Source organism: Esox lucius, chromosome 22 (genome assembly GCF_011004845.1).
Source record: "Esox lucius isolate fEsoLuc1 chromosome 22, fEsoLuc1.pri, whole genome shotgun sequence".
NCBI classification, from domain to species: Eukaryota; Metazoa; Chordata; class Actinopteri; order Esociformes; family Esocidae; genus Esox; species Esox lucius.
Window position 1 is genome coordinate 3794753 of NC_047590.1, and position 139619 is coordinate 3934371.

Consider the following 139619-nt stretch of genomic DNA (forward strand, 5'->3'; position numbering starts at 1 on the left):
TCCCTAAATTGTAGTCGCAATTACTCTAAATGAATGGGTTCTCAGACGCCGATTACAGTTTCTTCAATGAATTAGAATACGGGATCAAATCTCAAGACCGTGTACAAAGAATGCGGTGAGCGCTGCGCCTGATTTGGCAAGTGGTTTTATATTCTCAGTGAACAAGTTAATGCTCAAGTTTTGCCAACTATTTTCGGTGAGATCCGCCATTGGCTCCTTCATTTGTCGCTGGGTGACGTCATTACGTTTTTTTTATTCGCTGTTATGCTGTCCTTTCATTTAACGTAACAGAATGTTTGCAGGGAAACAAAAAGTAACCAATTCAATAAACAAAAAATACAAAAACAGAACACACTTGTGTTAAAATAAAATACAACATTTAATTCATTAAAATACTATTATTGTTGTCATTATTATGTATATGCATTATGCATAATGTTTAAGCTTATACGCATTTGTGGGCTCTGGAGTCGTTTAAGAACAAGGGTACCGATTAAAGATGACCTTTAAGAAATGTGCTGGCCCGTCCTTTCTCGCTTGGCTGCTCCAGATTCATCCCGTCTATCTCACTGAGGCCGGAGAGGCGAGGGCGCAGAACAAGACGGGGGAAGGGGCGAACGTGACTGGTGCACGCACGCCGACCCCAGGCAGCAGTTGCGCAGAACGAAAGAGCTCCGCATACAGTACACAGGGTGTCTATTCAAGCTATATTTCCCATTGGAACCATCCGTTCAGCTGTGTCAGCTTGTAAGTTACATCTCTCCCTATAGTGACGTTTTCCTGACAGCGTCTGGTAGGCCTAAGGGCCGTTTTTAAATTTAAAAAAATACCTTGGGGATGACAGTTCTCTTCGTTCCAGCGTCCGTACATTTCGTTAAAGCTCACGCCTAAGAGAACTTGTCCTCATTACGATGTGTTTGGATAAAAGTTGAACACCAGCGTGGCAGATGGAATCAGTTTAGTTGGCAATCCAAAATTAGGTAGCATATTCTCAATCCCCTTCCAGATCCCAGATTAATTTGAAGAAAGGACCGAAGGAAGAAGGGGGAGATTCATATTTCCAATGGGAATATGTGTTTTACTTGATCGCGTCCACAGAAATCCATGTTTTTGCTGGGCAATTTATACAGTCCCACATAATTCTTATCATCCACTTCCTGGATCTGTTCATGGGTACAGTAACTGCAGGACGTTACATGAATACGCAGTTATCAAATCAAACTTGAAGGACTGGAATTGAGCTCTTGTGAACAGGATTAAACTCCAGTCCTTGGTTGATGATTGAGTGACGCAATACTGGAAATGAGTATAGCCATGAATCACAAACACTGAACTACACAGGCAATCTAGACAAGCTAGCATAATGAAAAGGGAGTGAGATTGTCAACTAAAGTATTTTGGTGAAGATAAAACTCAATAGAATAACGGAGGGGAAAGAGAGAGAGAAAGACAGGGTTGCCCTGTTGACCGACTCAAAGAGCTGGCCCTGACCGAGGATGATAAATGAGCTAGTTCCCTTATCTGGCCCAGGTGCCCTTTGTCCGTGTGTTTTGCAGCGTTTGATTACATTCGTTTTAGAAACGGGCTGTCAACCACGCTTGAGCCAGGCGATCAACGAGCTGAGAAAGCTCTAAATAAAACAGAGAATTAACAGACAGAATAATGAGCAGGATTCTTGGTTTACATTTGTCATTGTGATAGCTTCGGTTAAAAACCCTATCCGTGTTCAAAAGTTTGACATTTCAAACATATTTAATGGAAAGTAGACGTGTGTTTCTGAACAATGCGTCATGCTTAGATAGGTCTAGCGTTTTATTAATTCTCTGGTAATTTAATGGAGCCGATGTGAATTATGACTTCACAATATTGACTTCGTTTTGTTTGGACCCTTGGTCTTTCCGTACTCAGAATTCAGTCGGAAGATGAACCGTACGTAACTTTGCCCATGACGCATGTAAACATACATGTTTCTGCACAACGATTATTTTAAAATGTAAACTCAAAGTGGCCGAATGAATGCAAAACAATGTAAGCAATAGATTAGTTCTCAATCGGTAGTTAGGTTAGCGAACTTGTCTTCTTTAAAAAAAATCGTACCGCGTGTATGCCTGCCTGGTATGGATTGTGGAGCAACAACAAAAAGTGAGTAAGGCTCCATAATGTCTTTCACTTAAATCTAACCAAGTAGCTTAAATTGCCAGTAAAACCAGTCAAAACGGCAATAAGCACAACAGCCTTCGTTAAATTGTCAGCCAAAGCTTTTACCCGCATATATCTTATGATTGTGTACATGGGAAGGAAGTGGAATTTCCTGAACCATGAATGAGAACCAAATCGAAGAGAAGCATGCGACCAAGGGTTCTAGTCGCAAATAACACCATTCCTCTGAATCGAAGAGCTGTACGCAAAGCATCTTACGACACCTACTGGCGGAAGAAGATTGTATAATCTGAAAATAAACCACGATCAGATATGCTTTCAGCGTAGCGAAATGGACGTGTGTCAGTAACATGCAATGTCATTACAAATAATCCGGCGTGAGACCGTGAGAAGCTGTGGAGAAAGCTGAGGGTCATGGCACTTTTTGTCCGGACACCGTGGCAACGGAGCAATGCCCAATGAGATGAGACGGACTAGTTGCAGACATAACACACTCTGAACAACTGCAAGTGGACCTAGACCTTAACAGCATGTGGATAAATCTGTCAGATTCATTAGTCTGAACTGAACTTGTTAAAAAGGATCAGGGCATCCCAGAGATTTCATTATAAGCTGCCAGCAAGGTAGCAAATATATACATTGTGCTGTGACATGGCAAACAGCAATGGCCAACTAATACCCAATCAAAACTCAGAGAGGAAGATTTAACCCTTCACAATTAAAAATGACCACATCAATGCAGGAGAATGGAAAGAAGCCCAAAGGCACTGATGAGTGGATGCAAGGAAGACAGAAGACACGCTTCTGTTCTGACTGCAGGAAGAGCTTTCAACAGGAGCGGGACCTTATAAGACACCAACGAACACATACTGGAGAGAAGCCATACCACTGTCCTGACTGTGACAGAGGTTTTTCTAGATCAGATAAACTTAAGTTACACAGGCGAACACACACTGGAGAGAAGCCTTACCACTGTCTTGATTGTGACAAACGTTTTTCTCTATTAGATAAGCTTAAGTTACACAAAAAAGTACACGAGAAAGACAGACATCGACGAAAGCCTTACCTTTGCTCAATCTGCAACAAGAGTTATGCAGGACAGCTGAGTCTTAAAAAACATCAACTGATACACCTGCCGGAGCGGCCCTTCAACACTGCCAGTGATGTGCTTTCGAAAAACAAACAGCAATGCCCAATCAATGGCCAGTGTCCATCAGATCAGAAATATCAACCCTCATGTTTAGAAAGACCACAACAACCACAAACCGTCCCAAAGAATGGAGAGCAGGCCCAAGATGCCGATGGCACTGATGAGTGGATCCAAGTTATCTCTTCTGAAGGAGAGAAGCATCACTACTGCCCTGAGTGTGGAAAAACATTTAGACAAGGGAGGGATCTTATAAGACACCTGAGGACACATACTGGAGAGAAGCCTTACCACTGTCCCGATTGTGATAAAAGTTTTGCAAGATTAGATAAACTGAAGTTACACCAACGAACACATACAGGAGTGAAGCCTTACCACTGCCCTGACTGTGACAAAAGTTTCAGTAGGTTAGATAAACTTAAGTTACACAAAAAAATCCATGAGAAAGACAAACATCGACAGACGTCTTATGACTGCTCAATTTGTGACAAGAGTTTTCCGGGACGGCAGAGACTTGAAAAACATCAATTGGTACACATCGAAAGAAATCGTTACCGCTGTTCAAGGTGTGATAAAAGATTTCCTGACATGGCAAAACTAAGGTCACACCTACCAATACACAGTGGAGACCTGGCGCTTCACTGCTCTGACTGTGGCAGGTGTTTCTTAAACAAGGCAAAGCTGGAAAGGCACCAAATCATACACAATGGAAGTGGAAAAGTACCATACCTTTGCACTGTCTGCGGGGAGGGTATTCCAAATTTACAGAAGTTGGAGGAGCACCAGCGAACGCACACTGGAGAGAAACCTTATGACTGCTCTGAATGCGGGAAGAGCTTTTCACTTATAAAAACATTGGCGAGACACAAGCAAGTACATAAGTTAAATCCCTCTGGAGAAAGAGCAACTTATCCTTGCCCTGAATGTGACAAAACCTTTTCTCGTTCATGTGATGTGATGACTCATGTGCGGAGGGTGCATAATAGAGAAAGACCTTTCCAGTGCTCTTGCTGTGGAAAACGATTTTTCCAAAAGAACTCACTTACAGTACACATAAGAATTCACACTGGAGAGAAACCGTATCAATGCTCAGACTGTGGACAGAGCTTCTCCCAAATAAACGACAGAAACCGCCACCAGAAGAGACAGCACTCTAGAGAGCAGTCTTGACCTCTATGCTAGTGTGGAAAGCACAGTCACAAAGATATTCAATGACAATTGGCACTAAAACCCCCCAAAATACAATATTGGTTCACATTGCCATGGTTTGATCTTGTATTCCTTCCCAACTGCACAGTTGACACCACTTGTCCTTGATCAGTGCACATACATGGTATAGGTTGCTAGGTTACGCACGGACATACATCCAGGAGACATAGGTAATCGTAGAATGTCGGTTGCCCAGACAACCTGGTCAAAACTCATGCACAACAGCTGGGATGCATTACCATATGTGGTTTTACTAACTCAGCACTCCCAATAAGGAATAGAGTCCTGTTCACCTACAATACAATGAGCGGGAGCCCCACTGCTGATATTAAGACGTACCCCCAAAAGGCAGATTTGTTCTAGTGGTTCCTGCCAGGCCCAAGGCCTAGTCTTCTGCACATCGATGGAGACTAGGAGCCTTGCTTAGCTGTCATTCCATTCATTACAATGTGCCTGGATACAGAGAAGGCAAAGACATTGGTCTTGGTAGACGCAGCCATTGTGATTTTTTTGTGCATTAAACAGAATAATGGGAACACTAAAGGACTAAGCAAAGTAATGGAATACATTGGTAATGTTGTTAGCAGTGTTTTATTGACACAAGCCTACAGGCATTGTCACATAAATGTCTGCGCCCTAGATAAGAAACTATGCTCTGAGAAAGAAACTACTATAAAGACATGCTATATTTTCATAAGCCTTTTTTATGTTTTGATTTCTTTTCAGAAGATGCTATATATTCCAGAGTGCGCATATTTTTTTTGTGTGACAGAAAAGTGGTAAAAGAGGATTTTCTTTTCATGACAAAGAGCTGTGGGCCGTTGTCAAAGCCACACTGCGGCTGTACGTGTGTCCACCCTTGGTCCCAAAAATTGTTTTAGGTAATATGTGCATTAATATACAGCATTCGAATGTGTTCAAGGTTTACAATGGGCTCCTTCTTGATTGCATGAGAATTAGCCACCTCGATGCGTCATTCAAGCTTAGTTCAGTCTCTGGTTGCCGTTCAATCGACATTGTTATTGTTGTGTCCAAGCCTTATATTTTAAAAACCGTGAATAAAAACAATTCTCATTACACATCTTTCTACATATTCTGTTTGTATCCACATATACAGTGGGGAGAACAAGTATTTGATACACTGCCAATTTTGCAGGTTTTCCCACTTACAAAGCATGTAGAAGTCTGTAATTTTTATCATAGGTATTCTTCTACTGAGTGACGGAATTTTTTAAAAAAATCCAGAAAATCCCATTGTATGATTTTTAAGTAATTAATTTGCATTTTATTGCATGACTTAAGTATTTGATACATCAGAAAAGCAGAACTTAATATTTGGAACAGAAACCTTTGTTTGCAATTACAGAGATTCCTGTAGTTCTTGACCAGGTTTGCACACACTGCAGCAGGGATTTTGGCCCACTCCTCCATACAGACCCTCTACAGATCCTTCAGGTTTTGGGGCTGTCGCTGGGCAATACGGACTTTCAGCTCCCTCTAAAGATTTTCTATTGGGTTCAGGTCTGGAGACTGGTTAGGCCACTCCAGGACCTTGAGATGCTTCTTACTCCTTAGTTGCCCTGGCTGTGTGTTTCGTGTCGTTGTCATGCTGGAAGACCCAGCCACGACCCATCTTCAGTGCTCTTACTGAGGGAAGGATGTTGTTGGCCAAGATCTCACAATACATGGCCCCATCCATCCTCCCCTCAATGCGGTCCAGTCGTCCTGTCCCCTTTTTAGAAAAGCATCCCCAAAGAATGATGTTTCCACCTCCATGCTTCACGGTTGGGATGATGTTCTTGGGGTTGTACTCATCCTTATTCTTTCTCCTCCAAACACGGCATGTGGAGTTTAGAACAAAAAGCTCTATTTTTGTCTCATCTGACCACATGACCTTCTCCCATTCCTCCTCTGGATCATCCAGATGGTCATTGGCAAACTTCAGACAGGCCTGGACATGCGCTGGCTTGAGCAGGGGGACCTGGCGTGCGCTGCAAGATTTGAATCCATGACGGCGTAATGTGTTACTAATGGTTTTCTTTGAGACTGTGATCCCAGCTTTCTTCAGGTCATTGACTAGGTCCTGCCGTGTAGTTCTGGGCTGATCCCTCACCTTCCTCATGATCATTGATGCCCCACGAGGTGAGATCTTGCATGGAGCCCCAGACCGAGGGCAATTGACCGTCATCTTGAACTTCTTCCATTTTCTAATAATTGCGCCAACAGTTGTTGCCTTCTCACCAAGCTGCTTGCCTATTGTCCTGTAGCCCATCCCAGCCTTGTGCAGGTCTACAATTTTATCCCTGATGTCCTTTCACAGCTGGACATTGTGGAGAGGTTGGAGTCTGTTTGATTGAGTGTGTGGACAGGTGTCTTTTATACAGGTAACGAGTTCAAACATGTGTAGTTAATACAGGTAATGAGTGGAGAACAGGAGGGCTTCTTAAGGAAAAACTCACAGGTCTGTGAGAGCCGGAATTCTTACTGGTTGGTAGGTGATCAGATACTTATGTCATGCAATAAAATGCTAATTAATTATTTAAAAATCATACAATTTGATTTTCTGGATTTTGATAAATATTACAGACCTCTACATGCTTTGTAAGTAGGAAAACCTGCAAAATCGGCAGTGTATCAAATACTTGTTCTCCCCACTGTATCTATCAAAAAGCATGTTTCATTCTCAGTTTGGGAATTTCCAAGAGGGAAATGTCATTAACAGTGCATCCGTCAGTCCCAGAGTGAAGCACAGGGAACAGACAAGGGTTTAGTGGTTAGGGCCCTGGTTCCGGGGGGGATGCGTTCAAGAGCCCCTTTTGCTGCTCTGGACCTGGTAGGGGTCTTGGTCGGACTGTGGTTTGATTAATTCATAACAAAAGTAAACATTTCAGTTAGGTAACATTTACAAGGGTATGTTCTGATGAGAGGGATCGTTACCTTGAAAATACTTTTTCTTTGAAACAGACACAGTTTAAAACCTGAAATCATTCATGTAAGGTGTCCAGAGCTGATGTTTCCGGAAACATTAGGTAGTTAGCTAACCGTTTTTAAAAGAGCTTGGTCTATTCATCAGATCCTACTTTAACCTGGTTTCCCTCTAACCATTTCATCCTGGGTGGGACTAAGTTAAATGCAGACAAATATTTTGGTGTTTGGCTTGACTGCTCAGTCTCATTCAATACCCCTATCTCCCTCGCACAGTCTAAAGTCCTCTCGTTTGGTCGAAACGTCTCAGTTTGCTGACGCCTAGGACTGGAACTGGCAGCAAGACATACATCTCGACAATTTTTAGTCTAACTTCGGCATTCCAATCGTTATTGCTCGTATCGTCTCCGGTACAGTAGGTGGCGTCACGGATGTGAACGTTTGTTAGTATTGCCCGCTGTTACACCGCAGAATAAGAAGACAACGAGGTGGAACTAGGTGAAAGCGGGCGGAAGAATAATTTTTACTTTTTCGTGCATGCGATTAGCATCTCATCAAGTTAAACGTGACTTCTAAATTGGCAATGGCAGCCAAAAATTGTGATTCAGATTCGTTCTCAAAAGGTTGTTTTGTTTGCAGTTTATGTCTTTAAACCTCAACCCATTCCACCATGTCTGGTGTAGGAGAGTAATAACATGGGTAGCAGCAACAATAGGATCGTGTGAGACGGGCTTTATATTTTCTTTAACTTGGAATCTAATCTAACCACTTGATACCAGCCAAAGTATACACCATTGTAGTGAATAGAATAGTACAGAAGGCTCAGCTGATGTATAGCCTGCACATCTTGGGATGTAAAACTCAGACACATCCGAGAAAATGGCGGAATCTGAGAAGGATGCACGACTGTCCCAATAATGTAGGAGTCCAGATGAAGAGGATCGTATGTAAGAGTCTAATATAGCGGATTCGCGATATTCCGACGGACTACCTTTGTAATATGTATCGGGTACAGCGAACAATATCGGCTGGAGTCGCGCTTATAACTGCGCACTAATAAATTTTTCTGTGAACGCGTCGTCACGAGTTAAACATTCAAAGAGACAATTGAATCGAAAACAAAATACATTTCACGGTTATTAATTCAAACAAGATGGAAGACGACACAGATTTTGAGGAAAAGCTAATTGAACAGGTCAGAAGGTATACACATTTGTACGTCCCGTATTTGACAGATTATAAAGACTTCACCATGACCAACAACAGCTGGAAGGAGATTGCCCAAACTTTGGGAGTCGAGGAACACATCTGCCGGACGAAATGGAAAAGTTTAAGAGACCGATATGTCAGACTGAGGAGGAAAATGAAAGGGAAGAGTGCGCATTCAGCATCAGGAACAAAACCACAAATACTCACCACACTTTCGTGGCTCTCAGACTTTATAAAACACAAGGAAACTGAATCTAACCACCTACAGGTAAATTCTACTATATACCAATGTAATTTAATCTTCTGTTACTAGGTATAGTTTTAGCCTATGCCATTACCATGCTATATATTCTGTCTTATCGTGCTGATACGCCTAAAGTCAATCAGTAAATCCATATTAGGTTAAATACTATGATGTGTAAACTTAATTGAGGCTATTTTTTGTTTTTTGCTGTCTATTGTAATGTACTACTAAAAAGTAAAGTACATTATTTCAAAATGAAGAAGAGAACCACAGGCCTACTACTTAAGGCAATTGTATATGTTGTATTTACAGGCAGAGGAGATGGATACCTCAGAAGTCCTTGAAGATGACATCTCTGGTAACACACAGGAAGCTGGACATCTGACAGTTAGGAGGAATGTCATTTTAGAACGAACCAAATTCAACCAAAGACAACAAGAAGCAGGGGAGACCGTTGAAGGCTTCATCACTGCACTGCACAGTTTGTCAGAACACTGCGGTTACGGGGCAATGGTCAGGGAGATGATCAGAGACCGCCTAGTAGCAGGCTTGTGCGACAGAGCTCTCTCAGAGCAACTGCAAATGGACCCAGAACTTACACTGGATAAAGCTATCGCTTGCATTTATCAGAGTGAACGTATGAAAAAGCAACAGGAGCTGCCAGAGGAGGCCTTTAAAGCTAACAACAGTGCCTCGGATATAAGTGGTGTGCTGTCATGTAGCCAACAGACGTCGCAGGAGAATGTAGACGAGTCCCTGGACACAGACGATGTGGATAACTGCATTGAGAGTTCCAATCCTGGAGGAGGGAAGCCTCATCACTGCTCCTACTGCGGAAGCAGCTTTCAAAAGGTCAGGGATCTTATGAGACACCAGCGAACCCATACTGGTGAAAAACCTCACCACTGCCCTGTTTGCAACAAAAGTTTTGCTCGACTGGATAAGCTTAAATTACACCAAGAAATACATACGGGAGTAAAGCCCCACAGCTGCCCCGATTGTGAGAAAAGTTTTGCCCGATTAGATAAGCTTCAGTTACACCAGCGAACACACACGGGTGTGAAGAGTCACCACTGCCCCGATTGCGACAGAAGTTTTTCTCGATTGGATAAGCTTAATTCACACAAAAAGTCTCATGGAACAGAAACCGTTAATTTTCACCCTACTGACAGCCTGAAAGACATTGTCCAATTGGATAAGCTTGACACACACCAGCTGGGGAATACCTGCAATGCTACCAGCAGTGGAGCACATGTTGACAGTGAGCCAGTACAGCAGAAGACCTCCAGTAAAGTCAGAGAGAGCAGAACGTATCAAAGTAGAATCAAAGCCACAACCCCACGTGAAGAGGAAACCCAAGATACAGATGACTCTGATGAGTGGACGCCGCGTTCCAGAAGTGGAGGGGAGAAGCCTCACTACTGTTCTGACTGTGGTAGAAGTTTTCGAAAGGTCAGGGATCTTATGAGACACCAACGGACACATACCGGTGAAAAACCACACCACTGCCCTGTTTGCAACAGAGGCTTTGCTCGTTTGGATAAGCTTAAATTACACCAAGAAGTACATACGGGAGTAAAGCCTCATAGCTGCCCCGATTGTGAGAAAAGTTTTGCTCGTTTAGATAATCTGAAATTACACCAGAAAATACATATGAAAAAGGAACTTAATGTCACAAAGACCCATCAAACTGACCGTATGCAGACATCGCTGAAAACTGTTTGCAGAGGCCGAGGTAGAGGAAGAGGCAGGGGCCGAGGAAGAGGGCGGCCAAGGAATAACATGGAAGATAAAGCACTGGGAGAAATGGCCCAGTCACAGCAGGGCAAGGACTCCCAATGCAGGAGTACAGGTAACAAAAATCAACATTCTGATTACCTGCAACAATCCCAATCAACGCAGGATATGGAAGATTCTGAAGATCCTTCAGATGACTGGACCAAATATTTCAGCACCATGGAGAAGAAACCCTATCTCTGCCCTGACTGTGGCAAGAGCTTCAGACTGGAGAACCGTCTAAGAAGACACCAGCGAACACATACAGGAGAGAAACCATACGACTGCCCTGACTGCGACAAAAGTTTTGCCCGGTTAGATCATGTTAGGGCACACCAGAAAACACACAGGAAGGAAGAACGTAATTTCAATTGCTCTGACTGTGTGAAAAGCTTTGTCCGATTGGAGCAGCTGGAAAAACATCAGCTAACACACACAAAAAGTTACGGCTGTTCAAAATGTGATCAAAGATTTTCTGACCTGGGTGACTGGAAAGCCCATTTTTTTATTCACAGAGAGGTCCTTCACTGTCCTGACTGCGACAAGCAGTTCTTGTATAAGGGGCTTTTTGAAAGACACAGGAGAACTCATTCCAGAAAAAGAGAGAAATACCTCTGCACATTATGTGGGAAGGAGTGTAGTAACTTGAAAATACACATGCGAGTACATACTGGAGAGAAACCATATCACTGCACTGAGTGTGGAAAGAACTTTCCATATTCAAAATCGTACAAAACACATATGCTAACACATGACCGAGAAAGAGCCACCTATCCTTGTTTGGAATGTGGAAAGACTTACACTCGCGTAGATGGCATGGTGAGACACGTGAGAAGGGTTCACACCAGAGAAAGAAACCACCAGTGTTTAGACTGTGGGAAACGCTTTTTCCGAAAAGAGACAATGCAGAGACACCGGCGAGTTCACACCGGAGAGAGACCATATCAATGCGCCGTCTGCGGACAACGTTTCTCCCAAGATGGCGACAGAAAGCGCCACGAGAAGAGGCACTATTCTGGTGTCTCCGATTTCCTTGACCTATGAGGCATAGCTAGTCGGAGTTGCGGGAGTCCACCCAATCAATGTCGTCTGACAATCTAATAATCTGTGTACTGTTACAGGTGTTAAAAGGTCAACGGCCACAGAGAAGACGTACAGATTGTCATCAATAATCAACCATCGATCTTTTTCCCCCACGAGTTGGTTGCTTTAAAAAATATATTTTTCAAAAACAATCTCTGACATATATAAGAACATTTCTGAAGAGCCATCCTGGGATTAGGAAGACAATGTATGGAATTTATTCAGTTGATATATAATAGAAATTGAATTATAGCTTCTTGTGTATTGCATGGAGGAAACCATTATTATAATACTTGCTGGTTCTGTGTGGTCTACCAGAGAGGACGGAGCGAAGTGAGTGGCCTAAATGAGAAGAACATCTCTCATCTCCAGTAGATGGTTGTTTACCCCCCCAATCAGGCAAGTATGGTCAGTAAGAGTGTTGAAGGGCTTGTGATCAAAATGAAGTGTTGTAATGCTTAGATTTGTAGAAGTGTACGGACATGAGCACTACATGACAGCCCGGCAACTTTAAGGGGGAAAAAAACAATATTGAAGTTGTCCTAGTGGAGGCTGGGGGCAGTCTATGCACATTCTGGAGAGGCGCTGGATTATGGAAAGGTGGCATCAGCTGAACTTGAATTAGAAATATGTCCATATGTACAATTTTTTTAGAAGTTTAAATCTCATTGTTTTATGCAGTTCTGTTTGCAGATTTTTTGCTTTGGACTTTCCTTTTGATTTCAGGCCTTTTAATCTTAAATAGATTCTGTCCATGCTAACCTATATAAGTGCATATATGTAATGCTTTACCATTCAACAGAAAAGGAACTGTTTGACAACCCTGGGCGTTGTATAATAACTTTTTTGTGTTGGCACCAAGAAGCTATACATTTTGCTGATTTTAAAAAATGAGTTAACTTATCTGAACAAAGTATTTTTTTATTAAGGAACCTGAACAACTACAATATTGTTTAAACAAAACCAATTGATATTATAGTACACCATAGCAGTCTTTGTTGAATGATGGGGATTCCCAATTGGTTGTATACAGTTTCTATATTATAGTATATTACAACATATGCCAAAATCTCGCTTCTTGTGTCTCAATTCTCCTCATCTCATGTAAGCTGCACTGCATTTTAGTCACTGTAAACTGCACCACTTATTGGTGTAAATCATGGAGATTGAGATTACTCTGTTGGAACGGATTTAGCACCGTCGTGTTCTTCAACCATTTTACTGTAATCAAATGGTTGGGACGAGGAAGGATCACGCAACTTGAATGTGGTCATCAGCAGGATCAGAAGATTAATTCATCAAATGAGAAACAATGTTCTACTTCAAAATGGGTGTGGTCTCAGCAGTGCTGTCCTCCTTGGACTGATCCCATAATGAAACATGACAACAAATGTTATGTACCCAAATCCTTTGTAAATAAAAACCTGTTTATATATATACATACTGCTTTATATTATTCTCCGTTTTATGCTACCATCCTTGCAGGGTTATTTTTAAATGAGGCGGGCATTGAAAACAAAAATTATACATGAGAAAGGAAGTATAAGTAGAAAAGGCTACGATCACAACCAAATTGAACAGCTGGCAACTTATAATTACCTGTGGAAAGGTCCAAGCAAGTGTCTGTCTTGGTCCAAACAGACACTACATTTGCAGATAGTCTTTATCCACACATAGTATTGCCATTACTGTATTGTTAAAGATGTTATGGAGTTTACAGGCACTGCCAAAACGCTTGGGCAGTAAAACAAAAAACTTAGACCAGGGGTGTCCAAACCATTCCACAGAGGGCCGTGTGTTTGCAGGTTTTTGCTCTCTCCTTGTACTTGATTGACTAATTAGGTTACTAATTGGTTAGTTTCTACCCTCACCTGGTTGTGTAGGTGTGAACTGGGAACCAATTTATAGGAAAAACCAAAAACCCGCAGACACACGGCCCTCCGAGGAATGGTTTGGACACCCCTGACTGAGACCGTTAAAACGCAAAGAAAGATCGAAGCGCAGAATGTGTTAATTTCTTGGATTTTATTATAAAATATTGATTTCTTAGAATTAACAGTACATTTACCCCAAGAGAGTGGAAAAAGAAAAAGACCACAGCAAAGAGACAGGAGTAAGGGCTGGCACATCTTACCGGTGGAGGGAACAGGCTTTTGTTCCAGACAAGCAATATAAATACCAGATTAAAATAGCCATCTGATCACAGTCTTTCCTAAAGGCTGGTTAGAATGAGTGAGTTTCTGCTGCCTGGCTTGATCACAAACCTCGGCAGAGCCTTAGTGAATGAGACTGGCTAGCCTGAACTGAACTTGTCCCTCGCTTTTTTGGTTACAGTGTCCACAACAATAACCTGCACATCCCTTTACACTCCACGATGGCCAGCATCACATCCTCAAGGGCCTTTGATGTTCATGATGAGTTGTATTGAATAGAGAGATATGAACCGAGTTGACAAAAGTGGGTCTATCTCACACAAAAAAAATGTTGGGACATCAGTGGTTAACACAGTCACAAAATAAAAGAAAACAGTTGCCTGTATCTACAACTTCTAATTAATGTTTGTTTTATACTTTTTAGTGATTTGGCCTGTGTGGCTGTGTTATCCAAGTCCTGTTATTGTCATTAGAAGTTTTATCAGATTGGATGGCCGAAACAACCTTTCCCTGAGTTTGGCGCAGGCCATTTACAATGTCGAAATGAAGTATGAAACGAAAAGCGTAGAAGAGGACAGGTCTAACTTCATAACTTAGGCTGTTATATTCATCAGTGCCATTTCACCCCTACCCAAAGACAATCACAGCTGTTTTGCGGGATTCGTGCAAACGCGGATCAGACGTATTTTGGGCGAAACAACCCGCGGGAAATGTCAGACGTTCCCTTAAGCGTCTTTACCCAGGCAAGAACAGACATCAAAAAGCACGCGTGTGCATGCACACACACGCCCCACACAATCACACACAAACACACGCACACAGCTATCATCCCCAACCATCAAAACAGAGAAAATGTCAAATGAAAATGTATGATTGAATGGGCGTTAATTTTCAGTCCGTCTGTCGATGCTGTTCCTAAAGAATACCAGTGTCTCCAAACCGGCCCCCGTCTTTCCGTTCCAGCAGCTTCCACAGGCCCCTCATAACTCTGTGTGTGTGTCGTCTGGGACAGACAGGGGAAGAAAGTCAGGGGTTAAGGAAACCCCACGCAACAGCCAGTCATTAAAGCGCGTGTGTGCGCGCGTTTGTTTGTACCTGGTTTGTCCGTGTGTGTCGTATCGTTCTCCGCTACTCTCTCCTGGACTCGGTTCTGGAACCGTTTGATCTCCTGGTCATAGTCGCTCCACTCGGCTACAATGCGTACAGCGGCCTGAAGCTTCGGCTCTTTGGTCTGGGGGTTGTTGCACTGGAGGAGAAGGTTACAACGGTCAGGACGACCGCTCTGAACCAGGGTGTTCAGGCGACACACTGGAAGTCAGAGCACAGCTGGTTTGTGTTCCCGTCCACCTGGTAGTTAATGACCCCATCAGTGACCTGGGTTGGAATTAGTCCGTCCAGGACCAGATGTAAATAGCCCAGCTCTAAACCCAAATCCCCTGAAGCATAACCACAAATGCAATGTACAACTTTAAGATTAATAAAAACACTACTACTACTATAACAAACACACGCGCGCACACACACACACACACAGTACCAGATCTATGGTCTTGGCCTTCTTCTTTGAGTTGTCATCACACCAGGTTTCACACCAGAGCCACTCCTGTGGAAGAGACTTGATAGGAACCTGGTGGATCATGTTATTCGGCAGGTCCTGGGGAGGGAATTATAAACCAATATTAGCAACACAGATTCTAGTGAACATCAGAGCATCAGTTCTAATATTGCCGTCAATCAACCATATTAGCAGAGTTTGAGAAGTCACGGACATAACGTGACCATTATCTGTGCAACGTTGTTAAAATATGATTCAAAAGGATTCAGACGCATTTGCTATCACGCTGATTCCACCTACTAGCGCCGACTCAATCAACCCGTTAATTCATTCATTATTAATCAGCAGGGGCACACCTGGTCCAGGTTGGACAGACTGTTGGGGTCTTGACTCAGGCCTTGATACTGTCCTCTCAGACGGTCTCCTGCTGCAATCTTGCGGAACTTCTTCAGATCTACCACATACAGAGCACTGGAGAGGGAGAAAGACGGTGTTCATTACGATTTCTTAGCTAAATATTAAAACAGACATTCCAAAACAGTTCACACGATGACCACCAAAACGCAACAGAGATGGTGACACAGGCGGGCCGCGGACGCACAAACACAACGTTACTAGTGAACACAGTTCTAAACAACACACACCTGATGTGGTACTTGCGACCAGCGAGGTGACTCGCCCAGTAGCCCGACTTCCAGAAGCGGAATCCGTCCATCTCCCTGCGGCTCTCACAGAACGGGGTGTACCCGTACGGTGCTCCCTCCAGGTCAAAGTCCCGGAGCTCCTTCAGGTCCGTACGCACTATCTGTAGGAGGAGACGGAGGACAGTAGGCCTCTCAGGTCTGTGCGCTGATCAGGGACATGGCGATTCGTGGGAACGGGAGGTTTACCTGATCTGCGTCCACAAATAAGAACTTGTCGACCGACAGGGGGAACAGCACGTCCAGGAACAGGATCTTATAACCCCAGATGATCCTTTGTTTCTCCGTCTGCTGGTGAAGCCATCGCGGCCATTTGTACTGGACCAGCTCATACTGGAAGCCGTACTGCTCTGCCATGTACGGGATGAACTCCTAGAGAACCGAACACGCCACACACGCATTTCTGAGAGGCTGCTGCCCTCCTGAGGCTGGGTTTGGCCAGCGCCTTTCTGACAGCTGATGCAATTTGACACGGACTGGGGCCCGCTGACCCCTTGACATTTCTAAACATTGAAACCGTTTGTGCAATTTGTTAATTTGGGTTGTCTTTATCAATTAATTTGTTTGGAATTTGGCTCAATTATCCATGCGTCCAAATATGTTCAAACAACGACTACTTCTCAGTATATTCTCAGGAATATTTCTGGAACCTTTTATGAAACATGGGACCAGCCCTTAACGTTCTGTAGCTATACTGTCGCTGAATGTACAATATCCACGCTGAAAACTGCCACATGCAAGAATTTCAATCGGGCTACTTAACACGTACCTTAAAAGCTGGCGAGAGGTAGTTTTTAAGGAACCAGAACTTGACGGGTGTCTTAGTGTGCTTCAGCACGGACAACATCATGATTCTGACGAGACGGAATACAAGGGTAAGGTCATTCAAATCTCAAAACAGAGAAAGATCTGGAAAAAGCCCCCACACCCCTCCACAGAAGTGTACCTCAGAAAACGTTCATAGAGGTGTCCAGAGGCCACAGAGAAGATGTTGATGACGTCATCCTTCTCCTGTTTGCTCTCCTCCGTTTTCACACTTCCTGTAAAGCCCCTGGAGGGGAGGGGCGGAATGAACATAATTAAAATATAGGAACGGAAATAACCTGATTTTGGAGGAAGGGGAGGAGTTGGATGAATTGATGGATGGGGACCTACCTGGTCAGAGACCCCCAGAAACCAGAGTCGTTCTCTGGGGTTCCGTCACTCAACAGCTCCTCCTCGAACTTCTCTGGCTTCTTCTGGACCTGATTGACAACAACAAACACACGCAAAAGTTTGCCATAGACTCAACAATCAGTCAACTGGAATTCACTCTCGGCATCTTTGGGACCAAACAGCAACCAGCACAATTAAAGCTGTCCTCATTGGGACCCAACAGCGACCAGCATAATTAAAGCTGTACTCATTGGGACCCAACAGCAACGTTAAAGCTGTACTCATTGGGACCCAACAGTGACCAGCATAATTAAAGCTGTATGTACTGGGATCCAACAGCGACCAGCATAATTAAAGCTGTCCTCATTGGGACCCAACAGCTACGTTAAAGCTGTACTCACTGGGACCCAACAGCGACCAGCATAATTAAAGCTGTACTCACTGGGACCCAACAGTGACCAGCATAATTAAAGCTGTCCTCATTGGGACCCAACAGTGACCAGCATAATTAAAGCTGTACTCATTGGGACCCAACAGGCACCAGCAGCATAAAAGCTGTACTCCACGGTCGATACCAGAGACACACCTTGACTTTGATGATTCGGCTCTTGAAGTTGTTCAGCACCACAACGAGGTCATCGGCGTCTGCTGGAGAGTCCGTTCCGTCATGACTGGAAGATAAGGGGCGTTAGGAGGTCAGGAAGAGGGGCAGGTATTTGTTCCATCCCAGCACTAACACCTGGCTCCACTGGCCATGCTCAAAATTGAAGACAGACATGCTGAGAAGTTCCCTGTGATACCTATAGATCTTGTAGATTTCATCAGACCGTCCTTTCCTGAGCTTCAGTATCCAGGCTCCAGGGTTTGCCTTCAACTGGAAATAACCCTGAGGAGGACAACACAACGACCTCATTCAACAACATCCATGACAACAACATCGTCCACTAGGAGCCAAGAATAAAGGGCCCTTTGGCCAACGGCATTGTGGGTTAAAGGTCGCGGCTGACCCACCAGGTTGGCCATGACGATGGTGTCGACGATGACCGGGTCTGAGGTGGTTCCCAGGGTGAATTGTAGTCCTCTGGGAGGCTGGCCCGTACTCACGTCGAAACAGTGGCCCTCCAGGAGCAGATGCTCCAGTTCGTACTCCGCCGCTACTACACTGTCCACCTAGACAAGGACAACCATTACTGAACATCTGAACAACTGTTAGACAACCTCCAGAATACTTTCGGTCCTTGCAGACCTCTTCCAGGTAGATGTTATCCAGGTCGTATCTGGTTCGCACGGACTCCACCATCCAGCTCTCAGGGGTGTTGAGGTTGAGTGTGAAGAGGGGAGACTGGGGCATGTCCAGGAACTTGGCCAGCGGACCGGGGGAGAACCTGCCATCAGCCTGGAACACCACTTCCGGCTCCAACACGTAGCGGTAGAAACTGGGAGAGGAGGGCAGGGGTTTGAAGGATGTCAGGACCACACCCACCCATCCAACCACCCACACACACACACACACCCACACACACACACACACACACCTACCTTCACACACAACCACACCCACTCACCCACCCACACACCCTCACAACCACACCCGCCACCAGACCCTTCACCTCTCAGAAACGGGTTACCTTTTCAGAGGCAGGTCTGACAGTTTGGACTGGCAGTTCATAAACACGCGAAGGTTCACATTGACCAGCTTCTTCAACACCTGGGAGGGGAGCAGTTGGGAGTGAGACAGACTAGTTGGGAGTGAGACAGACTAGTTGGGAGTGAGACATCCTATGTGACAGTTATCTGAAGAGTTACGAACCAACAACAGTGGAGCTAGTTTCTGCGCGTCCCTGGTTACAGGATCTACGACGGCAACCACGTCGAAGTAGACATCCCCCTCTGCGGGCCGGATCTTCACGGCACTGTTGGCCAATCAACAACGAGACATTAGTAAACAGGAAGCACACGACCAATAACAACGGAACACATTTCCGTTCGTTTTGTGCACCTGTATCGGTCGTCAGAAAACACGTGCTCCATCCTGGCTTCTCCTTTGGGTTGGGAGGACAGCAGGGAGTCGATCTTCATCACCAGGTCGCTGGCTCTGTCCTCCTCCGCCCCAAAACGCTGGACCCTGCTTTTGATTCGCTCCCCCGAGGTCTTCAGAACGATACTCTCCAGAAGGAGGAAATCGTCTTGGTTAAAGACCTCCCCGTCCTCCAGCGGACCAATGATCTGTCGGCAGGAAGACAAGGAACCCGTGAGCCACCGTGAGATGAACGCAGGAAGTGCGTCGGCGGGCGCCGCCCACTCACCCGTCCATTGCTGATGACGGCCCGCTGTCCCTTCCGTAGCTTGAGAACGTCTCGGCAGTAGGCAGCGTGAGACAGCAGGAAGTCCATCTTTGGACCTTCGTACGCGCTCTTGAACAAGGCTACATCCATACCCTGAGAAGGACGGGGCAAAGGGGCGTTGGTCGATAACGTACGGTACAATGTGGTAGAGGTCGGGTGAAGCGTGCGCCGCCTGTAAATGAGCGGAACCAGTAAACTCTTTTACCCCGACAGCAAACTGAGCAACATCGGCCCCCGTCTCCAGGGCCTCGGCCGTCTCCTCCTTGGCCAGCTTGGTGATGTAGTTCTTGGCGTTGTTGGCGGTCTGAGTCTCCGTGGCGGCCCAAATCGCCCTGGCAACACGACTGTTCTCAGCAGACGGGCTGTCACTGGGGTTGTTGATCAGGCCCAGTCGCACGTTGTTGCTGGTTTTCTGGTACGAGTCAGAGTTAGGGTAGTCAGTCGTTTTGCTTTTGTGTGACATCATGGCGTGCCTGTACAGGTGTGACATCATCATACCATGTGTCTGATGGCATCGTAGAGCAGCTGGCGTCCTGAAGGTCGGTCGAAATCTCCCACAATCCAGAAAGTGACAGGACGAATGTAGCCATCATCTACTAAAGTGGATCAGAAAAATGGTCCTCAGATTCGTGTGTTTTTATGTTCCAGCTTCATCAACACCATATTTTATGAAGAGAGTCTTGCTCAAGGGCAGCAGATTAAAAGGCATGCAAACATAAATTAACTTCATTAACCCAAGAATGCAGTTGGTGTTATAACAGTGACATCCAGACGCTCTGATGAGGGGTGAGACATTTGATTAATTTACAGAACAATGGATCACAACAGTGTGGGACAGTGTTCAGATTACCATGGAGGTCATTAGGGGCCATCCCTGAACAGAGCAAAAATAAACAGAAAAGAGGAAGAGAATATATAGAGAGTGTTTTAGATTTATGAAAATGTATAGCTGAAAAAAATTAAGCTGTGTGTGTGTGTGCGCGCGCGCACCTTTCTTGGTCATGTAGTTCATGCTGTTAGCCACAGCAGTGCTCTTGTCTCTGGTGTCCAGGAACAAAAAGCGAGCGTACGCGTCTATGAAGTGGTTATCTATAAGAACAAGGAAACTGTTAACATTTTTACATTTCTGTGTGTCTGCTGTGTAATTCACTGGTATTAGACAGGTCTAGGTAGTGTGTGTGTGTGTGTGTTATAACTCACTGGTATTAGACAGGTCCAGGTAGTTTGTGTGTGTGTGTGTGTTGTAACTCACTGGTATTGGACAGGTCCAGGTAGTGTGTGTGTGTGTTGTAACTCACTGGTATTGGACAGGTCCAGGTAGTGTGTGTGTGTGTTGTAACTCACTGGTATTGGACAGGTCCAGGTAGTGTGTGTGTGTTGTAACTCACTGGTATTGGACAGGTCCAGGTAGTGTGTGTGTGTGTTGTAACTCACTGGTATTGGACTGGTCCAGGTAGTGTGTGTGTGTTGTAACTCACTGGTATTGGACAGGTCCAGGTAGTGTGTGTGTGTTGTAACTCACTGGTATTGGACAGGTCCAGGTAGTGTGTGTGTGTTGTAACTCACTGGTATTGGACAGGTCCAGGTAGTGTGTGTGTGTTGTAACTCACTGGTATTGGACAGGTCCAGGTAGTGTGTGTGTGTTGTAACTCACTGGTATTGGACAGGTCCAGGTAGTGTGTGTGTGTTGTAACTCACTGGTATTGGACAGGTCCAGGTAGTGTGTGTGTGTTGTAACTCACTGGTATTGGACAGGTCCAGGTAGGTTCTGGCTGTAGACAGGATTCGGGGGTTGATTCGAGGGACCACGTTGGGTTGGTTCATGATGAAATCCACCACGTCGTGATCTGTGGCCAGCTCCCCCTGGACAAAACAGCGGAAGGTCAGAAGGGGTTAAAGTGCATTGGTGCATGCGGTCAAGTGCGCGCACTCACCAGGTAGACAGCCCGTTGGTAGAAGCTGGTAGTCTCCAGTATTTTGTGCATGGTGACCGTCTCCAGCTCGTCCGGGTCCAGCTGTTCTTTCTGATACGGCATCCCATTATACATCACCACCGGCAACGGACCCACCCCCGTCTGCTGGTAGTAGCCACGCCCTTCCTGGAGGCAGGAGACCGAGAGGGTAGGGTCAAAACCCTTCCGGTCCGTTAACAAACCCCACCCAGAGCCGGGCCGGACGGAACCAGTACCTTCCTGTTGGCGTCGTAGGTGGAGTCCGGGCCAAGGATGCTGCTGGCCTCCACGTAGGGGTACCTCTTCTCCAACACCTTGACTACGTCAGCCACACCCAGTTTACCACCGCTGGCCACCCGGTTGAACATCTGCAGGGAAGGAGAGGGTCTCTGATACAGCCTCCATGTCAGTCAGAGTCGCCCGACGACCCTCAGAAAAACTGGGACCCTTCTCACCGGTCGACGGTTCTCATTGGTCGGACGGACTCACCGATATGACGGCGTCGAAGGCGGTGGGGGCGTCGGCCTCCATTGTGATGTAGTTGAAGGCTCGGAGCAGAGCCACGCCTGCGTCCTCCATACCGTCGACTTCATCAGCATCAGACACCACAAACACCAGCCCAATCCTGCCAGGCAGGGAGTTCAGCCGCGTTACAACCTACACACACGGCTGACAGCCATCTCAATGGGGACGCCAAACATGTATGTAATTTTGTTTTCACTAACTGTAACTCTTAATCAAACCCTACCCTTAATAACCAAACATTTACACCTAAACTTAAACCATAATGCTCAAACCTAACCCTGATTACCATTCAAATGTCCCTACACCCTAACCAAAGAGTAACTTTTACCCAAAACCTAACCCTTAAAGAGAAAATACTATTTCTCCTCATGGAAACTGACAAAATGTCCCCGAAAGATAATTTTTTATTTTTCTTACTATATTTACGGTCACCACAATGCAAAAAATGTACACACCTGAGAGGAATGTTGTTGGTGTAAAACATCTCAGCGACATTTAACAGCTCAGAGGAGCTCTCATGGGTGGGGTCCAGGATGACCACCTAAAAGACACACAGGAAATTCCTGAATGTGTGCCTAGCATTTGGTAGAGCTGTGGGACACTTCGGTTATATTCAGCATAGCCATCGGAGACATTCACCAAGCACTCACAAGGTTGTGGAAGTTTTTGCGGATCTGTCGTATGACTCCAGGGAACGTGGGTCGGAGGAGTTCCTGGACATTGTGTGGCCATGAGCTGTATCTGCTGTCTGTCTCCAGATTGTTAATCCACTGAGGAGAGAGAGGAGATTACCATCTGGACTGAAAATTTAAAACACAATAATAGGGTTTAAGAAATTACAATTACAGCTACAGTACCCAGACAGACATGCGGACAGACAGACAGAGACGTGTAGGCGTAGACAGACAGAGACGTGTAGGCGTAGACAGACAGAGACGTGTAGGCGTAGACAGACAGAGACGTGTAGGCGTAGACAGACAGAGACGTGTAGGCATAGACAGACAGAGACGTGTAGGCATAGACAGAAAGAGACGTGTAGGCAAGACAGACAGAGACGTGTAGGCAAGACAGACAGAGACGTGTAGGCAAGACAGACAGAGACGTGTAGGCAAGACAGACAGAGACGTGTAGGCAAGACAGACAGAGACGTGTAGCCAGACAGGTGTAGCCAGACAGGTGTAGCCAGACAGGTGTGTGTCCTACGTTAATGGCAGGGTTGCGGATGTCCACAGCGTAGTCAGAGTCAGAAGGCTGAACATTTAGCTTGAGGATGTCGTGGATGTAGTTGGTCTCGATGTGAAGAGAACGCAGACCTTCCATCACCCTGGCCTCACTACGCAGAACCTCGAAAATACTGGAAAATATTGAGTCGTTTTTTTTATTCTAGTGTTTGTACTTTAATTTGACTCTTAACCTGTGGGGGTCTGTCGTTATGTGTGTACCTGAAGATGTCCTGTATGTCCAGGTCTATGTGTGTACCTGAAGATGTCCTGTGTGTCCAGGTCTATGTGTGTGTGTGTGTACCTGAAGATGTCCTGTGTGTCCAGGTCTATGTGTGTGTGTGTGTGTGTGTGTACCTGAAGATGTCCTGTGTGTCCAGGTCTATGTGTGTGTGTGTGTGTACCTGAAGATGTCCTGTGTGTCCAGGTCTATGTGTGTGTGTGTGTGTACCTGAAGATGTCCTGTGTGTCCAGGTCTATGTATGTGTGTGTGTGTGTGTGTGTACCTGAAGATGTCCTGTGTGTCCAGGTCTATGTATGTGTGTGTGTGTGTGTGTGTACCTGAAGATGTCCTGTGTGTCCAGGTCTATGTATGTGTGTGTGTACCTGAAGATGTCCTGTGTGTCCAGGTCTATGTATGTGTGTGTGTGTGTGTGTGTGTACCTGAAGATGTCCTGTGTGTCCAGGTCTATGTATGTGTGTGTGTGTGTGTGTGTACCTGAAGATGTCCTGTGTGTCCAGGTCTATGTGTGTGTACCTGAAGATGTCCTGTGTGTCCAGGTCTATGTGTGTGTGTGTGTACCTGAAGATGTCCTGTGTGTCCAGGTCTATGTGTGTGTGTGTGTGTGTGTACCTGAAGATGTCCTGTGTGTCCAGGTCTATGTGTGTGTGTGTGTGTGTGTGTGTGTGTGTGTGTGTGTGTGTGTACCTGAAGATGTCCTGTGTGTCCAGGTCTGTGTGTGTGTGTGTGTGTACCTGAAGATGTCCTGTGTGTCCAGGTCTATGTGCAGTCCGTTGATGAAGAGAGCAGAGTCCCCAGGTTGCAATCCCAGAGTTCCCTTAAAGAACTGGAAAAATATGAAGAGTCCCCTCATTGTAATGGCTGGCAGACTGACATAAAGTACAAAAAAGTATGACGTTATTCACATTTAGTAGATATTTACTTTCTTTCAGATTGAATCTCTTGTTAGGATGAGCAGGTCACAAACTGATACCTCCTTCTGAGAAACAATGACCGTCTATTCATTTAAAACAGGGATTGGTCTATTGACGTTAGCCTTTTTGTGTTCAATGATCCAATTCCTTGCTACCTTAAATAAGTCATTTTTGTGGTGTTTTGTGCCTTAGTTTTCTGTAGCGCTGAAGCCCACCCAAAAGCAGCCTTCCGGATGACTGGACTCTTACCTTCTGGTTGTCTTCGATCTCTTTACGGATTTCAGAGTGGACTGCAGTTTTAGTGATGGACCTGAGGCAGGAAGCGAGACATCACACAACACTGAGAAACCTTACAAAACCTGTGTGTCACTGTACATACATCATGTGTGTGTGAGTGTGTACATTCATATACACAGTACACACCTGGCCTTGGTAGGGAAGTTCTGACTGAGGTCTCTCATGACGTTGAGGGAATCTGAAGCTGGAGCAGCCAGGATCCGAGCTGCCGTCTGGAAACTCAGATCTGACAGAATACAGAGATAGATAAGGGGGGGGGGGGGGTCATGGAGATTAATGTAGCAACAGTTGTCTAGGTGATGTATGGCGATTACCATAAATACGGTTGGCTTAATTAACATACAGCAGGAGACAGGCAAAGAGAAGAAAGCCGCGCCCACCTTGCATCTGCCACACTTTGAGGGGAGCCATTTCATTGGTGCTCTCCACCAGGTGCTTCCGTAGCTCCTTGAGCTGTTCCTTCAGCTGCGGGTACAGTGTCCTGGACACAGGCGGAGCACAGAGCGACACACGTTTTTGGCTGTTTGGCTATCGGGGGTTACGGTTACCGTAGAAACATTCATAGACCAATGTTTCTGTGCTTATCTGTTCATTTAAGGGGTCTGGCTGTGACCTCAGAGTGATTCTCTGACCGTTATCTAAAAGAGTGATTCTCTGCAAAGGTTGCCTTAGAGAGGTCTCAGAAATGAATAGGGCCTTTTTGTGTGAAGCCACAGGGTCTTATTGTGGGAGTCGTTTTCTTTCAAGTTTGAGGAAGAAGAAATGTCATTGTTGTTGCTGTTGAGGACTCTCCTCTTCTGCTGACCGCACAGATTGTTCCAAGTTTCAGTGACATTTAGCAAATTCCAGATGCTGATGTTAATGACTTGATGAGTAGAGTCTTTCTTCTGGCAAGACACTTTCAAACAGCTGGGTGGAATTTCTTTGAACAATTTTACAGGTGTTTTTTTTTCTTAGCCATTTTTGATAGTCATTACCAAATTTGCAAATAAAATATATTTGCCCAACAACACTAATTGTTCACCATGTAAAAGTTGCCAAAAATGTCTTGTCTCTCTATTGACACTCTACACTGTTGTTATGCTTAAAACTGTATTTTTATTGCAAGATACGTAATGATAAAAACAAGGCATTGGGTTAACACAGACCTACATGGATATAGGATTTTGGGAAGATGATAGAACCATACTGGACATTTCTCCTGGACCACCTCGTTCCCATTGCTTTTGTTACGTCTTGGCTGATTTTTGTCTATAACGCGACACAAACCCAAAGAGCCTGATATTTCTGGCCTCCCTTTGACCCTTCAGACTCATCAGCGTTTCATAAACCCCCCCCACCCATGAGCAGCTTCCTTACTTGAGTTTTCCAAAGAGGAATCCCTGGACCTCATCCACGGGGTCATTCTCTCCCATCACCGTGGCGTTGACCTCTGCTCCTTGAACCTGTGTGTCATCTTTAGCCTTGTATTCCTGATTCTTGATGGCCAGCTCCACTCCATAACCAGACAGATACACCCGCCTCCTGCTAGGAGTCTGGCAGAAGGAGACAGTTGGGGGGGGGGGGGGTGTGATTATGCCGTTGTGCACTAATGTGGTTAAGGTCAGGGTCGGTTGTTTCAACTAGCTCTTTTAAAATGTACGGCCTCACTGTAAGTCCCTCCACTAAATGGCTCAAGTGTAAATGTGTGTTTTGCTTACAGCCAAGTAGTGGCGAAGTACATAGACAGTCTGTCCCTTGTTGGCCTTGGACAGCATCAGCTGATGAAACACAGAGAATTCTGAACTTCCGATCTCAGCATACAGGATAACAACCGGAGCGTCAGGGTTTGATCCCGGGAACCTGTGATCGCTTTTGAATAAATAGGGCTTGGGCCTAGGACAAAAAAGGATGACAGAAGACTTGATTATTATCAATTTAATTCAGGGACTACACCAGCAGAGAGGAAACCAGAGCCAGTGCTTCATAATCCCCACAAAACCTAACTGCAAAACCTGAAAACCTTTTCAAGTTACACAATTAATTGATCCGATAAGGGATTCAAAATTTACTTCAAAATAGATCTGTTTGATTTAGGTTTACCTCGGCTCAGCATTTTGATAACCATAAAATCCTGTCAGGACAAGATGTTTCTCAACAAATTTGCATACATTTACAATAAATAATATTGGCAAAACATAGGTGAAAGTGATCTTGATAAAAAACAACTTGTCCAATATATGTTTACAGTTATGAAAACACTGTCCATATTGGAAGTGGATCAAAAATCCCCTATGGAAGAAAAATGGTCCATTACTTAAAGAAACGCATTTAAGTTTTGCCTATTGGTTTTTACGGGGATTATGACTCAGCCAATAGCAGTTGATATTCCTGGACGTGTGGGCGTGTCCCAGCCTGTGTGTACCGTTCTGCTGCTGTCTCCACTAGTGCAGCCAGTTTCTCAGTGTCACATGACTTCTCCCCATGAACATTGAAGAACGCTGAGCAGCCAGAGGGAGGGGGCTCGTTGGATGCTATCTACAGGGGAGAAGAGAGAAAACCAGTAAACACACACACACACACACACACACACAAACGCGGACGGACAGAGATAGGAGTAACCCAGTAGTATGGTGGTAATATTTTTACTTGTTGGAAGGAGTGTACAGTGGCAGAGTAGGCCCTGAGAGAGAGAGCAAACTTCAGCATGTTGAGTTGGACTGTGCTGAGCAGAGCGCCGGCTCTCTTCATTATCAGATCGTAGTATGACTGGTCTGTATCTGCAACAGAATGAAAATGTAATGTGTGGACACCAAGAGCACTGACATTTTAAATGACAGTAATACCGCAGAGTGAAATGATGTGGCTACTACCATCGTGTTCCCCTCGGATGTTCTGATTGGCTTCAACAAAATCCCAGAACATCTCCGGACTCTCCTCAGCCAGGAACTCACTGGCATTAGGGGATTGGAGGGAATGCGGAATGAAGAGGAAGACACTGTCACACACAACTGCTATCCGGAAAGTTAACACAATCACTCCGCTGTACTTCCCAGCCAACCTAAACAGACTTAAATGTATTTTGTAATGCAAGTGTGTTTGTGCTGAGCATAAGGGCACCTGGCTTCCAGCAGCAGGGGGGTGGAGGGCCACTTTGTAGTGAGAGTGGTGGTGACAGCTTTGGAGTCCGCTCCTGCGGACACCGGTGATAGAAAAGACTGGAGCAGGGATGACAGCAGGGCACACTGCCACAGCATCCTGGGGAGCAGGCCTGGATGGGAGAGGGAAAAGGAGGAAAAGAAAACAGTTAAGTCAGTGACTTAAATATGTGCACAACACACTGTAAGACGTAGCAAAGCAGTGTCCGCGATAAGAAAGCTGTACGTTTTACGCAGACTTGAATGCACCTGCTGTGAATGTAAACACAACCTGTGTTGTGAATGTGTACACAACGGCACGAACTCTGACCAATCAGAGCGTTCAGCGTGGCTGCCCGAAGCGCAGCTATCCAATGAACATTTAAATAGGACATCCGGGATCAAGTAGCCAGCAACTTAAAACACGAATAGTTACTCAGTTAAATGGCTAAAGGTTGTCTAGTTAGCGAAGTCAACGGTAGACGCTTAAATTTGCTATCAGTTGCTGCTGTTCCGTAGATAGGAATAACTGCATAACGTTACTTCGCCGGTTAACGCCATAGCTTGCTAGCACGGCAATCTACAAGCTCGCTAACGAGGTTAGAAAGCAGCTGCAAACCTGTAGAACTTAAAGACCAGTTGTGATACAGACACTGACATAAAGTAGTTGACTGTAAAACTCATAATCATGTTTTGCTAACATTAATTTACTGATGATGTACATACCACAACCGGCTTGATAACTTCCCGCATCTGCCATGTTCCGAGGGGAGTGAAGGGGGTCCTGATTTGTGTGTAGGTAGTTTCTTTCCTGCCTATTCAAAATGATAGAAAACATTTTCTTTAATTTTAGTTTCCCTTCATATGATATTTCACTATCCCTGTCTGCATATATTTTATTAAGTGTTATAAATTAAATAAGTAGTACAGAGGAAAATATGTGCTGCATTTACTCTCTGATTCAACATGGCAACGCAGGCTCTCGCTCAGGCGGTCATATTGGCTCAAAAAGGGGTCTTCCTAAAACACTGCATTTCACTACACGTCTTACATCCAGAGACGAACCCTAACCATCTCTGATACACGCTGGTACAACACACCCAGAGCAGCGTGCATGATCTCCGGAACAGCACAGGGGTTTTCTGTGGATTGAAAAGCACGGACAAGAAAATAGCCGTTACTTGAAGGTTTTACAAATAATGCAATATACTTAGACTTAATGCTGAATTTGACCACTCTAGTTAGAAAGCTTGAGTTCACAATAGTAAGAACCAAGAAGAACACAAGCTTAATTTAATTTAACAGCCCTGATTATTTAGCAAGCAATTTTATTTTTATAGCACAATTCATACATAGAAGCAATGCAATGTGCTTTACAAAGAAAACATATACAAAAAATACAATAACATAAAAACAAATACCCAAACATAACAGCAATCTTTAGGTGTTGATTCTATGCTTTCCATGACAATTCGTTAGTGTTTTTGTTAGTAGTAGGCCGTCAATCTTTGTTTCTAATAATGGCCATCGAGGAGACAACTACATACACCCGCACACTTCTTACTGTGTAAAATACAATATAATACACCCTAAAGACGATTAATATTGACAACAAGCAGACTAATGCTTGGTTATGGGTTCGGTCTGAAAACAATGGGTCTTGTTTTATTTAACGTTTTACAAATAATTTGTCTGGTGTTCACTCTAACATTTCATATCATCATGTTGTTTTACTTTTATTTTCTGCTTGATGTGGACAACCCAATTCTGACAAAAACAATACAATAACATAAAAACCAATACACAAATGAAAACATCAAAACAACATCATAATAATAAGAAAATTGAATAATAAAATATAAAAAGAATATAAACGGGATACAATCATAGGAAGCTATAAGGCTAAACAATGTGGTTATGTGTAAGTACTCAGTCATAGGTACATGAAAATAGAAGGGTTTTTAACCTGGATTTAAAAATGGATACGTTTGGGGCACGTCTAATATATTCTGGTAGTTTATTCCAGTTCTGTATAGCAAAAGTGCTTAACGCAGCTTCTACATGTTTAGTTTGGACTCTGGGCTCTACTAGCTGACCTGTGTTCATGGATCTAAGAGCCCTGCTCGGTTTATATTCTTCAAACATATCAGACATGTATTTGGGTCCTAAACCATTCAGTGATTTATAAGCTAAAAGCACCACTTTAAAATCTATTCTGTAACTGACTGGAAGCCAATGCAAGGATTTAAGAACCGGAGTGATGTGCTCTGTTTGCTTGGTCCTGATTAACATTCTAGCAGCAGCATTCTGAATGAGCTACAGCTGTTTTACAGTCTTTTTGGGGAGTCCAGTTAAGAGGCCACTACAGTAGTCAACCCTACTAGAGATAAAAGCATGAATGAGCTTCTCTTGGTCTTTTTGGGAGACCAAGCCTTTGATTCTGGCTATATTTTTAACATGATAGAATGGTGTTTTGGTGACAACTTTGATCTGACTGTTAAATGTGAGGTCTGAGATCAGAACACCTTGATTACCCACTTGATCCCTGGTTTTAAGGGATACTAATACTTGTACTATTTTTGCTGCCAAACACAATAATCTCAGTTTTATCTTGGTTTAATTGTAGACAATTTTGGTTCATCCAGGTATTTATGTGCTCTATACAGTGACACAGAGAGTCTATTGAGCTGTTGTCATATGGTTCGAGAGCCATATATATTTGAGTTTCATCGGCATATAGCTATGGTAGTTAATGTTGTTGTTCTGTAGAATTTGGCCCAGAGGTAGCATATAGAGAATTCCTATCAATTATTATTATAAACTTCTGATAATACAGTAAATATGGGCGAAGACTTTGCCAGGCATGAAGCATAATCCTTTTAGTAGATTTAAAACGCATACTGAGTAAATCAGAATTTACTGTTTATAAAAACTCTACACTCCGGACGTACATTATTTGGATGTCAAATATCAATGTTTAGGATCCTGAATATGTATGTCTATGTTATAAATAATGGACATTTTCATGAAACGTTTATTTTCCAACTTCAACAAAACTGGCGGAGAACGGCTGGATAGAATACATTTGTTATGTAATAAAGTGTACTCACAGTTGTGTGTGTCCCTACAGACAGGTATGTTTACCATGAGGGGGAGCTATTGAGTAAAATGCACATTTCTGGGACAGGTAGAAAACCAGAAAGCAGTCCACACCACATGAATAAAAAAATAAATACAAATTGTGTCATTGTTTTCAAATATGTAAAAAAAAAATATATATATATTTGTATGTACAAATATAGATGCCTAATGACATTTCTTTGATGCCTTTGTAAATGAAGAAGGAGAGCGGGTCAGTTTCTGAGAATGGTCTAATTCACTAGTTTGATTTAATATTAATAAAAAAAAGAGCAGGTCCATTAATTATCCTGTCAGACCTGACCTTCACACACACCAGTACACACACCACACACACATGCCCACCCGCCTGTGTAACCACACACAACCCCCCTCACACATACACGCACACACACACTGTCCTGATTGTCTGTCAGGAAGGTTATGTCTCCAGATGAATTAGTTGGCGGTCATCTCTGGGGTCAAACACAAAATGGCGTCCCTGGGACGGAGGTCAGTGTTCTCCCTGTGGCAGCTCACACACTGGACCAAATCCGTAATGACGAGCCCAATTAAAGTCGCATTAGTACCAGCACACAACTACCAGTGTGTGTGTCCCTGCTAATTAAAGTCTCCATATCGGGAAGAGGAGAGAGGAGAGGTTCCAACAATGAGGTAATCCACAACTAGCGGAGAACGGGAGCCAATCCGTAACGTTTACTTTTAGAGCAGAGTTGTATTTGGCAGCTGGTTAATATACCGATGAGATGCATTTATTGATGATATGCAGCCAGTGTTAATTTCGTCAACAAAAATCATGACGAAATTATTCGTTAAACACCTATCTTTCAATTGCAGTGGACGAGACAATCACTGACTAAATAGATCCAGGAAAAACAATAACTAAAATAAATGTTTGTATTGTCTTTATGACGAAAGTATTTTATATAACTACCATAATTGGGTAGGAGGATTTAGCAGCCCTTTTAAGTGTTTTTGTTTTGTCCAATCAAAAACATGCATGGCATTAGCAGAATTGTTCGCCTTTCTCGTTCCAGCGTTGCAATGCTATTATTCGTGGAAAAGAAATGTCATGCCCATCTCATTCCAGATTCACCTCTCATTAAGGCCATTCCCTCAGTACAAATTACCTGTAGAAAAAAGGCAAACATTTGGAGGCATAAGATCACGTAGGCCTGTAGATCAGCAGGACGGAATGCAACGTTTGCACTGGCGAACACGACGTTTGCAAGTTGACGGAAAACTACTACAAACTTCAAAACGCATCTGAAACTTCATCCGAAATTCCGAACATATACTGTATATTTATAGGTACAATCAGTGGTGTGGTGCCTGGAGACGTGGGTATAGGCCTACCCTGACTTACCTGCCTAAACGTTTTTGAATTTTCTGTTCCCCGTAGTTCTTACATTTCCAACTGATATTTCCATCCATGTCAATCACACTACTCGAACGACAACGCTGTAACCGTTTCGTACTGGTAAATTACATTTAGGAAATGTCTATCCAGTACTGTGAACAACGCTGCGCTTAAACATTAATAAACAACAGGCTATATCGACATTGTAAACTAAACATTCCTGTCAGTTCCAAAAGCCCTTATTTGATATTGTGTATAGCCATAAATTATTTTGACACCTGCCAAGGGTGCCAAAATGAACACTATGCAGCACACGTGCAGTTCAAATCTAACTTGTAGTCCATACATCGCTTCCATTCCATCCAAACCTTGTCTGCTATCCTGTTAAGTGTGTGTGTGTGTCTTTGCTTTCATAAACGTCTGATTAATGGTCATTTAACGGAGTGTCCAGGAGGAGGATGTGCCATAGGTCACAGCAAGACTGCACAGTAAATCCACGAGCGTTAGCGGAGCGGCACAGTTTGTTTTTATAAACCGTGGTTCGAACCCTGAATCCTGATTACATTTACATAGTAATTAATCGGACGCTCTTATTTTGAGCGACTTACATTTGGTGACTTCATCTTAAGAGAGTACCAGCGACTAGTGCAATAAGGGAAAAAAAGAAATAACAGCATATATTACTTCCTGTATAGCAACAATGGGGTTGATTGGTTAAAACTCATTCGTATCTGATTTTGTGTAACCATGGCTAAGGGCTGTGTCCATGCGTGGTGTTGTGCCTAATAACAGCCCCTGGTTTTGGTATATTCACTCACCGCTCACACACTGTCTTCAAGGAGCAACACGAATATAAACTCAGGACGGTTATGTTAGTCAGGAGAACTCTGTCCCTGACCTCGGCTGGTAGGACGACTTACTACCTGGTGTGATGGCAGCTACTGAAGAATTCACGAGACGAGTAGGACAGCTGCTCCCAAAAGTCGTTATATCGCGGATCCTAGTCAACTCGGGCAACTGTATTACGTGACAATGACCCTGGACCAGGGTTTAGTGTGTTGAAACAAAGGGCCAATCCGAGATCATAAACAAACAGTGTGGTATAAGACATTATGTACAGGTCTGGAAAAAAATAAAGAGGCCAATGCACCTTTTTCTTTCCTTTCCAAGAAAGTTGAAAAGGAAGGTTTTGAGTGAGGAACAGAAGGGTTAAAATTAAGAGACCATTGCAAATTTAACACTTATGTTCTTCACTCAAAAGTTCTTTTTCAACCTTTTTTGGAAAGGAAAGAAAAAAGGTGCAGTGGCCTCTTAATTCTGCTCTCTGTCTGTCTGCTCTCTGCCTGTCTAGCCTCTTTCTGTCAGCCCTCTGCCTGTCTGCCCTCTGCCTGTCTAGCCTCTTTCTGTCAGCCCTCTGCCTGTCTGCCCTCTGCCTGTCTAGCCTCTTTCTGTCAGCCCTCTGTCTGTCTGCTCTCTGTCTGTCTGGCCTCTGTTTGTTTGGCCTCTGAGGTAATGAGGTAACCCCTCCCCTTCCATCCCTACCTCCTCCCCCATACCCTCCTCTAGCCATTTTACTCCTTACCCAGCCCTATCTGTACCCAGCCCTATCTGTCCCCAGCCCTATCTGTCCCCAGCCCTATCTGTCCCCAGTCCTATCTGTCCCCAGTCCTATCTGTCCCCAGCCCTATCTGTCCCCAGCCCTATCTGTCCCCAGCCCTATCTGTCCCCAGCCCTATCTGTACCCAGTCCTATCTGTACCCAGTCCTATCTGTACCCAGCCCTATCTGTACCCAGGCCTATCTGCCCACTCTCATCAAATCCGTCAATGTCACTGCCTCTCCAGTCCAGGCTTTTGGCATCACCTGTGTGTTCCTCTACACTCCCTCCAGCTGTAAACACCTGGCCCCCCCTGCCTCCCCCACGCCCCTCCTCTCCTCAATCCACCAAGGGCTTGAGGCGTAATTTACACCCGTCACCCTCCCTCAAGCCACAGGCTGTTTTTCCATCCCCGGGTCCCAACTGGCCTTCGATGTAGGTGTGTGTTTCTGTGTGTGTGTGTGTGTAGATTGAATTAGACAGTAGATCAATGCTGACAGGACAAGGCTGTCAATAGGAGGGAACAGGCTGCTTTATGAGGTCAAGTTCCTGCAGTTTTACTGTATGTGTATGAGAGACAGAGGAAAGAACAGGAGGGGAGAGAGATAGATGGAAAGGACAGGAGGGGAGAGAGATAGATGGAAAGGACAGGAGGGGAGAGAGATAGATGGAAAGGACAGGAGGGGAGAGAGATAGATGGAAAGGACAGGAGGGGAGAGAGATAGATGGAAGAGAGTGAAGGAGATGAAGGAGCAGATAAAGATGGAAAAGAAGATAGAGAGAGGGGAGATAGGAGGGAACAATATGCCGAATGTGTGCACCAAGTTGTAAAATAACACCAAACAAGTTGTTTACAAAAACATATTTTAATTGGTGGTTGATGATCCATTTTGCAATAAGAAATATAACCTGAATGATGCTCATAGAGGGAATGGGATACAATCTGCAAAACAGACCGTTTGTCTTGAGACACTTTCACTCAACATAAATATTAAGTCACTAGTTTAAGACATAACAACATTGTAAAGAAGCAGTTTGACTTTGAGGGACTCCAGAGGTTGTATCAAGCGGCGGTGTAGTTGTGCTACAGTGGCCATAGCGGTGACACCTATGGACTACAGACATACCAGTCTAGCTAGAGTTGGCTCCAAACCACCACAACAGGGCCCGATACCAGTGGCGTCTCAGGGGGAGGGCAACTTCTACCTTCTGTGTACGTCGCTCCCTCCACGTTAGGGATCACATGACAGGTTGTGGCTGCAGAACCAACAACACTGACTATCGTTCGGGATCCGGAGTTTCTGGAAATATCAGTGCATGTTTGTATCACGTCCCGTTCATTCCCAACTCGCAGACAGCAGGCTACCCCGGGGAGTTGAAAAAAGTTCGATACGGGCTAGATCAAATGTCGGCAAAGTGACATTTTGATTACTCTAGGCTACATGACAGAACTGAATATAATTGCATGGTATAACATGGGCCTACTGTAAGACAGGAGTGTGAATATTCATTGCTAATGTTTTAACATCCATGCAGGACCATTCAGCATTAACTACTGTTATGGACACTACTTGTACTCAATCGGGTTTAATTCTCCGGGATGCACTCATGAGTGAGCATATTGCAGAAACTAACTGGACCTTGGCCTATCTCTGTATTTTGTGAAGTGGAGCGCTCGAATGAACGGGAACCGCAGAAGCATTAGGACGCTCCGGATCTTCGGTTTGACAGGTTGAAGGTCCACAAAAGAACGTCCGAAAACACCTCAGGGCAATACAAAGGTGTGTGCCGTCTAGGACTCTGGCACGAGATGGGTCGCATAGCGATCACAGCGGCGCCACATTCCCTCCCTCGCTCGCTCTCGTACTCGCACATCTATACAATCACATGCTATTTACAAAATCCATACGTACTATTTACACAGACAACACGTGTGGGAGCGCACAGACACGCGTGTAAAAGTAGTCACAAAAGGAAACGTGGCGTGAGGCATCGGGTCTGATTTGGTCCAAATTCCTGTTCAGAGGGGCACTCCCCCTTCAACAGTAGGTTTGGGTTATTTTACCCTCCTCCCGATCAGCGCTGACATTCGTTACATTCGTGGCCACATCCCAATTCACACCCTTTTCCTCATAGGGCTCTGACTGGATATAGTGGACTATATAGGGAATAGGGCGTTGTGGGCAGTGCACTAGTTACTGATGCATACAGACTGCAGGTTTATTCACCCACCTCGTTTCTGGTGCGTTGCGAAGCAGAGTTGAAATGAGTACATTTGATTTCCTAGACGACAGTCTTATTAACATGCTCAGCAATGTGAACTTGGAGTAATAAGATCAGAATGAAAAACCAAACGTAACGTCTGATTTGTCGTTGATATCGTTCCTTCTACCATTGCCTTTCTTTGAGGCTTTCCAAAAGCTCCCTCATCTTTGTAGTTGAATGTGGGATTAAAATTAAATACTTCACTGAGGGACCTTACAGATGATTAATGTACGCTGGAAAGAGTAAGGTGTAGTCATTTACAAATATGTCCAAACCGTTTGTTTCACAGTGTGACTATGGCTGAACTTAGAACGGAAGCCCAATAAATTATATCGGTTTCCATTAATTGGTCTTTCATCCAACCACATTTGATCGTTTCACATCAAAATAAATTCCAGGTTTACCAGTTAGATAAGGAAGCAGAATCAGAATTGGGCAGACGTGCAAATGCAGCCAATGTCACTCCTGTGCCACTTTTACCAGTGTACTAATTAGGCATCCCTTAACGAATGAGTACTTACATCCAACTACACTCCTGTGCCACTTTTACCAGTGTACTAATTAGGCATCCCTTAACGAATGAGTACTTACATCCAACTACACTCCTGTGTTCATGAACATGAGAACTGTGCATTTCTGCTCAGTTTTACATTAGGGAACATTTTGCATAGCTCAATCACATGAATACAGTTAAACCAGTTTCAATCCCACTTTAACGCAAACCAGATGTAAAGAAATCTAAGGTGGGTGAATACTTATTATATCCCATGGATATTTAATGTCCCTATGTTTAAATAATGGCTGTTCTACCTCCACCCATCAGTGACATTTCCTTCGAAAAAGTTACTGTAGGCTGCAACATTGGTCTCAGTGTCATTACAAGTCCGCTTTTAGAAAAGCAGTAAAACAAAAAGCATAGTTTTTAACATGTGAATTACCATTCATTTCAGAAAGAAGCATGGTCATGTTTGAAATGGTGGCTAATTTTCAAGCGAAGCGACCCGGCTCTTGCTTCACGTACTGTCTCTCCGGTAAACGTCATATTCTCCTTTTGATGGTTCACCTTGGTCCATGAACACCTTGACTTGTCCAGGGGTTTAAATTCCTGCTTGCTGATTGGAGCTAGACATCCAGGAAGTGCAGAAATCCTTTAAGGGGTTTTCTAACGGTTCCCCCCGGGACACATCGTTGACGATGCCCTGCCTGTGAGTACCAGAGAGACAAAGGCATCGAAGAGGTGCCAGAGAGCAGAGAGAAGGAAGGAAGTCTGTTGTCAGCCACATTCAATCCATTTAACTCCTCTACCGTCTCTATAGCTACCATTTCCACGTCCACCCCTGAACGCCTCCCGCCTGTGTCTCTGACAGTGAGTGTTACCAGCGGTTAATTATCTGGTTTATATAGTCCTCCGTCTGTAGTCTCCCTCCCGCTTCTTCAGTTCTAACCTCCTCCTCCGGGCCATCGCTCTCCCCCTCTCCCTCCCCCTCTCCGTCTCCCTCCCCCTCTCCCAGGTCAGGGCCTTGTTTCGGTCGGGAAGGCCACAGGCCCACTCCTAGACCTTGGCCCCTGACCCTTGACCCTTGACCGTTGTGGTTCTGGTTGTGGCTCCTGAGTCTTTGCAGGCGTCGCTCCTGCTGCCTGGTGTACTGGTATCTCTGCTGGAACAGGTCTCGGGCGTAATCGTAGAGTTCCATGTCCAGCTCGTTCAGCTCCTCGATGCGCTGTACCTTCAGTAGGGAGCACACAGTCTCGTCAGATAGCACAGTGGATGTCTAACCCTAACCCAGTCTGTGGATGGCTACTGTCTGTCTAACTTGGACCAACAGTTTAACTGTAGATGTTGAAGTTTAACTGTCACTTTTTAATTATAATTCATTCAAAGACCAGATATAAAATCGAGTGGTCGGATTCTGAACAGATCTCATAAATGTGAGCCTTTAATTTGTCCTCCGGTGTGACAATTATTTTCCATAAAATATTTAAAACAACATTTTTTTGATGTATTTGTCATGATTATGTGTCATTTCTACTTGACAATAACGTATTACCATGTGGCAATTCAGTGAAATAACACACACACACACACACACACACAAACCGTAGAGTTGTCCAAATCCACTCCGGCTGCTCTGGTGCTGTTGTACTGCATGAAAGGCCGAATGAACCTCAATCTGAAGGTGCGTTCAAACAGGAACTGTGTTTTCCTCTGGTACTCTGTCAAGCCGAAGAAGGCCATGTCCCTCAGGTTCTTCTTAGCCGAGTCCAATAAGAGCTGAGAGCGCCTCTGCTCTGGGACAGTTGACATGTTGTAACATCCAACCAAGCTCAGGTCTGCTAGCATACGTACCTACAAGAAAGGGGTGGGGTTACTACAATTCACCACCGTTTGGTATAAAGATAATTATATAATGTTGCATTCTATATATACCAGTGTGTGTGTCTGTGTGTCACCTGTCTGTTATTGGCCAGGTTATAAGGACAGTCCATGAACTGCTGTAGGGTGCAGCCTGACCAATCAGAACCCTCGTAGCAGGCAGGCAGCTCCTCTGGAGTGGGAGTGCGCCCGTCACACATGTGCAACGAGGTCTTCCACGTGGCGCCCCTCTGGACGTGTCTCCACTCGCTGAGGTACCGAGACACTGGGTCTCTCAGGAGGGTTATGTAGTAGAATTTCCTGAAGACAGACAGAGAGAGAGATTAAATGGATGTTCTGGTAGGGTGACATTTTATTGTGTAGTTCCTTGACTGGCCAAAGGGTGGCAGTGTTTGCAAACATTTGTTATTACGGTTTGTTCAGTCCCCTGGAAAATAAAACTAATTGGAACAAGGGAAAGAGAGACATTGAGAGAAAGAGAGAGAGAGAGAGAGACTAGGGTCCTGGCACATTACAGTAAAAACATCCTGACACACACACCCAAAAACACATCCTTCTAAGTACAAACACACACACACGCAATCACCGAATGTGACATGAATAATCTCTCCGCAGCAGGGTTGATTTTCTGGTGGAAAACAAACCCCCAACGAGCCGGCCTGCGTTTCCTCGTTAGTGTTTGTGTACATCCGTGGCCAGATGTGCATAGTGGCGCTCACACAGACTCCTGTCCTCCTGGTTGCATCAGGTCATGAATGTTTACACAGATCTCTGAGTTCCAGACAGGAATGTATGGAATGACAGACGCTCCAGCATCGCAGGGTCTCTCAGCAAGACTCGGGATATGAAATGTAAAAAAACAATATTCACCCCAGAGGGTCAGGCCTAGTCTGATGCCTGAACAGACAGTACAACACAGCCTAAACCACTGCCAGTCCCCCTGATCAGAAGCCTGTTATAAACACGTCTCCTTCCGCAGCGCAGCACTCGATAACCGGCCGGTATGAGACCGGAGCCATTCAGAGAAGACAGAGGCGTGAGAGAGTGTAACAGGGAGGAAGAGACGACAGAGCGAGCGAGAAGTATGAAGCGAGAGAATGAGCGAGTGAGTGGGCGAAGGAGAAGAATGTTCAATTAGTTTTGTAATCCAGCGAGAGCAGCGGAGGCCAGGAGCTAGAGTGATTTATCAAAGTTATGGCTTTGCTTGTAATGAGAAAATCTGTCAGCGGCCTCAACCATACCCCCAGCTAAATAAATAACACGACGACAAAGACAGAAATGGACGGAGAAATAGGCAATGTTGTCGTCTCCATGCCACAATAATATCAGTGAAGAAGTATCCGGATCAAGGATTGGAAATCTGCTTTCACTGCTGGGGACCAATCAGATATTGGACTCCAGGGCTTTGTCCTGTGTTCTACTGGTACACTTCTCCACAGAATCGGGAGGAAACGCTAGGCTCCCATCTCCTGAGGAAATCCCTGCTTCCTGATCCAGAGCACAAAACTCAGTCTTCTCTCTCCCTCCTCCATCCTCCCTATCTCTCCCTCCTCCATCCTCCCTCCCTCCCACTCCCTCCTCCACCTCTCTCTCTCTCTCTCTCTCTCTCTCTCTCCACTTTGGTTCTGTTTGTCTCATCTTGGTCTAACATCAACATATGGCACTGAAAAAAGGAAATATGCAGAGAAAACATGTACCCAGCTTCCTCCCTCACCTACTGTGAGAAGACACATTTCCTCTCCAATCAGGGAGCGAGAAACATCCCAGCATGCAGTGCACACGCTGTCTGTCTGTGGATGTATTAAGCTGCTTTTCTTTGGCGGCAGAGATAAGTCAATCCAAACTCGTATTTACAGAAGGAGCTGCCAACATTCATTCCAAATGTGAATATGAATTTCACTGTGTGTGTGTGTGTGTGTGTGTGTGTGTAGTTAGGCCTCCTCTCCCCACCCCTTGGACCTCTCAGACTGTAGGAGGCAGAGCCAAAGGAATGTAGCCTTAAATTCAGATGATATCAGCCGTGTGTGTGTGTGTGTACATACATACACTGATTACCTTGATCTCAGTACCTGGGGTGGGCAAGCAGCATGAAACAAGTTGACGGAGGTATTTTCCAAGCAAACCCACATGCCGAGTTGGCACAGAGGGATGAAGAGGAGGTTGACTTTAAGGCTGGTTGGGGTAATCAAGGATCAACTGATTAATCAGGTTACCAGGGTAACAGATGGCATTTATTCACACACACACACACCTCAGGCCAGGATTAGTGCGTGTCATATTGTGGCTAGAGACCAGAGTGTGAAATTGTAGTGATAAGGTATTTAACATTTAAACACTCCCGTCCTCCTCTTTGTAGAGTCACATCTCCAGAACTACCGCCTAGCATTTCTGCATCAAAGAACGTGTGTTTGTGTGTGTGTGTGTGTGTGTTTAAATACAGTTGTATAAGGGGCTAAGTATTTGCTTAGCCAGGGGATGATCCCCTAAATCAATCCAATAAGACGGCCAGTCTGCTCCGCCACACACACACGAACACACACACACACATACACCCACACACACATGCCTATTCTGTAAGTAACCTTGAGAAGCTCTGAACAAGTAGGAAGAGAAATAAAACGGAGAGTGGGGGTGGGGGGGGGTGTGGGGATGGGGGCAACAGGGCCCTATAGGCATAAATACCATTTGGACACCATGCATATCTGCCTCCAGAAGAAACACACCCACAAGGAGGAACCAGCCGGCTGGCCTAGTGCTGTCTGGGCCTGAAGAGAAGCCTGGGGCTGGATTAGCCAGCACCGGGTTCTTTTCCCTGGGGACAGGGAGGGCGTGAACGGGGTTGGGGGGGGGGGATAAGTAACACGAGGGTGCGTCGGGGGTCTCTGCCAAACACGCGCCACCTGTTACAAGGCCAAGAGGCTAATGATCGACGCCTACGGGAGTGTGTGAGGGTTTCAGGGTACAGCTTTCATTTTCCTTTTGGGGACTAAAAACCCCTGTAATGATAGTTGAACAAGGAACATTTTAACCTTTAGCAGAGGGAGTGTGTGTGTGTGTGTGTGTGTGTGCGTGTGTGTGTGTGGAGGAGGGAGGTAACAACAGATCTCTAGGAAAAAAGGGAAAGATAGACAAGGAGAGGAAAGGGAGGATAACGAAATATTGTTCAACCGGGGCAATAATTTAGCAGTGTGTGTGTGTGTGTGTTTTGTGTGTGTGTGTGTTGCCCACATGAAAAGCAGGATGAAAGAGGCCCTTTGTCTGAGTGTGTAACTTGAGCTTTGAGCTTCAGACAGACATGCATATGTAGGAACACGTGCGCGCGCACGCACACACACACGCGCGCGCGCGTTTACTTATCTATCTAAACAGGGACACCAAAGTTGATTGTCCTTAAACGAATCCTACTTTGACTAATCCTAACCCTAAACCTTATCCTAACCTGAACCAAACCCAAACCGTAACCTCAATAACCTAACATATGTGCCTAAACTTAACCCAGCCCAAAGCTTAACCCTACCCGAAAACAACTGTTGGTTTACCCTACTTCTAACCCTAACCCTAACTGTTATGTTTGCCCTACATCTAACAATTAAGCCAAATGACATTTATGCCTGAACTTAACCAAGCCCTAATGCCTAAACCTAACTCGTAATCATGGCTGCCCAACCCTGCTCCTGGTGATCTACTGTCCTGTAGGTTCTCTCCAACTCTGATTTAGCACACCTGATTCATATGATGAGATGGATGAAAAGCTAACTCTGGTTAGGCACAAATAGACAGCACAGTAGATCTCCAGGAACAGGGTTGGGCAGCCCTGCCCAAAATGATAGAATAACCTCTATCCAAGCACTAACTCTATTCGTAAATCTGACCCTGAACCTGTGTTTTGTCCCGGACTAGACTGGCAAAATATTCTAATAAGGGCAGTTTTTTTCATGTTTTACAATCCTTGTCAAGACTGGTACTAATTCGATCTGTTTCACCAAAACACACACACACACACACACAGAATGACTGAACTGAGAAGTAAGATTTGTCCCAAATTCATGCAAGCATTGCTCACAGAGACACGATCTTACGCTCACTCACGCACTGACATTGGCTGAAAACTCCGAGATTCAGGCCAGTGAGATCGACACGCTTATGTCTGCAGCTCAGAGACAGAGCAGGAGAAGGAATGGAGAGAGACAGAGCAGGAGAATGAATGGAGAGAGACAGATGAAGAGAGAGAACAAAAAGAAATGTCTGCATCTGGTCATTAAAGCCACATTCCATAAGTTCAAAGAATGGTCCTCCATCACATAAAAGACGGACTGCATTCATTGTCAGGGCGTCTCTCAAAAGTGCAGATGAAGACGGCGCTTCCAGGCTTTCTGTTGGTGTTTAATCTCTTATGTGGAGATAGAATGTAATTTCAGTTGCTCTTAGCTGAACTAATGACGTCTTCGTCCCTCTCTCCCTCTTCCACCTCACTCTTTCATTTCCTCGCTCTCCCCCTCCCTCCCTCCATCCCTCCCTCCATCCCTCCCTCCCCCCCCCTCTCCATTCTCTCTGATGCTGTGACAGAGAAGAGAAATGAGAAAAAGGGAGGGAAGAGAAGTGAGAATGAGGCTGACTGTTCATTGATATGACAGTTTGATTCTCTCTGCCCAGCCTACAGCTTGCATCTCTCTGTTCTTTCTCCTTCCCCCTCATCTCTCCATTCTGTCTCTCCTGTCCCCTCTTTCTCTGTAACCCCTGACACCCACCCAAACATCTCTCTTTTCTTTCTCCTTCCCCCTCATATCTCCATTCTGTCTCTCTTGTCCCCCCTTTCCCTGACACCCACACCAACCTCTGACAACCTGCCCCCCCCCCCTGTCCCCGTCCCCCCCGCTCTCCTGATGCCTCCACTTTGGGTTTTTATGTGTGTGTGTGTGTGTGTGTGTGTGTGTGTGTGTGTGTGTGTGTACGTATCGTAGACAGACGCTCCCCTGCCATGCCGATCCCAGATCAGATGCGTCGGAATTCCGAGCCAGCCCAGCTGTCGTCTTGGCAACGCTCCGTGATTCTGTCTGATCGCCATGGCCAATCGACACATACATGCACGAGCGCACGCAGAGCCCGAAATGCGGAGACAGGGAATTACAGAAATGTTTTGAATTGGTAAAAAAAAAACATAAAGAGCTGAGCGAACGAGGAGTCCCTTCACCCAGCTGGTTCTGAGGCAGGCTTTAGAAAACTGTTCCACTGACACAAATGACAACATAGTCAAAATGACATGACCTATTTGGAAACACAAACACGGCCAGTGCTACACAGCCCTAAATCAACAGAACACCACGGCAAAAACCATTTGACCATGGTTACGGATCAAAACCATAGAAAAACCTTGAGGAGGTACACTCTCGCTGAGGACAGCCTCGCCGTTGACTTGGGTTGACACGGTGATGACAAAACCTGGCTCCCTAGTGAGCTGAGGAAAACCCTGCGTCCCGACAGCTGCATTTCCTGACAAAACAGTTTGCGCAATTCTCCCAAATCTGAAAACGTTACTCAGGAGGTGAGAACAGGTCACAGGTTTCCCTAGGAAGCAGAGAGCTGCAGGTCGGCCGAACAATAATGCCTGCTAGAAAAACACGGGATAATGTCTGACAGACTTACAAACCTGCCCGTCTTAACATAGCGTTCTAGCGATTTTCCTGTTGGCCGTCTTGAATATTATTACTAATGTCTAAGTACGCTGTAAGGGGCAATATGTGCATTTTAAGCTGATGCCAACAACGCAGAAAGGAAGAAAGAGATGCAGACAGGCTAACAGAAGGAACTCCCCAGAACGTCCCGTTAAAGCTCTCAACCCTGATGAGTGTGTGTGTGTGTGTGTGTGTGCGTGCCTGCATGTGTGAAGCTGTCCAGATCACACCAGCCCCAGGGAACAGAATTCCACTAATGAGGGCAGAATCAGAGAGAATCCACAGAATCTCAAACAAATCCCAGATAAGACGTGTGTGTGTGTGTGTGTGTGTGTGTGTGTGTGTGTGTGTGTGTGTGTGTGTGTGTGTGTGTGTGTGTGTGTGTGTGTGTGTGTGTGTGTGTGTGTGTGTGTGTGGGTGTGTGTGTGTGTGTGTGTACTAGGTGAAACTGCTCAGTATCAGGGTCATTGGCCCTGTAGTGGTATGGGGAGGATGTTACGGTTATCCTGAGGGTTGATGCACATACTGCTGCTGAATATAAATTGGGATTTAAAAATGTGTGTTTGAGAAGCTGTGAACCTACTTGGGTCAGGCTCAGCTAGTCTTCCAATATAATGTGTCAATGTGGTAAACATTAGCAAAGACTAATACTTTTACTTCAGAGACCAACCGGTAGAATCTCATTTCCATCAAGCCCCGCCCCCCTTCCCCCGCTTTCTCTCTCTTCCCCACTCTCTCTCTTGCCTCTCTCTCTCTCTTCCCCACTCTCTCTCTCTCTCTCTCCGCCTCTCTCTCTCTGAGTATGTGTGTAACATTTATCACTTCTGCCCTTTGGAGTGGTTGGCGCAGGTTACTGATTAATCTTTGATAAGGAGGAGAAAAGGGAAGGAGACGGTCTTGTTGGGTATGGATTAAATGGTAATAGATTTCACACTCATTGTCACTGAGTGCAGACAACTAGTCTCTGGAGCGCCATGAGTCTGGCAAGCGAGACAATTAGACAGCTCATTTCTCTGACACAGCTCAACTTGAGTTTCTCAACGCAGTGTGTTATAAAACTGTCTAGACCTTGATTGTGTCTCAATAAAACGAAGTGCGATAAGCGGCACTGCGTAGCTCAGTTGGTGCAGTCTGGTGCTTGCAGTGCCATGGTTGGGGGGGGGGGGCATTACGAAACTGTATGTCGTGGACAGTCTGATTATCGACTTGAATGTGAATGAAACCTTTGAATTGGCCAACATCTGCCTGCCCGTTCCCTGTTGGGTTCTCAGAGGGCTGGTGACCCTGCCTTACAACGAACACACAGGGGACGGATTACTGGGCAACATGGGGGTAGGATTAAAACGCCACCCACAGTAAGAACTCAAATATGCCAAGTGCTACTGCTAACACTACTACTACCACTACTACCACCACCACTACTACCACCACTATCTACTATTAATACTACTACTATGACCCAAACTACCACTAATACTACTACCACTACTACTACTATGACCCAAACTACCACTAATACTACTACCACTACTACTACTATGACCCAAACTACCACTAATACTACTACCACTACTACTACTATGACCACAACTACCACTACTACTATTACCACTAGTATTACTACTACTACTACCAGTAGTACTACTACTACCACTATTACTATAACTACTACCACTACAACGATCCCAAATTGGAGCTGTGGTCACGCTACACAGGAGCACATACTTTGTTTGAACAGCTTACTAGAGGACTACTCACACACCTCGGGAACACATTCCTACTGAGGTCTGCGTTCCCGGAAGAGGGAAGTGCACACCGAAAAAGAGGAACCCTTCAGTCAGTGACCAGGAACAGAGGTTAAAACAACTCACCCTCAGCAGGACAAAGACATGCAGGCCAACATATTCTACAGCCGAGTGTCTGTCCAGGCTCCAGATGCCAAGGTTAAAATAACATTCCATGTTTGATTAACAGACAGTGCTGGCAAAATATAGCACTCAGACAAACACTAAGCACAACCTAAAATGGAGGAGGGCTGTAAATGACCCACACCAGGCCTGTGAAGGACTCGCATTTTCAAAACGCTTGCTTCGCATATGACCTTAAGGACAAGTCATGAAACCAACTGCACCATCTGTACGACCCTGCTGATCCAGCAATCCTAACAGACCATTTATCAAGAGGAAGGATAGAAATAGAAATAATAATTTGCGATGAGGCCCTTGCCTCAAAACATTGTGTTGTCTCCTCTGACACGTCTTGCCAGGCTTTTGTGGTTCCCATGACACATCTTGGCCAACCAGGATGGTCTTACTGGTGCACACTCATTGGAGGTGAAGGCACTTCCTGGCTAACAACCACGACTGAGTTTGAAGGTGCCCAACCAACCACAAGGGGTCGCTGGAGCACGACAAGACAAGGTAACCATGTCCAACAGCGAGTCAGTTTGGCACCGCCCTGATGTGAACGTGAATTTGATGATGGCGAATTAGGACTCGTCTGAGAAAGGGGCTAATTGCTCTAGCGTCAGGACGCAAACCAAATGACTATATGTGGATGAAGCTTTTGGGTGCTGAACATGTAGGCGGTAAGCAAAGGGGAAGAGGAGACAAGTTGTGTTTTGTTTCATATTCTACATTGTAAAACCATGTAAATTAGAGGCAGGATTCTACAAAGTTCCACATTTAAGTGGGTCCATATCGATTGTTTGTGTCTTGCAAGCCCTCGAAGGTGACAGGTGTTGAAGTTGAAGCCGAAGTGTAGTTTTACTTTCGCACTTAATTATTTGTAAATTTCTTGTGTCTGTCTGCAGGGAGGGGAGGGGTCAGCAAGCAGGGAGTAGGCCCCAGGACAACATGTAATTCAACGCATGGCAAGGACATGCTAAAACGGAATGGGCATGAAGGCAGATGGTACAGAAGAAAAATCTTACAGGCATTATTTTCCTTAGTCCATCACTGACATCTGTCCAAATATTTTTCATCAACCGAAAGAGAAATGTATTTAGCCACAGTTTTTAGTCTCACTTTCGTTGGGGAGAACGGACATTTTTTGCTGACAATAATTTTACAGTGAGACCATAAGTCTGTCCACTGTTGCACGGCTACAGCCACAAAGTGGTCGGCCGGCCACAGCAGACCGTGAACAAGACAGGTGAGGGTCTAGAGAGATCACAATGTGAGCAAACAGGTTTCAGAGATGACGGAGGACTCAGAGATGATGAGACTATGAAGACAATTCAGTCTGAGATCTCCCCCCACGACGATAAGCTGTTTATAGTTGTGTAATGTATGGCCGGCTTAACTGAGAACACCAACAGACAAGTGGACTTCATCCTGACCTGACCTGTATTATATACTTCAAGGCGTGGTTCTAGGGGTGCTATATGCTACACCGAATTTCCTTATGTTATTTTTTGCACTGCCAATTGCTTGCCAGAAATCAACGCTAAGTTGCTCTAATTGTGTTTCTGAGAAAACATTACTGAATATTTCAGGAAATCATTTAACCATTCATGTCACTGTGAAATATTTTTTTAAAACAAAAACAGTTCTTTGTGGAAGGTGTTTGTTTTGGATGGAATATCCAAACTGTGTGAGTATATTTTGAACTCTTAAATGTGTTTATTTTCATAGTCTTGCTGTGATCATCAGTCAGTTTCACCTTTTCACCCTGTAAACACACGCGCACACACACATGCATTCACTCACACACACACACGCACGCACTTTCTCCCGCTCACACGCACGCACGCACACACCCCTCATTGTAGTGATTAACATTCCACTCTAGGGGAGTTGACGAAACATTCCTTTTCCCAGTGACTTTCTCCGTCCCTCTTTCTTTCCCCTTACTCACCCCTTTCTTCAACCTCAACCTCTTGAACCACCCTCTTTCTTCAACCTCAACCTCTCGAGCCCCCCCTTTCTACAACCTCAACCTCTTGAACCCCCCTCTTTCTTCAACCTCAACCTCTCAAGCCCCCCCCTTCTACAACCTCAACCTCTCGAGCGCCCCCCCTTCTACAACCTCAACCTCTCGAGCCCCCCCTTCTACAACCTCAACCTCTCGAGCCCCCCCCTTTCTTCAACCTCAACCTCTCGAGCCCCACCCATTTCTTCAACTCAAACTCTTGAGCCCACCCATTCCTCAACCTCTTGAGCCCCACCCCTTTTTTCAACATCAACCCCCATCACTCTTTCCATAGAGTTCTGGGTAGGAGTCCTGATCTACGATCAGTTTTGCCTGGTAGACCCAAACGAATAATGTCATATGGACAGATCCCATGGTGGCCGTTGTCAGTGCGTTTTCAGGGGATGTGGATGAGTCTGACGGGAACAATGGTTGCATTCTAATCCTTGTCATCTGTGTCAAGGCATGTCAAGGCTAGTCCACACTGGGAATGGGCATAAATTAACATCCCGACACTACTAAGGACTCACGATACTATTAACCCTGGTCATAAGACACACTCATAGTCTGTACATAAACACCCTAAGTGACAGTTTTACATGCCCTAGTCAAGTATTAACATGATCACTTGTAACACGCGACCCAAAACATAGACAACAGGCAGTGAGCATGGCAGAGTTCAGAAGCTCTCGGCAAACATCGTTGACTGACCTGAACTGAACCTGCTTAATCACACGGACGACTGTTTTCTGGAAGACAATTCAATAGAAATAGCATTTATAGAATATGTAAATGCAACAGGAACTATCGCACAAACAAAGCCTTGTGACAGGCGGAAAACATGCAAGTGCGGCGCTGTGATATAATCTGCTGCACCAGGCAACAGGCCTTGTTGGCTAGCTCGCCTGTTAACGATTGCAAGCAGCTCCAATGTGCACAGCCAATCAGAATTAGCTATTACTGAGAAAACATACCAACAGGCAGCCAGACTGATATTCAGATGTTGTGGGACAGGTTCAGTTGGCAGAGTAGATGAATACATTCCTTTCCAAGCACCTCTGAAGATAGACTGCTAGCTAATCTTGTCAACAGGAAGCATCCTTTGACCTCTCGCATCACCATTCACGTGTCAACATTACAGATTGACACCTTGCTGTGAACCGTGTGAGGTATCTGTGGGTAATGTGTAACTACATTACCCCTGACTAATTATGGTTTTATTTGTTTATATTATTTTAAAATTATGAATTAACCAATGCAAATCGCGCTACAAGTCATGGGTATCGAAATTAAACTATTGCAGTATGAATTGGACCAACAAGCACGACCAAAGGAGACAAAGGTTCTATTCACACTACAGGAGTTTCATCGAGATTAACAAGAGTTGTCAATACAAGTCTATTCAAACTATAGGAGTTTCACTGAGATTAACAAGAGTTATCAATACAAGTCTATTCAGACTACAGTTTCAATGAGCTCAACAGGACTTTCTATTTGCAAGTTTAGCATTATCAAGACTCGTATTTTTAAGGTAAGCTTGAGAAAGATTATGACATTACCCACCAAAATGTCTATGTTCAGAAGTAAAGCTTCCGGCAACATGTATAATAAGACACGGATATACTTTAATCCACAAAGCTAATCAGTTTATCATAAATCTGCCTGTACATCTGCATGCCTTCTTGCAATTGCTCCTTATCAGCGGTGCTAAGCAACAGCTGACGGCAGTCGCGGTAGGAGGCAGGTGCTTCGTAGGAAATCAATAAAAAATAATTTAAGTTAGATAGCTAGTTACCAACTCAGCTTGTTAGCTAGCTAGTTACCAACTCAGCTTGTTAGCTAGCTAGTTACCAACTCAGCTTGTTAGCTAGCTAGTTACCAACTCAGCTTGTTAGCTAGCTAGTTACCAACTCAGCTTGTTAGCTAGCTAGTTACCAACTCAGCTTGTTAGCTAGTTAGTTACCAACTCAGCTTGTTAGCTAGCTAGTTACTAACTCAGCTTGTTAGCTAGCTAGTTACCAACTCGGCTTGTTAGCTAGCTAGTTACTAACTCGGCTTGTTAGCTAGCTAGTTACCAACTCGGCTTGTTAGCTAGCTAGTTACCAACTCGGCTTGTTAGCTAGCTAGTTACCAACTCAGCTTGTTAGCTAGCTAGTTACCAACTCAGCTTGTTAGCTAGCTAGTTACCAACTCAGCTTGTTAGCTAGCTAGTTACCAACTCAGCTTGTTAGCTAGCTAGTTACTAACTCAGCTTGTTAGCTAGCTAGTTACTAACTCAGCTTGTTAGCTAGCTTTCGGTGGAACATATGAACGTTTGTGTATGCTACACCGGTTAACCGCATCCCGATTCAGATGTGCTTCATATGAGGTTTGACTGGGCGGCTCAACATGAGCTGGCTTAGGGGAAAGCAGACAGCTGGCTGGTGTTGGAAAGATTACGCAAGTTTTCATGACTTTCAACAGTCCACAACGTAGAGTAGCTGGGAGTAAAACGGACCCCCACACACACTAAGAAGCATCCTGGCACTTGCTCATCTAGTATGTTTTTCATTCTCTGCACAAATCTGTGGGTGTGTGTGTGCGCGCGCGCAATTGGTCTGTAGACGTCTTTTATGATCCAGTAAGTTATGTACGCGCATCTCAGATTCTTAAAACATTCAGGTGTTAGCCAGGCGAGAAGGATTCAATTGGAGCATCTCCCTCTGTCTTTTCCCCCTTTCTGGCTTTCGGTTCATTTCTATCACTCTGTCTGTCTCCCTGGCCCCATTCTCTCCTTCCCTTTCAATGCCCCCATTCCCTCCTCCCCCTCCCTCCTTCTCCAGATAAATCTTCACTCTGTGATGGCTGGGAAGCTGTTGTTTTTCAGGTCACTGGGTATTGCTACTCAGCAGGAGTCCAGACACACACTCACACACACACACACACACACCAGGTGGGTCAAGGGATTATATGCTTTTTGTGTCGTTTCAGGAAAGAGACAGAAAAGGACAAACACACATGCAGGGGGCAAAATGAGTTTGTATGTGGTAGCAAAACACTAAAACCATGCGTCCAATCATCAGGAGCATGTGTGTTTATGTACATACGTATGCATGTATGGGCTGGGTTCAGAGAACATTGAGTTTGTGTGTTTATCAGCCCTGCTTTGTTACCGAGAACCCCTGCGGTCAAGAAGCAGATCTCTTGTGCTTCGCTCTATTCATCATCTTCTCCCTCTCTCTCTTTTCATACACTCCCTCTTTCTCCGGCCCCTTCTCTCTATAGCCTGAGCTGAATAGACAGTGTCAGTGATGAGTGACTGGTGAATGGGGTTTTTGTGTATGTGTGTGTGTGTAAGAGAGAGAGAGAACGAGAGAGAGAGACAGGGTGTGAGTGACTGTTGAATGGAGTTGGTCTTTGAAGTCAAGAGTCAGACTAGTAGTCAAGCATGAAGACACAGTGGAGAGCGAGAGAGACTGGTGTGTGTGTGTGTGTGGGGGGGGGGGGGGGGCAGTACAACACACAAACGCATGTACACATATTCAGTGTCCTAGCTTCTACCCATGATGCAAATCTCCAGTTCTCTGAGATCTATGTGAAACATGCTCACTGGCATATTGGTAGGATTTGGTTTGAGTGGGTTTCCAGCTGTTCAGTGTGACATTTTGTCAGAGTGCGTACATGCATTTGTCTCAAACCCCGGTCAGATCTCAAACCCCGGTCAGAGGAGAGACCGACAGGGAGAGAGACGGGAGGGCGCAAGAGAAACTGGAGAGAGAAAGGGAGATGGGAGAGACCTCATTGTGTTCAGTAATCCTTTTTGAGGAGTTCAGCAGGTCTGTCTTTGTGTCAGTTTAACTCCTCCCCCTCAGTCTGGAATTTGAATTTTCCCACAATTCAATTAGCACGGCTGTCAGCCCATCGGATCTGTTCACAAGCATCCCCTAACCGACACTGACACACCCACTCACTATAGAAACGCTGTCCCCCGCTAATCACTCATTGGCAGGCTACCGCCATGCTAAACGATAGGCTAGGCTAATTAATAAGCTGTAATCCTGTTCTCACTGCCGGCGTAGTTTAACGCAGCGCAGTTCCACAGCCATAGAAATATGGGCTAATTGTTAATCCGTCTCCGCGCGGCTAATTGTCCTGTGGGCAGATAAATCACCCGGGGGAGAATGGGCACGACTGCCTCACGCAGTGCAGGACACACAGGGGTCTTCAGACAGAACCATGTTGACCAAAACGGATTGTGCCATGTCCCTCAGACACCTCAGTTGACACCCCCTGCAGTACCAAGTGTCCCGTCGACACTATCAGCAACTAGTTGTGCGAGAACACCAGAGAAAACCTGTTGGCGCGACACAACGCAGCACTCAAGCACTTACTGACTTCGGCACCCGGGAGTGCCAGTCACCCATAGAGAGGGTTAGAGGACTTAAAGGGAACGACAGTCACCCATAGAGAGGGTTAGAGGACTTAAGAGGAACGACAGTCACCCATAGAGAGGGTTAGAGGACTTAAAAAGAACGACAGTCACCCATAGAGAGGGTTAGAGGACTTAAAAGGAATGAGAGTCACCCATAGAGAGGGTTAGAGGGCTTATAAGGATCGACAGTCACCCATAGAGAGGGTTAGAGGACTTTAAAAAAACGACAGTCACCCATAGAGAGGGTTAGAGGGCTTAAAAGGAACGACAGTCACCCATAGAGATGGTTAGAGGACTTATGAGGAATGACAGTCACCCATAGAGAGGGTTAGAGGAACGACAGTCACACATAGGAAGGTTAGAGGACTTAAGAAAAACGACAGTCACCCAAAGAGAAGGTAGGACAATGCGTGAAATCTTCCATCTGAGAAGTGACATCATGTGAATGTGGTTGCCTTGTAACGTCTATGGAAGTTACCATTGAAGGCCTCTGCAAATTATGACATGGCGGGGCGTTGGGCGATCCCTCTGAAAACTCAAAATGAACCATCAGGAGGGCCCAGCCAATGAATGAATCGGATGTTATTTTGGCACTGCCAATGAGACCTCTTAATGTCTATGAGATTCCGCCAACACTGTTACAAAACACAACGCATCTCTCTCCGCCTGTCTCTGTCTAAAACCAAGCGGCACAAACACATTCTCTGCCGTGTCGTCTCAGAGCATTTAAAAGATGTTTCCAAACAGGAACCGTGAGCGCCTCTGTCGCCTGTTTGCGAACATCTAATTAACTTGTCAAATGCCTTTTAGATGCAGAGAGACTAGCTGAGGAGAAACGGAGAGATCCCCTGTGCGGGAATGTGGTGTTAGGATTGTGGAGTTGAAAGAGTAACCAGCTTTGGAACATTGAGCAGCCTGAGATTAACCTCATATAATCTGATTGGATTAACACATGAAAACATGCCTGGTCAAACTCACACACACAGAGACTTTTATTGGGAAACTGACACAGAGACGATACAGGCAGCTGGACACTCATCTTCTTGAATGCTCTCCCTCCTAATGACTTAAAACAATCTCCCCTCTCAATTCCTCCACTCACATAATCCACCCGCCTTTCACTCAAAAAGCCTCCCCACTCTCCCATCCTCTGTGTCCTGTTATCCCCCACTCATTCTTCATATGCCATACCCCAATTTACACTGCCACCCCTTTCTTGCTCTCGCTACCCTTCTCTTCGTCTACTCCTCCTTTATAAACCATGCCTTGGGATTGAGACAGTTGTCCATTAGGCAAAACACTCATTTTGGAAATTGCAGCAAATCTTCCATGAAAAAAGACATTTCCGCTAATGCAGCAGTCACGCTCTGACACGGAGACGCAGGAGGGGAAAGACACAGAGAACCCACAGCTATTAAGTCAACGGGAGGAAAGCACGCCTGCTGCTCGATGGCAGAATACAGGGAGAGAGAGGGGGCTGAAGTGAAACGAACACACGCACGCTCGCCCTCTTGGTGAGCTGTGCAAACTGACGGCACCAGATCAACATCCTCCTCCAGCCGCCGGAGTAGTGGGTGGAACCGTCAACTCTGACTATCACAGAGACTGACGCCAGGACGGCCAGCCGCGTGTGTAACCAGCAGAAGTAATCAACAGGATTACAGAGGAGCCAGCCCCCTGCTGAGTTGCTCTTACTCAAACACACACACACACACTGAGGTTTGGACGGGGAGTAGTTATATCTTATCTATGAGGTAAAAGTGACAGATTTGCGGAAAATATTGCCTGTGCTTTGCAGCGCCGCGATGACTATCAGTGGGTATGGCTGCGAAGCAAGCACTGTATTTCAGCTTGCTAAAATATGCATTTCCACAAAGAGGCCTTCCAAGTCTGCAGAATCACCCAATTAAGGCCCGAATTTACGACTACTCTGATCGAATGTTTTCAGCGTTTTGCATAACAGTTCAACTTGATTATACATTGTTTCAAATCGGTGGTCTTAAATGACCCCATTCCCAGGTGATAAATACTTTACCACAACAATTAGCCCATTCACAGGTGATAAATACTTTACCACAACAATTAGCCTATTCACAGGTGATAATGCCTTTATCGCCTACTCATGATAGAATGCAGCCTACTTGGGAATAAAGTTTGGTAAAGAGTTAAAATCATTACTTGCAGTACGGTTATGGAAATATAAAGAACGCATCTTTCATATCTGCAAAATAGAGAATATTTTAAATTAGCTTACTACACAACATTTAGTGACACTAACAATAATTAGCTTTGATCAGTTCTGGTTTTTACCATATCCAAACCAATATATATACAGGGTAATTGTCAACTTGAATTAACTACAAGAGAATAAGGCTGTCGAACGAGTATTGAAATGGTAGATCTTGATCCATCTTGAAACACTTCAGCACATGAACATCGACGCAATGTGTCAGCGATACTTTCGCTATGTAACTCAACGATTCTCGTAGACGAGAGCTGCGATCTCGATGGTCTATGTTATATGTCAATAGTCATTCTGGCCCCGTGAACGCATCTTTTCATAACTCATCAACCCCCAATACATCAGAGTTTACCACAGATCTATAAGGATGTGTACCTCCCGGTCGAGGAACTACCTCATCTAGTTACGTAGCTTTTACTGACTGGTAGGCTATTCTGAGAAAACCAGTGGCACAGGTGATCGCCTTTCCGTAAACACGCACACCAACATTGAAAGTAAAGGATGTCGCCCACTCACTGTATGGAAATATGCGTTTAAATGTAACATTTTCCATCTTAACGTAATTCTCGCGGATAAGAAGGCTCGTTAGGTTTCCAAAACAATACCGCCAGAGGTGTTATTGTTCAGACGAAATATGTCGGTGCTCTTCACCAAGTCCCCCGCCCAAGTAGCTTATTTACGCGACTATCCCGAAAAGATGATGAAGCAGTTAATGCCTGTGAATGGGTAACCGGCTTGCCCACTAAAGACATATTCAAACCATCTGACAATTGTCTCAAATATTCAACAAATGTCAATTGTTGGCGACCCACAGGTTGGGCAGGACTTCGTTCCAGTCCAACACTATCACGCCAGACACAACAACTTGCCAGTTCCACCTTACCTTTCGTTTTTCATCTTGGTCTCCTTTTTATCTAGAACTCCAGGAACACAATTTGTTAGCTCGGTCCAGTCCGCGTGCAAGCCACAACTCCAACCGGTGGAGAACCGGGAGAATAGCCAGGTCTCTTTCCGGTTGGGTCGATAACAGGTACACTTCTTTTGACCCGGTCTACAGTCACACGGAACCTCCAATCTCACATTCTGAACCAGGTGTCTACCGAATGTGGTCCCTCCTGTCTTCTGGATGTGTAAGAAAACTATAACGTCTTCTCCTTTGATTTCAAATTCCACTGTTCGTTCCAAATCCCGGACTGGAAAGTAGTACTTCTTGACGTAGTGCGGATCTGGGGAAGGGAAAATGTCCCCTCCATCGTCCTCCTCGGTGAAATACCCGTGCGGTGAACCGAAATTGATAACCCCAGGAGCGACGTATTGATATAAGATCAACATAAAGCAGACGGAGCCGACTACAATCAGGAGAAATTTGCTGCTCGCCTCAACCATGGTCCTTCCAATGCGGTGCAAACGTTACCATTTCCCGGTTAACCGACCCGAAGGGACCAGAACACTATTGCTACGATTCATTCCCCTTGTCGTACTCGCTCCCCAAGCAAGCCCAACAGAACGCGGTCACATCAATGCGGTAGGTTACAGAGGCGATGGTGTGAATACATTGTAACTAACCTAAGCCTATTTAAACTAAAGAGTAACAGATAAACGTACGATCCAGGGCTTTATTGTATCCACGAGAGTGAGTGTGGTTCGTTCGCTCGCGTCCCAGTGTCGTAGCGTGTCCTCTTAGCTGCATTGCCATGGAGCTATATACCCAGGATCCTCAGCGAAATAGCCCACCCTCTCTCTCTTGCTCTCTCTCTCTCTCTCCGTTTTACGCTCACACAAAACAGACAGATCCGCATTGAATTCTACAAGTAGCCTGCTCTTGTTCTACAAGTAGCGCATTAACCTAGACTAGCTATATAATAGGGTGCTGCTTTATTTAATACCAATGGAAAACCAAGTGGGTAACGAGCCTTCGGTGCTAATGATGTAATTACCGTGTTACAATGTGATGTTTGAGATCATACCCAGTGAAAGATCAGATTGCAATTAATACCTTACCCGCCATGATGTTTAAATGTCAAAATAGCCTTAAACCACTCAGCAGTGTTTGGTTTGTCTATTCGGTTGTCCACATCAGGCAGAAAATAAAAGTAAAACAACATGATGAAATGAAATGTTAGAGAGTGAACACCAGACAAATTATTTGTAAAACGTTAAATAAAACCAGACCCATTGTTTTCAGACCGAACCCTAACCAAGCATTAGTCTGCTTGTTGTCAATATTAATCGTCTTTAGTTATATTGTATTTTACACAGTAAGAAGTGTGCGGGTGTTTGTAGTTGTGTCCTCGATGGCCATTATTAGAAACAAAGATTGACGGCCTACTACTAACACAAACACTAACGAATTGCCATGGAAAGCAGAGAACCAACACCTACAGATTGCTGTAATGTTTGGTATGCGTCATAGAAATTATTAGAGGTCTTCACTTTAATGAAACCTGTTCTTGCATGGGCATCGGCATCTGTCATCCGCAATTTAAATGTGGTCAACTGCGTGGGACTCCCAATTTCATCGGCTGATCTTCCCTGATGACATGGTCCTGGAATTTCTGATCTTACCTGATGCTGGGTTAGTCATGTGATCAACTATTTCAGCCAGGTAAATTAGCCAATTAATCCTGAATGTGCCTAGCCCACTTCATTATTGAGAGAGTCTCATTGGCGTTGCCAACAACGGAATTGGCATTATAATAGCAAAGCTTCACAGGTAAGACCTCTTTCCATCTCTATATTAAGCTTAATCAACTGTTCAAGTCTTTACCACCAGAGTGAAGCACTGAGCAGTGCTGTTCTTCTCTATCCAGACTGAGCAATTCTCAGACGCATCAATACACTTCCTGAGGCGATTTTATTTCAACATGTTTTGACTGATCAGATGTTACACTGGGAAGAGTAAATGTTTCTGCCGTTAGATATGAAGGTAAAGGGTGTTTGTGCTACGGGTGAGCTGACACGGTAGTTTTCTTTAGGCCCAGCTTTCAAAAACAAGTTGCCTTGAAGCGGGATGGAGATAAAATGCAGATGGAGTCTTCGCGGTGGAGTTGTATGGCTGTACAAAAATAGATTTCACTCTACAATATTTCCTAGTGTTTGTTTTGCCTGGGTGGTTGTCGGACCTTAACCTAACGTTAATTAATTTGTTAAATTGTACGTCTGGTTTTACATTTTCTTTCTGACTAATCTCTTAATAATTTCTCCTAACAACATTACGGCACGCTACGACTAGAGGCAGAGTTACCAATTTCTGCACAAGGGCATGCAGACAATGTGGGGGTTTTGAATAATTCAAAGTGCACATTTAAATGTACCCCCCTAAATGTGACATACAGTGCTGTTACAGTATTCCATCTTACTTACCCACAGCAAGACAGGACTGCCATGATGAGCAGGGTTATGGATACTGGACTGTGTTTCCCCCCTGGCTGGGTAATACTGTCACAAAAGTCTCGTAATAATCACGACCACTTCATTGTCTTCTGTGCCAGAGCGCGTGTAAATAGGCCCGCGCAAAATCAATTACATGGTTATCGTCACCTGATTTTCAGGGGAAATATGTTTGGGCCTTTTTTTGTTTTATTTGTGGGGACTACCAGTTAAGCAGATCTTTTCCTTCTTTTTTGATGGGAGTGACCCTTGGTAACCATTAAACCTCAATACATCTCTTCCCTTCTTTAACACAAGCCATGGGAAACCTGGCCTCTGTGAGGGCCGGGGAATCGTATGACCAGAGCTCTTTGTTTGAGTGGAGTAACATCTGAAATCTGCTGGGGCAGGAAGGGAGAGATGCAAGGAAGGGAGAGAGAGAGGTGGAGTGGGAAAAAGAAAGAAAGGGAGACGGGAACAAACACTCAGGGAAGCAAATGGTACTCGCACAACCATTCCATCCATGTAATCCCAACCTCGATCTAATGGACACTCGGATCTGAGTTCTTTGTTGAATCTGTGTACCTCTGTGTACCCCCAAACCTATGCACCTCTCCCCACCTCTCTCTTTATTGGTCTCTCCTTTATGTGACCTTCTGTCCCTCTCCTGGGGGACGGGTTGATGCACCTTCTACCACCATCATCTCCTTAAACCACCCCTCTCCACCTTCATCCTCCCATTCATCCCTCTCCACCTTCATCCACCCATTCATCCCTCTCCACCTTCATCCACTCATCCATCCCTCTCCCCCTTCATACACAGACAGAAACACAGACTCAAACACTGACACATACACAGACAGAAACACTGACACAGACACAAACACAGACACACACACAGACACAAACACAGACACAAAAACAAACACAGACACATACTACATACTGTGTAGGAAGCACCTCCTCTTTCGCAACGCTCGGTGTCTCAGTATCTCCCCATTGTTGACGACCCTGGGTTTCAGACCGGCCTTCAGTTCCAGGGCTGCGCGCTCTCTGAAGCTCGAATACCAGCGGTACAAGTCTGAACCAATGCCCTAAGCTGTTCAGACGTGATCCATCTGACGTCTGCTCTCTTTGTCACTGAAGACGTTGGGCAATCGTGCCTTGAACATGGTCGTGAGGTGACAAAGCCCTCTCCAAGCCCTTCCCTGCATGAGACACTAATGACAGCTTGCTCTTTACTTCGCTTTTCAGTGCACGGAGCAGAACAACGTGCACATTTTTAAACCACAAAAGCATTTAAAAAAAGGTTACACGATTGACTGGGCGGCGATTTGACTGTCTACTTAGAGGGCTTCAGGCTTGATATATCTTCTTATGGGCTTTGGGTACTGCGGTGCGTTTTGTGTAATGGTTCGTTGCTGGTGTCGCGGACTGTTCTCCCTCCTGTTCTCCCTCCTGTTCAGCTCAGACATCTAGTGACTAATGAGATGATAGGTAAATGCTAAGCAACAGAGATGGCCGCTAAGTCGGATTCACAAGTCAGGTCATGCTCTATGGAATGCTGCTTCACTCTTTTGGAGAGCTCCTCTGATGCATCTCATCCAAACTGTAACCTGTAAACACAATTTGATCTTTTGCAAAAAAAAGACTTTGTCATCAACAATGTCACTTTTGCGTTAGTCAAATTCCCCGATGCAGGAGAACGTCGAAGGAGTATTGCCAATTGAACAACAAATATTGCAGGATCAAACAATGTTATATCTCTGTCACATTGGATTTGCTGTTACAGAAAATTAATTCTGCAATGTTTATATAGTCCTTTGTTCCCTAACATATAGACAGAATGTTTGTCTGATTCTTATCTGCATTCAGATTTGGTCTCTTATGCGCCCGGACTTCAAAGTCACATCGTGAAAGCACAGAGCATGAAAATGCCACCTCATCACTACCTGGATATTTTACTAAGGCAAAAGAAGACCTTCACTGAAATCATCAGTGGGCTGGTTGCCAAAAAAAACTAATGTATTGGCTTTTTGCCAGTTGGCAAATAATTAACATTGTGTCCAAATTGATGGATTTTAGACTGAGTATGAAAGGTTTGTTTGAGTTTACATGGCTGGGTACAAATGCACGTCGCAGGTATGGTTAGGTGAGATGTAAACCCATTGCCTTCCCCTTCAACACACATAATAATGTGATTTAGGCTACACTGAATCCCGTCATATTTCCAGTCATTTAAATTGATTAAAAAACCCCTGACTGTCAAGCTCCCCTCCTTTCTTTCTGTCCTTTATTCTTTCTTTAAGAACTTATAGCTTGCTCTGTTGTTACCAGGTCACACAATTTGTCCATTAGGCCTATGAAAGAAATATTGAATAAGCTCACGAAAATGAAGTAGTCTTTTTATAAATGTTTTGCACAACACCGCAGATGGGTTTCGAAGGTAGGACCCTCCCTTAAAGTTGTATTTCATATGGGCTGACTTTTGTTTTTTTTACCTACACCTGTGGCAGCCGTCGGTGATGAAGAGCGGTTTTAGATCGGAGAACTTAAGGTAAATCATGGACGTCCATTTACAATGGGACAGGGTTTAACCCCAAAATCGGGAACCAAAACGGTTTCTCTTACGCAACAGCTCTTTTGAAACCTGTTTTTTTACAGTATCTCACAGAAGTGAGTACATCCCTCACATTTTTGTAAATGTTTGATTATATCTTTTCATGTGACAACACTGAAGAAATTACTTTCTTACAATGTAAAGTAGTGAGTGTACAGCTTGTATAACAGTGTACATTTTATGTCCCCTCAAAATAACACAACACACAGCCATTAATGTCTAAACCGCTGGCAGCAAAAACGAGTACACCCCTAAGTGAAAATGTCCAAATTGGGCCCAAAATGTCAATATTTTGTGTGGCCACAATTATTTTCCAGCACTGCCTTAACCCTCTTGGGCATGGAGTTCACCAGAGCTTCACAGGTTGCCACTGGTGTCCTCTTCCCCTCCTCCATGACGAAATCACAGAGCTGGTGGATGTTAGAGACCTTGTGCTGCTCCACTTTCGGTTTGAGGATGACCCACAGATGCTCAGTAGGTTTTAGGTCCGGAGACATGCTTGGCCAGTCCATCACCTTTACCCTCAGCTTCTTTAGCAAGGCAGTGGTCATCTTGGAAGTGTGTTTGGGGTCGTTATCATGTTGGAATACTGCCCTGCGGTCCAGTCTCTGAAGGGAGGGGATCATGCTCTGCTTCAGTATGTCACAGTACATGTTGGCATTCATGGTTCCCTCAATGAACTGTAGCTCCCCAGTGCCGGCAGCACTCATGCAGCCCCAGACCATGACACCCCCACCACCATGCTTGACTGTAGACAAGACACACTTGTCTTTGTACTCCTCACCTGGTTGCCGCCACACACACTTGACACCATCTGAACCAAATAAGTTTATCTTGGTCTCATCAAACCACAGGACCTGGTTCCAGTAATTCATGTTCTTAGTCTGCTTGTCTTCAGCAAACTGTTTGCGGCCTTTCATCATCTTTAGAAGAGGCTTCCTTCTGGGACATTGGCCAATCAGACCAATTTGATGCAGTGTGCGGCGTATGGTCTGAGCACTGACAGGCTGACCCCCCACCCCTTCAACCTCTGCAGCAATGCTGCCAGCACTCATACGTCTATTTCCCAAAGACAACCTTTTGGATATGATGCTGAGCACGTGCACTCAAGGCACGTGCAAGGCCAGTTCTGAGTGGAACCTGACCGCTGTATGGTCTTGGCCACCATGCTGCAGCTCAGTTTCAGGGTTTTGGCAATCTTCTTATAGCCTAGGCCAGGGCTGGCCAACCCTGTTCCTGGAGAGCCACAGTCCTGTAGGTTCTCTTCAGCCGCATTTATGACTAACCTGAGTCTGCTTTTCATCCAACTAATAATTAGAATCAGGTGTGCTGAATAAGAGTTGGAGAGAACCTACAGGACTGTGGCTCTCCAGGAACAGGGTTGGCCAGCCCTGGCCTAGGCCATCTTTATGTAGAGGAACAGAGTTCTTTGCCATGAGGTGCCATGTTGAACTTCCAGTGACCAGTATGAGGGAGTTTGAGAGCGATAACACCAATTTTAACACACCTGCTCCCCATTCACACCTTGTAACACTAACAAGTCACATGACACCAGAGAGGGAAAATTTCTAATTGGGCCCAATTTGGACATTTCCACTCACTTTTGTACTCACTTTTGTTGCCAGCGGTTTAGACATTAATGGCTGTGTGTTGTGTTATTTTGAGGGGACAGCAAATGTACACTGTTATACAAGTTGTACACTCACTACTTTACATTGTAGCAAAGTGTCATTTCTTCAGTGTTCACATGAAAAGATATAATCAAATATTTGCAAAAATGGGAGGGGTGTACTCACTTCTGTGAGATACTGTATGTGGTCAATTCTGATGATTATCAGTGAGTCTGCCGACTGAGAAAATATGCGAACTCATTCATTTTTGGTATTCCTACTCTCCGTGCTCTCTCACTTCCTGTAAAACACACCTCTTACTACTTTGTCTTTCTATTCCTTCTCAGTCACTTGTTCTCTCCTGCTGTTGAACCACTCAAACACCATCACTCCCTTTTCTCTCTGTTGCTCTTTCTATCTGTCTCTCTTACACACAAACACACACAAACACACGTTCTCCTCATCTCCTGCAATCAGCACTTTCCCTCAGTCACCACCTCTTTTAATTATCCTTGTTGTCGTTTATCAATAAATAATTACAGTACAGGTGATCAGTCAAAATTGAGACATTGATGACAGAGAGAAAAGAGCAACAGTCCCCTGGCACACCTCTTTGATGTAAGAAAAATGAAAATGAAATATGGTTTGGGCTGAACGCAGTCCAAACCAACAGTCGTGACGAGCCACACCTGGGGACCACCAGGGCTGGGACAAAAGGGACCCACGGTCATGTGAAGTGGGTCTGGAAGTGCCAACCGGGCTGTTTGCTTTTCAGAAAGGGAATGCAACTCCTAATCTGACAGCCAGAAGACAGAGGTCCGGGTCTGCGAGCCTGCTCCGTTTGTTGAATCCCAGGGTGTTTTTGTTTTCTTTCTTTCATGTGTGTTTTGTGTTAAAACAAACGCCCACGGGCTACCCAGGAGCTCCGAGTTGTGCCACTTTGTTCTCCAACCTGCTGCAATAAATACAATTTACACACTACTTCACAAAAGTATTTTAGATTGGCTGTATGTACATCTTGATAAATTAAAGTGAAACATGGTGTTGTTCACCATAGCAATCTCTCTAAAACAACGTCCTCTTCCATTTCGGTCATAAACAAAAAACCTGTAATTTTACCCAGTGCTTCTTAATGGGACTATTTAATATTCAGTCCCTTGTTTCAACGGCATTCACAGTCAATTAATCAACAACTGATCATAAACTGGCATACCACCTAGACAACACTGGAGTGGCTTTGAGTTGCCCAGACAAACACCCAAACTTGAACCCGACTGAACATCTGTGGGGAGACCTGAAGATCGTAGTTCACCGACGCTACCCATCCAGTCTGAAAGAGTTGTTGAGGATCTACAAGAAAGCATAGGAGAAACTGCCCACATCGAGGTGTGTGAAGCTGGTAGAGGCATATCTAAGAAGACTTGAAGCTGTGATTGCTGCCAAAAGCATTTCTACAAAGAACAGAATAAAGGGTCTGAATACTAATGGACATGAGATATTTTCGTTTTTGGTTATCAATACACTGGGAAGCGTTTCTCAAAGTTTGGTTGGCTGGGGTGTCATTTACAAACACATGCAGAGATACTTAGACACGCGGGATGAACTCTCTAGTCCCTCGTTTGTTGATGTTGGGTATTTCTAGTCCCACTGGTTGGACTGAATTGGGAGCAGGTGTACTCGGGCGGCGCAATCCCTCCGGAATGTTCACCTTGCGCTCTCAGGTCTGGAACATTCCATCTCTCTCCCGGAACTGTCTCTCCAAGGTGCCGAAACTGCATGTGTGGCACGAGCTCCCCTGGCGGAGGCTAGGCAGCGATGGACCCAGCAGTATCTGTGTTCAGCACCTGCTTGTTGGATGTTTTTACTTAGAAATTATAGTTATCCAAAACATTCCATATCATACAAAGCGTTTGCAATCCAGGCAATGAAGCTTAGGTTATTGGTTACACAATCAGCAGCAAAGCAATAACAGAACATTCGGATAAACACACACACACACACAAAACCACACCAGGTTATGCAAATTCGGTAAGGCCAATCTGCGATGGAGGCCCCTGGGCAGCTCCTTTGGTGTGAGTGATTGGTTTCTATCTGCCTTGCCTGTAGGGTACTGTGGGGTGCCAAGACCTCCTGCTGGGCCAAGCCCAAAGGAGAGCTCTGATAAGCGGGGTGAAATGGAAGATCAGCTCCCCCCTCCATAGCCTGGATGAACGAGAGCCTGAGGCTTTCACCGATGTACCGGATGAAATTGAGCCTCTGATGCTTGAAGGCTGTGGGATTTAACTCCCCGCTCGTACAAAGTGTGCATTTCTCATTCTGGATGCATACCTGTCTGTACGCTTCATCATGTAGATCCTCATCGAAGCAGTGTGGTTGCCTCATTTAAGCATGTTGCTGATCTAGGCCCGACACAGGTTGTGTGTCCATGTGTTCCAAACCCAACAATATAATCACTGACACGCACACACACACACCAAACACACCTTTTCTTAACTATACTTGGGAGAACCTTTTTCCGATAATAGTTGATTTCTATCAAATTTGTTATCCTTTCTAACTGCTAACCTTAACCCTAAACCTAACCAATAAAACCCCATTTCAACCCTAACCTTAACCCCAAGCCTAAAAAAGCAAGTGATTTAAGTGAGGACCGGTAAGATATCCTCACTAGTCACCATTTACCGAGGACATCTGTGCCTCACAAGTGAAGAAGTTCACTCACACACACACTGACACACACACACTCAGAGAAACACATGCACTTATCCATTATATGTCTGTTTTTCCAGAAAACCTGGAAAACAATCTTTACCCTTTCCCTGTGCTGCATATTTATCTCTTCAGTGTATCAGCATTCCATTCTTCTTCTATGTCTCCCTCCCACCCTGCCTCTGTTATTCTTTCAGTAATGTTTCTGATTAATATTGATTAAGCTGTTCTACTTATAGCTGCTGGGACCCTATAGACTTCAATAACCTCTAATTATATACACGCACACACACACATACACATACTTCAATATCTCTAATTACTCAGCTGAGTTAAAATGCACCTTGCAGTCAGATCTGAAATTACAGCGGCAAAACTGACAATATCAATAAATATGGATTTTGTGTGTGTGTTTGTGTGTATGTCTGAGGACATTGCCAATACATTTTAGCATAAATGTAATTGTGTTGCCTTCTTTTTTTGTCTTGTTCTGTTTCTTTTGTAAGGTGTGTGCATATTAGCACACCATGTGCTCTTGCAATGTGAACCATTACTTTTACACACACAGAATTGAAATGTGTTGGATCGTAAAAGCACTCTGTCCTACAAAACATTCCCGCTGATTAGTGGAAAATGTGACTGCTAATTGAACCGTCATTGGGAATGTGTGTGTTTGAGATTAATGTAAGTGTGTCTGAGTTTAGTAAGTGTGTGTTTGAGATAAACGTCCATGAGTAGAGTATGTTTTTGGTTGAGGTAAACCTCTATGAATAGAGTGTGTGTTTGAGAAAAACATTTATGAGTAGAGAAAATATGTGTTTGAGATAAAAGTCTATGAGTAGAGTATGTTTGTGGTTGAGATAAACATCTATGAGCAGAGTGTGTTTGAGATAAACGTCTCTGATTAGAGTATGTGTGTGTGGTTGCTATATATGCACAACAGTCAGTGAAGTTAGCATAGCCAATGACGATATCACTTGTGCACGTGAGTCTGGAGGTTGTGTGTGTGTGTGTATGTGTGGGTGTGTGTGTGTGTGTGTGGGTGTGTGTGTGGGTGTGTGTGAGTGTGCGTGGGTGCGTGTGAGTGTGTGTGGGTGTGTGGGTGTGTGTGTGTGTGGTTATTTGGCAGTGTAGAGAGCTCCTCCTCTTTATTACTCCCTTCTTTTCCATGATCTTTTCATTGCAACTCCGCTGGTTCTCTAATCAAAGAAAGGTGATGCTAATTTGAGCCGGACTGCCATGCTCACGGCAGTAATAGCCTCTCCCTGAAGGGGAGATTTTCACGCTTTGGGGTAAGCTGTCGCGTCCGCACCTGAAGGCATTCTGCATGCTTTAACATGCATTCTGTGTAATTACACATGCATTCTACATGGTAATACATTGATATGACATGTTAATACATGCATTCTACATGCTCATACATGCATTCTACATGCTAATACATGCATTCTACATGCTAATACATGCATTCTACATGCTAATACATGCTACACGGTGGTTTTGTATGAGGGGACACTAAGATCCATCGACTCTAATGGTCCAGAGATGTGCTACTGGAGACAATGAGTGGAGTTTTCCATTTTACAACGTAAACAATAGGAAGTACGCTTTTCAGAATGCATTTAAGTTGAATCTAGAGCTGGTAGTATGTTCCAAATGTTTGCTAGGGAAGCCTGAGTCTTTCCCGTTCGGGGTTGAAAAACCTGAGAATGGGGTCTGGCCTGTAAGAGTTCTGATTGGCTTCAGTTCTCATTGGCCTTGATAGGCGCCACTGGAGAGTGTGTTCAGCTGTGGACTCTATAACGCCACTTACACACTTATATACAAGCGCTCAGTCTTTAACTGCAGTTATAACCCAAAGGAGAGAGGGAAGAAAGACGAAAGAAAGAGAGTGTGAAAGATAGTGGAGAGAAATGGCTAATAAGCTAACAGGTTGTCAATGCCCTATTTACCCGGAGCCAGTAAATTAGTGGTTAGAGAAGGCATCAGAGAAGAGGTTTTGAAGCTGATAAAACAGACCTTACACTTTGATGAGAAACAGACCCCCCCCCGCCAAAAAAAAATGACATTAGAGAAGGAGAACCCAGGGGGCTTTGAGGAACAAAGGGTCGCATTTCTCTTTCATTCCCATTCATCCCTTCATCTCCATCCTTCCCTCATCAATCATATTTCTTACTGCTTTCTTTCTATGAAGCCAGTTTGTCATTATGTCACCCAGTCTAATATCATCCACCCTCAAAGCAGAACAAGGCGTAACTCTCACAGGAGACCAATCAGTGTCCATGTGTGTTTGTCTGTGTGTTAGTGTGGTTATTTGTGTGTTTGTTTGTGTGTGTGTGTGTGTGTGTGTGTTTGCGTTTGTGTGTGTGTGATGAAGACAGCATTTTCCTCTCGTTATTACTCCAATCTGGGGAGTGTCCTCTCACTTTGACCCCCCCACATGTTTACACAGGCCTCCCTATGATGAGGCAGGTCTTCTATTAAAAGCCTCCCGTACGCGCACATACAAACACACACATGGTACAATACACACTTGTAAATCTACCACAAAGTACACACACCTGTATGGAACAAAGAACCCACACCATGATTAGCTGACATGCAGCAAAAACACACCTTCATGGGACAAGAAACAAAACACAGTTGTGCAGATAGGATCTGTAACCAACACACAAAAAACAAACTCATTGTATAGATGTGTGCATGTGTGTTCCTAAAGATCAAGCAGAATGGCAGCATCGGTGTTGATCAATGTAAGAGCAGAGGCACTGAGAAAGGTAATTTCACGGTCGAGAAATGTTAGACTCATGTTTGTGCGTGAGCGTTTGCGTGTGCAAAGATAAAGAGAGCGGCAGAGTTGATTTAAGCCCAGTTTGTTTTTGATTAGTAAGTCTTTATAAAGGAGAGTCTGGGGCGCTGGTCGAAACCCCCACACCCTCAGTCTCCTTTCAGTCTCCCCACTATGATGATCAACTTACTCCTAACTTTCTTTTACTCTTCTCTTTTTTTGGATTTGTCCTCCTCACTTCTCCCTACTCTCTCCTTAATACCCCCCCCCCCCCCCCCCCCCCCCCATATATATATATATCTCTTTCTTTCCATCCCTTTGTCTCCTTACCTGGTTAGAACCCAATAGTTACCATGGTTACTCTTTCCCGTCTCTCTATCTACATACATACCTGTTATGTCTCTTAGGGGTATACAGTCTCTCTAACCATAACGATATTAGCAATTATCTGCTTGTTAGGTGTGGGCTGTGTACAACGCCGTTTGCTTTCCGTCTGATTGCCTTACACTTCTGCTCCTCAAATAGGGCTGTAACGCTGTGAATGTGTGTTTTAGTGTGTGTTTGCACTGTGCGCGTGTGTGTGTGTGTGTATGCATATGTATGTGTGTGTGCAGAGGCTGCATATATAGTGGATATAAAAAGTCTGTCATGTCAGAAAGTTTTCCGCTTTTAATGTGACCTATAATGTGAACAATTCAATTGAAAAACAAACTGAAATCTTCGAGGGGGAAAAATTAAAAAATAAAAACCTTACAATAACCTGGTTGCATAAGTGTGCACACCCTCTTATAACTGGGGATGTGACTGTGTTCGGAATTAACAATTCACATTCAAACTCATGTTAAATAGAAGTCATTACACACCTGCCATCATTCAAAGTTTAATCACAAATAAAGTTCAGTAGGATTTTCCTAACATTTTCTTAGTTGCATCTCAGAGCAAATGCCATGGTCCGCAGAGATCTTCCAAAGCATCAGAGGGATCTCATTGATGAAAGATATCAGTCAGGAGAAGCATACAAAATAATTTCCAAATTATTAGATATACCATGGAACACAGTGAAGACAGTCATCATCAAGTGGAGAAAATATGGCACAACAGAGACATTACCAAGAACTGGACATCCCTCCAAAATCAATGAAAAGACAAGAAGAAAACTGGTCAGGGAGGCTTACAGCAACATTAAAGGAACTGCAGGAATTTCTGGCAAGTACAGGCTGTGTGCAACATGTGACAACAATCTCCCGTATTCTTCATATGAATGGGCTATGGGGTAGGGTTTCAAGACAGAAGCATTTTCTTATGAAGAAAAACATCAAAGCATGGCTAAAGTTTGCATAAACAAACATCAAGCCCCCAAAAGCACGTGGGAAAATGTGTTGTGGTCTGATGAAACCAAGGTTGAACTTTTTGGCCATAATTCCAAAAGGTATGTTTGGCGCAAAAGCAACACTGCACATCACCCAAAAATCACCATACCCACAGTGAAGCAATGGTGGTGGCAGCATCATGCTTTGGGTCTGTTTGTCTTCAGCTGTAACCGGGGCCTTAGTCAGGGTGGAGGGAATTATGGCAATTTTGGCACAAAACCTTCAGGCGTCCATTAGAAAGCTGAAGATGAAGAGGAAGTTCACCTTTCAGCACGACAATGAACCAAAGCACACATCCAAATCCACAAAAGCATGGCTTCACCAGAAGAAGATTAACGTTTTAGAATGGCCCAGCCAGAGCCCAGACCTGAATCCAATTGAACATATGTGGGGTGATATGAAGAGGGCTGTACACAGATGTCCTCGCAATCTGACAGATTTGGAGTGCTTTTGCCCATGTATACAGTATCTCACAAAAGTGAGTACACCCCTCACATTTTTGTAAATATCTGAGTATATCTTTTAATGTGACAACACTGAAGAAATGATACTTTGCTACAATGTAAAGTAGTGAGTGCACAGCTTGTATAACAGTGTAAATTTGCTGTCCCCTCAAAATAACTCAACACATAGCCATTAATGTCTAAACCGCTGGCAACAAAAGTGAGTACACCCCTAAGTGAAAATGTAAACATTGGGCCCAATGTGTCAATATTTTGTGTGGAAACATGGAAAGATATAATTTTATGTGGTGAAAATGTAGACTATTAATGCTAACAAAAGTAGGATTCAGGCCTGTATGTTAGGCCTACTGTATTAACTCACTCCACACACACACACACACACACACACACTGTCTCCAGTGGCTGAAGAAATCCAATTGACTATATATTTATTAATTATTCAGCAACATGGATTACTGGCTGAAGAATATCATACAAGCCAATGAGTGATTATTGACTGACTGGCAGAAAGACACAGAGATACAGAAAAAAGAAAAACACGATGTGTCTTAATTCACTCTAATGTTTGTTAACGGTAAATGTGCCCTTTGTTTTTCCTGGAATCAGGAAAAAAATGTGAGGGGAGCGGAAATGTTGTGGGAGCGGAAATGTTAGTGTATATTCTGGTAATTTTGTGTACACAACAAAGAAAAACGCTTTTGAAATTGACCAATGGTACGTCACACTCCTTCCTAACCCATAGGGCTGAAGGAAGACCAGCAAGGGAGAGAGGAGGAGAAGAAGGAGTTGGAGAGAGGAGGAGAGGAAGGAGTTGGAGAGAGGAGGAGAGGAAGGAGTTGGAGAGAGGAGGGGTGTAAGAGAGGAGGGAGACGAGGAGAGGATGAGGGAGGAAGGAGGACTGTGAAGTGATAGGAGGGAGAGGAGATGCGAGAGAGAGATACAAGAAAGAGGAGAGGAGGGAGAGGAGGGAGAGAGGTAAATGGAGGCGAGGAAGAGGAGAGAAGTGGGTGAGGAGGAGAGGTGAGACAGGAGGGAGAGAGGAGTGGTGGTTAGAGTTCCAAAATCAGGTTGTTGTTATATCAGTAATTTCCCCTGTCTAAGCCTATTAGCCCTACGCTTGTATACACACACACACACACACACACACACACACACACACATCCAGTCCTATCCATCCCATGCTTGGCTGGACCCACATAGCATTTTTCTATTCCACAAACACACTGTCCTTCCCTGCCTGCCATTCTCATGCACTCAGCACATTACAGACCAGTGCCCAGCCTGTAGACCTGTTTACACAATGGATAACACACACACACACTCATACACACACTCATACACACACACACACACACACACAGATACACAGACACACACACGCTTAAACAACGCTAACAAAGCAGATTTTCCAAACTAACACAGCCTCCGGTCCGAGCAGAGCCAGGGTTTGTTATGATTGGTGATGGAGAGCTCAGCACAGGGGAGGAGAGCGAGGCATGTCCAATTCAAAGCCAGCTCCATAGCCCCTAACCCAGCCTTTCAACATTTTCCCCATGAGGTCCGAAGCCTGCTGGTTTCCGCATCAGCCTGACAGTCAATTTAACCCACCTGGTGTACCAGAGCTAAGTCTGACCCTGGTGAGAGGGTAGTGGTGGAACTGGTTTTAGGGCACGTAGTGGAATATGAATGACCAGGTGTCCACTGCCTCTGATACACTGCCTCACCTGAGAGGACGCAGAGAAGCCTCAGCCCTGTATTATGCAACAACATCCCCTGCTGGCTAGGAGGGGTAGAGCTGCTAAATTATGAAAGGGGGAGGGGGTTGTGTTTTTGGTTTGCGAGGACAAGGGAAGGTGATGTTTTTTCGCTCCCTTGTCTACATCTTCAAATGTTCTAGTTTTATTATATAATTTCTTCTTCTTTAATCAAAATGTTGATGAGCTACTCCGCACATATACACCATATGGTGTCACCCTTCTAGGGCTTTCATGGTTTGGGTATTAGAAATGATGATCTTTGGTTGTCTTACTGGAGCTTACAAAACCCCTTCAGAGGGCAAATTATTTGGTGGTTGATGGTCACTGTGAAAAAAACCTGGTGTCATCAACAGAGACAAAGTTTTGTACCTCAGAAGTGCTGCCAATCAACCTCAGGGGTTTACAATACAATGTTTCATAATTGTTTCACAGCACCAGGAAAAATGTCCACTTCTAAATTTGTTATGGCTAAAACGTGTAATTATTGCCAACTAAATCTTGCTGTTTATAAATTTATTATGATTTTGGTACAATTTGTCGCTTTAAGCACCAGTTACTGACCTCAATTATAATGTGTGAGGATGTGCTAATCAGATGCACATTTTATTAATAATAGATTATATATTATAATTCATGCACAGTGGAAGATGAAGTGGCCAGTGTCAAGCTGTACATGTCAAGAGAGAAACACTTACAGATTGATGAAGGGATAGAGTTGGAGGTAAAGAGAGATGAAGGGAAAGAGAGAGACTGAGAGTAAGAGTGAGACTGAGACTGAGAGTAAGAGAGAGATTGAGAGTAAGAGCAATTAAGTTGAATAACTTGACAGTCATCTATGAGGTAAATAGCTGACACTTAAGATAAAAATAACCACAGAAATATGACATCTCTTCCTCGTTCATCAAAAAATAATCCATGTGTCCGATGGGGCAGAAAACGTCAGGAAGGGGAAAAGGGAGGGAGAGAAAGGTAGAGGGAGAGAGAAAGAGGACAGAGAGGGGGAGAGAGAAATGGGGGAGATGGAGAGAAATGGGGGAGAGATGGAGAGATAAGGGGAGTACATTCCATCCTTGTTGAAAGACAAAGTAGACAGTATAGTGAGGTTTCAGAGACCATCTTTCACTATGTCTTTGCATAGAAGTAGTGGTTGTGTGTGTGTGTGTCTCTGTGTGTATACAGTTTCACGCCTGAAAGCTTTAGTGGAACTAGATTGCCTTATCTCCGTCCCCTGCCTCACAAGGGCGAACACAAAAATCTAATCCCTTATCAAATTACACACTCACTCATACACACACACACAAATACACGCATACACGCTCTTACACATTGACTATTGTCATCTCCCGTAATGAAGCTTTCAGCATTGATCCCATGGATATTTCGTAAGGTAACTTGATTCCCCACTGCTGAGTTATAAGAGTTTTACCCTGTGTGTGTGTGTGTCTGTGTGTGTGTGTGTGTGTATGTGTGTGTGTGTGTGTGTGTGTGTGTCTGTGTGTGTGTGTGTGTGTGTGTGTGTATGTGTGTGTGTGTGTGTGTGTGTGTGTATGTGTCTGTGTGTGTGTCTGTGTCTGTGTGTGTGTGTCTGTGTCTGTGTGTGTATGTGTGTGTATGTGTTGGTTTAACTACATCTGTGAGTATAAAAAATCTCTGTAAGTATAGAACATGGAAAATAACATGGAAAAACCTCATGGTGACATTTTGCTGGTCCCTATAAGGGAAAAGGCTATTTTAGGCATAGGGTTTGGGTTTAGAATTAGGGTTTAGAATTAGGGTTTAGGTTTAAGGTTTAGAGTTAAGGTTTAAGTTTAGGGTAAAAGTTTAAATTAAGACTAAGGTAAGGCAATAGGGTCAGGGGATAGAAAACTTGTGAGTGTGTTTGCATGTGTGTGTATTGGTGCCTGGATGTCTGTGTCTCTGTGTCTCTGTGTGTCTGTGTCTCTGTGTGTCTGAGTGTGTCGACTGACGTCTGTGTGTGTGTGATAAACATCTATTGAGCCCTTAAGCAGCTACCACGGCCGTGATAGGGAGGTGAATGGGGTTTGACCGTTGAAACCAGAGCTAGTCAGCTGGGGTCAGAGGTCATGAATGGATAATAACGGTTACGTAGTGCGTATGTGTGTAGGGGGATGACAGCATATTTACTTCTATGTTAAACGTTTATCCATGTGGGTGAAACGTGTATGACTTCAAATAGGCTGGAGGTTTGCCGTGGTGTGGTGTACGGTGATTGTGGATAGGCTGTAAGGCTGGAGGTTTGCCGTGGTGTGGTGTACGGTGATTGTAGATAGGCTGTAAGGCTGGAGGTTTGCCGTGGTGTGGTGTACGGTGATTGTGGATAGGCTGTAAGGCTGGAGGTTTGCCGTGGTGTGGTGTATGGTGATTGTAGATAGGCTGTAAGGCTGGAGGTTTGCCGTGGCGTGGTGTACAGTGATTGTAGATAGGCTGTAAGGCTGGAGGTTTGCCGTGGTGTGCTGTACAGTGATTGTAGATAGGCTGTAAGGCTGGAGGTTTGCCGTGGCGTGGTGTATGGTGATTGTAGATAGGCTGTAAGGCAGGAGGTTTGCCGTGGTGTGGTGTACGGTGATTGTAGATAGGCTGTAAGGCTGGAGGTTTGCCGTGGCGTGGTGTATGGTGATTGTAGATAGGCTGTAAGGCTGGAGGTTTGCCGTGGTGTGGTGTACGGTGATTGTAGATAGGCTGTAAGGCTGGAGGTTTGCCGTGGTGTGGTGTACGGTGATTGTGGATAGGCTGTAAGGCTGGAGGTTTGCCGTGGTGTGGTGTATGGTGATTGTAGATAGGCTGTAAGGCTGGAGGTTTGCCGTGGTGTGGTGTATGGTGATTGTAGATAGGCTGTAAGGCTGGAGGTTTGCCGTGGCGTGGTGTACAGGGATTGTAGATAGGCTGTAAGGCTGGAGGTTTGCCGTGGTGTGCTGTACAGTGATTGTAGATAGGCTGTAAGGCTGGAGGTTTGCCGTGGTGTGCTGTACAGTGATTGTAGATAGGCTGTAAGGCTGGAGGTTTGCCGTGGCGTGGTGTACGGTGATTGTAGATAGGCTGTAAGGCTGGAGGTTTGCCGTGGTGTGGTGTACGGTGATTGTGGATAGGCTGTAAGGCTGGAGGTTTGCCGTGGTGTGGTGTATGGTGATTGTAGATAGGCTGTAAGGCTGGAGGTTTGCCGTGGTGTGGTGTACGGTGATTGTGGATCGGCTGTAAGGCTGGAGGTTTGCCGTGGTGTGGTGTATGGTGATTGTAGATAGGCTGTAAGGCTGGAGGTTTGCCGTGGCGTGGTGTACAGGGATTGTAGATAGGCTGTAAGGCTGGAGGTTTGCCGTGGCGTGGTGTACAGTGATTGTAGATAGGCTGTAAGGCTGGAGGTTTGCCGTGGTGTGCTGTACAGTGATTGTAGATAGGCTGTAAGGCTGGAGGTTTGCCGTGGCGTGGTGTATGGTGATTGTAGATAGGCTGTAAGGCAGGAGGTTTGCCGTGGTGTGGTGTACGGTGATTGTAGATAGGCTGTAAGGCTGGAGGTTTGCCGTGGCGTGGTGTATGGTGATTGTAGATAGGCTGTAAGGCAGGAGGTTTGCCGTGGTGTGGTGTACGGTGATTGTAGATAGGCTGTAAGGCTGGAGGTTTGCCGTGGCGTGGTGTATGGTGATTGTAGATAGGCTGTAAGGCAGGAGGTTTGCCGTGGTGTGGTGTACGGTGATTGTAGATAGGCTGTAAGGCTGGAGGTTTGCCGTGGTGTGGTGTACGGTGATTGTAGATAGGCTGTAAGGCTGGAGGTTTGCCGTGGTGTGGTGTACGGTGATTGTGGATAGGCTGTAAGGCTGGAGGTTTGCCGTGGTGTGGTGTACGGTGATTGTGGATAGGCTGTAAGGTGCCTGACAGCTTTATCGTCCTTCTGCAGATGCCGTGCACATCCTCTCCAAATCGTCTCATCGCTCACTTCACATGTAAACAGATCAACATGTAAACAGATCAACATGTAAACAGATCAACATGCAGCTGCTGACAATTTAGCTTCCTCCATTTCTCTTTCTGTTTGTTTTTTCCCGTTCTTATCCTGAGATTAGATATGTAGGGTGGAGGGGTTGGGACAGAAGCTCAATTGTTTCAAAAACATATTTTTTTAGGTTTATATCGTTTTTTGAAATGTTGCATTCATTTTCAATGTGAAACACTGTCCACGGACTCAGTCATGGTAAGTCATAGAAAGTTCAACCACCACACTGACCTAAAGTCAGAGTCAAACTTTGACTGTAAAACCTAAGGACACAGACTTATAATGAAGGCTCTTTAATGTTTCTCATGTGACTTTGAACTCTAGAGAGCTGAGAACTGCAGGGAGCTCAGTAGAGTTTTGGACTAATTAGCCTTTCTGCTACATTTTCCAGTCAGGCAAATAGAAGCCCTCATCACACAATTGACCAATCAGCTTAATTTCTGCCTTATCTTCATACAGCCAAATATTCTCCTCTCATCTCTCTGAAGATCGCTTCATCTGAGGAATTTCAGGAAGAAATATCAGAACACTCATTTTCTGACATCACTTGATAGTAATGTTTTTTCATTCAATATGTCTTTTATGCATGAGTGTACATGTGAGTGTGTATGCGTGTGTGTGTGTGTACTCTAAATGTACATCTCTTTGATGCCCAGCCCAGAAGTCCAGAACAGAGGGCTGTGACGGGATGGATTCTTCAAAGCTGTTGTGCTGAAGTCTGAACCATGGAGCCTGGAGGTCTAGGGGTCAAGTGGCATTTTTGTGCCCCCTAGGGCAGTGAACCCAACTAGGCATAGAGGGCCTGGGAACCCTGCTCTTCTTCAGTGGTGGAGAACAGGCTAGTGCTTTCAGGGCAAGAGACTGCATGGAGACTCCAGAGAGCTGATAAGCACTGAGTTAAAACAGAAATATGTACGACTAAATTGTGGGAAAGAAAGATTTAAAGAAAGATTGAACAGAAAGGAAGGAGGATTAAAGAATTATGACGTGTGCCATGGGAAAGTAGATTTATCGGTGAAGCAGAGAAAGTGACAAGCAGAGGCTTAATGAAAATATATTCTAACTGTTGAGTTGCACATTATCAAAGTGAACCAATTAAAACGCACAATACTGAGTGGAGGCAAAATCTCATAGTTCAGTGGGAAAGAGCTCATCAGTTCTGCATCATCACTCAAACAAAAAATAGACAAAACTACAGAGCGGAGAACACAGCCATTCTACAGAGCGGAGAACACAGCCGTTCTACAGAGCGGAGAACACAGCCGTTATACAGAGCGAAGAACACAGTCGTTCTTCCAAACAACTAATACCTAGAGGCCACTAGTCAGGCCAAAGCCATGAAGGTCAGTTACAGTATAAAACATAACACTCCAGGAAATGGGTTCGAGTTAAAACCTTTAGAACCGTAGCTATCAAGGAATTGAGTTGGAATTAAAACCTCTAGGACAGTAACTCTCCAGGAACAGGGTTGGGCAGCCCTGCTCTAAGTTAGTTGTTGCCACCCGCTTGTGTGAAGCTGTGGTTATTTTTGGAAGAGGGGATATATATTCCATGTGACTGAAGGAGGATTCATAGTGCCTTGAGAAAAAACCTCCTTGCTCTCTTTTTTGACAAGAGCTGAGAAATGGGTCTGGGAGAGATTTAACCGCACTGAAATTGAAAAACTGAAACCGCACTGAAATGTACTGACCATCCATGATATCGGATTGAAGTCCAAACCATGTTCTGAGGCTGATGAGGAGGAATGACATTCACAATAACATGTGGTCAGAAAAGGAATATCTTCATCTAAGCCATGCCTTAACTCCACAGACAGGCTGTCACCACTCCAGTATCATTAAAATGGTGGCAGTATACCTTTACACAGCAATCTATTGAAAACATGCTCATTGAATGGGAAAGTTTCCAGCGGTTTAAAACCCCACAACGTCTTCCAGACAACTTCTAAACAATGACAGTTTGATGTTCTGAACACACACACACACACACACATCCTCTCCCTCCCCCTCTTTCCTGTTTCTTTCTCCATCTTGGTCCAACTTATCTCTCACCTTCCTGTTCATTCCTGCACTACTCTTTTTTCAGTATTGCAGTTTTTCCCGATTGCTTACAAGCATCGAACAATACAGAAAACTCTGTGTGAAAACTCTTCACACAGTCAGCAAAATAGAAGTGTATGTGAACCAAACTGTGAATAATTTCTCATTGCTTTCACACAAAATGCATTCAATGAACACATTCCCCAAAATCCATGAACACTTTTCTCATTCAAACTCAACCACCTACAAAACAGTATATTCACAGCACGTTTTTTCAAATGCTTTTACACTGTTCTCAAAATTGTTAAAAACACTGCAGTAACTAGATTGAAATATAAAGAAAATGTTTGATATTTTTTAGAAAATGTTAATAATGTTAGAATATTTAGTCAATCCAAACACAGTTGATTGCAGTTTCAACTGAAAACCGACCCAAGTGTTGTACACTGTGCCCTTTGAGAGAAACAGCGAATGTGTGAAAGAACTCCGTTATCAATATATCCAGGTAAGATGTCTGTTCAATAACCAAACAGGGTATTTACACATTTACACATAATGTAAAGTACTGTAAAACTATGGATTTACAGTTTTTTTAGAGAGTAATGGAGATGGAAGACATAAATTCATCTTTGTGGATGAAGCTGGTTTCAACCTGGCAATGGAAATGTGATTCGATAGAGAGCCACTGTGGATGTCCCAGGCCAGAGAGGAGCTAACATCACAATGTGTGCAGCACTGTCCAATAAAGGTTTGCTGTTACTCAAACCACTCATTGGCCCCTATAATACACAGAGGCTAGTGATTATACTATACTTGTTGATGTTTGTTTGTTTTTGTTGCAGCCTTGGAATTTGGGTAAATTAGTTTTTGTTTGAGCTCATTACAGTTTTTCTCAATCGATTTGGTACATTTCTCCAAACTCAAAACAGTTAACACAGCAAACTAAACACACTCCCCTGTTGGTGGCACAGTTAAGTATTCACTGCACAATGAAACACAGCATTTTATTCTAGTAATGCATTTATTAAAATTCAATATACATGTAACATCAAAACTAAAAGTGTGTTCTCTGTTGATTTGATAACAAATTCAGCTGAAGATACACAAAGAAATAAATGAAAATGCATGTTTTTCATTAAGTTCTTTAATGAGGAGTTCAGGTGTATAACAATGAGTTGTCACCCCACAAAAAAAATTATTTTGCAAATAAGTACATAGGTAAATAAAAAATACAATAAAAAATGTACAGCATTCATTGAATCAATTAATTTATTGATCACGCCTCTCAATTACATCTGACCAGAGAATTTCATCAACATCACATCATGTGGGAGTCATGCATCGTGGGAAAAAACACCTTGAATGCTGTATCTATCCTTGACATGCTTGTGCCCCAATATCTCCACAGGCCTCTTCCATCGCTTGACGAAGACTTACTTGGTTGTAAGGGTTGCGATCATGTACTTTCCATCTCCAAGAGAGACATAGATATGCCTAAATCTTTTCACTTGCATGAAATAGTTTATGGGCACATACTTAAAATTCAGGAAAAATTTTGACAGTAAAAGTGCAGTAATGGGGTTGCACATACTTGAACAAACTGGAATCGCAACTCCTTCACTCTAACGGAGTTCCTCTCAAAGGGCACTTTGTGTACTTGCTTCATTCGGATTGCATTTCTCCTTAAAACACGATCAATTGTGGAGAGACTGCATTGGTGGATGTTGTGGAACAGTTGATTGTCCTGTGTTATTCTTTGGTGAATTTCTTTGAGGCGGAGTGTGTTGTTCTGGACCACCATGTCAACAGTGGCATGCTCTTATTCAATTGAAAGAAGTCTTGTTCGTCCACCTGAATGTTGTCGGACTTCAATTCGGAAAATGTTTTGGACAAGCAGGAACATTTACTGTAGAAATCTAGACCTATGTCAAACAAGACTACATGGACTCTCATTGTAGAAGTAGAATGATTTAGTTACTTACGGGTTTTCCCTCTGAAATGTGTGGATAATTGAAGCCACTGTGGATATGTTTATATTGGGCTGAACTCTCTGTCCAGCTTCTCTCAGTGAGAGACCATGATTTATGACATGGTCAATAGGTGTGGTTCTGATTTCATTTGAAACACGTGTGTACCCTGTCCTTCTACCTCTCCTCCCTCCTCTTACACCTTGCCCTCCTCTTCCTCTCTGTCCATCTCTTCTTATATTTTCTACTCTTTCACTTTCCACTATTCCATTGCCCTCCAATCTATCCATCTCTTCTCCATCTACTCCTCTATTTTCTCCTCTTCCTACATCCTCAGCTCTTCTTTCTCCTCTTCCTACATCCTCAGCTCTTCTTTCTCCTACATCCTCAGCTCTTCTTTCTCCTACACCCTCAGCTTTTCTTTCTCTTTCTCCTACATCCTCAGCTCATCTTTCTCTTTTTCCTACATCCTCAGCTCATCTTTTTCTTTCTCCTACATCCTCAGCCCTTCTTTCTCCTACATCCTCAGCTTTTCTTTCTCCTACATCCTCAGCTTTTCTTTCTCTTTCTCCTACATCCTCAGCTTTTCTTTCTCTTTCTCCTACATCCTCAGCTCATCTTTCTCTTTCTCCTACATCCTCAGCTCATCTTTCTCTTTCTCCTACATCCTCAGCTCTTCTTTCTCCTCTTCCTACATCCTCAGCTCATCTTTCTCTTTCTCCTACATCCTCAGCTCTTCTTTCTCCTCTTCCTACATCCTCAGCTCATCTTTCTCTTTCTCCTACATCCTCAGCTCTTATTTCTCCTCTTCATACATCCTCAGTTCTTCTTGCTCTTTCTCCATCTCCTCCTCTTCTCCCTCTACCCTGTCCACCACCTCTCACTCTGACACCTCTTCCTTTTCTACTGCTCATTCTTCTTCTTTTTATTGTCTTTTCTCCTCATTCGTCTTCTTAGTTTTTTTTTGTAGTTGTTGTAATTAAGACAGCTGTGTGAACAATTAGGAAATTGGCTTTTTCTGTGTTGAGTGGATTACTAACTCATCAAATATCAATTTGGGGTTAATTGAGGACATAAGGTGTGCAACTGACTATTTTACAATTCACAGAGTTTTGTTTGTTGTGTTTTGAAAATGGTACAAAAAGGCTTGTGATCTTTGTGAAAACCAATGAAAAAGCTGCAAATGTTTTTCCTGATAAATTAAAGATTTTGTTGGCTGTATGAACTGCTGTGATAACATTAGGGAATTTTGTGGACAGTGTTTTGAGAAAATTATGCTTTTGATTTGTAATGAAATGAAGGAGAATTTACAATCTGTTTAGGACAATTACAAAGTGTACAGATCACTGTGTCAAATGTTTTGAGAGCAGTTACCTAAGTTTGGAGAAATGTACCAAATAGATTGAGAAAAACTGTATTTTTCAAAAGTAGAATTTACTAAATGCCAAGAAGTTGAAAAAATTAAGGATATTCCTTCAAATTCCAGCATTTGTGATTCATTCTTGCTCCATATACTTTAGTAAACTCATTAAAGTGAGGTGTTTTTCTTATTCTATGATCAAATACTGATTTATGTGAAAAATAATTGTAAAAACCTACAAGATAAAACTTCGTCATTTAGGTAATGATCCCTGTTGTTAGTGTTTTTTTAGGTCAGTGTGTTATGAGTGACCGCATGTGTTTCTGAGTGAGACATGTATGAAGTGTTTTTGTGGTTTCAGTGAGTTTTGGGGGTGGGATTAACTGTTTTGCAACAATGCACGTTGGTAATGCCCACTGTGTGAAGAGTTTTGTTATTGTGTTTTCAGTATTGACTGATGCTTGTAAGCAATCAAGAAAAACTGTAATCTTCCCCTCCTCTCCCCTTTCCTTTTCCCTCCTCAGTCACCTCCCTTTCCCTCCCTCCATCTCTCCCTCCACCCATCTCACCCCTCACCTGTACCTCAAACCATCTCTCCCTCCAGTTCTCCATCGCTGCTGTCTGCTATTTGGCCCTCCAATCAGACGTGTTGCTGAGCACAGGGACGGCCCACAGAACCCCGGGACGACCCTACTTTGATCACAGTGTCTTTGCCATGACAACAGCGGAACGCCAGAACAGCCTGCACAACAGAAGGCACAAACAGAAGCTACAGCCCTGCAACATGATGGTGTGAGTGTGTGAGTGTGTGTGTGTGTGTGTGTGTGTTGCATGGACAACAGAAGCTAATGCCCTGAGAAGTGACTTCATCACAGTGGATAATGTCGACTATATTAATCCGTCTGAATTGCTCCCCTCTTCACAGCAGTTCCTTAATGGCCTCCCTCTGTTTAAATGAAGAGGCATGATGGTTGGACATTACTGTGTGTGTGTGAGAACAGTGGTGATTCGGCTAGAAATTAAAGCGATGCAACTCACGCACACACACACACACACTTGCTGGGTATGGAGGATCGATCTTCATGTGCAGTAGGATCACACACGGAGACCATTGCGTTTTTTTACCCAGAAAACGAATCCACACTAAATGGCAAAGTTGGTTCCTATATGTTTTGATTAGGGTCTCCCTAATCACCACTATACTGCACACGTCTTGTGAAGTTCGTGTGAACACATTGGCCATGTGTGTTTGTGTTGGCCATGTGTTGGCCATGTCCGGGCTAGTTACACACAGATGCATCTTCATCTTCCTCTATTATAATAAACGATTGGGACAGGGTTGAGGGTCCCTGATAAATGAACACCTTGTTCTTTGTGCGCCAGGCTATAGTCCGTTGCGTGTTGAGGCGTTGCACTGGCAGTGTCCGAATTTTTTTCAAACTGACCTGTTACCATATTCACATGGAACTATTCTGACTGTCATCTCTTCCAGAGAGCAGAGAGCTGGCTTCGGTCTGGGGTCCACTAACAATACAGTCATTGTTATTGTGCGTTTTCTGCGGTGTGGAGAGATGTGTGGACCCTTTCTAAATCGATGCAGTCGCACGAGTTGCGACAGGAGCCCCCCGTTCCTGAATGTGTGATTGACTGGGTGTATTATGAGTCACGGTTCAAGGAGATTGCTGCCTTCACACCATTAGAGCAATGTAGCAAGACATAACCACTGATGTATTACGATTCGAGTAGATCGCTGCATTCGTTCAATTAGGGAAAGTAGCAGGACAGAGCCATTCATTATGGGCCGAGTCAAAACACACAAATGGAGTGAACTCCGTCAGATTTACGATTTGGGGAGGTTGCTGAGGGCCTACTATTAAAGCTGCAAAACTGGTCCTTTGGTTCCAGTTGGTATAGAGTGCCTCCAATGGAGGAAGCACTATTCGTTTGGTGTTGTTTTACAGTAGTGGCATTCAGCCCCCTGTTCGTGGTAACTAACATTAACCATTTACCCTGACAGACAAAACCCAAGGCTTTGTTTGGTAGAATTTATATTCGCCAGGCAGTTTCTCAGGCTACACCCAAATGTAGTTCAGGTGCTCTGCACATTGTCTTAGGACCTCAGACTGGCCCATGATTCATCTTTCATCACGTCTGTGAAGCTCCATTTAGTGGCATCTATACACGTCTGTGAAGCTCCATTTAGTGGCATCTATACACGTCTGTGAAGCTCCTTGAGTGGCATCCATACACGTCTGTGAAGCTCCATTTAGTGGCATCTATAAATGTCTGTGAAGCTCCATTTGGTGGCATCTATACACGACTGTGAAGCTCCTTGAGTGGCATCTATACACGACTGTGAAGCTCCTTGAGTGGCATCTATACACGACTGTGAAGCTCCTTGAGTGGCATCTATACACGACTGTGAAGCTCCTTGAGTGGCATCTATACACGACTGTGAAGCTCCTTGAGTGGCATCTATACACGACTGTGAAGCTCCTTGAGTGGCATCTATACACGACTGTGAAGCTCCTTGAGTGGCATCTATACACGACTGTGAAGCTCCTTGAGTGGCATCTATACATGAATGTGAAGCTCCCTAAATGGCCCGAACAACGGCTGGACTTCAACATGACTGAACATCCGTGGGGAGACATTGATGTGATGTTTTCAATGGTTCTTCTTGAATTGGAAAGTTAGATATATATTTCCCCTGTGTGCAACATTGCTACTGTCATGTCAAAGGAATTGTAACGTGCTGTATGTTCCTGTATGGTATAGAAATCAGAATGAATATATCGAACACTGTAGGAGACTCGAAGAGAGTTAATAGAGAGTTAATAGCTGGATGCTAATTCCATTTATGGGGGTGAGAGGAGAGATGGAGGCGGGGGGGGGACGCACGGCGCTGCATCGGGTGGTGTTTGTCAGCGACGTCAGAAACACACACACGTTAGCTGTTGCAACACTTCTGTTGAGCGGAAGTCCTTTAGGGATCCCGGGATGAAACGACCGGCCGTAAGAGTGTGTCATGCTCCTTCTGCCTTTTTGTAGCCCTCCATCTGTGTTTTATCAGTAACCTTGACGGTGGAAATATAAAACGCCCAGAAATATAAAACACTGAAAGTGCAGGAGAGTCCCAAGTGGCTAGTTTAGGTTTATAGGACTGAACCAGCACACACACAGACACACACATAAACAAACACACACACACACATCCACGTATACACTCATAAACACACTAACAAGCACATACACAAACCAACACATAAAAACAGGCAGACACAAACCCACAAACACGTACAAGCATTCACGCACGGACATGACAAGGCCCCTTCTCTCACCTCCACCACTCCTTCTCCCACCTCACCCACTGTTCTCCTCACCCCCTCCATCCTCATACCTCTCTTTCCCCCTCAAGCTGCTCTCTCTCTCTCTCTCCCTCTCTCCCTCTCTCTCTCCCCCCTCTCTCCCCCCTCCCTCCCCACTTTCTCCCTCTATATATGTGTGTGTAAACAGTGTACCTCAGTAAAGGTCATAGTAGGTCCATGAATAAGCTTTAGATTTATTAACCTGCCAACTCCAAGAAATCACTGCGACCGGACACACATACACACACAAGCCAAAAATATATATATATACACACACATAACAAGCAGCCTCACGCTCACACAGACACACACAAACACAGACTCACGCTCACACAGACACACACAAACACAGACACACACACACATCAAACACAGACTCACGCTCACACAGACACACACAAACACAAACACACACACACATCAAACACAGACTCACGCTCACACACGCAAACACAAACACACACACAACAAACAGACTCCTGCTCACACACACACACACAAACACAGACACACACACAACAAACACAGACTCACGCTCACACAGACACACACAGACACACACACAACAAACACAGTCTCACGCTCACACAGACACACACAAACACACACACACACGCACTATGGTAGAAAAATAAGAACAAAATGGTCGCAAACTTCTCTGTACCACAGCTGAAGGTTATTAATGAGATGCTGTCTGATGACACACATCCTCATGGCTGCTGTTGTGGCCACGAGTTTGGTTCCGGTAAATAACCAAACTGAACACAATAAACACCCAGCGAGCCTCCTCAACCCCCCAACCCCCTCCTGCATCTCGACCCGCGCCCCCCATTGCATGCCCCCCCCCCCCCCACGTCCCAGAGGTACTGCCTCATAGTGAGGTCAACCTCCTTTCAAACCATCTGGATTAATATTTCACCAGAGGACTGATGCATATTTCATTGCATCCATGTCTTCCCTTTGTTACACTCCCTTCTTGTTATCCTGCTCGCTCGTTTCCTTCATGTCTCGCTGGTCTCTCTCTCTGGTCTCTCTCCCATTCTCATCTCCCTGTCCATCACCTGGCACCTCATTCTCTCTCACAACGTCAAGCTTGGTCTTTGAGGAATCCCAGCAGGTCAACTGATTACGCCCCAAAACAGATGAGGAATGCTTTGCTTCGGGAATTGCAGTGTACAGTGGTGTATGCACTTTTAAATGGCTGAAAAAACGCTAGTCGAATGCTTAAATACGTTCCCAGAATGTTCGGTCGTTGTGTTGACTTTGCACCTGGATTGCGTACCTTAAACACTCAGATTATATTAATTCATATATGTCATAACACTGTTATGTCACATATTTACACCAGTCATGACATCTTTCACAGAACGTGATTCATCCCACAACAAGGGAAGGACTAAGAGGTGATTTCGGAACTTTCCGAACGAAACGGCAACTCCATATGTAAGACTGTGAAGGCTGCCCACTAGTGGCCTGGTTCCTCTTTGCACCACAGCACTGACATCTTCAGTAGGTTGGGTTACACACGTACACACACACACACACACACACACACAATCACACAAACACACACAACAACAAACACACAGGCCTCTCCAGAGCACATCTCACCCTCTTCAGTAGTAGTTTCATTCAGTGAACTCCTGCTGAACTGACAGTTTCACCCAGCCACGACCTCACAGACTAATCTTACCATCACACCCCTGGAGAGCATGAGCAAGACACACACACACACACACACACTTTTTACACCCTCTCAGTCTCCAGTCCCAGTTGACTGATAGATGTATAGTTGCATCGCACCAGACAGGCATTTAATATTTTTTTAAATCCCAGACTGAGGCTGTGAAAGACAGACAGAGAAATAGAAAGAAAGAAAAGAGAGAAAGAACGAGAGAAATAAAGACAGGGAAAAGAACGACACAAAGAGATGAGCAGATGAGAGGCTGGTGGAATGCATCTCTGCAGCCTGGAAGCCATTCAGATCATAAGTGTCAGAAGGAAAGAATTTGTCTGTGGAAATCGTGATGAAACCCCATCGATTTCTCTCGCACGTTTTGAAGACGCTGAAGGATTTTTAACAAAGAGAATAAAGGGAGGCGAAACAAGGATGGGAGAGAGGGAAAATATTGTGCGTGCGTGTGTGCGTTCTTGTGTGTAATTGTTGAGTGTGTTGTCAAGGCGATAAGACTTTCTGTTCACAGCTCTGATTTTCGCAACATTTCCAATTATCATGTCCAATTAACAATGACAGGCTTAATCTCACACACACACACACACACACACACACAATAACAAGAGTGGGATGGAGACAGAGAGATGAAAGACATAAAGGTTAAGAGGGAGAGGAGACAAGGAGGATGGAGGTGGTCGAGAAATGGAACAACAACCGACAGAGGGATGAAGAGAAAATCACCAAGCATAGAAACAGGTAGAAAAACAGACATGGAATGTAATTTGCAGCTTAGAAAACAAACAATGTCTAGAGCGACAGTGAAAGGCTCCCTCGTGGCATTCTCCCAGCAACACAGTCAGAAATAGTGAAAACTATAATAGTGAAAAAGAAACTACAAACACAGGTATATTTTATACACTGACTAATGAGCGACAATTAAGAATGACAGTATCTCAGCTATTTGCAGGTGGTCCTGTACCGAGGAAATGCACAGAGCCAGGTAATCGTGGATTATGTACACACAGCTGGGCAGGATCATAGGAATGGAGGGGGCGAAAGAGAAACTGAGGGCGTAGGCCGATAAAGGTCAAGTAGGTTTTCTGTAATACATTTTTATTACCTGTGCTCTAAGTCTTGATGGTGTTCTTTCTACTGCGTGATGTAACCTAGGTTACCAAAGTGCATTTTGACAGTGGAATACAGCAATCTCTTAGCACACGGAGACACACACACACACACCGACAAACACACGGACACACACTCACTCACACAGACAGACACACAAATGATTGTTTCCATAATAATTACACATTATCGTTTCTATAATCAGGGATTCCCCTGTACAGATCGAATGGCAAAAAAAACAGGAAATGATCAGAGCGTTACTTCCTGGTAACTGAGACGATCGTTCCCAGGTTTGTGGGAGTCTGCATTCTGTTGTCATTCCGGAGCTCACCATAACAAGGAAACTCCTTCATGGCTTTGTAGCTCTCGGAAAGGAGCTTAACACACACAAACACACACGGTTATCGGATGGACACACTCGTGCCAACCTGTGTCCCAGGAGGCCGTTGACAGCAAAAGGAGTGGTCGGAGCGTCGTGCCATGAATAGACCACACACATACAAACACATTCATTTTTTTCAATTGCTTAAGCACGATTTTGAAAACAGGGCCCAGTTTATCAAACCCTTTTCACACAATTTGCACAACACTACACCACAGTAGCACAACACCTCAGATAATTTGCAAAAATGGATCACTTTTGTCAAAACTATACAATGTCTTACAAAAACCTTGTTTTATTGTCAAAACATAAACCCAACCATCATATGGTCTGATTATGTTTGAATCAGTCAAACACTCCTGTGCTCAACCGAAAACACTTAGCATTTACACCGAGAAAGTGGAAAAATACACCAACACCACATGACACCAATTGTGCAGACTAATGAAAATATTTATTTTCATCTACTCAAGTCAGTCAATACTGAACATTTCAACAAAACATTCATAACACAGCATTCTCCAGTTTTCATACAGTATTGGCCTCTTCCTCTCCCTCTGACACCATCCATTTTTTTTGAAGACAGGCGAACTTACCAGTTGCCTTTTTATGGTGCTTAAACCTGATTGGTGTGTCTACAATTAAGCACCAGTGTGTGTGCACACCTGGTGGCTGGGTTTAACCAGTTGGTTCATGGGTGTGTTCATTTGAAAGCCTTTGCTTTGAAATTGCAAGGAAATTACATCATGATACATTTCTGTGTCAAATGCGTACAAGTGTGTTGAGTGTTTTGCAAATCACTGTGTGTAATGTTTTGCAAAAAGTGTGAAGCTGACAATGTGCTTACAGTTGTGGAAATCTAGGACCGTGTTTTGCTCCTTGAGTGTTAGGTTTTGCTAATCGTTGGAACGTTTTAATTTTAGTGTGTAAGCAATTGAAAAAAACTGTAAGTTCAGTGCCTAAAGGCGCCATCTAGTGGGCAGACGATGTACAGTACTTCTCATGCCTAATCTTCAAATCACTAATTACAGTGTTCACCCATGGTGGAGGAGCTGTGGAGGAAAGGGAGGGGCTTTGACATGGGAATACATTAGCAGAGAGTTAGATGGAGAGAGAGAGAACGCGAAGCGTTGAGAGAAAGGGAAGCGTGTGATGCAGGAGAGGGACAGAGAAGGTGACTTATCATTAAATTAACTGGGAGAGAAAAATCTAATGTTTGACTCTGTACAGACTCCGTGAGCATGACCTTGCCAGGAAGGCACCCAATGGCCACCATATTTACTGATCATTTTTAGGGAAAATATCTGTTAGGCAAAATACTGCATTTTGTGAGAAAGGGATGGGTGTTAAGCAGAAAGGAAACAGAGATGTTATGGTTTATTGCTCTGAAAGCCCATGGCACCCCAGTGCCAAAATTCCCAACAATCTTTTTCTATACAGCCAACCATTTACCACAGTGTGTTTGTGTGTGTCTGCTTGTGAAATACGAGGTGCGTATTAGTCCTGTTTGACACATGCATACAAGTGTGTTGGTGATCAGACATTATGGACAAGACCCTGTGATGCCTTGCTCAAGGTCGGATTGGCAGATTGCCTTATCAGCTCAGGGATTCAAACCAACAACCTTCTTCTTACTAGTCCAAATGACAGGCTACCTGAGTCTGTGTGTGTGTTTGTGATTGGCAGACTGAGGGCGCAGAGTGTGTGTTTCATCGTTAGCACAAAGGATGGGTGGTAATTGAATAATGATGGAAGAGCTTCTGATGAATCACCTGTCACCAATCTGTTCTCCATCCCTCCATCAATGTCAAAACTGTACTTTCTTCCAGTCTCTTCATCCACAGCTTCGCATCACATCAACTCTCATGGAAGCCGTCAGCAGTGTGAGTGGGCTAAGAACACAAGTTTGTGTGTGTGTCAATTGCCCATTAATGACAGGGCATATCAACTTCATTCTAAGCTAATTGTAAGTGGCTAGGGAAGCCAAGCAAAGAGGAATTCGACAACATTTTATATATATATATATTTTTAATATATTCAAAGACAACTACAATTACAAGCAGGGGAAGATTATTTACACCCAGGTCTTGTAAGAACAATTTAATTCAGACAGACTGAAAAACAAGCACCAACATATCTCCATAGAATTACTTTCTCTATGGGTACAATGTAACCAAAATGTTGAGGTCATGAAGAACTGTTTTAGTAGAGAGAACATTCTCCAGAGGAAGTTAATGAAAAAGGGAGCAAACTTTTCTTTCAGCATTGGTAAAGAAATGCAGTAAAAACACAGGTTCGTTGGCTTCAAACACATCATCACAAAATCCAAAATGTCAGCACCTTCTAGATCAGTCAATGCAATCTCACATTCTCACTTGAGGCATTTGTCTATTAGGGGACTCAAATGTCTATGATTGAACTAACAGCAAATGTCTATTTTTGATGTGAAAGGAACTAACAGTAAAGATTAGTATGGGCCCTCCTACTATGGCCCCTCCCAGTTTGGCTCCTAACAACCTGGCCCCTCCCAGCATGGCAACTCCCAGTTTGACTCCTCCCACTATGGCTAAAGTGGTGGGGTTTAAAGAATGGCCCCTGCACATTGTATTATGTTTCTGGTTAAGGTTAGTGTTAAGTATTCCTTCCATATGGTTAAGGCAAGGTTTAAGATTTAGGAAAGGCAAAACTTTGTTTTATTAAAATGGATTCAAATTCACAACCACAGGAGTCAAAACATTGTTTGTACATGGTTTCAAACTCACAAGCGCTGCGGTCACATTTTTCAGCTTAACTACACACCCATCCCCGTCCACACTGCCCTGGACACACTTTATTTAAATAGAGGGTTTTGCAATTATACAAAGAAGTTTTATCTACTCGGACAAACGTCTAAAATCAACATTTATCTGCTCACCAGTCTCCAATAGAAACGTTTTAGTACCTGGTTTAATGTGGGTGTGAGTCAGTGTTACCCCAAAGCTTTTTACGGAATATCACGGTTTACCGCTCTAGGTAGAAGTTGCACAGGTCTAGGATCAGGTTACTTTCCCATACTGGAACCTTAACCATTAGGGATCAAAAACCCACCAGACCTCAGCTCAGTGTCTACTTAAATCTGTAATTTCCTCCAAGTCAGGTGTAGAATGACAGCAGGCCTAGCATGGTGGTCTGCCATGCCAACCGTGGGAACCAAGTAAACAAAGGGTACCCACACGCACACAGAGACAGAATGTCAGACAATGATTCAAGGCCATAGATATGTATTATAGTAGGAACAGTGACTTATGCAGAAGCCTGGGAGGAAAGTTAAATACAGGATATCTATCATCTCATCACACGGGTGGAGGGAAAGAGACAGAGAGGGAGAGATGGAGAAGGGGAGATGGAGAGATGGAGAGAAAGAGATGGAGGGAAACAGGGGAGGAGAGGAAGAGATGGGGAGGAATGAAGAAGATGCTGGTTGACTTCGTTCCAGATAGATCAGCACAAACCTGTGGTAAGAAACGCATGAGAGACACATGAGAGAACAGCAGTATTTCTCACTCCGTCTCCATCTGTCTCAAAGTGACTCTCTTACCCTCACACTCGAAGGCCTGCAGGACCGTAGTGTATGTAGGACCCAACCAGGAAATGTAACTACCCACAACCCTCAGCAGGTGGTGGGTGGAGTCAGAGAAGAGCAGATCTGATTGGGTGTAGCCCTTTGAGCTGAACATGGTGGTGTTCCCAAAGGCATTCTATAGGCAGAGAACAGAGGGGAAAACTATCAAATGTTATACACACACCCTAACACTAACACACACACACACACACACACACACACACAGGTTTCCTTAGCTATCGAAATGGGGACAACAATTTAGCCCTTAAGAAATCCTACTGTCGTTCCCCCTAAACCTAACCCTAATCTTAGTAACCTAACAGGTTTGCCATAACTGAACCTGAACTAACCCAAAACCTAACCATCAATGCCTAATCATAACCCGAATGCTAACCCTCAACCCAACTGTAACCTTTGCCCCTAAACCTACTACTTAAGCCAAGAAGAAGGCTTTTTCAAAATGAGGACATGTTTTTTTTCTGATGTAACCACAATTTGGGGCAATTTTTGCCCTGCTGACATATTCACCACACACACTCTGCTCACCTGCAGGCGCTCCAGGTGTTTCCAGACTCGACACTTGTCCTCCATGCGCACCACCACGGCATTGGCTGGCACCACGGCCAGGTGACACGTCTCGTGGTCAAACAGCCCAGCGTCACTCCCGTCCGGGCACAGCAGCTTCAGGTCCTCCAGCTCCAGGTCCAGGGCCCACGACTCCATGTTCCTACCTAGGTTACAGCAGAAGAACACAGGAGAAGTTCAGCAATTGTTGGAGGACTTTAACTGTGGAGAAACACGTTCCAGGACGGACATCACCGCTGAAGGTGCCGATGATTTATTTTATTTAGTCAACCGGGTCGGACTTCCAAACTTGTTGTCTGAGTCCTGACCAATCAGGTCATCAGGAAGGACGGGGCCAATTAATTTGACTGAAATTCCCTGTTTCAGGGAGATTGCGCAGCCCACGCTGTCACAGTTACTAAAATGGGAAATGCAGTTGACAGTTAGAGATAAGTTTCTGTCCAGCTCCACGAGAACCAGTTATATGTACGTGGAGGTATTCCATATTGAAACACAGCACTATGCTTTGGTAAGCCGCTCACCATCTATGTTGTCGAAAAGGGTGGTGTGTTTGACAAAGGCCACATCGCCCAAGTTCTCTGCCACGCACCTGCAAACAAGCACAGTGTCAAACAAGCACAGTGTCAAATGAGGACAGTGTCAAATGAGGACAGTGTTCTTAAGACCGGGTGGGTAGTCCCGGTTGTTCCACACGAGTGAGACAACCACTGCTGATTCAACTCATCAAGGAAAAGCTTCATGATTATTCAGGTTAGACACAGCTCCTGTTCTGCTCCTCTCTCATCCCTCCCTCTGCCCTCATCATCCCCTCATCCTCTCTACCTCAGAGCCCCGGCCTCTCCGTAATGTCTCTCCCTGTGGTTGTTCACACATATGTGCCTCTCGTTCTCATCCCCGATGCAGGCTTCACACAGGTTCTTCGGGTTGTTGCCTTTGGGGTCGTGCTCTCTGTCCTTCACTCCCGGCACACAGCTGTAGCCGAAGAAATCCCCCACCGCTGGGGACACACACAAGTCAGGAGCACGCTCTCGTGCAAATACACACACACACACACACAGACACAAACACACCGACACACACGCGATGCTCACCTTTGGGGAAATTACATTGTTCTCCGACACTAATCTGTGAGCTGTTGACTAGGAAGCCGATGGGGACCGTCCAGCCAACTGTGGTCCGGATCCCTGGGTGACAGGAGCTGGAGCATCCAGACAGACCGCACATCAGTCAGTCAGTCAGTCAACACACGGACCAACCAATCCAGCAGCCCGATCCCCCCCAGTGCTCACCTGCGCTCATGCATCTCCAGCAGGGACAGGTCGCTGGAGGAGCGGCGGGCCAGAGCCACCACATAGTAGCTGACGCCGTCTGAGGGAGCAGAGAACCTAGGATTAGAGGAAACCTACCCTCCCTGCCTCTCTCTCTCATCCCACTTTCAAACAGACACATCCGCACAGTTGTGAGATTAGATACCACCTTTCAAACCCCTCCTCCCCCGCTCGCTCCATCCCTCCCCCGCTTCAAACGGACTCATCCGCTTTGATGTGACCTTTCCAGCGCTCTCCCCTTCTCCCTCCCTTCTCCCTCTCTCTCTACCGAGTCTCCCTCTCTACACAGACTCACCCACTCCATTGTAAGATTCTCCAGCAGCCACTTGCAGTCCGTGGCAGAAGCCAGCTGTGTAGATATCATCGGCAAACATGGTAGCCGCATCGGCCGTTCCGTTCTGAAGAGACACAAAGACCAAGTCACCTTCACAGTCAACCACGCACTCTTATCCCTCCATCTTCCTATAGAGGCCGGTTAAGGGTTAGAAAAAGCCAACAACATGCTCAAAATGCCTTGGCGCTCCGTAATCCTGGTTGGAGGATTCCTGGATTTGCTGCTGAGTTTCTGTTAATGCCAGAAGTCTTCCAACCAAGTTTGGGAAAAGCCATGAGGCCGTTTTTTTTCTCCACACACCTTGATCTTCTCCATGCAGTCTGTCGGACTCTGGCCGCGGACACACAACAGGGTTCCCCTGATATTCTGAGCTGTGGCGTTCCCGGCCAGATCCAGACACTTCTGTTCCTCAGCGTCTGACACCACACACCAGGAGGCTGTAAAGGGAGAGGGACATTGAACCGGTAGCGAATGCTCCAGGAAAACAAGTGGCTTTCACCGAGAGATGACGCTCACCTCACCCGGGTGGAAACATCAAACAGAAAAGACGGCCAGACTTACTTGAGGTTTTCTGAGTAGAGAAGGTGATTAATGAGAAGATGAAGAGGCCCACTGCCAATCGTCTGTCTGGAGGGTCCATGTTGAGTCTAAAGAGTTCAGGGGAAATCGCTCCCTCTTTCAAACACACACTGGGAAGAACAGCGCTCTCACTTGCTCGACAGTCAGACTGAGCGCTACACTCGAGGAACTGGTAACCTGATGTTTTGAGGGGAAAAAAATGTTTTCGCATCCACCCCCTTTATATACCTTTAACCCCGGGAGACCCTTAAGACGAGGGGAGGTTCAGGTAAGAAGAAAACATTTCATTATTCTCCTCCTTCCCTCCCCCTTCCTCAAACCTCTAACCCCTGCTAGATTATCTTCTCTCCATCTTGTGATATCAGTCTAATGTTTCTCTTTCAATTATCCCCTTAGCTTGAGTAAAGCCTGAGAAGAGGAGGGGTGAGAGACTGATGGGGGGGGGGGTAAGCAGAGAAGAGAGGGGGAGATGAAGGGAAAGAAAAAGGATTTGGAGCGTGTTAGGGGAGGAGCAGACATGGGGAGTGAGAGAGAGTGAGGAGAAGAGAAGAAGTGTAGAAAAGTAAGGAAAGAGAAGCTGAAAAAAATGGGGAGAAGCGTAGAGAGGTAGGTGAGGAATAGCGAGAGGAGGCAGAGCGAGAGAAAAGAGAGGCAGAGCGAGAGTGGGGAAAGGAGAAAAGGAAAGACAGGTTGGCCGCCCCACAAGTTGGCGTACCCACCCCAGTTCACCTGGCAGAGCCCAGCATGTGATCTCTCTAATTAAAAGAGTGATGCAGACAGAGTGTCTCTGTGTGGAGGTCTGGCCAGGGAAAATGGATACTCCCTGGGTCCCGCTCCCCACTAGGCTGAGATTAAAGACGTAGCCTAGGCACCTCAACAGCCTGGTTATTGTTCAGCTGCGCAGTAACCAGTCGAGGAAAACGTATTGGCTATCTGATACCTTGAGCCTCCCCCTGGGTCGCCCTCTCAAAGGTAGGCATGCAGGCAGGTACACAGGAAACACTAACACCATGAAACGAAAGGTGACCACAACTGAAACTGGAATCATTATCAGTGAGTCAATTAATAAACCAGTATCATTAAGTTCATTAGTAATCGTTATTAGTAAATCATCATAGCAATTTGTAATTGTGAGGTCCGAATATAAATGCATTACAGATGGTGCATCATATGTCTGGTTTTGAAGTACTGGAGAGCTTACACAGTCTCGTTGCTAGAACCTGAAATCGTCCAGTTGTTAGAACCTAGAACCTGGAAGTGTCCAGTTCTTAGAACCTCTTTGAAGCAAGTTCCAGTTTGGTAAAAGCTGATAACAATGAATGACCTTCACACCAAATGGAGAGCAAGCTTCAACATATTGAGTCCAGCTCAATACATCCTAATACTAACAATAAATGTAATCATCATGATAATACATTGCTATAGATTTATATTTTCATTACAAAGTTATTTCAAACTTACAAATTTTGTATACGTAATAAAATCATTTCAAAATCAAGGCAACCGAAATAGCTGTTGTACAGTTTGCCAAGATTAACAGGAAAGGCAAGCCAAGAGGTGAAACTGAAATTTGAAAGAAAAATTTATGTCACCCACTATTTTAGTCCACTAGTAAAGGCTAACCTGAATTTTCTATATCAAAATTAAGAAAATATGTTAATTTAATTCATAATTATAAACCGTTCTCGGGTAAAGTTTAAATGTCCTGTCATTCACAGACCATGCCATGATTACATAATGAAACGTTATAAGCAATTAAAAACCTTTGACCAGACCTACTGAACACACTAACCCATTCATCAATTTGTCGTCCATTAAGCAGACAAAAGTATGCTTTTATGGTGATGCGTTTAGTAGAGCCATTGTGGCTTCAACAGGCACTGACCCACAAATTGTTCTTCAGGGGAGAGACCATTATAACATCCACGATCTCCCAGAGTGAACAACAGGAAGCCATGCACCAGGCTGGGGTGAGTCATTCTAGCGGGTGGTCACTGAGGGGTGATGTTGTCTATGTAGAACAGCGGGGGGGGGGGGGGGGGGGGGGGGGGGGGCGGGTTCCAGCGGATCACTTTAGTCAAGATGCTGGTTGCAATGTTGGTTGCCACCTTTCGAAGTGTGCTGCATTGTTGGGGGAAAAACATGTCTATCATCGCGAAGTGATCATGTGTAGACAATCATACGTGGTTATTTCAAAGCCCTCGGTTTCAGGTGTGCTATGGGAGTTTGATATATACTGTACGTTTATCCATATGTTATGAAGACATAATTAAGAATAACTTCGATTAACAGTGGTGACAAAGCCACTTTTATTATAGACTTGCTTTTATTAGAAAACCACAAACGAGTCTGTCTTATATATGGTGTCTGTCTCCCCAGACTTCAGTCACCACCCAAATCACATTACCCACCTAGCTTAGTGGCTATACAACAAACACGCCCTTTGACTTTGAGCATACTTCGCCAAAACTGCCATGTTCCCTGGCTCTGAACATTATGGTGATGGCTCCACGTACATAGCCTTCCAGGCTAATCAGAATGGTAAGGAAGCGGGTCAGTGGACCAGGACAGCTGTGTAAGAATGAGGTCAAGTCCGTGATATAATAAAAATGAGTGAACTTGCCTTGACCCGTCTAGAAAATGTCGAGAGGCCATCTGCCTCTGAGTGTTTAGTGGCGTGCCACATCAGACAGACTCGCAATGCTTCAACGAATAAAACGATTTGAGATATTTCTGTAGAAAATTCTCAAAACCGAATAACGGTTCGGAGACCAGGGCGGACCAGGAGGTGTCCACCCCGCATTCCTAGACGGGAATGTTTTTCGTGACGTCAGGTTGTTGCTCTTTTTACTAGCGTTGCACGATCCGAGAACCAGGGTGGTGTTTGATTCGTTCAGCCCTTTTACAGTAAAACCAACAGAACTAGCGAGCGAAATTGGACTAATCCTACATAATGAGTTAATTAGGAAATTGGTTAGTTGGTACTCTGCGTTAAGCCCAGGTAAGAATGAACAATTTCGCATTATTTTGTAGGCTTTTGGGAGCAGGCTAGCTACTTACAGTAGCTGCTGGAGATAGCTAGCTAACAGCTGTTCTACTGCTAGCCAGCCAAGGGCATGCCAGCCGAGTTATTCCGAGCTAGCGTGAAAAGTAGCCAATTAATTTAAAATTGCGCCAACGTTACTTGCTTCCCATAATTATGTTAACAGCTGCCTTTCAGTAGATCGAAAACAGATCAAAACCAGCAGATACTGTAAATGCGCGTTATTTAGCTAGTAGTTTTGCTGCTATCGGAGTTGTCTTGCCTGCGCAAAAGAGACGTCTGTGTAATGCTGGCGCCTGCAAGTCGGCGGCTACAGCCCTGTGCATCGTAGCCTTTACCTACTGTACTTAGTTGACTGGACTAAGCTGCTAGAACATTTTTATAGCTTTCTAGCTATGGAACCTTTGTTAGCTAGCTAGTGTAGTTCTATTATACACTATGGCTGTTTTGGAGAGTGCAAGTCAGGCCAGTGTTGCAGTGTCTTTGCCCATCTAGACAAGGGGTATTCAACTGTTACCCTACTATGATCGTAGCCTGGTGTTTTTCTTTTGAACCCATTTCCCCCCATTGCAGAGTTCTCTCAGGTCTTCATAAGTCCCTGATTATGGGGTTGCAATGGGGGAAAACGGAATGAAACTGCTCTTGAGGGCCAGATTTGAATACCCCTGATTTAGAATATTAGCAGAAAAAAGCAGCAGCGAATTGAGCCATGATTGGTCTGTTAAGAGCTTGTGACTTAATCTGGCCATTGTTTTCTCTGCTTTCCTGTCCTCTCAGACGATTTATAGAAGCCATGCTGGCAATGCCTGAGCTCAGAGGCAAAGGAGAATGTCACAGTTGGACCCCCATGAGACAGTCTAGGATGAATCCTTGATATGAAGAGGGTTGGGTCAGTCTCATTTCCATGTAATCTTTTTAAAAAGTAAGTTGCAATACCAATTCAGTGCCTGGGTCGGAATCTCCTGAAATGTGGACTGACAATGACCCCGGTCCATTGTCTGAAGTGGATCTTACATCATGCACTCTACATTCTGGGATGTGTGTCTGCTTTGTATTTCCTCTGTCACCATTGCGTGTTGCAGCCTAGTTTAATTCACTCACATACGCTGCTGAAGATTGATCACTTGAGACAATAGACAGTGTGGCCCCAAACGAGAGGAAATACAATTCATTTACGCTGTTCGTCGGCCTCTCCGTTCCCCTCTCTCGCTCTCTCCCCCGCTCTGTCCCCCTTTGTCTCATACAGTGCACTGAACCAAATGGGTCATCGTGGCGTTGTTCTGTTCCTGTTGCTACAATCCCTGCAGGCGCTGGCGGAAGGTACAGGCAGACGGTCTCATACTCCGCCTCCAAACCCCTCTTGCTCGCTCTCTCACATCCCCCAGAGCTCCGTGTGTGTATTAACTCTTTCCCCTCTCCCTCAGATGGCCAGTTGATGTGCGTGTGCGAGGACAGCGGCTGCCTCGACTCCCGGCAGTGTGAGGGCTCCCAGTGCTACTCGTCGGTGAAAGTCGGCGGCCGCGGGGTGGTGGTGACGCGCGGCTGCCTGCAGGGGTCAGAGAAGAGCCGCATGACCTGCTTCACGCCCGCCACCCTCAGCCAAGCCGTGCTCTGCTGCTCCAGCTTCATGTGCAACCGCAACGCCACCGCCGACTCGCTGCTGCCCCTGCTCACCACAGGTGGGAACTGCGGCCCGCTCAGACGCGTTCTCGCGGCCCCCCAGGTCATTGTGGAGTAACTTCTCTCTCCCCCCCCTTCCCCCCAGCTCCGAAGGAGGAGTCAGTGAAGTATCGCATGGAGACGTTGGCCCTGTTCGTACTGGGTCCGGTGGTGGTCTTGGCCCTGCTGTCGGTTCTGTCTGTGCTGGGATGCAGGAAGCTTCACCGCGGTCGGCTGCAGGAGTATGACCCGGAGCAGGGGGCCATCGACGGACTCATCATCTCCAATGTTGGGGACAGCACCCTGGCCGTAGGGAGAGACTGCTTTCATTTTCATTCTCCCTCTGAATGTAGCGGGAGGGGGGGGGTTGTTTTTCTGTGTGTGGATCAAATAGGCAACTGTAGTTTGTCCTAAAGGAAACCCCCCCCCCCCCCCCCCCCCCCTTCTCTGTCTCTTTAGGATCTGCTGGGCCACTCCTGCACGTCAGGCAGTGGTTCTGGCCTACCCTTCCTGGTCCAAAGAACTGTGGCCAGACAGATCGGTCTGATAGAGTGTGTAGGTACGTAGAAACGCAATAAGTAGATCTGCACAATGGAGTTTGTAGGCATGTAAAGACAGTGACTGTGTAGAACCAATGTTGCAGATTGTCCTCTCTCTGACCTTTCACCCTTCTGTGAACCCCTCTGTTCAGGTAAGGGACGTTACGGGGAGGTGTGGAGGGGCCAGTGGCAGGGGGAGAATGTGGCTGTGAAAATCTTCTCCTCCCGAGACGAGAAGTCGTGGTTCCGAGAGACGGAGATCTACAACACGGTTCTGCTGAGACATGACAACATCCTGGGTGAGTTGGAGTCCGTCTCTGTAATTCACGTCCACCTTCCGCCACAGTTTTTTGACATTAAATGGTAATATTAAAGATGCAGCCAACAACTATTTTGACTGTCTTATGATTACTACTCCGAGTATAGTAGTGAACTCATCAGGGCAAAAACACGTTTCCTGTCCCTGCAGACTGAGCACATTATGAATGGCCTTTTAAATCCTGACCCCAAACCGCAACAAGTACCGAGCTGGGTGTTTAAATTGGAATGAAAATAGTCAGTGACTGTTGTTTAACCTCTCCTTCCCAGGGTTCATGGCGTCAGACATGACGTCACGGAACTCCAGCACACAGCTCTGGCTTATCACCCATTACCATGACAACGGCTCTCTCTACGACTACCTCCAGCGAGTCCCCGTGGAGACGGGCGAGGGGTTGGCGATGGCCACGTCGGTGGCGTGTGGCCTGGTGCACCTCCACACCGAGATCTTCGGGACCGAGGGGAAGCCGGCCATCGCCCACCGCGACCTGAAGAGCAAGAACATCCTGGTGACGAAGGAGCTGCGCTGCTGTATCGCAGACTTGGGTCTGTAGGCCGTTCTCCGGGAGAGACGCTCGGCGGTGACGTCCCGCCGTGGTCGTTTAGTGCCGGCACTCACCACTTCCCCCTCCTCTCTGCCTGTTCCCTGCAGGCTTGGCGGTGACCCACTCCCAGGCGAACAACCAGCTGGACATGGGGAACAACCCCAAGGTGGGCACCAAGCGCTACATGGCTCCGGAGGTGCTGGACGAGACCATCCAGACGGACTGTTTTGATTCCTATAAGAGGGTGGACATCTGGGCCTTTGGACTGGTGCTGTGGGAGATCGGGCGGCGGACCTACAGTAACGGTAAGGACCCCATGTCCCCATGCGGAGTTGGGTGAGTAACGGATTACAAAAACCGGAAACTGTTACGCAGCCAGCAAAAATATTGTAATCGGATTACAGGTACTTTTGAAAAAATGGCTGATTACTTCAGTCGAAAAAGAATAGGCGTGTGACAATTTGTTTATTAATGTTTTAAGAACATGGTTATTTGAAACCAAATAACAGCTGTTGAGTGTGAACATCCTGTGCGTAAAGGAGGGCGCCTATAGCCAGGTTAGTGACCGATGTAGCATTACATTTTCTGTGCGGTAGAAACCGATTTAAAATGTGATTTAGTAATCTACAATCGACACACCTTTCTCAGAACAATGACAGGCGATACCTGGTGTTGTATCTTTTGCAGATGGGATTTGTTTAAAAGATTAGGAAACTATTTCTCAGATCGCTGTAACATGGCGCTGCCTTCAACGTAAAACAATATATGGAATTTATCACGATATTTGAGTAGGACAGGTGTGTCGGGAAGTTCTCCGCCAAGGGATGGTGGCTGCATTTGATGCAGCCATTTCAACTCCATACAGGTAGGCCATGTGAATCTGCTTGCTTTGGATCTCAGAAAAGTGCGTTCGTTGGTTATCATTGGCTGCTGACGACAGTGACTTTAAACTAAGAGCGCCGGTCTAAATCAGTTTATTTCCGTCATTTGCATTTAGAAAATCCATCGCTGGTGGCCATAATAATTACAGGTTACGTTTGCTCTGGTAAAAAAAAAATTGTGTACGGGTGTTCACGATTGCAAACGTGCATTTGTGTGCCTGGGGTTTCTGCATCGTTTTGACAATGTTGGTGGTTGTGAAGCAAAACATCAGACTACTACAAATTTTGTTTTTATACAATAATGTCAATACCCTTTAAGAAATTGCCATTCAGTTTTGAAGCATTAAAAAAACATGAATAAAACAAATAAAAGAAAAGGCTAACACATCCTTATATTTTGGGTTATGTTCAGATGAAATGTCAGATTCTGGAAGATTAAAGGTTTTTGGACTAATTGGAATGAATATCTGACTCTCCTTTTTTGTGTAATGTAGACATGTAACCCAGTCATATTTAAGAAGAAACCAATGGTTTAGAAACCCTTTCCAAAGTTACAGTATATAACCCACAAGGTAAAATGCTAAATCTGTTTTTTGCCAGCTACGTAAACTCTAACATTGATTGATCCAGCAAATGGTGTTCAATTGGCAATATTCCTATTTGTCTAATGCATCTTTAATATGAAAGTAATCTAAAAGCAAACAAAGTAATCAGTTTACATTACTGAGTTTGAGTAATCCAAAAGTAATGTTACTGATTAAAAATATTGTAAAAAAAGTAACTTGTAATTGTGATGGAATACATTTAAAAAGTAACCTACCCAACCCTGGCCACATGTGACCATTCACCCCTAACCCCCTGATGGTAACCCCATGTGACTTTTCACCTCTAACCCCATGACGACTCTGCCCAGGTATCGTGGAGGAGTACAAGCCCCCGTTCTATGACCAGGTGCCTAACGACCCCAGCTTTGAGGACATGAGGAAAGTGGTGTGTGTGGAGCAACAACGACCGTTTATCCCAAACCGCTGGTTCTCTGACCCTGTGAGTAGAACGCCCACTGTACACAGCCATTAAACAGGCCTTTCACCCCAGATGGATGTCTCTCTGTATCACAACCCCCGTCTCACTGTTACCTCCCTTTGTCATTAGACCCTCTCTGCCCTGGTGAAACTGATGAAGGAGTGTTGGTATCAGAACCCGTCCGCTCGCCTCACGGCCCTGCGGATCAAGAAGACCCTGGACAAGATCCACAGCTCCCTGGAGAAAGGAAAGGAGTCGTGAGAGACGACCGCCAGGAGAGCTGGAGCGTCGGTGGAGGAGTGGAGACCCATTCGGATGTGCACTGTTGCTGCTGCGCATCAGAATTTATGCCCCCTACTGGCTGTCTGCTGAACTATGCTAATCACTAAGTGTCAGGTGGTGTTACCGTGACGTTTACCCTGCTTTTCAGGCCTACACTTATTGCTCTGACGTGATGGTGGGTTTCAGATCCTGCGCGCGCACGCACACGCACTGTCAGATGTGTTTTCTGATGGAAGTACACAGGCGAACAAAAAAATGGTAATGAGTTGAGTTTAACAGGAACTGGGCTTAATGGAGCGATCATTATGTGACCTGTAATTAACACTATATGAATGTGTGGGACGAGACTACGATGGTTTGTAATGGTGAGGCCAGGAGTTGTTCTCGGTCAGGAAAACCTCCTGGCCCTGTTTATAATGACGTGCCACTGAACGCAAATTATCACGTCACAAGGAAAACTATGTACCCATGGAAATGCATTTTGTTATGGCTAGTAGGACGTCACAATGTGCTTTCACAAAGAAACAGGGAAATGCCTCCTCATGCTTGAAACTGTGAGCTGTGAATACATGAAGGCTATAATATAGGAGCTATATGCTGATCTAGCTTACTCATCAGGTTGGCGGTTATCACCTTGGGACCAATAGAGCGGTTTTAATGGTGAGAACTGCCTCCTCGGAGTGTCAGGCAAACTAAATCAAGTGCACCTAATGGTTCTGGTCAACCAGGACCTTATCAAATGTGCGTTCGGTTCGCTTGAACGCTTTTATGTGTTGTGAAATGGTTTTTACTGGACGTTTCCGCCAAATGTTCTTGTGCGCTCTTGAAGGGATTATGCGTTACATTTACGCTTGGGCGGGGCAAGGAGTGGCTTAAATCATCGAGTGACATTCTAACGGCAGGGGTCATGTCGATAGGAACCATATTCTGTACAGTCTTTGTTGTTTTGGTTCAATTAAATGCTCAGAATGTAGAAACATTGAGATGGCTGATGCATAGGAAAAGCGGACTTGTTCCTTTTGAAATGCTTATTTATTCAGGAAAAGCCCTGCATCAGTTAACAAATGTGTTGCCCTTTTCTTTGCGCGTTGGTGATGTAACTGTGTTATACACATTGAATCCTGGCCTTAAATATGAAAGCGTAGAAAACATCTTTGTAATACTGTCGTATTTGTGACAAGACTTTAAGACGAGCCCCTCTTCCTGATAGTGCCCTGTGCTTTAAGTGATGGAAACCTGAGTTCAGTTCATTTTAACATTCTGGTAGATTCAGTTGGACAGGCGGTGCTGTACTGCCATGGGTCTTAAACCTCTACACAGGGACATACAGGCTTTCCACAATTTTGATTGAGCTCTGGATTAGCTCACCTGAGTTTAGTCACACCTTTGAGGGGTTGATGGTTAGTTGAATCAGGTATGCCAGCTTAGGATAACAACTGCTATAACACACCAGCAGTTGAAAAGCAGGGTTGGCGAATGCTGTCAGCAGGCATAAGTCACCAATTTCTAACCATACCCAGGCATGAGGAGCAACTGAATCCGTCTTTTGGACAGAAAGGAATGTTGATGGTTTCGTTACAGCTAAAACAATATCACGCTGAGATTCAAGCCGCTGGAATTATGGAGCTTTGCCCGGCTTTTCGAAACTCCACGTCACGGCAGAACGGCCCGCCTGTGGATGTTTGGTTCTCTCCGTTCTAGTCATTGGGCAACAAGTTTAGAACCTCTGACCTTTTGGTCGCGATCTCTCAACCTTGTCTACTGTGCCATTACGGGTTTGGTTCCAGCCTTTCCTCCCCACGCGTACATAAGGCCTTTGAGCAGTCGGAGTCTTGGAGTGTCGTGTTCACCCTAAACGACAAAGCTTTTAGTCTCTCTTGTCACTGTATGCCTCATCTAACCAATCATATTCTGCCCTCCGTTCATTAAATAAGGAAATGTCCACTGGGCTTTTAGCATCAGAGGGCGTATTGGACAAAAACCCTCTTCATTCCACTCCAATCCTCTGCAGAGTATTCAAATCTGGCCCTAAAAGCCAGTTCCACTCCATGTTTTCATTGCAACCCTCTAATCAGGGACTTATTTTGACCTGGGACACCAGGTGGATGTAATTAGTTGAGGTAAAACAGAAGTCCCTGATTGGGGGGTTTCAAAATGAGTGGAACTGGCTTCAAGGGCTGGATTTAAAAGGTAGAGGCCCATTTGAAACAGGTTAACCCAGTAAGGCAGAGGTCTCAAACCGGATCCACAGAGGGCCGAGTGTCTGCAGGTTTTCTCTCTCACCTTGTACTTAATTGACTAATTAGGTCACTAATTGGTTTGTTTCTACCCCCACCTGGTTGTTTAGGTCTGAACTGGGAACCAATTTAAAGGAAACCCCAAAAACCTGCAGACATGGCCCTCTGTGGAGCCGGTTTGAGACCTCTGCAGTATGGGTTCCTATGGTGAAACAGTCATATCATATTTAAAAAAAAAATGTATTGTCATGATTTCCATGAAGAGTACATCTAGCTTTAGGAATTGGGTGTATTCATTCACACATTTGTTTTGAGAAATGTTGTTGCTGTTTATTATTTATTTATGTAATAAATCTGCCCTGTCACCGAACATAACGTGGTATCTGCCATTCTGACGGTCAAACAGATTCCACAACAAACACAATCAGGTCTATTTACAAAGGACTTCATTAAACGGAAACGTTGAGTTCATCAGTGCAAAACGTTTTTCTTTAGTGCGGTTATGAGTAGAACCCTGGAGACAACCAGAGGCAGTACGGGCTAAGAGTTAGGGCAATTTCAGGTAATCCGGTACTAGGTCAGGAGGTCAAGGGTCACTGCAGGTCATCTGGCAGGGTTTTATAAGGGTTGAGAATGCCCTTGGGGTCCAACAAGATCTTAATGCTCCCCATCAGATCGACAGCCATGTTGGATTTACTGTAGTAGATGTAGTTCCTCTTCTTCAGGCCCAGCCCGTGCTCTGCGCTGATGCTGCCACGGAAACGCGCCGTCCACTCGTAGATGAAGGGCTCGATGGATGCCAGGAGGGCGGGGTCTTTGGCGGGTGAGGTGATGTTCAGGTGAAGGTTACCATCGCCTGGTGGTAGGAGGCACAGAGGTTTATTCCAGGTTAGTCACACAGACGCATATGACATTGTGACATCCCAAATGGCGAAGAGCGAGACTCTGCCTTACCAACGTGTCCATATCCCACTACGCTTTTGGCCCGGTCTCCCAGGTGCTCTCTCATGTCCGTGACCAGCTGGTAGATCCGTTCCACAGGAAGCGAAATGTCGTATTTATATGTGAAGCCGTCGTGTGTTAAAGCCTCTGTTACACGCTCGCGCAGCGACCAGAGAGCCTGGAAACACGTACAAACACACACAAAAAGTTATCCAACATGTCCTCTAACGTTCCATCGTTTTTTACAAGGTAAAGGATAGTCACAAGGTCAATCCCATTCAAGAAGCCAAGCTCTTCTAGAAACACTTAAATGTGAGTTGAGCTTTTAACGTCAACACATTCCCTAACAACCACCTTTATTTTTGACTCTTCTGTTGCCACTGTCCCATCTGTAACCAGGGAGGACCTCATGGTCTCCTCCAGAAACTGGTGAAGCTTCTCCTCATCGTGGGTGGGGTTAGACCCGGACGTTTCTATGACGATGTAGAATGGACAGTCTGCAGAACAGGAAAGAGGTTACTTGGTTCCCAAATTCAACAAACACCTTGAGTCCATGAATCATATGCCCCACTTCCTCCATTCCATAAAATATGTCTGCATAATGTCTCCATAGTATTTTACTAAACTGTATTTTGTTTAGATTAAAACATTTAAAAGGCAGAACTGGAGAAACAGAACATGCTTTCTGAATCTGAATCTCTTACTTCAAGTTCAGTTTTCGTTTATCACATCTTATTTAAGTTAACAAAAATGTTTTTTCCGTGTATGGTTTCGGTCTTAATATTAGTTCTCAACCATGACCTTCGAGTGGGTTTGCCTGTGATTGGGTTTGCCTGTGATTGGGTTTGCCTGTGATTGGGTTTACCTGTGATGGGGTTTGCCAGTTTGAGATGTGTGTTCAGTAGTCTCATACAATCTCTGTCCAAGAACTCGAAGGCTGACAGGATCTCTCCCAGCATGCCTCTGCAGCGCTGGAACGTCTGTAGCAGCTGCTCAAAGCTCTCACATCCTGGACACAGACGGTCGCATTACTGGAAAACTGTCACAACGTTCCTGGAAAAGCAACACGGTCGGAGAGGTTAAAAGGTCAAGGGAGGACACGAGTACCCAGAAAGGCGACGTTGACGGCTTTCGGTTTCCGTGGACACAGGATGGTCACCGCGGTGATAACCCCGAGGGTGCCCTCTGAACCAATGAACAGCTGTTTGAGGTCGTATCCCGTGTTGTCCTTCCTCAGGGCGGTCAGGCAGTCCAGGACCCTTCCATCTGCTAATACCTACACCAACGTACACCTGGATTTCAGACATTCAGCAATCGCTCCTGTCTCCACCATTAACACAGCCTGGTAAGACAACCACTGCACACAATACGTTAGCTCTCAAAAAGGAAGTGCCAGTAGAGTCAGACGTGCAAGTGTGAAATCAAGCAGCTGCTCTACTCACCACCTCTAGTCCTAAAACTGTCCCTCGTAGGGAGCCGTAGCGTAGTAACCTCAGCCCTCCAGCGTTGGTGGCCACATTTCCTCCAATATGGCAGCTTCCCTTGGCTCCCAGGTCTAGGGGCATGATGTAGTCCCTGTCCTCCAGGTAGACGGACAAGCTCTCCAACACACAGCCTGCCTGGCACGACAAAATACCTGGAGAGATGGGGAGGGGGTGAGCCTGGCTTTTGGAGGAGTGGACTGTGAATCTCAACACAGCCCCAAAACTTCAGTGGGCTAAAAGTAGGTAGTAAACCAGAAACTACTGGAGGCGACGCCGAGAATCACAGAGAGAACCAACCAGATGCCGAGTCAAAGTTGAGGACGTTGTTCATGAGAGCAGTGGAGAGGACGATTTCGTCGTAGACAGGAACGCTTCCCCCCACCAGGCCAGTGTTTCCCCCCTGAGGAGTCACTGCCAGGTTACCACGGTTGCAGTACCTACAGGAGAACGAGAACGCAACTACAACATTATAACGACGCGTTTACAACATTACACCACAGGACGGAGCGCAACCACAAGCCAAACTGCAGAGGACTAGAGAATATTGCCTGAGAATCTGAGACACTTCCTCTGTAGTCTTGGGCTTCAGCAAAACCTCGCCAGAACCTACAGACATAAGGAAAGAGAGTGCACAAACATCAACAAATCACTCCCAACAAACCTGCCCATGGAGATGGCCAGACCTACCCTTCATCTCATTAGTGTTCCTCCAAACCCAAACCTGCCCCCCTCACCTTTCACTGACTTCAGCCAGTCCACATTACAGGCCTCCAGTAGGTCTGGGTCAGTGATGGTCCTGCCCGGTAGTAACTCCCTGAAGAAAGCCAGGTCCTCCGGAGTTACCCTTGAGAAAGTGCCCCTCTCTGGGGCTGCTGAGGGGGACTGGGTGGGACTTCTTCCCCCAGCGTGGAGTTCCTGACATCGGACACCCGACGACGCAGGCCTGGGTGTCTGTAGCAGTCCACCACTGAAGCCAGGGGATAATGTCTTGGCCACGGATGAGGCAGCTTTAAGAGGACTTAGCCACCTGAAAGCAGTCTTCAGACCAACGTTTCTGTAGAGGTTACCGGCCATAGCTGGAGAGAGGATTAGTGTGTTATTTCTTTATTTGTTTTACATGGTGTATCTCAGAATCAGTCAGCAGGCAAAAGTTTTCAGTTGTGGGGTGGGGGGTGACGGTCTCAGTTAAACAATACGTGGTTTCAGTAGTGGTTTTGGGTTGACCTTATTGCTCCCAAATCGTAAATAAGAATTTGTACTCGGTCATATACTTCCCTGGTAAAATAAGAGCGTAACCATATTGTTTTACATACCTGTAGCTAAGGTTTCAGCCGTGGAGCTTTCTTTACCTTCTAAGACTTTTCACCATTATCATTAGATGGGCAACATTTTCCTTGAAAGCACTGTAACTTCGGAACAGATCTGTTATGGAAGGGTCTGAACGGATTACTAAACATACCAATTGCTCCAAATGTTATGTAGCTAGCTATAATCGCTAGATGGCTAAGCTAAACTTTCACCGCCACCACCAATACAGACTTGCCATGTCGTTGGGTATTTACTCATGTTGTATAATATCGCATGGAGAGCTATGTCACAAAGTTAAAAGGCAGATGTGTAAAAGGTCGACATTAGTTGTGGTGGGCAAACCGGGACAAAACAAGTGTTCACTACTTCTTCTGTAGGATTTTAAGGCGCTTTGCAACCAACAATATTAGCGCATTCCTGCCACCTACCGTGTTGGAGAAGAGCAAGCATTCTACCTGCCAAATAGGTCTAACGCACTAGTCAAACTTGTCGTTAAACTGCAGTTTAGAATGACAAAATATTTTTACTCCCTCTAATAACACCTACTTGTACCAACACGTTCTCCACCGACTCAATTTCCGGGAAAGAGTCACACCTGCCTTGCTGGACGTTTCCCTATCTGAAGCGTGTAATGAGGTTATCTGTTGCTCAACGGGCTTAATCCCACTATCTAGTCTACTAGTCTGATTCTTCTACTTCTCAATGCCCTCCTCCAAAGTTCTGCTGTGCAAACCGTGAGGAGATCTCGGACATCTTTCCCGACTCTTACAACCCATTCATCAACTACAAATGCTGAACCTACATGACCTGTCTTTGGGTCTCATAATCAGGGCACAGTGATCTTAGTGACTCTTAAACAAATCAGATGTGCAAGTTTTTTATTTCGTATAATCAGGTTTAATAGAAAATTAAAGAAATTATACAAACAATGCACAGTGACTGTCCAGAATATGTATTACATTATTGGCATTTGTAACATCAGTACAGACCTTTTCAAAATGTCAACAAAAAAAAACATTTACATACTCGTTGCAATTGTGAAACAAGGAGGAAATGGTTAGAGAACATACAATATTGAATCTCATTGCACTCTCAGAAATAGAACTGTAGGTGATATTTTAGCGAACGCCTCTGTAACCTTGTGTAACACTGGAGCCCAATCAGGAATGAGGATCAGCACAAAACACAAAGGCACATAAAATAACTTGAATCATGCTGGAAAACCTCACAGACACAGAGCTAACATTTATGAGGCTAGGTTAACAACAGACTTCAACCTGAGTGTTGAGTATACATTGAAAGGTCTTCTTTGGTACATGGATACACAGACTACTGCATGTACAGTAGATATAAATAAAGCATTTGGAGAGCTGGTGCAAAAGTTGTGTAGACATAAAATCACTGTGTACAAAAAAAAAAAGATTTTATATGACATTGACTTGGAATGAGTAAATATCTTTAGCTTTAACTTTTGAATAAACATTATTACTACAAAAAATAAATAATTATACATACAAATTATGTAAACAATCTAAAACAGGACACTGAAAAAGGCACCAGCTAAGCTAGACTTTCCGTCAGATGAGGAATAAGCCCTCAGAAGTGTCAAAATATCGGTCAAGGCACTCAACGATTACACAATCAACTGTCTTGAGTCTTGATTAATCATTTAACAAAAACAAACAAAACAAAATAAGAGCTTGGTTGGAGTCTTTAAGTTTACATTGTTATCCTACTTCATACTGTCCCAACTTTCACACACAAGTGTATTTGACTCAACTAACCCTCTAGAACAGTGTTGTCCAACTCCAGTCAACCATTACACCCAACAGAACACATCTTTGTTGTAGCAAACAAACTCTGGATTCAACTAATTGAGGGTTTAATGATTAGTTTGCAAGTTGAATCAGGGGTGCTTGCCTTGGTTTACAAGCAAAGGACTGGAGTTTGGAAACAATCTAGAACACAAACGAATTATTCAATCATAGCAGCTTCCTGTCCAACTGCAGCTTCCAGTGTGGAGTTTACTGGGTGGAATTTACAGGGTGCTGATAAAGCACCATTAATCTCCGTGGTGACTGGAAACAGCCGTGTCGACGCCGGGCCAGATGACTCTGATCAGCAGGTACGAAAGGCTTTGAAACTATATTCAAACCCTCCTCTGGGCTTTTACAGGGCTGTCTCGAAGATGACCAAGTTGCCGTCCTCTTCAACCCCTCCGCTGGTCGTATTCGGACGACTCCGGCTGTTGTATGCCTGATTTTAAGATGAAGAGAAAAAATAAACCCGGTGGCATTGCTTTCCCAAATCAGGAACAATGTAAATGTCAAATGAACGTGACTGGACGCCCGCCACAGGTGTGTGACGGTGCCTCTGCCGACAGAGAGCGAGTGGGGAGAACAGAAACGGCGGTTTGTTTCAGCTCACCTGTTCGGCTGCATGCAGGAGGTCCACTGCCTCCTGTCGCCCTGTTTGCTGGACCATCTTGAAAAAGATGCCTTTGCGGTTCCGAAGAAGAGTGAAGGGCTCATCATACTCGTGGATCTGACCCGCATCCAGAACCTGGCAGTCAAGTTAAGTTGTTAGTCACATTCCAGAACCACACAAATGTTTCTCATCTTGAAGGCCTTAGTTCAACTACTTCCGACAATAATAATAATAACATGACTGGTAACTAATTAGTAAATGTGTGATTCCCAGTCGCATGTGTGTTTCGACCAAACGGCGTGACCACGGAGGCCTCTGACCAGAATGCGGTCGTTGTCTATGATGGTGTTGAGGCGGTGGGCGATCGTGAGCACAGTGCACTCCCGGAACTTGTCTCGAATCGTCTTCTGGATCAGCTCGTCAGTTCTGCGGGTCAGGACACAGACACGGGTCAGAAGGACGATACCCACCCTGGCTTTCGGACAGCGTGTGCGGAGTGGGGGGGGGGGGCTTTCACCTGGGGTCTACGTTTGCCGTGGCCTCATCGATGATGAGGATGCGGTTCTTCCTTAGGACGGCTCGGGCCAGACAAACCAGCTGCCTCTGACCCACACTGAAGTTGGAGCCCGACTCTGCCAGGACGGTCTCCATCTTATTGGGCAAATCGTCCACCACAGACTTCAGCTGGACCTGGAAGGCACACAGTTCCAGGAGTCAGACACCGATCGATGTCAGCCTCATGGGAAAGCACGTTACTGAATCAGTGTGTGAGAAGCGGCACCTCTTCCAGGGCATTCCACAGGTCCTCGTCTGTATGCTGATTGAAAGGGTCCAGGTTTTTGCGCATGGTGCCAGTGAAAAGAACAGGGTCCTGTAGAACAAACAGAAAGAATATCTGAAGGACAAAGTCTGAAGGACAAAGTCACAGAGTATCTGAAGGACAAAGTCTGAGGGACAAATTCACAGAGCATCTGAGGGACAAAGTAACAGAGCATCTGAAGGACAAAGTCTGAATGACAAAGTCACAGAGCCTCTGAAGGACAAAGTCACCGACCACACACAGAAGCCCCGCCCAGAGTATATACCTGGGGAATGATTGACATCTTCTGGCGTAGATCATGAAGCCCGATTTCGGAGGTCAGTACTCCATCGATGTAGATCTTGCCCTCTGGCTCTGCCAGGCGGAACAGGGCTGAGACCAGGGAACTTTTCCCGGCCCCCGTTCTGCCTACGATGCCAACCTTTTCTTTGGGCCTGAACATGGCCGACATGTCCTTCAACACCACCGGTCCATCTGCGCTGTAGGAGAAGTTGACCCGGTCGAAGGTAATCATGCCTTTGCTGGGCCATTCAGGGGGAGGACGCTTCTGGGTTTCCCAGGGTGCTTCACTCTCCAGGTTTGTGTATTCCACCACCCTCTCTACAGATGTCATCTGAGGACAGTAAATGGAAATAGTTCACTCCACAGCCCTAGCTTTGGTCTCACAATTGAACTGATTTTCAGCTCTACAGCACTACGGGAGACACGAATGGATGTAGAGCATTGCCTATAGCACTGAGGGAGACCACAATGGACGGCTGTGTTCGAGAACCGGTCTTCCTGCCAAACCCAAGTGGTCAGTTAGATTTAGACAACCCCTTGGGTCGGATTTGTTAAGAGAGCTGTTGAACAAAACATTTGAGTCAAATCATCATTAGCGTGAACTACCATTGCAGACAAAAGACCAACTGCACCTGCAGGCCATCTTAAGGATCTCGGCTGAAGGCTCTGGAGCCATGGTAACATCCCTCCCATCTAAACACATTTCCAGACCAAGTCGTTACGCCCCTGTGTGCTTTTGGGGTGCAGATCAAATGCAATTAAATAGACCCAGAAGAATTAGCCAAAGGGTTGTTCGTCGGTACAGACGGCCGAGCACTGAAAATCTGTAGGTTGTAAATGTCTCAAGTTACAACTCTATTAATCAAGTTTAGTATTAATAGAGTACTATTAATACTAAATAGAGTACTATTAACTAAAGTTGAATTAATCAACTTTAGTACTAGATATGGTGTAAAAAGTAGGAGTACAATTACAGCCCACAGAGCTTTACTAGAAAAGAACATTCCTTCATAAATGTACTTGAGCACACATAACACCTCACTACTCAGTCTGAGGACATCCATGCCAGTGTGCCTCTCACCATGTTCTCCACCTCAGCACTCTGCCGAACCCCCCACTGGAACATCCCCATGAGAGTCACGGCGTAGGACAACGCCAGGCCCACAGACCCGGCCTCCAACTCTGCCCGACCCAGGGAGAAACAGACAGGAGACCGGTTAGAGCCATTGTGCCGAACCAACTCTGTGGCGGCTGTGTGTGCGGCTGTGACTTACGGTCTCGGAGCAGGATGCAGCCAAAGGCAGTGATGCTTACAAAGATGGAGCACATGCCGTCCAGGCGAACGGCGAACCAGCGAGAGGTCACCAGGAAAAGGAACCAGGACTCTGAGAGACGGGAGAGACAGTGGGTCAGTCATGCTTCTACTCGGTGACCGTGCAGAGCTCAGGGGGAATGTAAGCAGGACATCATTCATCGTCAATGGACTCAGCATAATGGTTCGCTGGTGACAAGCTAAGCCGAAGGAGAACCACCTGAGTGCAGATCCTGATTAGCGTCAAAGACCGTCTGGAATCGCTCCTCAGCCCTGAACGCTCGGATCGTCCAAAGCCCTTGGAGGGACGAGGACAGGTGGGAGAAGACGGGACTCCGAGCTGCGTAGACAGACGACTACTGATTATGGTCCACGCACGCACACCCATACACGCACGCACGCACACCCCTACACACACATACGCACACCCCTACACACATACGCACACCCCTACACACACGCACGCACACCCCTACACACACGTACGCACACCCCTACACACACGTACGCACACCCATACACACACGTACGCACACCCCTACACACACGTACGCACACCCCTACACACACGTACGCACACCCCTACACACGTACGCACACCCATACACACACGTACGCACACCCCTACACACACGTACGCACACCCCTACACACACGTACGCACACCCATACACACATGTACGCACACCCATACACACACGTACGCACACCCCTACACACACGTACGCACACCCATACACACACGTACGCGCACACAGGCACAAACGATTGCAGACACTCACTTGTGGCTTCAAGCCGTTTGACATCTCGTGACGTTTGCAGGAAGTAGCGCCTCAGGAACAGGAAGACGATGACAAGGGGAACTAAAGGGATGAGGATCCAGGGGATGACAGAGGCGGCTACAGCGATCACCCCGATGATCTCCAGGAAGATCTACTCAGGAAAACACCCCAAAGGACAAACTCAGCGAAAAAGGAATAGGTCAGCTGGTGACAGTTCAATTCAACTTTTCAACACACCGGACCAGAATGTGACTTTTCAACACACCGGACCAGAATGTGACTTTTCAACAAACCGGACCAGAATGGGACTTTTCAACACACCGGACCAAAATGTGGCGCCTCTCACCTCTACGAAGTCGACGAAGGTCCAAGGCAACGCAGAGTCCATTTGGCCAATGTCCTTTGAGAAGCGGTTGAGGACCCTTCCTGGTTTACAACAAAAGAGAGGACTAAGAACGTCAGACTAATATTCCTCACTGTCTCATCTACAGGGTATTTTATCTGCCCTTAAACATGTGGTTTAAAACTGAATTGCCAATTTCTATGATCATATTTTTACACTAGGAGATACAAGTAACAACGTGGATCATGATAAAAATACCCTTTTGTGTAAATAGATTACAATGAATGACAGGGTAAATGGGGTGCTCTGATAAATAAAAGATAAACACTGTATTTGTTCAGTTAATAGTGATTCACTATAATACGCCAACAATGTACAAAAGAACACGAGGCATGACGGCAGCAGGCTCCCGACACCGAAGACAGTGGCAACAGAACATTGCTTCTGCTACACGTTTTCCGTGAACAAGGTTTTGACTTACCAATCGGGTTGACGTCGAAGAAGCGCACCGGCGTCCGCAGGATGGAGTTGAACATGCGGTTGTGCAGCGCATGCGAGGCCTTCACTAACACATTGAACATCAGCAGACTCCTGGTAAAGCCAAACACAAGTGTTGCTATGGTCAAACCTGAAAAGACACAAAGTCATTTGCTAAAGATGGATGTTCCATTCAGTGTAAATCCCAAACAACCAACAGGTACGGGCGAGGCCTGCGAGCCCGGGACGCAGCGGGTGTACGGCGCAGGCGTGCGAAAAACTCTTCACAGAGTCAGGTTCCCAGTCTCACCTGCGTAAATGCTCAGGTAGAAATCCAGGTTTAGCGTTTGCGTGACGTTGACGCCATCTTGGATGATCACCGTGCCATTGAGCTCCTCTTGATCCCCGGCCCTGGAAGTCATCAAGGTCACACGAGGCTCAAGTAGAATGTCCAGTCTAAGGTACGTGACTGTTGCTTTTCAGGGACTAACTTACCAATTTGCCAACCACCAGTCCTGCAGAATATACGATGTCTATAGAAAATAATACAAGTTACAAATTACACGGAGCCTTGTTATTTCATTTGTTCTACACAACTACTGCTGCTTTTGGCCCATGCGTTTTACTGGTAAGATGACCTCCTTACCTGAGCCAGGAACTGTAGTAATATGACCACTATCAACATTAGGATGCCGGCGCCTGCCCTCAGGTACTTCAAGTAGATGCTGAAGCCGATGTTCCCCTCGGAGCGACTCTCCTCCGCTAGCATGTGAACAGGCTCGCCCTGCCACGGAAACATTGGAGGATTGGAAACATGAAAACCATTGTGTTGCAGTCAGCATCAACTTAGTTCACAAGTCAGCGAGCGTCAGCCATCGGGAATTGAACCCATGCATTTTGGAAGCTTGTGGGCGCTGCCATTGTGACGCCCCGCGAGTAGAACAGTGGCTGCTGTTCGTTTATTTCCGAGGAGGCATTCCTTAACGGCCAACGGCTCTGCCGGACGCTTGATGTCTCTAGTGTAGCTTTCAGGAAAGCTCCGATGTCCCGGCCAAAAGTCGTACATGTCAGAGTGAGATGTTAGTAATCAACACAAACAGTGTTGCAGATCAGGAACTTTGCTGTGGCTGGTGGAACCTGTGTTTGTAAACACTGCCCCCTTCTGGGCAAACAAAATGCACAGGTAAAATATTTTCTTAACAGAAATGTATTCAGGGAAACAACAATGTTGAAATGCTCCTATTGACTCTATGGAACGGGACCGAAAGTGGGAGGGGCAGCGGGCAGGGTGGAGGGCAGGACCGAACGTGGGCGGGGCGGAGGGCGGGGCGGAGGGCGGGACCCACCGGAAGCGGCTCAGCTCCGTCCAGAGCGGAGCGTATGGAAGTTTGGGAGAGCACTGAATTCTGGGAGAAGGTGCGGCTGCGGGCCGGGTGGCCATCACTCTCCGGAATCGGGGTTTGTGGCCCCTCCTCCTCATCCATTTTCAGCAGGGCGGTGAAGTCAACGCCGGAGCGCTGCAGCTCCATATACGTCCCCTTAGCCACCATGTGACCCTGAAACACAGACAACAGTTACACCCCGCCCCAACATCTGGAGTCCCCGTGTGATGTCGATGTCTGCGCCTCAGCTCCCAAATGTGTTTACCCAAAAACCTGAGCAGTTACCCAGCATGCAGCCAGGGTCCCGGGTTAACCTGCCGGAAAGCAGAGCATGCGTGTTTCTAAGCATGTGTGGAACATTAACCGCAGGCAGGAACTCACCTCCTTCAGGACAAGGATCTGGTCAGCTGCTTGTAGGTACTGCAACTGGTGGGTGACCAGGATGCGGGGCTTGTTCTTCAGGATACCACAGATACATCTGAATAGACAGACACATGAAGGTAAACACATTCAGACAGACACGTGAAGACAGACAGACACATGAAGGGAAACACATTCAGACAGACATGTGAAGACAGGCAGACACATGAAGTTAAACACATTCAGACAGACATGTGAAGACAGACAGACATATGAAGGTAAACACATTCAGACAGACATGTGAAGACAGACAGACATATGAAGGTAAACACATTCAGACAGACACGTGAAGACAGATGAACACTTGAAGGTAGACAGATACATGAAGGTAAACAGACACGTGAAGGTTGACCGACAGACATCTGAAGATGGACAGGCACATGAAGTTAAACATTCAGACAGACACGTAAAGGTAGACAGACAGGTGAAGGTAGACAGACACGTGAAGGTAGACAGACACGTGAAAGAAAACCGACAGACGCGTGAAAACAGACAGACACGGTCCTGGGTCCGAGCTTCCGCTAAATCAGTAACAGAAACTGTTACAAATTAACTAACCCCAATAAGTGTTTTAATGCTTTAATAAAACAGAATACTCAAGTCAATAAACACCACACAAAAGCAAGTAAAAGTAAGCCTGACTCACATCAACATATACAAGAGACAAAATTAGACTGTTGTGGAATGTTGTGAAACAAACAGCGCATTGAAATCCATGCCGCTTGCTCCAACTTCTCTCTCTGAGTTGGTCCTTCTGTGCACACTGCACCCACATGTACGCTTATCATCACAGGAAGCCTCCTTACTGCACCTAGAATTCCTGAACGAACCGCTGGAGGCAGGGCTGTTTCCTGTGCACATCCATTATTGTGGAATGATCGGCTGATCCATGTGAAAGACGCAGACTCCATCTCAACCATAGGTATTCATTAAAGACTCATCTCTACAGTAGGGTTAGTAACTTGGTCTGGGGCTTTTGCGTTCCCACCGGAGGGAATGTCCTCTAGATGTCCTCTAGTCTGAATAGTATCTGGGAGGGGGGGACTTCTTTTTGCAATTCTGATTAGATGCTTACTGCATTTCGTTGTACTGTACTCATACTGTTCAATTACAATAAAGTTGAATCTATCTAGATACTATCGTTCTAAAAAAATCTTGCCACCCCTCAGAGTCCAGCTCTTCTTTTGGTTCTGACCCTAAAGGGGCATTTAACCCAGCCATCAATTTCTGGTTGTTTCTTTCTGTTTGGGGTTTCAACACAGAGTTTCTGTATAAGCACTTTCTGACAACTGATGATATAAAACGGGCTTTATAAAACAGATTTGATAGATTCCAAATTCCATGACATCCACTGGGCCATTGAAGAAAAAAAACCTCTTTATGACATTTTATTACCGTCATGCCCTTTAATAAAAGTGCTGCCAACCCTTTATTAGTGCCCGGCTCTGCTGGTTTCGTAACCTGAACTCTCTCCATGGGGACCACTGCGATGGGACAGGAAGCGTCTGAGTACGGCTGTTTCCATTGTGTCCCAGACAGACCCTGCAGCACTCCTTTTCCTGCCTGCTCTCACTCCAGGGGCCTCTGCTGTGATCCAAGCCTGGGCTTTGACGCCGGCCCTACTTAGAAGGGGAACTTGGGGAGGTGAGAACAGAGCCCCCCCCCCCCCAAGGCTTTCCGCAGGTCCGATAAATAAATCACAAGCCATCAAAAGAACTCTGGACTGGAACATAATGTTCATGGCTGTTTCACAGAACAATGGCTGAACTGCTGCGAACGCACCAATGTTTGCTCCAGCACAAAGTTCTGAAGGAAACGGGCCACCGTGTTCTGGAGCTGCGCCGTATATAACGCTAGAGGCACAGTGGTGGGAAACCTTTCTGTTCATTACAGGTACCCACAATAACCCGACACTGCATGCCAAGCGCTACTCATGTGAGACCAGATTAAATAGATTTCAAAAGGAACTGTTCCATCAAAAGCTGATGTTTAATGGCAATGCCGGTGATGGATGTTGGGTAGCAGAGGCGTTTTACACTCTTGGTTTAGACTTTGTGAGCTCACCAGTGGCCAAAACAGTAACCTGTTTAAAGAGAGGTTTATGACCCTGCAAAATAGGACGAGCGTGTTTTCTCCATCGTTCTGCACTTTTACAGCAATCGACAAATTCTGCGGCGACCACGGTTTCATCGGGGTTGTCACACTTCATTTTCCCTTTGTTGCTGGCGTGGCTTTTAGTTCAGTATTGTGGTCCGTGGCGTTCATTCTGTGCTTGTCTGAATTTTGAAGGTTAGTTTCTCTTTTGATATGCAAACTCTCTTTTTTTAGGGCACTATGAGTGAGACGCAAAACCAGGCATTAACTATATTTATAATTATCCTGACCATCCAGGTAAATGGCAACAGCAATGCAAAAAACAAACAAAAAGGCCGCTAGTCACTGTCATTCCAATCGCTTGTCAAACCAAACTGAGAGGGGTGACAAAAGTTTTATCCAGTCCTCTCAAATGCTCTAGTTTTTATTTGTTTAAAACTCGATATGATGTAATTTTCATGACTTTTTCATTTACTCACTGTTCAAACAGGTGTCTCCCAACCTCCGAATCCACAGCGCTCAGGGGGTCATCCAACAGGTAGATGTCAGCATCCTGATACACAGCTCTGAGACACCAAGGCATTCAGTTAGACACTGGAGGACGTTTCTACAGTGTGTCGGCACCAAGCACGGCTGTGACATACCGGGCCAGGTTGATTCTGTGACATACCGGGCCAGGTTGATTCTGTGACATACCGGGCCAGGTTGATTCAGTGACATACCGGGCCAGGTTGATTCAGTGACATACCGGGCCAGGTTGATTCTGTGACATACCGGGCCAGGTTGATTCTGTGACATACCGGGCCAGGTTGATTCTGTGACATACCGGGCCAGGTTGATTCTGTGACATACCGGGCCAGGTTGATTCTGTGACATACCGGGCCAGGTTGATTCTGTGACATACCGGGCCAGGTTGATTCTAGCCTTCTGTCCCCCGCTGAGTGTGGCTCCCCTGTCCCCGATCACTGTCAGGTCCCCCTCTGGCAGCAGCTCCATGTCCTAAACACAGGAGTCAATGTCCCGGGTTAACACAACATAGACCCAGCACCACAGGGGTTAAAACAACATATACCCAGCACAACAGGGGTTAAAACAACATATACCCAGCACAACAGGGGTTAACACAATATAGACCCAGCACCACAGGGGTTAAAACAACATAGACCCAGCCCCACAGGGGTTAAGACAACATAGACCCAGCTCCACAGGGGTTAACACAACATAGACCCAGCACCACAGGGGTTAAAACAACATAGACCCAGCCCCACAGGGGTTAAGACAACATAGACCCAGCTCCACAGGGGTTAACACAACATAGACCCAGCACCACAGGGGTTAAAACAACATAGACCCAGCACCACAGGGGTTAACACAACATAGACCCAGCACAACAGGGGTTAACACAACATAGACCCAGCACAACAGGGGTTAACACAACATAGACCCAGCACCACAGGGGTTAAAACAACATAGACCCAGCACCACAGGGGTTAACACAACATAGACCCAGGACCACAGGGGTTAACACAACATAGACCCAGGACCACAGGGGTTAACACAACATAGACCCAGCACCACAGGGGTTAACACAACATAGACCCAGCACAACAGGGGTTAACACAACATAGACCCAGCACCACAGGGGTTAACACAACATAGACCCAGCACAACAGGGGTTAACACAACATAGACCCAGCACCACAGGGGTTAACACAACATAGACCCAGCACCACAGGGGTTAACACAACATAGACCCAGCACAACAGGGGTTAACACAACATAGACCCAGCACAACAGGGGTTAAAACAACATATACCCAGCACAACAGGGGTTAACACAATATAGACCCAGCACCACAGGGGTTAACACAACATAGACCCAGCCCCACAGGGGTTAAGACAACATAGACCCAGCTCCACAGGGGTTAACACAACATAGACCCAGCACCACAGGGGTTAAAACAACATAGACCCAGCCCCACAGGGGTTAAGACAACATAGACCCAGCTCCACAGGGGTTAACACAACATAGACCCAGCACCACAGGGGTTAAAACAACATAGACCCAGCACCACAGGGGTTAACACAACATAGACCCAGCACAACAGGGGTTAACACAACATAGACCCAGCACCACAGGGGTTAAAACAACATAGACCCAGCACCACAGGGGTTAACACAACATAGACCCAGGACCACAGGGGTTAACACAACATAGACCCAGGACCACAGGGGTTAACACAACATAGACCCAGCACCACAGGGGTTAACACAACATAGACCCAGCACAACAGGGGTTAACACAACATAGACCCAGCACCACAGGGGTTAACACAACATAGACCCAGCACAACAGGGGTTAACACAACATAGACCCAGCACCACAGGGGTTAACACAACATAGACCCAGCACCACAGGGGTTAACACAACATAGACCCAGCACAACAGGGGTTAACACAACATAGACCCAGCACAACAGGGGTTAAAACAACATATACCCAGCACAACAGGGGTTAACACAATATAGACCCAGCACCACAGGGGTTAACACAACATAGACCCAGCACAACAGGGGTTAACACAACATAGACCCAGCACCACAGGGGTTAAAACAACATAGACCCAGCACAACAGGGGTTAACACAACATAGACCCAGCACCACAGGGGTTAAGACAACATAGACCCAGCTCCACAGGGGTTAACATAACATAGACCCAGCACCACAGGGGTTAACACAACATAGACCCAGCACAACAGGGGTTAACACAACATAGAGCCAGCACCACAGGGGTTAAAACAACATAGACCCAGCACCACAGGGGTTAAAACAACATAGACCCAGCACCACAGGTGACATGATTTATCTTGGTCTCATTCTTTTACATCACAATAACCTGGCATTTTAACAGGGGTGTGTAGACTTTTTATATCCACTGCATGTGTCAGCAAGGGAAATCTGGTTAAAATGTAAATGCGATGACCTTAGATTCAGTCGGAAAAGTTTACTAAACCTCTTTCAAAGATACAATGTGGACTAAACCCTTATCACAGATACCATAAGAGCACTAAACCCCTATCATAGATGCCATGATAGGCCTAAACCACCATCACAATACCATGAGGACTAAACTCATATCATCGATATCATGAGAGGACTAAACTCATATCATCGATCCCATGAGAGCTCCATTCAGTGTTTCTTACTCTCTGCAGGGCGCAGTCTCTCAGGACCTTCTCGTACTTCTCAGGATGGAGGTCTTTGCCAAAGAGGATGTTGCTCCGGATGGTGCCAGGGAACACCCAGGGCTGCTGGGAGGCATAGGTCAGCTGACCTTTGACTTCTATCACACCCTTGTCATGAGGCAGCTCACCCAGGATGGCACTGAGCAGAGAGGACTGTGGGTAATGTGAAGAGAGAAAAGGTGAGTGCGACCAGAAGAATGCACGTAAAAAAGGCAGTGTGCATCAGAGAAGAAAACCCCCAATGTTTCCACATCTGGCCAACAGCTGTTTCCAACTGACCCACATCGGTCTCTGACTAACATTATACTATAGACAATATTGTAGTCGACCTGATGTACTCCACTCTATGATGGCTGTCCTCATAATGTCATGGCCTTTCATACACCAAGAAACATCATAGAACTGGTCGCCCAGATCCTGGCCATCACTCCAATGTCATTTCCCCTCGTATCTGGCCTAGCGTTTCATTTGGCACAGCAGGGGTTCATTTAAACCCAGATGTCTTCCTGCCTGAGGTCAGGAGATCAACTCCACTTCCTCTGGGCAACCATGGCTCGTACCGAGCAGAGAAGACCAGACGACTTAGATACATTTAATGAAACAGGAAATCTTAAACCAATGGGTAAACAGCTGGTCACTGCTGCTCATCTGACATGACAGGGTTGACGTTAGTTAGCTGGCTAGCTAGCGAGATAAAATAACTTTAGCAGGCCTGCATGTCATCCATTTTGAGACGCATTTTACTTGCTAACTATGCAAAAATAATTAGCATCAATAGCAACAAGACAATCAGATTTCTGGTTGAAAAATGAAATTGTACGCATTTACTTTTAAATAAAAAATGTATTGTCATTTGTGGGTAGGGTATTTCAAAAGGCTGTGCTGTGTGGCGACCCCAGTCACAGATACATGGGCTGACTAGACCTTGGATTTCGTGTTGGGTTGAACGACTACATTCGTCTGTAACTGTTCGCGACACAGCACTGCCTCACGTTTCGTCTCCCTTAATTATCTCTGACCTTTCCAGCTCCCACGGGTCCAATGACAGCAATGAGCTGCTCCGACTTCACCGTGAGTGAAACCTTCTGGAGAGACGGAGTTTCCTGACTCTGTACGTTGAAAGAGAAGGGACATTAAAGTCTGTGGTAAACAGGGGTATATTCATTACATATTGCCACAGAGGCGGTTTACAGTTTAGGAAACCAAACAAATGCAAATGGAGCAAGCATTATTTACACTTTTTGGTTACAAAAATGATTTGCCTGGGGGTGGGTTCACCACTCTGTGAAAGCCTGTGCGGGTCTTATCATTAACCTTACGTAATATCATTATAAAAAAATCAGAGTGTCTGGAGAAATCTCTGTATGCAAGGGACATGGCCTGAAAACCAATATTGGATGGCTGTGATATTCGGGCCCTCAGGTGGGGAGATTCTGTAGTGGAAATCACTGCATGGGCTCAGGAACACTTCCAAAAACTGTGAACCCAGTACGTCCAGAAACGCTGCCACCAGCTCCTGGGCCTGATCTCATCTAAGATGGACTGAGGCGAAGTGGAAAACTGTCCTGTGGTCTGACTAATAAAAACGTGAAATAATTTTTGGGAATCATGGACGCTGTGTCCTCCAGGCTAAAGATTTTAAATTTAAAGTGTGCAAGCTGCAATATAAAGTGTGCAATATAATAGAAGTGCACTGTCGGTTCATTCCTTGGATGTCAACAGTTGAATAGTCACCTTGTCCCAGTAGCAAATCAAGTCCTGGATCTTTACTGAGGGCTCCTTCTTCTCCTCCTGGAGGAATCCATGGTTGCCTTTCACAACCTCATCCAACAGGAGAAAAGTCTGTGGGGGTGGGACCAATATATATATTTTTTAATACACATTTATCAAAACTAGATCTTGACGCTCTAGACAGCAATGATGCCTGTGACTGCACGCAGATTGCCAGCAGATGACCTACAGTAACCCACAGTAAAAGCCTGGTTTCATGGTTGTTTTACATTAACTGGTCATATAGATAAAGAGTCATGATTGCATAATGAGTCAACCAGCACTGCTTTGTAAACAACACGTGCGGACCGACTACAAAATGCTGACTTAATGGCCTTTATCCCATAGTGGTGAGATAGAAGAGGAAAGGACATTAATAAACACAAAGTGAAAGGATCAGCCTGTGTCTGTACCAGACCTGGATTCACATTGGCATCTAGGCAACTGTCAGGACCGCACATCTAAAATTAGATGAAGAAATATGTGCACCCTCCAGAAGACGAGCCAGTAATAACCACCGACGAGCACTAGTATTGAAATAACCAACCAGAAAAAGCGGTTGGATACTAATGACCCAAGAAAGAATATAATTAGTTTGATGGTGATTAAGATCATACTCCCTTGCTTGCTTACAGGTGACTATATTCCTGTATCGTCATCATCATCATCATCATCATCAGATCATCCCACAGATGCTTCCCTGCTTATAGGCTGATATGACATTGCTTCATTTTAACGAGGCCTAGTGCGTTTTTGTGTCGCTGTGTCTATGGCTAATCTGAGGCAATGCTTTGTCTCCCGGTGTCTTTATCAAACGTGACAACAAAAACCCTCCCGAGGCGGCTAATATTTAAAGGGGAAAAAAACAGTCAGGTGGTTGAAATGAGGATCGGGCGTGCGACAGGTCGTTTGGTGAGGGGGAAGCCCTGCGCTGACTGTTTCAAACGGACGGAGGCGGTGGTCACCCTGGCACTGTCTTCTAAATCAATTACTGCCTGTGGGATGAAAGGAGATGTCGGACGCGCTCTAAGAAGCTCACGTGCATTTCACCCATCGTCATGGCGACCCTACCTTGATCCTGTGTATGCTGATGCGTGTCTCGTACACCTTCTCGATGGCCGTCGGGAAGAACAGCGTGACCGTGAGGCGGACGGCATTGTACAGGGACACGGCCATGAAGACCCGGCTGGCCGAGATGGTGTTGCCCAGGAGGACGTAGACGGTGAAGGTGATGAAGACGATGATTTTGCTGGCCGCAAAGAAAGAGGCCATGTTGAGGCCCCGCAGGTAGGAGCTCGACATGATCTTGGAGATCTCCTTCCTGAGTGGGGGGGGGGGGGGAGGAGGCGTTTCAGTGACAAAACCAAAAGAAGGCCTGACAGCGTTTCAATGCACACGTCCTGACACATGCCTTAAACCAGGCTTAGGGAGGGCAGGACTAGCAAACCTGGCGAAGGTCTTTCCCAGCTCTCCCTCCAGCCAGGATATGTGCCCAGAACATACCGGTCCACTACAGGATATGTGCCCAGAACATACCGGTCCACTACAGGATATGTGCCCAGAACATACCGGTCCACTACAGGATATGTGCCCAGAACATACCGGTCCACTACAGGATATGTGTCCAGAACATACCGGTCCACTACAGGATATGTGTCCAGAACATACCGGTCCACTACAGGATATGTGTCCAGAACATACCGGTTTTCCTGTGTGTTTCCCTGTGTGTTTTCCTGTGTGTTTTCCTGTGTTTTTCCTGTGTGTTTCCATGTGTGTTTTCCTGTGTGTTTCCTGTGTGTTTCCCTGTGTGTTTCCCTGTGTGTTTCCCTGTGTTTTTCCCTGTGTGTTTTCTGTGTTTTTCCCTGTGTTTTTCCCTGTGTTTTTCCCTGTGTGTTTCCCTGTGTGTTTCCCTGTGTGTTTTCTGTGTGTTTCCCTGTGTTTTTCCCTGTGTGTTTCCCTGTGTGTTTCCCTGTGTGTTTCCCTGTGTTTCCTGTGTGTTTTCCTGTGTGTTTCCCTGTGTTTTTCCCTGTGTGTTTCCCTGTGTGTTTCCCTGTGTGTTTCCCTGTGTTTTTCCCTGTGTGTTTCCCTGTGTGTTTCCCTGTGTTTCCTGTGTGTTTCCCTGTGTGTTTCCCTGTGTGTTTCCCTGTGTGTTTCCCTGTGTTTCCTGTGTGTTTCCCTGTGTTTTTCCCTGTGTGTTTTCCTGTGTGTTTTCCTGTGTGTTTCCCTGTGTGTTTCCTGTGTGTTTCCCTGTGTGTCTTCCTGTGTGTTTCCCTGTGTGTTTCCCTGTGTGTTTCCTGTGTGTTTCCTGTGTGTTTCCTGTGTGTTTTCCTGTGTTTTTCCCTGTGTGTTTCCCTGTTTTTCCCTGTGTGTTTCCCTGTGTGTTTCCCTGTGTTTTTCCCTGTGTGTTTCCCTGTGTTTCCCTGTGTTTTTTCCTGTGTGTTTCCTGTGTGTTTCCCTGTGTTTCCTGTGTGTTTTCCTGTGTGTTTCCCTGTGTTTTTCCCTGTGTGTTTCCCTGTGTGTTTCCCTGTGTGTTTCCCTGTGTTTTTCCCTGTGTGTTTCCCTGTGTGTTTCCCTGTGTTTCCTGTGTGTTTTCCTGTGTGTTTCCCTGTGTTTTTCCCTGTGTGTTTCCCTGTGTGTTTCCCTGTGTTTCCTGTGTGTTTCCCTGTGTTTTTCCCTGTGTGTTTTCCTGTGTGTTTTCCTGTGTGTTTCCCTGTGTGTTTCCTGTGTGTTTCCCTGTGTGTCTTCCTGTGTGTTTCCCTGTGTGTTTCCCTGTGTTTTTTCCTGTGTGTTTCCTGTGTGTTTCCTGTGTGTTTCCTGTGTGTTTCCTGTGTGTTTTCCTGTGTTTTTCCCTGTGTGTTTCCCTGTTTTTCCCTGTGTGTTTCCCTGTGTGTTTCCCTGTGTTTTTCCCTGTGTGTTTCCCTGTGTTTCCCTGTGTTTTTTCCTGTGTGTTTCCCTGTGTTTCCTGTGTGTTTCCCTGTGTTTCCTGTGTGTTTTCCTGTGTTTCCCTGTGTGTTTCGACTGTCTAGTTTAAAGTTAGTCTTTTTTCATCCTTTTCAGTCCAGTCTCTTCTTGGGATCTTTGTTATGAAATAGTTGATACCAAATAAATGATGCCGTGGTGGTCTAGGCTTTACCACCGCTGCTGAAACCCCCATCAACATATCAACACTGCCTTGAGCAAATAACAAGGAAAAACACATGCTGATAAGCTGTCATACTATGTTCATTTATCCATGTTATCTGTACTAGCTGTGAGTGTAATTTCAGATATGGACCCTGTTGAACCAAGCTACACTCTGGCAGTGAAATCATTTGATATGTTTTAGGGCCCTATGAAAGTGAATTCTCCTGGTTTTTCCACGGTTCTCGATTTCCCCTCATTTTATTTTTCACTCTCAAAAGCAGAAAAAAAGAAACTAGAACCCACTTCAGAGTCTTGTGAGAAGATAGCAAGCAGATATGTTTTGTGTTGATATAATTAATTACTTTAAAATTCAACGAAATGATCAAGCTCATAGTCCTTGCGCTACATCATGCATTTACAAGGTAGACAGGATATTTACACAGGATGTTTACACAGAATATTTGTAATTCATTTTGTCACAGTGTCTTATGATTAGCATTTAGTTGAATTCCCTACTTAGAGTCTGTTCAGACAAAAACAGCTGTGCTTCATTTAAATAATATTTACATAAAAAGAAAATACTATTTTCTATTCACACTGTATAATGAGAGACTCGCTGGGCTACAAGTTTGGGGTGTTTTGGCCTCCTGTCCTAGAAGGAGCTTAAACCCACTGACTATAAAGTTTCAGGATCAATATACCACATTACCTTGGTCATTTGCACTGAGTCTTTTTTTTAATCGGCAATACAAATCTGACCACAACTTCCGTTAATTTAGGTGAAACTATCGAGATAAGTGAAAAGCTTCTAAGATAAATTCCATTAGCTTGGATGTCATGTATTTGCCTGTATTCTTTACAAGGCACATGCCAGTTATACAGGGGTCATGAATGATCTAACTTATATAACTATGTGGTGTCAGATATTCTAAGTTGTCTTTTTAACTTTGGATAACCATTAGGAGTCCAGAGCAACGCAGCCAGCATGCTGGACAGTTTCCTAAATCACCTTCACGTCATGACCTTACAAAAACCTGATTCATCAGAACAGAAAAACGAGAAGTGAAAAGCCTTCGGATAAAAAAACACCACGGGGCTAAAAGAGCGTGAGAATGCTTTTGAAATAAAACCTTGTTTTCCTGAGTTTACACACCACAGGTGTAGCAGCTCAGAATCTGCAAAGTCCCCCTCTGTTTTACCTCCTGACTTCATTGACCAGGGCTGAGAAGGGCTTCTCCCAGGCATACATTTTTATGATCCGGATCCCAGACACCACCTCGTTCATTGTGCGTATCCTGTTGTCAGTCAAGGCAGCAGTTTTACTTCTGCAAAGAAAGGCCGGTCGTACATTAGGTTATTACCAAAGGTCCCCTTTATCCACCAGAAAGCCATTATGTCCTCAACACTTGCTGGCCCGTGCCGGGGATAATTCCTAGGCATCCTGGACGTAGACCGAAGATCGTTCTACAGAGCCGCTGGTGCGTAAATGACGCGGTTTGTGTTTGTGCGACTCTCCTGTCTCCGATCGGCTTTGTCTCTCTGAGTCACCTGAACTTGGAGAAGAGTCTCCCGAACATGGTCTGTATCGGCATGAGGATGAGAAGGACGGCCATGCCGGCGAGACACGACGGGCCAATCTCCGACCACAACAGCCCCAGGACGGCGGCCGCCTGCAGAGGCCCTGCCCACAGGAAGTGCAGGAATATGGTCACCTGTAAGCAAGCAAGGGATTATGGAGTTGGAGCACATTACCAGGCCTTGAACCGTACAGGGCCCCACAGGTCCGGAATACATACCCGGAATCACCCCTATGCTGTTTCCATACGGGGACGGAATATTTCAAACATCTGCATGAAGATTTAAAGTTTGCAAATATATCTTCAACGGATTAACTGTTGCTAACAGACAAAACTGGAAATTATGCAAAGTGTCAAATGGTATTTGGTTTTCAAATTGGTGTGAGGCTGCACCCCATTTTATTCCAGTAGTATAAGGCACAACTGAAAGCGAGAACCTGCTCTCAACTCGTTTCATCAATGTAAATAAAGGAATATATATACATATAAACAGTTTCATACCTCATCAAATCTGTTAACATCGTTGGACAGCAGGTTCACTATTTGGCCTGTGGTGGTTTTTCCCATCGCTGTACTGCTGAGACAAAGAGCCTGGTGGAAACATTTCCAGTCAGACCGTGGTCCAACTCAAACCAACTACACATCTAACAGATGCGCAATGCATCTGAAGTACACTGTTACGTTCACAATACGAACAGAATACCCACAAGTCAGTTTTCAGAACACGCCCTAGAGATGTATGGACTGGAAAAGGTCAAAGGCCGTGTCGGCAGGTGTCTCCACTAACCTTCCTGTAGATCATGTGACACATGGCCACCCGGATCTTCATGCCGGCCCTTTGGACGTGGTAGAAATAGAGGTGATGCATAACGGCCAAGACTAAGGTGGTCAGAGAGACACCGGCGGCGTAGCCCAAGGCAGCATACAGAGCGTCCGTGTCATTCGGGTCGTACTTCTCAAAGTACTGGATCAGCTTACCCAGAAAGACTGGCTGGATCACCTTAATCACTTCCTGGTCGGAAAATAAGAGGTACGGAATACAAGGTGTAGAGGTGACTGAGTGAATCCACTGCTTGATTTATTTAGAACACGTTAAAAAAAAAACAACCACAGTGTGCAGGAGTCGTGCTTTGTCGTTACACACTTCCATTAGAGTAAAGACACCCATCACTGCGTAGGGTTTCCAGTAGCACTTTATGATGACTTTGGTGAGATTTGGGGGTCGAAGCTCTTTGGCAGCCTTCTGCACCTCATGGTCCCAGTGGCTGCGGAAACATGGCCTCCTGGTTACTAGGCGAGAACTTCAGAAGCAAAAGACCATTTGAGGAAGAACACTGATGGCCAAAATGACTGATAAAGGTAGGCAAAAACAGATATAGCAAAATTACGTTGTTGTTCAACATCTGGATCTTATACTCAAAATATGAAAAATCAAGCATTTAATTGAGACAAATATTTTTTAAGCAAAGGACCATTCATCCATGCAAAATCTCTCCAGGGCCTACAGAGTGCTGGGACCTCACTTGTATTGTCTTCTCTTCAGCTTACCCCACATGTTTTCGTCCTGAGAGTAGGACGGTTGTAACAGAAGCTTTATTCTGTGGTCTGTGAGACAATTTGTGTTGATCTGGAGAAATGCCATGCATTGTGCGGTAATGAGTTAATTTATAAAACTAAAATGGACACCTCAATTTGTTGGGGGCAGGTGTAGAGTTTTGACAACGGTGGAGATAATGATTCTTGATCTTTGGACAGATCCTAATCCCTTGCTTCCATGGCCGCCCAGGCGACGGCGGGGCTTGGGCCTCCTGACCTTGAAAAGAAACCCACTGGCCTGGGTGCTTGGCCCTGAGGTGGGGGCCGAGGGGGGCGAACACCCCTGATAAGACGTTTTTATTGCCCCCCCTTGTCTTTCCCCCTTTGTGATGCCGCTGTGGAGCCTTCTTAATAAATACAATTGACTATTAATGAAATTAAATATACTAAATAAAAGACTAAATAACATAGTAATTATAATGGTTTGTCACGGCTGGGCTACTCCAGTAGACAACCGCACTGGGTTCCATGTCCATCAGCTAAAAGCACAAAGACCCATGGAGTCTGGCCCTGCTCTCCACATATTCACTGAATTAGAAAATAAAGGATTGTGTCTTTGGAAAGCAACTAAAACACATTTTCTCACGGGGACCTAAAACATTCAGCTATCACCGGCAAAAGCACTTCAATGCGGAACGCTATGCAGGTTAGCCAGGAAAACGACACCGTCTGTGAGTTAATTCGCCTTCCAGGACGGGAGGCCAGAGCGCGGCGCACCCATGTGTTGATCCGTGCCACCTACCTCTGGTCCAGCGAGAGTTTCTCATTTCATAGTGTGAATAAAAGTATTTATTTTAAGTAAATGTAGATCTCATTTAAATTAATTTGTCATCACGACAGATTTAGGCGGTTTCAGTCAAAACCTGGTCTTAGTAGTTAATCAACTTCCCCCGGTCAAATAGCAATGGAGAACGTTATCTGACTGCGTTCTGAATTGTATATAAATAAACGTGCTTGGATGTTAACCGTACCTCTGCAGTTCCTCTCCCAGTCTCTCAGATCGATCCTCCGGCAACACTTTGTACATATCATCTTCCTCTAGTCTACGTTTGTATCCAATGCTAAACAAAGGATTTAGCCAGCTGAGGAGATACAGGAGACAAAAGAACAGTAGATTTAAAGAAAGAACACTTCGTAAAAAGAACACTTCGTTATTTGGCAGTGACTTAAAAAAATTGAGTTAACATCCCATCTCTAAGGCAGCAACCTATGCAAGGAAATGTCCTTTTCGTTGCCCTGCAAGAGTTGGAATTTGATCTTGGGACCAGAGAAAGGGCTGACCCCTACTGGCCTGCCAACCAAATTGTTAACAATTCCAGTAGCCGGGAGTTTTCTGGTTTTTCCTGTATAGCATAATCCAGCCACACCAAAACAAAACACTTTGAGTATTTTAATGATGTCTCACTGCAAGCAAACCGATCCAGTCATATTGCTTAGATGACTCACAATTAAGTTGGTGCCCAATTTTAAAAAAACGCAGTTTAATTCAGTCTTTTCAAAAGGGCTGACCAAACTTGTTCTTTCACACATAGTTTTTCCTTAGTAATGAAGATTACATTTTTTGTTTTAGGTTATTAGATCTCTTTATTTGTTTTTATTTATCAGCTCTAACGCTGCAAATAGACATATACCATTACATTTGTTTGGTCATATCTAATCTACCTTTAGGTCATTCATTCACACAATCCCTTCATTGTACATTCCAACCAAAAAGATGAGTATTTCTTTCAAGAATTCACTGGAGTTTGGCCATTTTATTTGTTCTGCTCTCTTTGGAAGTTGACATTAAGTTTGTAACCAACTCTGAATTGCTTAATTTAGAAAGGAGGCTACTCAAAACAGTTATCAACCCACCCAAAACGTAATGTTTTAAGAAGCAGAAGGGATTGGCAGGACAAGGTTTGCCTCTAGTCAAGAAAAAAAACGACCAGATTAGTTTACACACAGGAGTAAGCATACTAAATATCGTTTCCAATTTGGGGTTGATGATGAAGTAGGCTGTAAAGCATAAATATTTACTAGTTAAATCACCCGGAGGGGGGTGGGGGGGTGTGGCTAGGCGTTTGAGCCTTATATCTATAGCTGTTACCCAGTCAAATCCTTTAAGACTTTCTGTCGTGATCTGAAACCAATCCTACAGAATTCGTTTGGGCATTTTGGTGTTTGATTATTATGGGAACCAATAGGCCAACTGTATTGTTCTACTAGACCTTCCTTACAGGATTTTCACACGAACACATCCTCCTTTAACAACCCTGTAGGATGTCACCTTCTAAGCGGTTCTAAGCCGTTGCTGTGGTGTTTGTTCCAAATCCGACATACTTTCATCAAAAGCTCTCTTCTCTATTATCACTTTCCTTTCCAATAAAACATAAAATGCCTGAATATAATAATATCATGTTTTAATATAATTTTTTATTGGGGCATTCCGAAACTGTGCAAGGCATGAAACACATTTCCTGTTTTTATAAAAAAGTTAACAAATCGCCATGGCCATTCATACAAAACAGTAATGTACCACGGAGTATCAGACACTGGATGATTAATGTGGAAACCATTCACTTAATGGAAAAACAAACTTAAAAGTCACAACACAAACGTACCCAGATAGCTGATTACTCAACTCGTTCTCGTTTTCGAATTGAGTACAGTATGCGCGGCTATCTGTGTTTTCGGTTAATAAAAAGTGTTCATAATTGCGTTATAACCGATTCAAGTAAGCGCAGGTTATCGTTTTCACCACACAAAAACGTTCTCAATACCGATTTACAACAAACTTTTTCGCTTTCATCAGCCTACGGTTACGTCTTCTGAGGTTTGACACCAATGAGACAAAGCAAATGTGGTACTCCGTAACTGTAAAAGGCTACCTGTGGAGCCTAGATTAACCTTTATTTTAATATCCCATTGTAGAAAGTTGTTGACTTACCAGAAGAAGACCATGGAAAATAGATTTGCTGTAGCAGAAGGATTTGCCTTCGCATCTTTTTTCACCGGCTCCATGTTGCCCTGATGGCACTATGGCTTGGATGATTTCCAGTGTGTTTCACCTCCTTTCAAAGCGACTACTCTATTCTCTGTTGAGTAAATTTGAAGCCTGCACATGGCCCCCAGCGGTAAGTGAGACCGCAAAGAACTACTTCTCTCCAGTCTCTCTTGCACCGCTGGTACCGCGTGGCGTGCAACAACCCAATTCCGCTTCGAGCTCAGTGATTGGCTCGAAACCACCACCGCGTCTATTGGTTGTCAAATCTTGAAGCGAATTAGATCTGCTTGTTGAAGCCAATGTACAACTAAAGAGATCGTACATACTTGCTATTACTTTTCCACCTCACGTTAACATTTGTAAAAGGTACCTAAACCCAAAGTCATACGAGCAGGGATGCATGGGCTCCGAAATTCGCTTTCAGTTTCTCTCGGCCACCGATTCTCCACCGATGCTGCCAGGCGCGCAATTTGCTTGTCAGTATTTCAGACACGTTTTTAATATGCATGCTTGTCCGTCTGCCGGTTTATTGAAAAAATTAAAATTACTTTTGACTACTCCATTGCAGTTCCCCCATTGATTTTTCCATGAGTATTACTATGTATTTACTATGGTTAAACTCGAAACATCTAAATGCTGTTTTCTCACCATTCCGCCAAGATTTGCGACTGGCTAGTAGGCTCTCTTTTCCTTGTTTGCAGAATTTACCACTAAAGGTGTTAAGCAAGTGCTGGGTTTTCCTACACTTCCACTGGTGAGTTCCTAGCTTGTTTACCTGTTTATTAGATGTAGGCTACATTATATGCTTTTTTGCTTTCCACATTATATACCTGACCGAGCCATATCTGTGTGTTTATCTTTAAACCCACGCGTTTCCAGATTGTTTCCTCTGCCATTACCTGTCTTCAGATCTGGACTTTCAGCACCTCGGAGAGCATGCTCTGGAAGGGGACTGGAATGTTCAAGATCAGAGTGACCACTGTTGGTAGGTACTCAACACTGCTGTCCGGGATCATCCCACAAGCCTTGTCGTTTCGGAGATGCTCTGACGCAGTTGTCTGGCCAAAACAATTTGGCCCTTGTCAAAGTCCCTCAGGTATTCAATTCTACCCCTTTCTCCTGCAACCAACACTTTGACTATGAAAACTGTTTGTTCACTTACCATTTAATCTACCCAGACTTTGACTTGTGAGATGATCAATGTTATCCGCTTCACCTGTGAGTAGTCATAATTGTTTTTGGCTCATAAAGTGTATATTTTCCGTTCAGTGTGAGTTATTACACAACTGTACCAATTTTCATCCTTCTATACCAATTGAAAGAAATTCAAGCTTTGGTACTGGAGCTCTAACAAAGGTGTACATATGTGTAAATATCAGATTGGAATTTTCAGATTCCATTAAACCCGTTTTCTGACACAGAATGAATAATAAATGATGAAACCATGACAACACTTGGTGCATTGTTTCTCAACCATGGGCATTGGACCCAGGGGGGTTCGTGGTCTACCCACGAGGGTTACTCGAGAAGGCTTGTGAGACCATAAGCTTACTGGTAAAAATAAGGGGGTAATTTAAGGGCAGTCAACATAGAGCAAGATTTAGCACAGTAACCAAAAAACTGTGGTAAACCATTGTGTTAGTGTCATGGCAAAAACAGTAGGTAATCAGGGATAATCTAAACTGGAAATTATTCATTTAAACCAGAGAGCCAAATGTTTTCACCACGCATTACTCTTGGCACAGAGCCCCTGTGGATATAATTTTCAACTGTAAAAAAACGAGCTAGACTTTCCGCATCCATCCATCCATCTCCCTCGCTCCCACGCTCCTCTCCGATACAGCACGGAGGATACGGGAAGAATCAACGAAAGAGCAGACTGCAGACAACAGCTGCATCATGACACAGTCCAGGTGGGTTCTTCCTCAGATAAAGGGTGAGGTGAAAGACAAAATCCGGGCCCCTCCCCCTCATTTCCTATTTTCCATCCCCACAATCTGCCCTTTCACCACACACAGGGGAGTGGCACTGGAGGTCACGAGGGACGGCTGATAGCCTAGTGTTTAAAGTGCCGGGCCAAAGGTCTCTCTTGTTCTGATTCCCAGACAAGATAAATTACTGGGTTGTTGGGCCATTGAGCTCCTGTAAAGAACTGGAGAAGAGCCTCTATAAAATGACCAAAGATGTCTTAGTTCTTACTAAAATGTCTTCAGATATTAAAAGAGAAGCTGTAATTTCACAAATTACATTAATACACACACACACACATATATATATATATATATATATATATATATATATATATATATATATATATATATATATATATATATAGGCTACATCTGAGTCAAAAGCTTCATTTGGGTAAGTTTGTCCAGACTTTTAACTGTATATATTTGATGGAAACAACTTCCACCTAAAAAGTATTCAGCGAAATTCTGTAAATGCCCAAAGAAAACAGCAACGTATGTCCGTTACAAAACATCTAAGAGCGTTGACGCTCAGTGCTAAACCACTGCTCTGTTTTGGTCCTGGGACTTTCTGGGTGTGGCCGCAGAATGCAAACCTGCGCACATGCTCAGATGATATGTGCAACCGCGTGAGAGCGATATATTGCACCGCGCTCACCGCCATATCTGTGACACAGCTCTTAGCTACATCAAACTGATCTGTCCCTGAGAGACCGGCAAGACTATGATCACCATATTAAGTCACCTCCAGACTGTTAACTGTCAACTAAATACCTGCACTAAACCAAACCCCGCACTTTGCTCACCTCCCTGCACCCAGATAGGTCTGGATACTAGAACTGTAAAATCTGTAAATATGCACTGCATCAACGAATGTAGCCTAAATGACCATCACAAATACGATTAAGAACACGTTTTAGTCATAATTTAATGAAGCAAATTAATGCCTGTATCCTCAGAAGTGTTTCGTATTTGAGTTTTATATATGACACACATACATAAAAAAATTAAATATATTGCCGAAGTACTGAGGTTGTTTTATTGCCACGTGCATGAGTGGTTGATTTTTATTGACCTGATTGATACCCATGTTATGTAGCTACTTAAATGGGTGTGATGAAACGCTGCCAATGTGTCTGTAATGTTAAGCAGGCTAAAGGTGGCCATGGAATGTCCAGTTGTTCGGCTTTTATCTTTTTCTCCCTACCCAATACTGTCACATTAAACAGGCCTGTCTCTCATCGCAACAACTCCCAGCTGATGGAGGACAACGTTACGTCGGATGTGACCTGCTTTAATGAAATGCTGGAATAGTGTTCGGAGGAGAACAGCCTGAAAGTGACTGGCCATTGCCCTGCTCGAATTCAAATCACTAAGACTCATCATCAAAGGATCAAGGCTATTCCCGCTCTGCTGGAGCCATGTGATACAGATTATCTTCTACATCAGTGTTTTCCCTTGGATCTCTATTTTGATGTGAACAAAATCGAACATTATTTGTCTTTTTCACCAATTTGTGTTGGCCAGTTTTATGACCTCCAACATTCTGTTCACTACAGTCAAACCTTTGGCAAGTCAGCTACCTTTAAAAAAAAAAGAATGTTTTACACTTTCTCTATAATCTAGACATAAATCGTCCCAGCCTTCTAAACTGAGCAAACTTGTAGTTCACCAAACACATCTAGTAATATAGCTGTTTTAGCAACCAAACCATTAGATCTTAGCCAGTTTATAATCTACTTTATAGCACTGTCCCAACAAGTTAGACAAAAGGTTACAACATTCAGTATATGAATATACTTCTCTGACATTTACAGTACCTCACAAAAGTGAGTACACCCCTCACATTTTTGCTAATATTTTATTATATCTTGTCATGTGACAACATTGAGAAAATGACACTTTGCTACAATGTAAAGTAGTGAGCGTACAGCTTGTATAACAATGTGCATTTGCTGTCCCCTCAAAATAACACAACACTCAGCCATTAATGTCTAAACCGCTGGCAACCAAAGTCAGTACACTCACTACTTTACATTGTTGCAGTGTGTCATTTCTTCAGTGTTGTCACATGAAATATAAAAATTTGAGGGGTGTACACAGTTTTGTGAGATACTATATGTCTGAAGTCAGAACACTTCTTCCACTAGCTAAGCAAGTCACACAGGTTTATTTCATGTAATATAACAATCTAGTCTCCCCCCCATAAAGCAAGCTGCCCTAAAATAGAGGACGGAGAAGTCACATTTACAGTGTGTCTCCAAAAATGTATATTGTGCCAGTTGTAGTAATGTTGGGACTATGTGAAAGGAAAGTACTACAAACAATAAAGCAAAAATACATTCCATCTAATTTTCAATTGACCAAGCAAAAAAATCATACAAGCTCTTAGATATCATTAGAGTATGTTCATCTCATGAATGTCACATTGTAGTTTGAATCATGGTTGGACTTTGCTTCACAGCTCTATCATGCGCTGTAACTAGTTATGTATTTATTCATTCTGTCATTTGTTATGGAAATTTATTCCCAGCGAAAACATGTATTAGGTCAGAATGTGTGGCATTACTGCAAATGCAGTTACCTTTGAACAACACCATACAGTAAAGAAATGTCATTTGGAAAGTGACATGGCAGTTTCTCAACCATTTGCGGTCACATGTGGACCTCGTCGCCATCGCCATGACAATACCCATCCACTTCATCACAGGTGCCCTAGACAGGATCGCTGGGCATCAGTTGCCCTGACAACATTCCCATATGACTCACTAACTACTATCAGGGATAATTAAAGAGCAGCAACATCACATCACCAACTCAACTGTTAATTGTAATCATCTCTCATTGTTGTTTTGTTCCTCTCTTCAGCTAGCTCAAGTTATTGACAGAAAAAGTGGAATTGCCGACAACAGATTTGGTTTAGAGGAAAAATCCAGATTGTCTTTTCCTGAAAGATAAAGAAGAGAGTAGAGGGCCGTGGCACCTGTGAAAAGAAAGCTTTATCCCCATTTCAGTTAAAATGTTGTCCCAATGACCTGTTAATGTGAGTAGGCCCTGACTCCCCCGCAAGAAATCCCCCACAAGTCACACACCTGAAATTGCCTCATCCCCAGAGCTTTTGCAGTGTAGTAGTCAAATAGTAGAGCAATTGCATAAGCATGACTCATTCAGATTGCAGAAACAGGCACATGATAAAGCAACTTCTTCTAAAATACAGTTTTCCTTGATGTTAATGTGGCAGTCTAAAAAAGGGTGGTCTCTGAGGTTCCAGTGGGTTTTCAAAATACTGACAGCCTTTATGTTCCTTCGGGTGTCAAAAATAATTTGGTCTTTGAAATACTGAAGCATTTTATGTTTTTTCCAGTCTCTAAAACACTCTGTTCTTTGATTTTCCATTAGGTCTCTAAAACACTTTTGCCTTTGATGTTCCTATGAGTCTCTATAATACTGTAAACTTTGACATACCTTTGATAGCCTCAATGTTCCCTTGATTTTCCTTTGGTTGTAAAAGGCCAGTTTTTGGTCAATATGTAACCAAGCCCAGAAACACACATTCACAATAACAGGAAACCAAGGACAATATGAGTGACCTATTTCCAGGTAAATCAGACAAGACACCTGGGAAGACACACCCCAACAAATTAATTTTTTTTAAATTGCTGAAATCTGCCCCATGTGGTCGTGGTTGAAAGATTACCTTTTCTCCACCAGGTGGAGCTATACATCCAGACGTGACATTACTACGCTGAATGACAGGTTGTTCGGGGTCAGACCTGAACAGCCAATGCTGTGGGATTATTTGACTGGGCAGGAAAGACAAATTAATTTACTGAACAACCATGAAATACGAGGCTTAAAATTTGAATAAAATCAGGAGCTCTCAGCCAAAATGTGTAAATCCTTTCTTTATTTAATAAAAGGAAAATACTTTATTTGCCAACAAGCTATATAAATGACTGGTTTGACAATTGTGTTTTGTACCATCCACAACATCCAGGGGATGTGCAGTCATCTTTACAGGACATTAATGACAGATCCCATTAGTTTGAAATCCTTTTATACAAGCACATACTAATCCCTTAAATGTGTAGCTTTTTGGAGGAGTCTTCTCTTCCTGTATCAAGAAGGTTCTGAATTACTGTACCTCTGAGAAATACAAGAAACAGATATAACCCTAATGAGAGGCAAGGCAGAAGTCCAGATGGGTCATAAAAATACATTTCACTCCTCAAAACAAATCAAACAATTCTAAATTCTGGTTAATGGGATCAGCTCACGGGTGGACAAAGTCACGGGTGGACAAAGTCACGGGTGGACAAAGTCACGAGTGGACAAAGCCGGCTGCACCCTTGACAGAAATTTATTCTTCAATCTTTGGCGTCTCTTTAATGTATTACATTTATTATGATTATCATTCATATTATTTGTGTGTATATATACTGTATATTTATTCCTTTGACCAAGACCCTGTTGTGGTCCTGCAGAAATTAAGGTAGAATACCATGAGAAAGTGGGTGGGAGGGTGGGTTTGAAATACACATTATTTATTTACACTTGGATTAATTAGAACATACGTCTTACTTTAATTTGAAAAAATAAATACAATTTCCTGATTTCTTGATTTGCCGATGGACCCATAAACAAAACTGGAAACATTTCAAATCCTTTCAATTAGTTCCACTCCCATCTCTCACTAATCACTCACTGAGCCTTTTTCACTGAAATGACAGCTGTGGAGTGATGCGCGTTGGTCTCTCTCAGTGTGTGTGTGTGGTGTGTGCGCACATATTTGTCTGTGTGTGTGTGATTCCTCAGGATAG

The 139619-nt window shown here is 44.9% G+C and overlaps 8 protein-coding genes across 19 annotated transcripts; 3 read left to right on the plus strand and 5 right to left on the minus strand.

Annotated features, from left to right (window-relative positions):
* Positions 1–1923: 1923 nt before the first annotated feature.
* LOC105019982 (zinc finger protein 271) lies at positions 1924–5614 on the plus strand. Its single transcript, XM_010886587.3, has one exon. The coding sequence runs from the start codon at positions 2885–2887 to the stop codon at positions 4475–4477; it is 1593 nt and encodes a 530-aa protein (XP_010884889.2). The 5' UTR covers positions 1924–2884; the 3' UTR covers positions 4478–5614.
* A 1579-nt stretch (positions 5615–7193) lies between these two features.
* On the plus strand, positions 7194–13192 carry LOC105019980 (zinc finger protein 420). Of its 2 annotated transcripts, XR_002195880.2 has the most exons (3): positions 7194–8918; positions 9207–11961; positions 12072–13192. XR_002195880.2 is itself a non-coding variant. In XM_010886586.4 (2 exons), the coding sequence occupies exons 1-2, from the start codon at positions 8595–8597 to the stop codon at positions 11712–11714; spliced, it is 2832 nt and encodes a 943-aa protein (XP_010884888.4). In that variant the 5' UTR covers positions 7194–8594; the 3' UTR covers positions 11715–13192. The 2 variants fall into 2 exon arrangements, 1 of the variants encoding a protein (XP_010884888.4); XM_010886586.4 differs by having other exon boundaries at positions 9207–13192.
* A 567-nt stretch (positions 13193–13759) lies between these two features.
* Positions 13760–33428, minus strand: uggt1 (UDP-glucose glycoprotein glucosyltransferase 1). Of its 5 annotated transcripts, none has more exons than XM_020042507.2 (41): positions 33349–33428; positions 28979–29069; positions 28654–28742; positions 27911–28061; positions 27664–27743; positions 27440–27570; positions 27216–27328; positions 26512–26686; positions 26171–26346; positions 25192–25292; positions 24938–25037; positions 24764–24824; positions 24335–24426; positions 23343–23493; positions 22790–22909; positions 22595–22680; positions 22104–22239; positions 21851–21982; positions 21597–21761; positions 21405–21525; positions 20653–20751; positions 20513–20536; positions 20161–20258; positions 19868–20074; positions 19624–19755; positions 19317–19543; positions 19128–19230; positions 18946–19025; positions 18564–18753; positions 18329–18487; positions 18118–18203; positions 17904–17988; positions 17318–17406; positions 17109–17213; positions 16932–17016; positions 16352–16534; positions 16106–16266; positions 15818–15932; positions 15444–15560; positions 15002–15152; positions 13760–14909 (listed from the first exon to the last, which is right to left on the minus strand). In XM_020042507.2, exons 2-41 carry the CDS (start codon positions 29041–29043, stop codon positions 14887–14889), a joined length of 4764 nt encoding a protein of 1587 aa, XP_019898066.2. In that variant the 5' UTR covers positions 29044–29069; positions 33349–33428; the 3' UTR covers positions 13760–14886. The 5 variants fall into 5 exon arrangements, with proteins under 5 accessions (XP_019898066.2, XP_019898070.2, XP_034145678.1 ...); XM_020042511.2 differs by having other exon boundaries at positions 29028–29069; positions 33349–33381; XM_034289787.1 differs by lacking the exons at positions 20513–20536; positions 33349–33428 and having other exon boundaries at positions 20161–20255; positions 28979–29058.
* Positions 33429–36077: 2649 nt separating this feature from the next.
* On the minus strand, positions 36078–59236 carry hs6st1a (heparan sulfate 6-O-sulfotransferase 1a). Of its 3 annotated transcripts, none has more exons than XM_034289781.1 (4): positions 59213–59236; positions 38738–38960; positions 38385–38633; positions 36078–38013 (listed from the first exon to the last, which is right to left on the minus strand). In XM_034289781.1, the coding sequence occupies exons 2-4, from the start codon at positions 38858–38860 to the stop codon at positions 37660–37662; spliced, it is 726 nt and encodes a 241-aa protein (XP_034145672.1). In that variant the 5' UTR covers positions 38861–38960; positions 59213–59236; the 3' UTR covers positions 36078–37659. The 3 variants fall into 3 exon arrangements, with proteins under 3 accessions (XP_034145672.1, XP_010884891.2, XP_034145673.1); XM_010886589.3 differs by lacking the exon at positions 59213–59236 and adding an exon at positions 55781–56603; XM_034289782.1 differs by lacking the exon at positions 59213–59236 and adding an exon at positions 39247–39295.
* A 30328-nt stretch (positions 59237–89564) lies between these two features.
* Positions 89565–95377, minus strand: otomp (otolith matrix protein). The gene is made up of 10 exons (XM_010886591.3): positions 93916–95377; positions 93655–93791; positions 93316–93418; positions 92982–93060; positions 92784–92890; positions 92515–92689; positions 92214–92281; positions 91654–91838; positions 91084–91243; positions 89565–90997 (listed from the first exon to the last, which is right to left on the minus strand). Exons 1-10 carry the CDS (start codon positions 94142–94144, stop codon positions 90987–90989), a joined length of 1254 nt encoding a protein of 417 aa, XP_010884893.2. The 5' UTR covers positions 94145–95377; the 3' UTR covers positions 89565–90986.
* Positions 95378–96388: 1011 nt separating this feature from the next.
* acvr1l (activin A receptor, type 1 like) lies at positions 96389–103200 on the plus strand. Of its 5 annotated transcripts, none has more exons than XM_034289733.1 (11): positions 96389–96474; positions 97754–97898; positions 98223–98296; positions 98401–98655; positions 98742–98944; positions 99095–99194; positions 99327–99473; positions 99763–100038; positions 100145–100342; positions 101832–101962; positions 102071–103200. In XM_034289733.1, exons 2-11 carry the CDS (start codon positions 97852–97854, stop codon positions 102200–102202), a joined length of 1563 nt encoding a protein of 520 aa, XP_034145624.1. In that variant the 5' UTR covers positions 96389–96474; positions 97754–97851; the 3' UTR covers positions 102203–103200. The 5 variants fall into 5 exon arrangements, with proteins under 5 accessions (XP_034145624.1, XP_034145625.1, XP_010884894.1 ...); XM_034289734.1 differs by lacking the exon at positions 96389–96474 and adding an exon at positions 96502–96767; XM_010886592.4 differs by lacking the exon at positions 96389–96474 and adding an exon at positions 96774–96934.
* Positions 103201–104780: 1580 nt separating this feature from the next.
* Positions 104781–108766, minus strand: d2hgdh (D-2-hydroxyglutarate dehydrogenase). Its single transcript, XM_010886595.4, has 10 exons — positions 108200–108766; positions 107621–107962; positions 107435–107492; positions 107184–107323; positions 106845–107038; positions 106510–106678; positions 106268–106411; positions 105757–105899; positions 105415–105580; positions 104781–105316 (listed from the first exon to the last, which is right to left on the minus strand). The coding sequence occupies exons 2-10, from the start codon at positions 107958–107960 to the stop codon at positions 105054–105056; spliced, it is 1617 nt and encodes a 538-aa protein (XP_010884897.2). The 5' UTR covers positions 107961–107962; positions 108200–108766; the 3' UTR covers positions 104781–105053.
* A 308-nt stretch (positions 108767–109074) lies between these two features.
* On the minus strand, positions 109075–132978 carry abcc4 (ATP-binding cassette, sub-family C (CFTR/MRP), member 4). Its single transcript, XM_034289836.1, has 30 exons — positions 132773–132978; positions 130815–130925; positions 129392–129512; positions 129035–129259; positions 128749–128838; positions 128219–128382; positions 127870–127995; positions 124619–124868; positions 123512–123619; positions 122797–122886; positions 121739–121930; positions 119438–119532; positions 119013–119099; positions 116401–116497; positions 115984–116193; positions 115284–115421; positions 115133–115170; positions 114948–115048; positions 114642–114788; positions 114164–114243; positions 113818–113968; positions 113256–113375; positions 112998–113108; positions 112805–112905; positions 111707–112054; positions 111403–111492; positions 111139–111311; positions 110942–111047; positions 110622–110756; positions 109075–110450 (listed from the first exon to the last, which is right to left on the minus strand). Exons 1-30 carry the CDS (start codon positions 132844–132846, stop codon positions 110364–110366), a joined length of 3966 nt encoding a protein of 1321 aa, XP_034145727.1. The 5' UTR covers positions 132847–132978; the 3' UTR covers positions 109075–110363.
* Between the last annotated feature and the right edge of the window lie 6641 nt (positions 132979–139619).

What these genes read in the sequence shown, in the direction of transcription:
- LOC105019982 (XM_010886587.3), top strand. Translation starts at nt 2,885, where the DNA reads ATGACCACATCAATGCAGGAGAATGGAAAGAAGCCCAAAGGCACTGAT.
- uggt1 (XM_020042507.2), bottom strand. Translation starts at nt 29,043, where the DNA reads ATGCACGCTGCTCTGGGTGTGTTGTACCAGCGTGTATCAGAGATGGTT. An exon ending in CCTGGACCTGTCCAATACCA is followed by an intron (nt 20,752 to 21,404) that starts GTGAGTTACAAC and finishes TTGTTCTTATAG; the next exon opens with ATAACCACTTCATAGACGCG. An exon ending in CTCTATGAACGTTTTCTGAG is followed by an intron (nt 17,017 to 17,108) that starts GTACACTTCTGT and finishes CCGTCTCGTCAG; the next exon opens with AATCATGATGTTGTCCGTGC.
- abcc4 (XM_034289836.1), bottom strand. Translation starts at nt 132,846, where the DNA reads ATGGAGCCGGTGAAAAAAGATGCGAAGGCAAATCCTTCTGCTACAGCA. An exon ending in CTGCATCCTGCTCCGAGACC is followed by an intron (nt 112,906 to 112,997) that starts GTAAGTCACAGC and finishes TGGGTCGGGCAG; the next exon opens with AGTTGGAGGCCGGGTCTGTG. An exon ending in TGTGGAATGCCCTGGAAGAG is followed by an intron (nt 111,312 to 111,402) that starts GTGCCGCTTCTC and finishes TGTGCCTTCCAG; the next exon opens with GTCCAGCTGAAGTCTGTGGT.
- d2hgdh (XM_010886595.4), bottom strand. Translation starts at nt 107,960, where the DNA reads ATGGCCGGTAACCTCTACAGAAACGTTGGTCTGAAGACTGCTTTCAGG. An exon ending in CAGTTTTAGGACTAGAGGTG is followed by an intron (nt 106,679 to 106,844) that starts GTGAGTAGAGCA and finishes ACGTTGGTGTAG; the next exon opens with GTATTAGCAGATGGAAGGGT. An exon ending in CGTCAACGTCGCCTTTCTGG is followed by an intron (nt 106,412 to 106,509) that starts GTACTCGTGTCC and finishes GTCTGTGTCCAG; the next exon opens with GATGTGAGAGCTTTGAGCAG.
- hs6st1a (XM_010886589.3), bottom strand. Translation starts at nt 56,283, where the DNA reads ATGGTTGAGGCGAGCAGCAAATTTCTCCTGATTGTAGTCGGCTCCGTC. An exon ending in ACCTGGCCAATAACAGACAG is followed by an intron (nt 38,634 to 38,737) that starts GTGACACACAGA and finishes CCTTTCTTGTAG; the next exon opens with GTACGTATGCTAGCAGACCT. An exon ending in TGGATTTGGACAACTCTACG is followed by an intron (nt 38,014 to 38,384) that starts GTTTGTGTGTGT and finishes TCCCTACTGAAG; the next exon opens with GTACAGCGCATCGAGGAGCT.
- otomp (XM_010886591.3), bottom strand. Translation starts at nt 94,144, where the DNA reads ATGCGAAAACATTTTTTTCCCCTCAAAACATCAGGTTACCAGTTCCTC. An exon ending in CCTTTTCGACAACATAGATG is followed by an intron (nt 91,839 to 92,213) that starts GTGAGCGGCTTA and finishes GCTGTAACCTAG; the next exon opens with GTAGGAACATGGAGTCGTGG. An exon ending in AACACCTGGAGCGCCTGCAG is followed by an intron (nt 91,244 to 91,653) that starts GTGAGCAGAGTG and finishes CTCTGCCTATAG; the next exon opens with AATGCCTTTGGGAACACCAC.
- acvr1l (XM_034289733.1), top strand. Translation starts at nt 97,852, where the DNA reads ATGAAGAGGGTTGGGTCAGTCTCATTTCCATGTAATCTTTTTAAAAA. An exon ending in CCTGCAGGCGCTGGCGGAAG is followed by an intron (nt 98,297 to 98,400) that starts GTACAGGCAGAC and finishes CCTCTCCCTCAG; the next exon opens with ATGGCCAGTTGATGTGCGTG. An exon ending in TTGGGGACAGCACCCTGGCC is followed by an intron (nt 98,945 to 99,094) that starts GTAGGGAGAGAC and finishes CTGTCTCTTTAG; the next exon opens with GATCTGCTGGGCCACTCCTG.
- LOC105019980 (XM_010886586.4), top strand. Translation starts at nt 8,595, where the DNA reads ATGGAAGACGACACAGATTTTGAGGAAAAGCTAATTGAACAGGTCAGA. An exon ending in CTGAATCTAACCACCTACAG is followed by an intron (nt 8,919 to 9,206) that starts GTAAATTCTACT and finishes TTGTATTTACAG; the next exon opens with GCAGAGGAGATGGATACCTC.